This window comes from Anopheles maculipalpis, chromosome 2RL (assembly GCF_943734695.1).
Source record: "Anopheles maculipalpis chromosome 2RL, idAnoMacuDA_375_x, whole genome shotgun sequence".
Classification (NCBI taxonomy): Eukaryota; Metazoa; Arthropoda; class Insecta; order Diptera; family Culicidae; genus Anopheles; species Anopheles maculipalpis.
The window spans coordinates 35,702,089-35,846,267 of record NC_064871.1 but is presented as its reverse complement, the minus strand read 5'-3'; the positions used below and the strand labels follow the sequence as shown (position 1 = coordinate 35,846,267).

Below are 144,179 nucleotides of genomic sequence, written 5' to 3'. Positions count from 1 at the left end.
GGAAGTTTTTAAAATTGGACCCGCTGTGTTATTCCAAATTATTCCTTAGATTACAAATACTGAATGAACGTTCGGCACGCGAGGTATGGTTCAGTAATGTGGTGAATTAGTGCAGCATGATAAATAACGCACTCTTTATATATTTTTTTTATGTATTTTCATTAAGCTTTATTTTATTTTTGTTGAATATTACAAAATGAGATATATGTTATAGAAATCGGATGAAAGCTCAACAAATAATAAATTTGTAATAATGCGAATAAATTATATGACTCATACTATCGTTATTCGCGGATGATAACCAGATCGGGTCATATCTAATCGACGTAGAGTGTGCCCGAGGGTTCTTGATTTATTTCGAATTTACAAACACAACTGAACTTCACAAGCTTCAAACCTTCAATGGTATCTGCATGCACTTAATTAGTGTAGTTCGACTAATCAAGGCTTTTTGGCTCTAGCTAATCAAAACTTTGTGCCGCAAAAGTGGTCCTTGTTAATGTTGTGATATCTCAGCGGCTAGACACTCAACATAAAAAAAGCAGCAGAGGACAGCGGAAGAACTACTCTCCACGAGCAAGAAAACGGAAACCTGCGTCTTATCGGAATCGCCTTACTCATCAGACTGACCCTTTAGGTCGTCTCTGCTTTAAGTATAGTATCTCACCCACACAAACAACACACACACACAGGCAACATTATTTGTTCCCGCTTCCCGCTTCCCACTCCCCTATCATGGTGCATACATCGCGATCGAGCGATCGAGCAACAACAGCTGGTTCCGCTGTTCCAAAACAATAGCCGGCGATGCGCCTACCAAGAAGTCCGCCATCTTCTTCATCTGATCGTCACATAAGAACAGCGCACCGTCTGATACGTCCCGGTAGCACACAGCACTCTCGTTCCAATAAAAAATGGAACAAATGTAGACTCCTCGATATTCATAATTACCTTCAAATGAAATCCGCGGTAAATCGTCCTGCTGAACATGCTCTCTTTATATTATAACTGGCCCAGTGTATTAAAGGTTGCAGTCAGTTATACTTTGAATGGATGATTCTCTCTGTAATTTGTGCGACAGATTCGTCACACGCAACACGAAAACTGTATTCGTTTATGTTTTTTTGTGCGTTGAGCTGGAATTGCTCAGTGAACAAGAACGGTCGTGAACTTTCAAAAACAAAAAAGGAACACATCTAATTGCTAAATGACGTTTAATAATTTTTTTAAAGTTTAAATTGATTACGTTGAAAGTTGATTTGATTACGTGTCCAGCTAGTAGCAAGTAGATTCGAATAAAAATAGTTGCTCTAAAATGAGAATTTAAATTCAAAATTATTTGTTTATTGATTTATTTGTTTAAATTTGATTATTACGGTCCAGTGCCATATTTAAATTCAAAATGTTTGATTATTAATTATAAAAAATTAAAGTAAATTAATCTACATTCAAAATTGAAAGGCAACAATAATAGAGAAAATACTCAAATTACGCTTCGTCAATCAAATCACTTGTGATTTGTTTAAAAAAAAAACAATCAATTCGCAGTTCGTTTCACAGTCCGGCAAACACATTACGGTTCTGTAGTTATGCAGACATTCCCAACACCTACAAGACCGGATCGATCGCTGTCCATCCGTGAAGAAGCATACCATCACTCGGACACAGTTTATCTATAATGCAGAGCGAAATAGAATCATTAAAATGGTGTCTTTCTCCAGCTACACGCCGGCAAACGGCCGGCAACTGGGAAACAAAACACACACAAAAAAAACAACGAAAAAAACATCAACATTCCATCGCCTTTATGTTATGTTTTCCCGCTGCACTTTCCCAAGCACATTCACCGGGTGGATGGTTTCCGCATATTCCGCTCACACCGAATACGGTACCAATCAAAGGATTTTCCGTCGCACATCCAGTCCGAAATAAAACGATGGAAATGAAAGTGAAGCATAAAAATAACAGAGCATAGCGGGGACAACATTGGCCATAATTAGCATAAAATTATAGATGTTTGAGTTTTCCACCTCCGCCTCCGGTGTGATGGTGGTGGGTGGAGACAGGGCATTGCTGCTCGTTTTGAGTGCTCTTTGCCATTTTTCGTTTTGTTTTCGTTTTGCGTTTCATTTTGCACGAGCGCACGGCCGTGCACATTCGGAGAGCATTCTTTGGGTCCTTTGTTGTTTAGATGTTTCTGTTTTATGCTGATCCCAGATCAACATTAGGCGGTCGTGCCTCGACCGTGCTGGTGCTCTCTGATTGTCGTAGTTTAGTCGGTGGTGTTGTTTTTCTACAGTCTGTTTCCTTTATTTGAAAATGAATATTTCCCTTTGTTGTGGATCATTCCATTTGCTCCGCGTTGAAGCTGGTGGATTTTTAATAAAAAAAGAATTTTTATTAAAAGTATACAGCTTATGAAACTGGAAACAGCACACTAATGTGTGGTTGAGAAGAGGGTTCGCTAATGGTTCGTTTAAGCAGAAGGAAAATTAAATAAAAATTAAACTGTACGGCGTATCTTAGGACAATAATTTTGAAATAAAACTCTTCATGTTTTATTATTATTGGACTAAACAATTCTAAATCACATAGCTCGTGCATTTGTTAGACAGGAAGCACTACAAACACGCATTTTGGATCGTTACCAGTACCAGGAAAGCACTTGAACGATAGCCAACGTACCGTATTGGGAAAGTAAAGGACGCATGAAACATAAATGAGCTTCCAAAATAAACCCCTGCCAACCTGTCCTGGCATGTACATATACATGAACAAGTATTAGAAATAGGCATCGATCGCAACCAAACACTCGTAGCGGTATGAAATCCTTGGAAAAACATTTCTGTCCCGAAAGCAGAAGAACGGGTTAGGCTGTAATTACTGCGACATTTACTGCAACGGCTGGCTCTTCAATTATTCCTTGAATGCTTCAGTGAACATCGAGCAAAATTGATGAGCGTAATTTTTATCCTCCTTTTTCCCGTGCCACAAACCGACGAGGTTGAAAAAATAAAAGCTTCTTTTGTACGCCCATTCCCCCCACCCCCTACACCCCACCCCATTATGCAACGGTTTGTCCTTGCCCACACGTAATGGGAGGTTCATTTTTGGCACGGTTTTTGTGCGTGACGGGAAGGAAAACAATGTCACAAAACGCATGGACGGTGCACGAGTCAAAGAAACATTCCTTTGGCAATAACATCAATAGCGGACCAAAGCTGTACCAGCTTCACCAGGGCGTGAGTAAATTGAAAACACGCCAAAGTATTAGAATGGCGGCACACAACCTTAACGAGAAAATATTTATGAACGCAAGTAAACGAACTGGCAACGTGCGAGAAACACAAAGGTTCCGTTGGTATTGCACACCATCCAGCACATTAGAAGGGCAAGGGAAAATCCTTCACGTTAGTCTGGCAAGGTTTATCCGAAAGGATTGCACGAGCGAGGACCAGATAAAAGGACATTTCTTTCTTTGGTGTTGGTGCAACTGGATAAGGAAATGTACCGAACGAAGCACTCGCCTACTAGTGGTACCTTCCCCAAAACAATATTGTCTTCTCGACCTTGCTGACCAGAAAGCAATAATCAGCAGAAGGAAGATCCGCCATTTTGTCTAGGAAGAATCGCCACTCCACTTAAATGACGTTCATCCCCTAACTAACGGATGCTTTTCACAGGGAGCTCTGCCGTATGGTTCATTCTATTTCTCCCTTTTTCTCTCACAGTCAGTCGGCAGCAGTCAAACCGGTTCAGCTGCGTGAGACAATGAGTGGAATGAAAATAAATTGGATCGTGACGGCAGTGCGAACGTTGAATCACACTTCGGGTGAGGAAATTTCCATTGAAGAATTATCATTTTGGCTTCATGGGATTCCGCAGTTTCTTCCTTTTGTACCGCGTCACTGAAATGGAAACGTCGCGATTACTGGCTCGATTCATTTTCCCACGTTTTCCTCGTTGATCATGCGTTATTAGCTAGGTTTCGTGTATTTTTTGGCTAGGCAGAATGTTAGAATTTTTCAGAGCGAACAATTTTCTCTCAAATGTTATTTTCTTTCTTTCTTTTTCCAAAAATTTTCATGGATTCGCAGAACAGCGTAAAAGAACGCACTATAAGAAGCATGGATTGAAACAGAAGGCAAACCAAATCGGTTTCCCCCTGCTTGATCCCGCACAAAACTTAAATAGGAGCAAAAAGGTGACTGCCAAAAAAGCAGAATAAGAAAGCAAGACCCAGACGACAAGGCCAGGCGGATGAGCGGAAACAAACGAGCCCAAAATCAAACTGATAAATGTTCGCAATTACTTTTCAAGATTATATGTTTTGACAATGACATTTTACTCGCAGGTGCAACTGAGCCTCCAGGTCGCTTTGTTCGGGCAAAGTGGCAATGGGTAGCCGGCCCTTCTGGATACCCCCCCCCCCTCGTAAGGCTTTGAGTAGGGGTAAGTGCTGTCAGAAAATACGTATACGCCCTACGTAATGGGTTCTTCGCCCTTCGTTTGAATTTCGCGCACCGAATCGAACGGTGGGAAAACTTTTCCGGAGCCAGATCGATCTACCTAAGGGGCTGGTCCGGTCCAGGAGGAAACCAGGGCGAGAGGACGCTTAAGTTTATCGCGTGAATGGTGAATTATGCTCACATTTGTGTGGCAGCTTTTAGGGCAATACAGGGAAGCTTTTACTACTTCAGGTGGAAAATACGTTCTGGGTTGGAATCAGTACGAAATGTGAGCGAAAATTGGAGCAAAAGAAAAACATGAGCCTACCAATTCGTTAGGCAAATGTTGTTAGCAAAGACATTGTCGTTAATTTATAATCAAAATTTTGAATTTGCACCTCCAACGAAATGGAAAGCGGAGCTCATTGTCTTATGTTTCTTGAAGATGTTTAATTAATTTAAGAATACTGTCAGGGGTGATTTTTATTAAATTAATGCCTTAATGAGCTTATCTTTTTGATAATTGTTAAATTTAAAGGCTTTACACCTAATTCCTGATGTATAAAATTCACTGTATTCAATTGAATTTAGGAAGATATAAGTTGCACGAGTTGTTAAGCTAAGTTAAGTTGTTATAAGATTAGATTTTAAATAATACGGCCTGGCAGTCTTTACGAAATTTGAAAAATAACTGTTTTGTTTTATTTTTCATTCATAAAATTTAATAGTTGACGTAAAGAGGGCGCCCCGGTGGTGTAGGCGACAGCGTCGCCGATCTTCAAATGGCAGGACCGGGGTTCAAATCACTGCTCAAGGAACAGAATAATAGCCATGGCAATGAAAAACAGCAGCTTGTTTTCGTAACGATTCCTACTATTCCACATACACATTGACATCACCGCTAGTTTTCACATCACATCTTGTTTAACGACTCGGTTAAGCAAAACTGTGACTAAAATGGATTCTACGGAAGCTGACCCATAACAGTTTTCTATGTGAAGGAGGTTCTTTACCGAAAAAATGCCTCGCTGCCTAGAAGTAGTCACAGTTGAAGAACGTGATTTTAAATCATAAAGAATGACAGAAAACTCTTGAATGTTGTGGAAGGAGTACTAAGATATAATTATGCTTCATATTTTAGTAAGGCTAATAACTAGAAAAATTGCGACATCAAAATTTGAAGACATAGAGAATGCCATCAAAGCGGAGATGATTTTATTTTTATTTCCACCAAGAAGCATTCGGTAATCGGAAGCATTAAAATTGTGTTTCCACGCGTCGCTAATGTATAGACCAGTTTTCCAAATGGTGCCTCGCCGGAAAACATTACACCTAAGGAGCACCTAAGAAGCAATTCCATTTAACGATGCAAAATTCATTCAGCAGAAACGAAACAGCAGCGTGTGACGTTGTCTAACACGGTCCTTCCTATACCTTCCCACGTGCCAAAACCACAAATAAATGGGCATGTGGGCGAAGCTCTGTAATTACCAAGAACCAAGCCAAATTACTGCAAATCTTTGCGCTTGTGTGAAAAATGGAACAAGAAAAAGTTCGCACCCGACCCACCGTACAGTGTGTCGCTAAGCCCGTGAAAACGAAAAACAAACCAAATGAGAAAACATTCCACAACCAAGCCAAAAGAAAAAGGGGTGTTTCGGTTGCAAACAACGCGCTACGGGGAAAAATAGGACAAACAATATACACGCAAATCTTACCACCCTTATACCAGCCAGCAATTGTGACGGGTTTTCATCAGCCAGCAACAATATGGGTGGGTAGTGCCACCATTATTTGAGGAAGTAAAACTTTCCAGGAATTCCAAACACCTGCTCGATTTTTCCGGCCACCTTCGCTTTTGTGCTGCAAGAATCATTCGTCTTCGCTCTACCTGTGTGGCACCTTTTATCTTATTATCATTTGTAAGCAGCACTTCCAGTTCCATATGTCACATTTACGCTGTCTACACTGGAGCCAGCATGTTGCCGGCAAATGGTGGGCTCTCACATGGTTTTTTTTTTGTGTGAATTTTCCATTACACGATCTTTAGACACAGTGATTTTTGTTTTTTTTTAATACCAAACAGAAATCTACAAACAAAAGGAAGTAGAAAAAGCTGTAGCAACACTTTGTGTCTTAAAACACAAGGAACATGGTGCGTATTTTAGCTCGAAGCATTTTTTGGTAAGTGATTTTTTGTTCGTTTGCAAGAGGCATGAAATACTTTTACCTTCGTAGAATATGCAAACATATACGTATATTCACTTACTGTAAACCGAATCGTAGAACTTCTATTCAGCATGAGCTGTAAAATTCCTAAACATTCACTGCTGAGCCAAAGGTATATTTAACCTTTTGGATACGTCGAAGTGTAGTGGAAAACTGGGGAAAAAATGAATGACATCTGGGAATATATGTACTCGCTTTTCATTATGTACTTCGAGATGTTTGAAAGGCTCATACGTACTGTTAGCAAGTCTGTATAGGTCAAAACAATCAGCAATAACTCTTTACCATCATTTAGGATCGTATACCATTTGCACTGCCAGTGCATTTCACGGAAAACAAGTATATAACTTAGCTATATATCAGGTTTTTCAACAGCTAGACGGGTTTATTTTCATACAGAAGTTCTTAGAGCTACTCATAGTTCTGTTAGTTCATTTCGTTTCGTTTAAGAATTCAATAAATTTATTTGAGTCATCCAAGGCTATGTTGGCAGGTTGAGAATTCTTCAGAACTGCACTGATTCTTCAATGCAGGTCATATTGCTTATAGTTTGAGATTTGCCATGACAATACTGATTTTTATTGAGAAAAACATGCAAATATACACCAGCGTTGTTTTCTTCTTCTTGGTTTAACGAAATCTAAGGTTAAGCTGCCCGAAATGGCTTACTAGATTTGCCAATGTCACGCTGCTGGAAGGTCAGTTCTCATTACGGGGAGATGAGATTTGAACCCCGGTCCTGCCGTTTAAAGCTTCCAGCGCAAAATCTCCTGCTGTACTATACATCTGCTACCGTGGGCATCTAACAGTCAACGCCCATTGTACGATAGCGATAGACGTCGAATGGCTCAGCAAATGTTTGTGGCTGGCCTTCTCACTGGAAGTATCGACTGCTCAACATTGCTACAACGACTCGATTTATTCGCTCCAAAGTATACCTTGCGACCACGTCCGTTGTTAAGGATTTCCCGCAGCCCTTAGCACTAACTATGAATCTAGAGACCTTCTAATAGCTATGTCTGTTGCATTTAATGAAAGCTATCAGCTCTTTGACTTTAATACACCGATAGAATCGTTCAAAACCCGCCTTAAAACTAGACAACATTTATAAATATATTTAGATTACACTTAACATCGTTCGTAAGATCATTGTTATCCATTGAATGTATGTATCAAATAAATAAATAAATAAATAAATAAATAAAAGACTGGCGCCGCGTTTGTCTACAACATAGGGCCACCCCTAAGCGTTGTTAAGGGGCATCCTTTCAACATGTTGAACCAATTTTAAGGTGATTGGAAAAAATGATACAATTGGGGTTTTTTTTTATACTGAGAGTAGATCTAAAGTCTAGCTTAAGATTGTACAGGATAATCTTTGCTTTATCTTGCTTCAAAATATATTTTTAAACATCTTAGGCACCTAAGCCGCCTCAACTTTGCGAAAACTTGAAACTTATCCACTAGAAAATCTTCTTAAAATGTTCTTTACGCTAAAATATTGAATGGACAAATTCATCTTAGGCATGAAAGGAATACATTGAGCTACATAATTGTTTACGGAAACAAAAACATTATATCAAACATTAAACAATAAAACATATTTAAACTGTCCAACGCAAATCTTTTCTCTTAGTAATTATGTTAAAACTTTAAACTTTTATTATCTTTCAACGCTTCAATTATTTAATTCATAGTTTAATAACTCTAGAACATCATTTTTATTTCGTTCCAGGTAATTGTACAAATAAAACATTTGCTGCCACGTACAGAACGTCGTAAGTCTAAATATTGCTATGTTTTAGTTATAACATTCCTCCCTAGTCAGCACGAATTAGTTGAATTGATTATTTATTTTAGTCTCCAGCCTGAAACTGTGGACAAAAACCAAAAGTATAAAACTTTTCCTACGTTTTTTTCATGATTTTAACTTCCGACAAATACGTCCTCTCGTTGACCTTTGAACAGTCACCAATATTCGGCTTCCTATTCACCCTGTTTCGACAGTGTGCGGGCCCGCGTTCGATGGTATCGTCTGTGCCGTGTCATGCCAAAATTGGCTACAATTGGTCGGTACGCCCTTAATTCACTGGCACTTCCGGAACGTCTCGTTTATTTTCTTTCCCAACATTTTCAAGACATTGCCACCTCGAGGAAAACATTTTCCAACCGCTCCCATCATCCATGGCCGGACAATGCGAATGAATTCGATGCGGGTCACGCCGAATCATTTCCGGAAAGGGCACAACAAAACTACGCCCGGGTGCAGTGCACGTGCGACGAAAGTTTCACAAAACTCTAGTTTAAGTTTTTAAGGCTTTTCGCCGTCTATCTGTTTGTCCTTATCTTCGGCTTTAAAAAGCTCCGTACACAAAAGCAAAAGGCGCGTCGCATATATTTTTTTTCCCCGTAGCTTACCAGTTGTATTTTCAATTGGAAAGTTTTCTTGCGCTGAAAAGTTCTAGTCCATCATTTTCTGCACGGCACAGAGACACAGTGAGACAGAGAGAGAGAGAGAGAGAGAGAGAGAGAGAGAGAGAGAATAAAAAAAAATGTTTTGTCAACTTACTTTACCACTTCTTTTGGACGGCAGTTTTAATGGTTCTTTATTTCAGATAGATTATGCTTGTCCGTTATTGTGATCCCTTTATTGGAGTATTTCAAACCCAATATAATAAGAACAGAGCATATATTTGCAGTAGAATACCGTTCCGCTCGGCACGAGTTCAAAGCCGTACACAAATTATGCACAAGTGTTTCGTGCAATTCATTTCCACAGTTCTTTTACGATCCTAGAGCAAACCTCGGAGTTGGACCAATGCTGAAGGACACAACAGCTCGTACCACACCACAACAAAGTAAAAATAACACCGTCCATTTGCCTTTTGTACTATCTCACCGCATCACTGTTCGCCATCTTCATCCGCACTAGCTTTTTTTGTTGGTCTGATTAGCTATCGTGCATCCTGCGTTTGCCGGCAGAATTGCCAACTCTATCGCTATATTCTTTCCCCTTTCGGCTTTGGGGTAACAGGAGTTTGGACCTATTAGCGCACGTTTGAAGGTACGATGCAACTTTACCACTGCATCGCAATCGCATTTATGCTCCCTGCGCCCGCTTGCGGCTACATTTGTCCTGTGTTCCTGCCCTTGCATAACAACAAGGCTAATATTAAATTTACGAACCATTCCGTTTCGTTCACCGGCCGAAGCAGGGTTAAATGGTGGGTACTAAATATGGAAAATTATGCTGCACGATAACGAATGGGTTAAACGGGAATAAGGGAAAATAAATTGAAAAAAAAACTGATCCCATCCTGTCACTAAACTTCATTCTACGCCAAGCCTTTGTGCCTCGCCCGGCTTCGCCGCTCTTCTGGTGAGGCAGATCCTGAAGGATTAATTACTGAATTAAATTTCCTCATTGCACTAACGTAATGGACCGAACATTGTCAAACATCTTGGAAGAGCGATGGCGATGGAAGGCTGCTAATGGTTATGAGTAGTGCGGTGAGACTACTTTCAGGCGTACGGTGGTACAATACAGATGATCATACAAACCGGGAACGGTAAATATTTAAATCGCCATGCTCGTTGTTTTCCATCGTGCACAACTGACTGATGAGCAATATGATCCACTTTAGGGGGTTTTTTTTTTTTTTTTTTTTTGTAGGATCATTTCCTCTGTTTTTAGTAAACACCATCTGGCAGCTCAAAGTCTTCGGTGTATTGCGCTGATAAATGCTCGTCTCGAATGCTTTGCATTGCGTTGATATGCAGCTCACCGTGCTGGCGTAAACACTGTTTAAAAAATGGTGAATATTATCCAAACTACCGGTGCATTCGCGTTCCTTCGCTAGAAATCAAAACCACGTTCAAAACAGGGTGCAAACTTTGGCCCGTAATTATGCCAACTAATGCACTATCGCGCAGCGATCGGGACCTTCTTTGCCCTGCACAGGAACGCAGGAAGGGCCACTATGCAGCCAGCTCACTCGGTACGGTTTCAGTTTTAATTTGCCACTCCTGCTCCCAGTGCTGCCCCCTCGTAGCAGCCCTCTGGAACTCGAGTCGGATAAATTTCCACTGCAATGGGAAAATATTGTGCGGTAGTAATTTAGCTGGCGGTTCATTTATCAAACGAGCTAATGCATTGGCGTGTCCGACGTACATTGACTAGCACCCGTGCTGCTGGGTACACTTTTCAGGGTTTAGTTGTTTTATTCTGTGCGCGAAATGTTGCTTCCTTTATTGTGATTCTCATGCACCGGGGTGTGGATGATTTCGCTGTGAAAACGGAGCGCAGTAATTAACAGCATTTTATTTGCTCTCGATTTACGGGAACGGAAATGAACATTAGAAATGTGGTTATTAGAACGCGAAATTCGCAATGAAAAGTTTCACGAAAGTTTCCACAAAATTCAATCTGATCTAATGTGGTTCTGAAAAAATGAAAATAGTCTCAAAAAGTTCTATTTCATTGAAATTTTAAAACGCTTCAATCAAGCAAAATTATGAAAATACGGGGAATAAGGGCAAATGAAAATAAAAATAACCCCCTGAACCGCTGGCTAATCCAACCGTTAGCACATCCAGATCATGTAGTTTTGACTGTATACTTTCTATAAAAATATGAAACAACAATTATAGAACTAAACAATTATAACAAACCAATCTCTCGTGTACAGAACCACCAGGCATCGTCAAAAAATGATTTACCGCTGACCCACCCTTGGCCGGAACTAATGTGCAATCAATTTGACGTCAGCAGCAGAAAAGCGTACCGATCTGAACGCGTACATCCGTGTGACAATGCCTCGCATGCATAAGAGACACGGAAAACACAATCTTACGGCTGGCGCTACTCTTCGAAGGCGGTAACTGTTTTGAAATCCATTCGCTTGTTGACATTTCCCATTCCATGTACACTAGCGGGAGGAAAGCTTGAACAAAGTTGCTGTTGTAGAAGAAAATAGAAGGCGCAAAAAACACAGATGCGAGGCGTACTGAAAAGTGGTGTTGGAAAAGTACATGCTGCCACCCTGTGGCGCTCAAGATTGGCGGCCCATGAGTGGTGTATGTGTGGACGCCATCAACGCTCAGTTTGACACATTCAATTAATTTTCCATTAAAGATGAGTGTGAACCGCAGGCGCTCGGCTAGAGACGCATTTTGAAAAACAACTCCACTTGCTTGGCCGTGGACGGCGAAATGCCTTTTCGATTAGACGATATCGCCTGTACGGGTGGCTTATGTGATCAAAACTGTGATTGGTGTTAAGAATAAGTTGGAATCATCTATTATTAGATTGTTCTGAACGTGTCACACGTAGCCCAGGCATACAATCTTATTTTTATGATTTTTACACTTGCTTGTGTGTAGCCAGTTTTACCATAACAAAACGAAAAAAAAAGCCAACACGAAAGGGTGTAATAGGAAAAAAAGGTTACAATCGAACTTAAAAAATTGTGGAAAACAAACCCTGTAAACGATACCACTTAAAGTTGCAAGTGGTGTAATGTTCTGCGCGAGTTGCACCACTGTACGTCAAGTTTTTATCAACACATGGTGAAGGTTTTCACTTCTCTGCCAGCGAGCTCAATCAACCCAACCCAGAAATTTGAAACTGGTTGCTTCAGCCATTTTTGCTTCACCCGAACCATACTTTCTGACACACACTGTGTAAACGCTCACTCGACGGGAGATTTTCTTTCGATGACTTCGAGAAAACTACGACGAAGAGGGCGCAAAACTAGCGACCCCGTTCGACCTACATGGCATGACGTCCGGACGGACGGAAGACAGTTTTGTTTAGAGTGTGCATGGTACAGTTTTGATTGACAGCCCGCTAATACGAAACCCACCAGGAACGGGATGCGAGATCCGTGAAGATCGCGCCCACGCTGTATTGTTGCAGCCAAACATGGTTTGGCCACGCACCCGGATCACCCGAACCTCGGCGTCTTCATCGTGTACTTATTGTGCTCCGAGTACCGTATATCCGTGACCAAGTGCTACTAGGGTCCTTCGGAAATAGACACTTATTGTCAGTGAACTTTTCACCCGCCCGCCCGAAGCGAGTCCGAGTGACGAATTTTCTTATAAGTGGCATATTTCCTGCACTCTCTCTCTCTCTCTTTTTCACTCTCACCTGGTGTACGTGTCCACCCAAGACTTCGTGTACAAATTTTTCTGATTGGAAACGTTTCGTACGAAACGTGACGGAAATTGGGAGGCATTATGCAGGAGACTGGTGTAACACGAAGGCGACTGTGAAACAGGCCGTTTGGAAAATAGATTTCCGTGTTTACTGAGCGCATAATAATGTGAAAGATTTCATGTGGATTTTGTTACTAAAACCGATACGTTAGTCATAAAACGTGGGAGTGTCACCGTGTTTTGTTCGAATCTGAGCTGTAATGCGTACACAGCTATAAACGTAACGGCATTCGACGTTTTTTATACATAAGACATGATCTAAAAATGCATAATGTCCAATAAGAAGGTCATAAACCAAGCTTGAAATTGTTTCATAGTTATTATATATTTTCTAAAGGTTCTTGTAGTAAAGCAGATTGATTAGATACTACAGCTGAGCTGAGGGAACAGCATTTCTCCTTTATTTTAATGGATCTGATCAACCTTACTTCCCCCAAAAATGAAAAATTGCTCTCCAAATGGAATGAAAAAATAAAGATTTAAGAACTGTGAATTTCATTGGCCTGATTTCTGGTGTTCATTTTCACTTAACTTTAAAAATTGGAAAAAATGAATAAACTTAAAATAATCGTCTGAGACACGATTCCTGCCAAACCAAAACCTTTTTCTCCGTTTGTAAAATAAATTCTGTTCACATCAAGAACCACCAAGCACAGCAAAAACTGCATGTTACAGAATATGATATCAATGTACCTGACTGTCAATGCCAGAGATTTCGTTTGCGCTGTACCAGATGTAGCACCAAACTAGTGCTACTTGCAAGACGTTATTAAAATGCTAATTTTTTACCTTCACGACAAGATTCTTTGACAGCGAAAGCTGCTCTTTGGTGTCCATCCTTTAACTATTGGCAGAGTATACACGAAAGGTAATTTTAAGTTGTCGATTCACATCCATACAGAAGTACTTGCTGATCTTCCTTACCAAGACGCATCGCTCGAAAAGCACAGCGACAGCTGTCAAGAATTTTCTTCGTAAAAACGATCTGATTCCCCGTTTAGAAGTTTTATTAAGATATGTTTAAGGATTCTTTTTTTTTGCTTACACGAAACTAAACAACATATCACATCGTTCGGCAGTTGGCGTTTGCTGCGGACAACTTTTGTCGCAGCTGATATGTGCTTGATAAAGTTATGCTCCATAGACGGAAGATGGTCTTAATGGCGTGACAAACAAGCTGTTGACAAAGTAATAATGTACTCAGTGGTACACGAATGTTTTTGAGAGTGAAGTGAATTTAGACAAAAAAGGTAAAAATTGTTGAAGCTCGCATATCTAATCGATTTTACGCAGTTCCATTACCGTACAACTGATCACAACACATATTGTACTGACGCATCATCATCGATCGTTGAAGCCAGTCGTAGGGATGATGCGGTTTTGACAGTTTTGCCGCCATGTTCGGTAACATCAATCAGTTTCGCTTAGATGAAAAATTAAACCAATCTTTTCCAAGTTTCCTTGACTACCATTTGCTGGTTACAAAGAAAGTGAAATGAAGCAAACAAACTGTACACCGATCTGTTCATATCAGGAACAAAAAAAAAAAACTCCCAAACAACGACGGTACTCTCCGCGGGTTCGCGGTTGTCTTTTCAAAAGCCCGCTGCGTTTGACATTCGGGTTTTGCGCTATATTTTTCATCAATCATTGAAGATATCAAAATCCTCGCGGGAAACGCAATAAGAGAGCTTTCGATGAATATCCACGGGGACAAAGTACACCGAAGAGGGAGAAGAAACAATTGGGCAGGGGAATAAAATTGCGGCTCTAATATGATGCTGACAAGTGATGCCGTTTACGGGTGAATCGGTCTGATCGGCCGAAACAAAAACGAAAACACTTGCGCAGTCATTAATGAGGGATTGAAGATAAATTGAATTTGAAGTTTCGCCGGACACGATAAACTGAGCCGTGAATAGCACAATACGATATGAAGGATGACAACAAAACAACAACTTCGCTCGATGACCACACGATGAGGACCTGCAGCAAGCACAGGCATGATTTATCCGTTTCGTACTTATCTCTAGAGAATTTTGGCACCATTTATAGTAAAGCAAGAAACTACAACAAAACAAACCGACCGAAACTTCGGTGAAATCATTTTGCAATCGGTACCACCTCTCTGGGGAGATATTTGCAAACCCCCCGGCTGGGAGCGGCCACATTCGTGATAGCAATCAAGGAAGAAATCGACCAAAGGCAAGAACACCGGAGAGAGCGAAGTAAACGAACCGAACAACCGAATGAATTGGCCAACGAAAACTTGACTGTTTGGGTGGCTGTGGCTCCTGTACCACGCTCTCAGGGGAGAGTTCGGATGGGCCACATATTCCCCGAGCAGTGACATGATTACTGATCGGGGAAATCCTTGCTACCATCTTTCGAAAATCGAACAGACCAAAGTGAAGTTGTTTCTGAATTTCTTTTTCAATTCAAGGCAATGATGCACCAGTAGTAGCAGCAGCAGCAGAGATTTCATTTTCAATAAACCCATTCGTTGAATATAGATATCCATGAAACGGAAACTGCATCGAGTGAAATGATTTGATTTGTGCCACAATATGAATAAGAAGTATGCATGCATAAGAAGGTTTTGAGTTTATTATAGCTTTATGAGGCCATGGATGGTTGCGAGGGCGCGTGTTTAGATTTCGAAATCGATTCAGTGTGATGGCCTGTGCTGCTGATGATAGTCCACGTATGAGTTTTGGTATTTTTAGCAGGCGAGCTAGATCTTAAGAAGCATTCACAACAAATACTTAATAATTTTTGCTCATTTATACCTTGAAGCAGAATTAAACCACGTTTAACTAAATCAACCTCCACGTGTTCAGCAGCCATACATTATTGGTGCGTTTGCTCGGATGCTGTCTATCTGCAGTAATGGTAAGCAGGCTGCCGACAAACCTCTCGATTCCTTCCTTGAAAAGCATACAGATCGAATCAGGTGGAAACGAAAAAAAAACACAAAATCAATTTCTAGGAATGGATTTTGCTCAAAGTTCACACAAATTACTTTGCCTCTAGTGTACGCTTTCTATTTCTTGCTCGCACATAACATTTCTTACCCCTTCCACACAAACTTGCCTGTCCTTTCAGCTTCCTTTTGGCTACATGTATCCACTCCCCCAGGGTGGGAAGTATCCCCTTTACTCCCGTTTGTGTGAAAACCCTTCGAGGAAGCAGTTCAAGTTCATCGAAACCGGGCAGCGATAAATATTCGATACAGGAGGTCGATAAATCTTGTGGGGATTTATTTCATCCTTTTACTCACCGTGAGCGTATCCTTTCAACCCCTTCCGTCTACCCGCCTTCCCCCCCCCCCCCCCCTTACCCCATTCGCTTACTATCATCCGTTTACCATGTGCGAGAGTATGTGTGTGTGTACACACACGCGCTCGTTGCACTTGAGTCTCAATCGCTCTACTCCGACCATCCGGTTGGTCCATCGTTCGATAAAATATTCATCGCTTCATACTGTACGCCTTCCTACCTTCTGATCCTACTTCCAATTTCGCTCTCTTACCCTTCCGTCTCTCCCTGGAGTGGGTGCACGAAAAGCTGCTCACTCCTGGACCGTTCATATTTCATTGCCACTTCTTTTGGTGCCTTCGGAAATGGTAGCAACGGGAAAATGGTTCCCAGGCATCGAACGCAGCCGAACATACGGCCACAGCTACCTTACACGAATCGAATTTTGACGCACTGCTCCCCAATGTTGGTTAGTATCAAATTGAGCTTTATACTTTCGGAACGATGTTTGCGGACTCAGGTTTGCAATCAAATTTAGCTTCCTACTGGCCACAGCTAGCTAGTGCATCGTTTCATCGTATAATTATTTCCATCAGATTAAATCTAACTCATCAGATGGTGTAGAAATAATTTAGAAAGAAAAACATTCCCTTGAAGATGTAAGGCAGTTTCGGTGAACGATCGCTCACCCTGACATGACCCTCTAGGGATGATTTTCACATTCATAGATGATCTGAATACAATATAATATTCTGTTTGAAAGATTGTTGTTGAATGTTTAAATATTGTTTCACATATAATGTTATGCCAGGCAATCGGACTATGTTTGGCTTTTTAATATGTACTATTTTGAATTGAATTGAAATTGTTTTTCTTACTCTCTTATTGAGCACTTCAAATAGTAAAACATTTCATACTGAACTTAATACAAATTACATTCAAGGATGTTCAAAAAATATAGTCGCTCATTGTCTTTAAGGAATTACGGTATCGTTTCGATGAGGTACTAGGCGCCTCCATCAATATCTATCACAGTGTTTTCGAGGGTATAAATTAGCGAAAGGAACGATCCCTTTTTGCCATACGGAAGGAACTAGCTTCGTTTCCTAAAGGCAAGAAACGATCGAAAAATCTCTCAGAGTCCTTCGTACAGCAAGTGTCAGTCAGTCAGTATTGTATACGGGGCGCGGTTTCTTTTGCTTTTGTATTTTATTAGAGGCTTCAGCTAGCCCGCGCAGAAGAAAATCTTTTTTTGGGATCCGGAATTACCAAATTTTCAAATTACAATTAGAACATGCGTTCACTCATGTTTTACTACTTTGAACATTGCTGTCGTTGTAACTTGATGAAGTTTTAAACAGAAAAAATGAGTTAGAGTTCACGTTTTAACTTTCCAAAGGACAGAGCATAAAACCTACTGTGTGATTTTATTTGGACTGAGGATCGAACGTTCCATTGAAGGAAAAGAGTAAACCTAATAAGTTAGTAACGAAATTCTCATCACTAAAATAACCAAACTGTAGCTATATACGATGAAACAATGATTGTTCGAAACGGCATACTGATGTCTTCTTCTGCCGGCATGTGCAATCATTTAACGTGTTTCGTTTTGCTGATGAAACTGGTGTTTTTATAGTTTCACCACTTCACCAAAAGCATGTTATTTAATGTAAAAACGGTCCTCTGCTAACCTTGAACACACAAGATTCTCGGACTGAAGCAGCATAATTACGGTCATGTCCTTTTTTTTTTGTTTTTCATCACTGACCATCATCAGCAGGACTGGACTCTTCAGAATTAGCGGAACACTAGAGCTCGTGTTGTTCATGACGGTCCTAAAAAGTAATGCAAACCAACAACACGGAGTCACAAAAAGAAGCAAATAGCATGAAGATCACTTACACTCACGCACAGCAAATCAAGTGACCGGAAGGAAGGACTGCCACCGGTGGGCGTAACTGTCTTTGTCGTGCAAATAATTATGGGTGGCTGAATTAAAGGACCAAATGAACCGGGGCCCGTTTCTTTCGAGCGAAGTAGATCGATTCACGGGTTTTTTTTTTTGTCTCATTACTCTCTCTGTCTCGAGCCTTCTGGCAGCTGGTAAAGATGTTTGGTGCTGAGAGAAAGACAACACAAACAAACACACTTCCTTCGCCTAGAACGAATGCGAAAGAAAAGTGGCGTGCTCGAGATGGTTGTCGCTGTGCGAGGCTTACTAAAAACCATTAAAGGGACCAAAACCAAAAGATCGGATCTGCCCCAACGCCCCCTTAGGCAGCAATGGGAATGGTAACCTTTCCAGTTTGCTACTTTTTCTAGTACTTCTACTTTTACTTCGCATTTTTTTTCCCCCGTCCGTCACACGTCCGGTACCCAGCTCCGTGGCGACCCGCACCGAGAAACGATGTCAGTTGTGTTGTGACATTTCATGCACGATGGCATCATCGTGGCCATCGGTTTTACCACAACCGGGAGTATCCGGGTGGCATTGTGTGTATGTGTGTGGCAGAAAATTATGAAACCCTCGAGGTTGACACGCTGATAGCATCAGTGTGCGGCCGTTGGGTTGGGCGTGCGGGAATAGCTTTTTTTACACAGCGCGCGCTTTGGGTTTCACCTTTTTTTTACGGTTTTGTCACTTGCCATGTTGTGTCGGTTTGCAAACCATACCGTGTCTTCTTATGACAGGTCAGCAAGCACACAAGAGTTGTTTGGATAGTTTGCTAGAACCTAAACGAAGCAAACAACACACAAAAAACTTCATTAGTTTAAAATCTGAAACAACCGCTTGATTTATGCTGCTCGTACCATCTCACTCGGATGTGCCTTACCTTGAGTTTATTACGTGCCTGTTCGTTACTCATTTAAGCGACCGTTTGAAATGACAAATTCCTAAATGCTTCCATTCTTTCCCTTTCACATTAAACCCTCCTTCCTCTCCCATAGGCATTTCATCACAGTTGCAACAACTTCAAGTCCAGGAATCAATTTATTGCTCAACACACACCGAATCCGAGCAGTTTATTCCCTTTTAACCGCTTTGATGTGTGCAGAAAAGAAATTTGCGGATCTGGTAGAATTATTTCTTGGTGAAAGAATATTTGCGCACGCAACGTTTCTGGTCCCGAGAAAACCGCAGGTAAAATGGAAAGCCAGAGTTCGGCGAATGCTTTCATTCCATGGCGTGATCATTTCCGTTCCGTGCACAGGTGAAAAGGTGCGCAGGTAGAGTCGGCTAACTGCCAACTCCAAAACAGTCAAAGAACAAAGAGCAAACCCAACCGCTACATTCCACAGTACTACACGCAAACACACGCACACGGCGTACCTATATTCTATCCAGTTTTATCCACCGGTGAGCGTAGGAACACATGCCCGACGGCGACGGAAAAGCAATATGCAAAGCAAAAGGAAAAACATAACAAAAAATGGAACACCCGGCCACTTACACAAAGGAAGCGTAATTTTTCTGACAACGCCAATGACAAGGCTTGACAAACGAAAAACTCGATCTGTCCTCGACTGGTGCAGCTGGTGGGCGGCATGTGCGCTTATGTAAATGTGCCGGGGCGTGTACATATACCGTGTGCGTACGTGCGTACGATGCCCGAGCGAAATGGTCTCTCACTCTTTCTCTTGTGGGGTTCTGCTGCCATGCTTGTGTCCTTAAAACTTGTCTATTGTCATGGTATTTTTCTTTCTTCATTCGCCTCTCGCCACGATTTCCAAAGCCAAACAGGGACCGGTGTACCGACATACCAGCACAAACGTCACGGCAAAAGGTTTGGAATGGCGTGGTGTGTGATAACTGGAACAGCCGTTGGCAGATTTGACGATACGGGCTTCCAGAAGACGGTTCCCGGCGTACGGATGCGAGCATTTTCCATTTAAATCGATGCACGGACTCACAAGCGAGCTTGAAATGCCCTTAACAGCTCGTTTCGCGTTGGCATTGACTGTTGGCAGGAGCTTTTCTTCGGCAGTGTCTTTCACGGTCCATCAATGTTGGCCCATCTTGAATAATCTATTTCAGGTTAACAGCGTTGATGGCGAAAAACATCAAAACACCTGACAAATTCTATCAAACAGGAGTTGAAACGGGTTTCAAATGGTTTTATTGCTATTTTATAGACAAACACACATCTAAACACAGATGTGCTTATCTAGTGTGATCATAAATTAGTTGTTATGAGTTCGTTGCAAATTAATGAAAGCCTTTTTAACTGTATTTTGTTGTTAACCAAGCAGTGGTTGAGCAACTCACTTGATTGCTCTTGTTATCACCATAGAAATGGTAATCAGTATGAACCACCACTGCGAAACAACCCCTTAATAATTTAAGCATATGTCAAGTATTTTGTTGTGTCTGCAGGTGATCCTAAGCTGCTGGTAAGAAAATGAGGACTAAATATTGCTACAAATGGTTCACATTTTATAATATTACCTCTTTTTATATTTATTTCAATGAATTTTGATGTATAAAACAGGTGTAACATTTATGAGCTTTTCAAATGTAAGCTCTCTTCTTTGTGACACGATTTCCCATTTTTCTTGCATTAGAATTTTTTATGATGATACGAGTATGATGCTTGTTAAATGATAACCTACTGATATTGAACAAGAACAAGTGCTGCAATGTTTTAAAATTCTATCAAAAATAAAGTCTTTTTCTACAAAAAAATATCAACGTCATCTCAACTCACAGTAGTATACACAAACGGTCTGTTTTACTGCCCCATAGTTGCTTCAGCATGTCACTTGTTTTACTCCTGTTATAAACATTTATCGTATTTTCAAACATATAGCACCTCGTATCGTATTTCCGAAACATGGTCCAATCCTATCGATAGTATCAGTATCGGATCGAAGTTGACTATGAGCCAACCATTTCCTACTGTTACTGCAAGTACTAGGGGAACTCACCCGTTGTGCAGTTGAACAGGTCCTTAACCGATAATAAAATATGTCAACGACAACCAGTATTCGTCTGGCAAACGATCCCACGCTGTATAGTGAATGCATCGTTTGCCGCGTATCTTTTCCTTGATCGTATAAATTTGTACAAAACTTTTGAAATGAAAAAAGAAAACCGTCAATCATACTGGTGCACTGTGTGTACCATAAACATCTTAAAGTCCGTTGATGCCGATCAGACAATCCACTGGCATTGGAGGTGGCTGTGGTATGCTGTGGTGCCATTTTATTTCCCGCCGGCTTACGGTGTCAAATTAAATTCCATCCATTGCCGTTGTTTGTACGACGAGATGTGCAGTCGACCATTCGAATGTAAATATTATGTACCATAATTTACGCCGAAGCATTCACACTGCACTCCTCAGCCCTTCACGTTCGGCTCTTCCATTGGCAAAGTGCAACGATTGCAGATTGCAATCAAACAAACAGACATACTTTACGTTCAACGATGCCACGCTCTATCCCAGTGTTATGTTCGGCGCACCAATAGTGCTGCACGGGTAGCGCTTTCGACGCTTCTTCACCACTCTCGACTAAAGTGCCGATAAATTTTCCATCCATTAGATTTTCACTTCTCTCTCTCTCTCTCTCCTTTATCGCTCTGTTTTTCCCGTCCCATGCCAAGCGTCCCGTGAGTCACCCCGTCAAGGGTGGTTAGCAATACTTACTGTCGACGGCAGTGCAACGGAAGAACTTCAAGGAGATCTCGCTATTCTTTTGGCACAAACTGCTCTCGATGCCGAGTGCAGACGGTTTCGACGGAACCAAAACGAACACTATGTTTGCTGCTTTCATAGAAAAAAAAAATACTGAGGAAGGATAACGGGGTTCACGTCACACTCCTAAACCATATCCGAAGAAACAGCAGCCGAAGGACTTTTGAAGGATCTCTGTAATTTTCCATCGCAATCATCCCAAACGGCTCGTGACGCATTTGCTGCGACCGTACGGTAAGCTTTCGTGCCAGAGCTCATTTTGCAGTCTCGTTTGAATTTCTCTGAAGTCAGAGAAAATGGTTGCAAACAGTGGCATGAAATGAAGATTCACACCTTTGCTGCACCAAGGCGGGAAAGCTGTGCAGTGGCTCTATTGTTTTCGATTGATACCGATCTGAGGTAGGGTGAAGGACGGAACGCATTTCAGCGTGTTTTAATTATTAATCCACGGACCTTTGCTTACGCCATTGAATTGCTGATTGCATTTATGAATCATTAAAGCGTCACCCGGGTTCGCGATTGCTGTAGCACGTTGAAGTTATGCAGACGATTCAAACGCTTGTGTTTTATTCGTATTTTTTACTCACAAATTGCTCTTATGTAAACCTATTAAAACATTGTTTGAATAAATCAGTCGAGAGATGTATAAACTCGGTATACTTTACCCTTCGTTCTCACGGCTTCCAACCGATGTAATCCCTATCATATAATATGTTTTAATGATCTTATACATTTTGGTTCGAATTTAGTAAAAATAAATGTTGTTTTTAAGTTCAATTTATTTCTCCAATCGCACCAGACGTGATCGTTAGCGCTCGTAGTCTGATAAAACAACAATTAATGCAAAAATCGCCCTCTTTATAGTGTCCACTAGCAAAAAGGAAACAGCACATCAAAGTAGCGGTAACGTAAGGAAATAATCGATACGCCACGCAATCCAGGAATATGTACATGGAATGAAAAGAAAAACGAAAAAAGTAAAACTATAATCGAATGTCACGTGTCCCAGAGATGAATTATCTGCGTGGGCTCAAGCACCGACGATTGTCAAAAGGACGACAGATAAAAGATACGAGCTTTCACTGTGCAATAGAATATAAGAGGAATGTTCTCACCGGATAAGATAAAGCCCGGAACAATCAACTGCTCCACCGGTACCGATGAACAATGGAATCTTATGCTACACGTAGTTACTGTGAATAACCTTTCAGCTGTTCCGTGGAGAACAATTAAAGCTGAAGCATATACTCATATTCTTTTCAAATATTTTTAATTTGTTGGACAGTTGCATCAAGCTTATGCTATGTTCCATAATTTATATAAAATATTTAAGAATTTATAAATCAAATTAAACGGCTTATATTCTTTGATTTTTTATATTATCTGCTTTTTTTGAGTCCCAGTTCTAGTCATGAGAAAACAAAGGTTAAAGACTTATGTGGTCGAGGCATATTGTTGACCAATTTTTGTGCGTACGCAATCATCATTAGTTATGGATTTCGTAAGCGCACACATTTTGCCCATCATGACTGTACCGTTCAGGACGTTGCGTGGCTATCGACCATGCTTCCAACGTAACGGATTTACCACGTGATTCGTTTTGTAGTTAATTGCATTGTGTAGCAAATTGAAACCGAGCACAGCTAGTGCTGGCTAATCTCTGTGTCTTACCGGCCCGGTTAAGTTCGGCGTATGTGGAACGTGTGGGGTGCAATGCAACCTATTTATGACGAAGGAAACAAAAGCACGAGAAAACTTACACGCTCCCACACAGCCACACAGCTACAAGTTGAACAAAGGTTTTCTTTATACGTGCACACATTCAGAATATCATCATCCTTGCCGTCGTATTTACGTCAAACTAAGAGCACGCTTCATGCTTTTGCTAGAATCTTAAGAATGACTGGCTCAATGTTTGTTGTGCTATTGGTTACGGTTTTTTTTCACCCGTATCTTTAACAACTAACAAAAAAAAAACAATAAAGATGGTATAGCGTTTGAAACGTTTGGCTCTATTATGTTGGATGTTCTGTTTTCGCGTTATTGTTATTTGTTTGACCAAATTTTCTTTCACAACAAAATGAAATAATGAAAAAAAACATTCAAATATTTTAGGCTAAATTTTATCTTATGTGTGTTTATTACTTCCGGAATTTCAAAAAAAGGATCAATTTTTGGAAGAGCTTAAATGATACACAAAACGAAATGATTTTTTTCCCGAACGGCCTGGCTTTTAGCATAGTATTTCTTTGTTGCTTTTATACTGCTGAATAAAAAATGTGTGCTTTTTTATATTGCTTTTAACACAGCTTTTAATTTAAACAAACACACATTTTTAATTCGCGAATCTATGGCATCAAAAGATAGCCTCTCGTTTCTGTTTCTTGCTGGACAGCTACTTTTATTAATTTTGTCAACTAATAAGTAACTTGTTATTCATTGAGAGTGTGTATAGTGCATAGCAAAGGAGAAATTGAACAATTTTTTAAACGTTTCGTTTGTGTAAAGTTAGCAAGCCAGGGAGGGGTGATTCGCACACACTACGAACATTTTCGAAGGACCCATGCGTACTCAATTCATGCAAAGGATGCGAATGAATTGAACTGCACGTAGTATGAACGGAAATTGTATGCCTTATAGGCATACAATTGTATAGGCGCCTTCGTCGGTTAGTTTTAACACTAGCAACCCCTCAGGAAGTTCAGAAAAACTGTTCTACATTCCCCATAGATGCTTTTAATACAAAAGTGGTACACATTCCAATCGTGTGACTTGTATCTGCTATCTCACTATTTCGGGAAATTAAGAAGTCTGAAAGTGTCAGAGGCTTGATAACACCAGTCTTTGTGGTAAAGCATGCGCACAGAATGTTTGATAAAAAATCAATTACTTTTTGAGCTTGATGTTTTAATGGAATGGTGATAATTCCATCTAGTTGTTCGGAAATTGAACGTCATGCTGATTCTATTTGATATTTGTTCATGCACAGCATGGAACACTTATCTGTAAGCTTTGGGAGTGGTTTTGATTAGATGCTTGTACCTGCCAACTGGCAACTATGCTTGCTAGTTATTATAAGTGATTAAAATGAAAAAAATGGGATCTATAATGACTTAATTCTGAAAATCTGAAAAATATTAGCTAGGTTCTGTCAAACGGTCGAGCAGTGATAATAAGTAAAGCCAAAACAAGTAAACTCACTGCAAAGCATTTGGTATTTGAAGTACTAATTCATAGTGCAGCATAAACGTGAAATTTGTTTGAAAGAATTAATGAGCTAAATATGCAAAATGTACGTCAAAGTGATATAAATCTTGTATGGTCAATATTTCTACAAAAATATCTTACTTACATTCCATAAGTATAAGCAACACTTGAGCTGACTTTGCATAAGAAGCTCTAAAGTAATCAGTATAATCACAATTGGTTTTTTGTTCGACAAAAACCTAATGCTTTTTACGTTGGCTAGTTGGGTTGGTCAACGCCAAGTCGTTTCGCAAGTACAAAACATATTTCAAACGATTTTCTTATAATCAACTGTGAATGACTCTCCCAGTACATCCATGATGTACTGGGCGCCTCCATCACCTATCACTATCAGCTATCAACGAACAAAACCATTTAATTTGTTTACTTTGTAAAACTAATTCATTGAAGCTTCAAATGTCACCTGAGATCCTGAAGTTTCCTACAGATATCTGACATCTGTATCATTCTTTGTTGTAAATAGAAATAAGAAACTCTTACCCAGAAATCGTTTGGAGCATCGAACGGAACGTGAACAACTGATGCGAGGGATGTAATTTTATCAGATCTGATTTCACTCCCATCACTTCAAGCCTGTTCTCGAATTCTCAATATTTTCATCCTTTCGATAAGGGAAGATAAAGGCTTGTTACTTTACACTCGGTAATTTGCTATTCTTGTGCTATGACGCCATTTGTAGGGTAAATTAGAACCTTCCATACCACTACATCAACTACGCCGTTCCAGAGGTAGGCAACGCAAGCGTTTGCATTTATATTTTAGCCATCGATATATTTTGTCTACTGTTTGCGTTAGTGAATAAAGTTGTTAACTAAAATTTAATCTATTTTTATCATCACCCAGGCATCGTTACCCGTTGTCCCCTGGTAGTGTTCGGCAAGCTTGAATGTGTAATGCTAGAAAAAGATACACCAAATAGACACGAACAAACTTTTGTCCGTTTGCTCAATAAGATTTTCTCAAAAATGATAATTTAATTAACGCTTACGTCAAATGTTCCGTACCCAAAAACAACCCCAACCGCCAACCATTGACTTCCGTACGGCGAAGGAAGCAAGTAAGTCGGTGAGCATTTTTCAACAAACTTTAAGCACAATTTTGGCGTTTCTTTGATTGCTCAGCATTTTGGCACAGCTTCCAGCACGGGAAAGGAAAGGAAGAGATAAAAACTTCTACACCGCGACGCGAAGTTGGTTTCGTGCCATCTGTCGAAATATGATGCACGGAAAGTTTAGCGCAGTTGACGTAGGGCGCTGGACTATTTTTGCACCCGAAATGGCAAGCAAAAATGTTTAAAAAAAAAAGGTCAGCCGCTTATTTACCAAATTGCTTTCTAATTCTGCGCCAGATTATTTCCCAATCGTACTTGATTGTGTTTAAATTTGTTCGCTCAACGCTTCAACTGCATTTAGCTTTTCGGGTTGTGCTTTGATTATCCACCGAACAAGGCTGGAATATCAGTTTTCTTTGCTGGTGGGAATTTCGGTTGACGCTTGTATGGGATTTTGATTTTTTTTATTTACCGTTTTCATGCTTCTTTTACCTTCATCGACTGTTTTTTGAGCATTCCCTATTCCCTAAACACTCATTGCCGAACCGTACGGTCACAGCTTCTAGGGCTGCAGAAGCAAATGGATTTATGCAAGACTTTCTCGTCCCTTTCGGAGTGTATCGGACGTTAAGAGCTCGTGCTGTACCGTGTAATGTACGGTCGACACTTTTACAATCATCAACATCGTCTCTCACACACACACACGGCGCATGCTGAATCAAATGTGTTCTCTAACCGACAGTGTCACACCTTTCGAGGTATCGACAGGGAGAAGAAGAAAAGCACACACATACAAGAAAAATAAATAAAAATAAAACCGAAAATTCCAAGTTCCGAGCGTGCAGGCACGACATCCTAGTTAGGATGCTAGGATGAAGGCCTCGAGAACAACATCATGGCCACGGTTATGCAATCAGTCTTGTCGCCTTCACTGGAATCAGCTTTTCCATTCATCTTTTTTTTTTCTTTCTCAATACACAAACAAACGCGTACACATACCTACCGACGGAACATGTTTCATGTTCTTGTGATGATTTTCCGTCCGCCCTCTCGAAAAACAACTACATGGCCAACCCACTTGATTGGCGAGCTGCTTTCGACACTGATGATGCTCCTCTAGATTTTCCCGTGCCAAGAGTGTATCGGGGATCGTTTGGGCCTGCTGCTACCACTGCTGCTGCTGCATATCACATTCATCGCATCCGTACTTGCTGGTCGGAAGCACATTTAAGCCATTACACTTCGGTGCTATTTTTCTTTCTGTCTCCCCTTTTTTATCCTCCTTTGACGGCTACGTACGGCTCGTGTCCCGATGTGAATGGTTCTTTTTTGTTGCTGCCTTCCTTTTCTTCCCAGCCCCAAATCACACCAGCAGCACTACCATCATCATCACGAACATCATCACCGAGCGCAGACACGAGCCGTAGTCCTCAGCGGCAAGCGATAGAGTGTGTCTTGTTGGAGGTCAAACTTATGCTGGTACTGACGATGCGTTCACGATGCGAACACACACGCCTGTCGTTGGTGCGGGAGAAAATTAATCAAAAATCGATCAACATCATGTTTATCCCGGGCCGTAGCCATCCTCCACAATCGGTGGGCACCAAAGGTTACGGAGGGATGGATGAGTGCATTTGGAAAAGGAAACATGGACATGTGTGGTTCTGGTGGTGTTTAGTGGCTAACAAGTGCTTAGCAGCAAACCAGACTACCAATCTGCGCTGTCCTTGTATGTGTGTGTGTGTTAAGTCTTATTTTGAACAAGCTAGCATTTTGTTAGTGAATGCAGATGATTTGGAAGCATTTCAAGATATTGCTTGCAGCGGTAGGATGTTCGATAAGTACTTGAAAGCGTTTAAAATCAAATCAAGTCACAGCTTTGTTTTTCTACACACTCTTGGTTTAATTTTAAATTAATGCCAGATTTTCACACGAAACAGGCTTCCAAATTCTTTGAAATACCGAGTGAAAGAAATATTAGAAGTTTGGACGTTCAATATGCGGCTGTTTAATACCCTTTTTATAGTCCAAGGTTAATGGGAGAAAATTCTAAACTCTTTCTTTTTCATTCTTATTTTACCTGTTTGTGAACACGTTTCGAACTCAAGCTACGCTTTCGATTAATTAGCTGAATTATTCTTCCTAGTTTATTTAAACGCCTAAAAATTTTTATCCGTCCAAGGCTGGTTAATAGGAGAAAATTCTAAACTCTTTCTTTTTCATTCTTATTTTACCTGTTTGTGAACACGTTTCGAACTCAAGCTACGCTTTAGATTAATTAGCTGAATTATTCTTCCTAGTTTATTTAAACGCCTAAAGATATGCAATAGAATGTTCCTAATTGAGCATAGCGTCTTCTTATACATTGCTTTTACTTTCTTTCACTGATGCAAAATGTGCTAACCTTAAAATTAAACCAAAAATGTCTGATCAATTACGCGAGGTATAAAACTAGAAAGTAATATAAACCTTCTTAATCCAGTAAATTCTTTTCTCAAATCCAACTTTCGTCAATAGTTTCATTCAAAAGCATGCTTTTTTAACACGCTACTCACCTTTATTATCGATTATGGCAAAAAAGAGCCCACCAGGAAACGCCAAACGATTTGTCCCTACACTTTAAATAAATTAAAAAGGTTCAGATTTTGAGCTTCTTTTCATTTCACCACCCTCACTACCAAACAGACTTTTATGTTGCTCATGCTCCATCAGATTCATGCTAACCCTCAAACGGATCGTAATTATTTTGTTTAGCTGCACATTACGAAACGCTTCACCTTCGAACTTATTGCTTCCGTCCTCGCAAAAGCAGATAAAAGCAAAGCGCTAGCGGTCAGAGCAGAAAAGGAAACACTTTGAAGTTAAACATCCGATCCTGATAGAAACCGATAGTGAATTTTTATGTGCCCTTTTGACAGTTTCGTTTTAATTTACCAAAAAAAAAAACCAAAAAAAAAAACCAACTTCTCTAAAACCCCCTGAAGCTTTCAAATCGGCACCTTTCTATTATCTGGTGGCTACGTTTGCTGATGTTGCTCGAGCACAAGAACATTTTCTGCAAACGCTTGCGACTCGCAGTTCCGAAACCGATCTTAACCTGTTTTGCACGTTTCTGTGCTGCTACTTAGACGGCACGACGATGTCTTCAGTGTCGAAAGTCCGGACTTCCGGGCATCGTCGGGCTGCCGTCAATGGCTGCCGGTGCGTTCTAGCCTCCGACATCCCGTTCACTCTGTTGGTGATAATTTTCAATCTGTTTTTCCACTTGGACTGCGGTCACCGAACCGCATCCTTCCCTCAGCTTCGTGTCTTCGTGTCTGTTGGGCATTCGCAACACAACCCTACCCAAAACACGGACGCACAAAGAGCTTCGGGGCAACAGAGCGGGATTCAAAAAGAGGTCGCCACCTAAAATACCAATCACCTTTTGCCGTGCAAAGCCTCTGGATCGAACACGATTTAGACACCCTCGCTCGAGTTTTTGGGTGAAAATCCCATCGAACCAAGCAAACAAAATCAAAACAACAGCTAAAAAAGGTTCACCAAGGCACGGTCCACACGCAGGGCGCCGATTCTATAACGTCTTGAGTAGGATGAGTCCTCCGAACTCATCCCAAGTGTAGCCTCCGGTCAATCCACCGCGGTTTCGTGTACAGGTTCTTTGGCAGTCCTTCAAGAAAAAGGGCACGGTTCGCTGTTGGACAACTGACATCAAAGCTGTGCCGGAAAACGGGGGACTCGAAGTTTCTCGGTTTCTTCAGTTTTTTGTTTTGTTTTCCTTTGACTGTTTCTTTATCAACCTTTTTTTTTTATTCTAAGCTAACCCATCCCAGCCCAACCAGTAAAGGAACGTGTAAAATATCCAACCCGTTTGAAGATTCCGAAAATCTTCCATCCACAAAAAAAGTGTTGCTAAAGTGTTTGAAGCAATATCAAATAAACGGTTGCTTCGGACTTCGGGTTGACTGTTTGCCACGATCGGATACCAATTTTCATCTGGAAGGTGTGCACGCATTCAGATGAACTCAACTGATCACTGTCCGTTTAATGAAGTATTTGTTTTCAGAAAAGATAGTCCAACTGAAAGCGGATCTTCCATTTTCATTTCGGATGAAAACGATCAAACTAACTGCGTCATCTGGCAACCCGCTGTGTAACTATCTCAGCAATTTTCAAATTGCTTTGCATTCATTCAAACCACTGGGTTGAGTTTTCTTTGAAATTTCCACTTAAATCATCATTCCAAGAAACTTCTGGACAGAATCGAAGCGGAGCAAATTGACAACCGAAATCAATCACTTAACGGTCTGCGTTGGGCTGTGAGTTAAATAATTTCCACCACTTTCCATCCAACGCACGTTACGCAACTTTACGGCAAACGGCGTTGCCTCGGAAAGCTTCCACCGAATATTTGCACCGAAATTCATTTTTGATAGATAAATGTTTGCTCGTAGCAAAGCACCTAAACTTGTCTAACATCCAACACAGTCCGCCTGTACTGCCCCGGAGGCGCAGTAACTCAGCATCGTCCCACAGACTACTGGGGGGAGAACGATCCCACCCCCATCCGTTAAACATTATCATATCTGTCAACTAAGAAGGGCCTGGGTTAATATCAAACGAAGTATTGGACAAAGGCAAACACAGCCCAGCAAACTCGGGATCCGGTCCGATGGCGCTCGGTAATGTTAACGTGCTTAGGCTTCACACCACACCATCGTCCTACTACACAAGAAGGTTTTGCATTAAACCACGCCTAGCTATTACACTTTGACCTACGAGTGTTTTTTTTCCATTCTGCTTTGTCAACTTGGCCATGCGTTTACACGTGGAACGTGAAACATGGTCCGCAGCCGTAGCTCAGGCTGCACGGCTTCACGCACTCTTCCGAGAAGGATAATCATTCACCGCGGGCTATATTTAAACTATGATTATGAGGGGTGCTTTTACAGTAGCCGTCATTTTTGCTTGCGCTTTTGTGTTGCTCAGTATAAAGTTCATATTTTATTCTATTTCATTTCAACGAATCAAAATACTAAGCTACATAGCTGCAATCAAAAGTACCAGGAATAGTGCAAATGATTTAGAGCGTTCAAGGATAATTTTGACAGTCACCTACGGAGAAAGAATTTTTTTTATGGCAAAATTTATCATCGGGAAATTTTTTTTTGTTTTATAAATAGTAACTTACCATGTATTTTATTCATTTCATTCAAAATATCCGCCCTCGGCTTCTATTACGGCCTCCACCCGTCTTCGGAACCGGGAACAAGCCCTGGCGACAGTTTCGCGGGGTAGGGCCGCGAACACGAACCTGAGCTCCGCCTTGGTGTTGCTGGAGGTTCTGTTGGTGTCCCGTTCCACCGCGCCCCACACGAAATAATCCATTGGATTAAGATCCGGGGAGCTGGGAGGCCACACACTCGGCGCGGTGAAGTCATTGAAATTGGCCACCAACCACTTTATCGTTTTAGAGGCTGTATGGCACGGAACGGAATCCTGCTGGAACACGTACGGTCTGCCGTTGGCCACTCTCGTGATCCAAGGCTTTACGACGGTATCCAGCATGGAAATGTACCTGTCCTTGCTCGAAAAAGTGGGGCGGCATCACGTCCCCTTCCGATGACACGCAGGAAAACACCATCACCGTCTGGGGTAACTTGGTTTGCGGCACCCGTGGCACTTCCGCCGGGCAGTAAACCAGCCACCGGTTGTTCTGGGTGTTAACCGTGTCGGCGGTTCATCATGATGCATGTGATCTGCTTCCACAATGTACTCTTTTTTGGCATTTTTTTATCACGGGATGTTTTTGCTGCTTGTTACGTACACTTTTAGCTGTCGAATGACGTGTTGCTTGTTTTCCTATGAAAACTCCATCACGAGTTATACACAAAAATGTAACTGTCAAAATTATCCCGAACGCCCGAAGAACGAAGTTAAAAGCTTACGAAAAGAATCCTTTTATATTCTATTCGTGTTTATGATTTTGTAAAGTGACAGGCAGGCAATGGGTCTCAGTTCAATAGAAAGTGTTGGAGCAAGCGAACATTTTACAAACATAATTTATAGAGGAATCCAAGAACAACTTCAACAAGTAAAAAAACTCACTGACATAAAGACTCAGTGATCATGTCAACCTTTAAACAAGTAAGTTTTTCGATGAAACTTTTGCAATTTTATAGTGACTTTAAACTGTAAAAATCTCTAAACTTACAGTCCATAGATGACTGATTCAATCAAATTATTGATCATAATTCTTCAAGTAATTGAAAGCGTGAAATGTATGTCAAAAATTTGAAGGAATGGGCCTTTGTAAGAGCTTTCTTACAGCTTGAGAAGTATGCGTTTAATGATTGATGTATAATTATCGACCTCAAAGGTCACGTCGGTCATCAAATGGCTTACTAGACTTTTCTAATACCACGTAGTTGGATAGTTAGAGCCCTCACTGCGGGGGGGCGGTCCGGATGGGATTTAACCCCGGATCAGCCGTTTGAAGACCGGAACCGTTGTCGCCTTCGAGCAACTCCTAAGGTCTTTAAGGTCCTAAAACTTCATTCTAATCAACTTTCAATATCGAAACACATGCTCAAATCCACACTTAAACAGACTTTTCATAACCGTTTCAAACAATTCGTAAACAATTTGTAACATTGTCACAACTATTTTCACTATTTAATTACATGACTGCCAACTCAACAAATGCTCATCGCTAGCAACAATGCTACAGTAATAACACGGCTAACATCCAAACGTTAGCCAATTTATCATCATCGTTCTAAATCCATTTGCATCCGTGAGAAACGTCGCTTCAATCAAGCATGACAGATCTGTCAGAGACTTTCTGCGTTCGAGCACAATCGAACTGTGTGTTAACATTCGTTGGGTAAAAAAAAAACCAGTTCGTCATCTATCATGCAAGCATGTCCGCTGCCACTACAACCTCTGTAACCATGCAAAAAATGTAATCCCGTTGAGAGGGAGAGAGAGACAGAGAGAAAAAAAGCTTCAGATTTGCTTGACACGACAGTCAGTCAGAACTGTAAAACCTTCAATAGGGTCGCAAACGTTTTTTTGTTTTTTTTTCTTGCGTCATTGCCTGCACCACGAAGGTCGTCGAGACGTATGCTGTAACTGGCCATTGAGAACATGGTGGACGTGATCCGCAGCAACTGTTTGCAAGCTAAGGCGAATTCCATAACAAGCCTCCCAATCATGCTTTCACGATTTGTACGCCTTCCGCATGATGCGGCATAAACCGTTGCGCATCGGCAACTTCTTCGGAAGGTTCACCACTGCCAACCGGTTGAACGATGGCTCTGGCCAAATATTGTCCCAGCCCTGCTTTGATATCATTGGCGCGGGCGCGCTGCGGTTTTTTTTTGTTTACATGTTTTAATTTATGTTGTGCCATATCGCTTTCGCCGGAAATGCTCTCTTAACATGACCGTTAGAAAGACGAAGAGGCGCGCAGAGTGAACACGTGTTTTCTTGTCTGGTTAAGTCTATTGTTTGTCTAGGCTTACTGCTGTGCACACACACACGCCAAGGGGTAGCATTAGCACGCACCGCACTGCTACTGAAGCGTCAAGCATTCGGCAACGGGTGAACTTTTAGGCTTTCCGCCAGCCCATAGGCCAGGCTCAGCACAAACGTGTTTCAACACGGTACCATACGTTGTTCGCCGAAGAAATGCACGACTATAGATAGCTCGGTTATGATACCGCGCACTGTGCAGCCATATGAGACGAATGTTAATTTATGACACTGACTTTTCGGATAAACGGCCCCTTTTCGAAGAAGTTAGCTCCCGGTGAGAAAGTCAGAAAGCGTCCGTACTGCGGTGCGTAATGATGGATGTTCCTTTGGCTAAAGGTTATCCATTGCCCGTGTAAACAAAATAAACGAAAACTTGAGAGTATCAGTTTGTTCTAGCTTTCTGCTTTCTTTCTGCGTTGTTTTTAATTATGTGAAATTCTCGGTGATGCTACTTAAAAAGTTCCTATATTAAGCATAACTTCACATCATCTGCAACATGAGTATGCTAGCATAGGCACAGGGAAGACACAGTAATTAAAAGAGGGATTTTCCATGAAGCAGCTAAGCTGTAAGGAAGGCAATCCGAATCCTGGATTAATTATTTACGTGCTTAACAGATTATTAGGCCGTCCTTTGTACATAAAAAAAGCAAATTAATACGAACTAAAATACGACTACAGCTCATACGTCACTACAGCTACCGAGTTTGTATTCAATGTTTTCAAAGATAAATCTGTAATGATTAAGCTTACACAAATCTATCTTTAAGTTTATTCAAACTGGTTTTACTACCTCTAAATCCATTGAGTACTTTAAACGCTAAAGCTTCAGTACCAAATTTTCCCAACATGCCTGTAGCATTACGCGAAAACTGTTGATTCATTCTAGCACAAATACTTTAATGTTCTCCCTCTAAAAAAGGAGCTTTGCATGCCGGACCGCTTCTGCCATAAAATTCAGGTGAATATCGATTTTTTGTTTGTTACCAACATCAAGAAAGTCTAACCAGAAGAATAAACAAGCTTTGCTCTAAACCTGTTGCGGACAGTATCGTACATTACCTGGTAAGAAGAAGCGTCACCACTCCCCGCCAGTACCGAGGTGCTGCTGTTGATCGGTCCCAAGATTAGTTCGCACTTCAACCGCGGCGATGTTCCAATTACAGCCGAATATTAATTAACACTTGCCGCGCTGGACTTTGATCAGGCAGCACAGGCTCTACACACCCTCGAGGAGTCTTCTCGGCAATCTTCAAAGCAGACAACATTCTCAACCTTTCCCCCCGCACACCAACACGGGAGAGAGAGAGAGAAGCGGTTTTTACAACAAAATATCAAAACCGTCAGCCAAAGTCAGCCGCGCGTCCATCATCAAACAACGGGATTGGACGACTGACACTGAAATCTTTTGATCTCGAAACGATGGCTGCTTACGTGGCAAGTTGAATGGAGAGTGTTTTGAAATAATTAAGAGCTTCTCAAAGTGAGTGCTAATTTCTTCACCCAGCTTATCGAGGATCGATATGGTTCGCGAGAAATTTGTTTGCTTAAAATGATTGTGTACGTAAGGTGTGTACCCTGCGCTCGTGATTATTTGTCTACTATCATTTTGTTGGTTGAGAATATTTAACTTTAACCAAGAATGCGTTTGTTTTTCTTCGCTTACAACAGACATATTCATGAACGTCCCAAAAGAGCTTTTCAGCGTTCAGGGCTGAGGTTCGCAATCTCTAGACATTCCCAAACGCGTGACCTTGAAACCATACGCTCATTTATGCCGCAGGACGCAGCGCGTGTCCACCAACGCGGGTCAAGCACACTTCGTACTTGGTAGGCACATAAATCAAGTGGAAAATAATTTCTGTTCGTTAATTTATGTGATTCCGCACGTATATGCAGCGGAATCTACTTTTTGTAACGCAAAAAGCAAAATAAAACCTCTCGGCCCACCGAGCGCTTTTATTGGTAAGTGAATCGTAAAAACAACATTGGTCACCGTTTGGCACATTTTGGGTTTTTGTTTTTGGCTTCGGTTCGGGTCGCTCGAACGTGAACATGCAAGGAAAGCATGAAAACATTGCCCGAAGCCTACCGAAACACGGAACAACCGCTGACCAGCGCAAAAGCTCTCCGGCCCGGCCCGGCTGCTTTAGCGTTTTGATGTAAAATCGATAGCTGTGTTTTCGTTAGCGAGCTGTCCTGTTTACCCAGCACAACTAGTTGATTGCAAACGTAAGCGAGCAGTTTTATTTTGTGGTGGTTTTCTTTTTTCTTTTCTTGGAGCCTTCTGCGCCTCTGTACAATACCCACTTTGCATGAAACTTCTTCGTGGCGGTTTCCGTTTTGCCAGAGGTAACGTCTGAAGAGTGCTTTACTGCTGTCTCATTTGATTATTCGTTATCAAAACATTGGGCTTCACGCTGAGTTAAGCTTAATATTAATCCCCAAACAACAATTAAAGTTATTTCATTTTAATCAAACCAATCATCTTTTTTGGCACGATCGTTTCCGATTGCTGTGTAATTTCGAATTACGCGGTCCGTTCGCTACAATCCACAGCCTCGGATGGAACGCGTTTCCACGTCGGTGGAACACGCACACTCAACAGCTGTTGGGCCTACTTGATGGCTCACTTTACGTACACAGCACCGTGCACAGTGGTGTGAGTTTGATTGCGAAAGATCTCACTATCGATTACGCTATCATCATCAGGATAAAACTTTCAACAAGTTCCGACAATCCCTTGGTTCCCCACAACAGCTACACAAACTTCCTTCACCGAACGGCCCTACCCCAATGTCATGCTTTTAATTAATTTTTCTCACCAGTTACCGTGATGCCGGGCACCACCGGACGAGCCGGGGAGGAGCGATAAAAATTGAAAACTAATTAAAATTTAACAATCTCTCCCGGGCGGCTGACTGTAGGTGGAAAATAAAAAGCACACTGACTGTTCCCCGTTCGCACCGTTCACCGATGGCGTGCAAAGCGATTAGAAAAAATGGTGACCAACTGTGTGCTGCCGTTGGACGACACTGTTAGCCCATAAACCCCTCTGTGATGAGAGTTAGAACGCTCCAAACGATCACCCGGCAACAGAAACGATTTGATGTTACAGCCAAGAGTTGTTCGGAGCGGGAATCGCACAAATTAGCTGCGAGCCGTGTCTTTTGGTCACACGTAGTTCGCAATTCAAGAAAAAGGTTCATTTCCTTTCACTGGATGGGTACCGTTTCTGCAGAACTAACCGGACTGCTTGCATCATGCTGGCTTCTTTCTTCATAACGCACACACACACACACTTTCCCGTGAATTGCTGGACGAAGGTCTTTTTCTTTCACTCGGTTCTGGGCGCGGTAAAATAGAAAACAATGGATAAAGTTCGAACAATGGATCGGAACAAGCAAGTAGCCTAACTCCGGTCCGGATGCAGTCAAGCACCGGCCAATTGTCTTTTCATGGTCGGCTCGGCTGAAAGTTTTCTAGGTCCCCAAACGATGTTGCGCGAAGATGGAAAACTTTCACCGAAAACGCAGACGGAAAGCGTCTTTATGTTGAGTTGAAAAATAATGTAGCAACAGGCCTTTCCCGACCTCGGCACGGTTTCGGTAGGCTAGTTTCCTTTTTTTGTTTTAGAATAAAATATGCAAAAGTCTCTTCCCACTCGTCCCTGGTCCCACTTGGTGGGACTCTTGGATAAGTTACAATCAATGAAACATTCGCTGGACATCCTCTACCAAAGCAAGATAAAATGGCCAACCGGGGACGACCGGGGTGGATCGTACCATTTTCTTGAAACTTGCATGCCCTTTCCATTCGGTACTATCTTAAGTATATGTGTTTGTGTGTGTATGTGTGCGTGAATTCGGGAGTGGCTGCTGTTGAATATTTAAACACAAACTCTCCTAGGAATAATTTAATTACGAAAACAAACACCCTTCAGAATTAGCACTAGGTGGAAAATTTGCTTGCGCAACCTGCCTTCTCGGGGGTTTTGTTATGGTTTTCCAGCAACAAAAAAAAACAACACAAAAACCTACAGTACCAAAAACAAAACATTTTTCTTCTTCCCCCTTTTGCCACCCTATACTCTCGATTGTTTGTTTGAGACCTGATCCGTGTGGCGTTATAGTTTGTCCCTTAAACGCCCCGCGGATCGAAACGGTTCATCCATTTTGCTGATTTTTGGTATTTTCAGACCAACCATCTCCTAGCTAGCCAAAAGGAGCATCCTTTTTTTTTTTGTGTGTGTGTGGCTATATCTTGCACATTTTGCTGACAGTTATACTTTTTTGCTCTTCTTTTCTTTCTAGTCTTTTGTTCGCCCTTTATTCGCCCCCTGTTCCGTGCTGGTTCATATTTTAATAACTTACTCAAACAGTACGTGCCGTACCGTAGGGTGGAAATACAAAACGACCCGACCAACACCGATCGAAATCAGTGTATTTGATTTTAATTCAACTTTTAATAACTCTTCGTTAAATGTTTCTTACGCCCATTTTTGTGTCGTTTCAGGTAAAGGAGCGCGTTCGGACGGTATTGAGGTGGGCAGTTTTGGGGGAAACAAAAACGGCAAACACAATTATATGCCTGTTCAGCAGAATGCTGGCACTGGTTCGCCGCTGGTGTTATCATCTTTGCTGTGCGGTAGCAACGGCGACTTGTACTAGAAGATAAACGTAATCGAAGCAAAAGGTAAACATTTTCTCTTGCGAACTGCTGTTACTTCTTGGATTTGAAGGAATTTTGAGAACGAAAATCGTTAACGTTTTTGGACATTTCTACAAACATTCTAAAATTCTAAAAACTTAATAATTAGACTCATTTGTTTTTAGGGAAATCGGAAAGTATTCATTTTATATTTATTTAGCAATTGATTCGTGTTAATTTCAAGCTCTCGTTCAATTCTTGCCCAGTTCAACGAACAGAACATGGACTTTTTGTTGTTGTTAGGTACAAAAACTTCATGTAATTCCAATGCACTCCCACAAACTATTGATTGGTTTGTTCGGAATCGCACTAATCCAATATTTACAAATAAAAAATAATTCACATTTAAATTATTTCCCACTAACGCAAACGCTTCCCTCGCACGTTGCACATTGATGTTCCATTTCAAACAGCATCATCAATAGGCAGTCCGGGATAGTTTTGTTTTCGCAAAACCCCGGTCTAACACAATTTCAGCACTATGTGCAGAAAGCACATCAAACACATTCCTATTTCGCTTTATTGAATAAGACCCTCGCCCCACTATTCCATACCGTCTGTGATGTTTGGGCTTACAATTTCTATTACGCTTCCGTTGTCATCCCGCACCCAAAGCAAGCGCGTAACGCTGAGCAATGCAATACAGCCAGCTGCACTGAGCTGGAATGTGAAAATGAGAATCCTTTTGCATCGAGTAAGCACTCTCGATTGTCAACATTGCGTTCAGCGCCGGATCGATCGGCCGGTGCAGAAAACTTTCGCACACGGATCACGGCCCCGACAGGCACAATGGTTCCCAGCGGGCACTGCATGACAAATGCAGCACACGATGCAGTATGCAGTGGGCTCACGTATGTGTGTGTGTGTGTGCGATACGGTGTGCTGCTAGGGCAGGCCACAATTCGAACGCCTTTTGTGACGCTCGGCGCTCTGCGGGGAACTCTCTCCCTCTCTCTCTCTCAACACGCGCCGGGACACACGCAACCCTATCGGAAGCATTAATCATTCCACTTTATCTGTCCAATATTGTCACAACGTAATCAATTCATTTATGCTACACAAGCACGATAATGATAATGTGCAGGGCCGATCTAATCTTATGCAAATGTGCCGCGCGTGCCTACATCCGGGCGAACTCGAACGATGCCCATGCTTTAGCGCCGTGATCATCGTGTCATTATCGAAATCTTCGTCAATGGTTCAAACTTTGCCGAAGCACTGGAGTGTCACACTGCGCGCCAGCGGTGATCACACGATTGGGTGTGTGTGTGTGGTTCATTTCTGTTGGAAGTAGTTTTGTTGCGTACCCGTCTCGTTCAATGATGAATGCTTGATGATCCGTGCGAAGTTTGCGGGTAATCAATGTTTAGTAAATGTAAAAGTTATCTTGAAGAAACTGTAAATTATGCTAGGAATAACAAGAAGCGAAACTCATTAAAACAAAATATTTCTTGAACCTATTGAAAAGCAACCTATATAGCTAGTGAACTCCAGCGGTTAAACTTACCAAAAACAAGCAGTATTTATTTATTTATTTACTTACATTTGCACATTACGGTCCAGTGCCGTATTGTCAACACCGTTGTGTTGAGTAGATTTTCACATATTGATAAGACATTTCCTCCTTATTCTTTGCCTTATCCCGGGCATACCCCGGGTGGATGTTGTGAGTTTTAATGGTCCTGGACTATTGTTGTGGCTATTGTTTTGATGGTGGTTGGTTACATCCGAGTTCCGGCTATTGTGGTGTTGTGGCCGATCCATTGTTGACCATTTTGCTACAGTCTGGACTGCAACAAACAAAAAAACATTGTTAAGGCAGCACGAACATTTATTTGTCTGAGTACCGTGCTCTCCAGTGCAGTCCAGCAATGACATTCCAAGCTCAATCTCGTCAGCGTCCAATCTAAGGATGATCGGCAAGCTCCATCACGCAGCAGCGAAAGCGACTTAATTACACTCGAGACTGAACTCGTCAAATTTGGTTTGTCAAAGCTGGGCTGGCCTAGAGAACACTGTACTGTGGACAACGCCTGCCTCCCTTTTACGGCAGTGTTGGAATCGCCCTCGAATGCTGTTGCCGAGTCATCGGATCACCCGTGGCACTACAAAAAATACACTTAAAACATAGACAACACAACACTTAACAAAAAAGGAATAGGGGAATACGAATAAGGATTGAAAGGATACTTGGGATGTGGAATCATAGGACAAGACCGTTGTCTCTGGCGAATCGGTAAATGATCCTCATGTAGGGGAGGTCACTGGTAGCCAACACTTCTCTTATTTCTGTACCCGTTCTTTTGCCGATATTCTCGACTGCGCTCATCAAGGAGGGTCTTGCGGTTTCAAATTCCACGCAGGACCACAGAAGGTGATCCACATCGTGGAATCCGTTACCGCAGCCACATACTTTTGTCTGAGCCAGAGTTATACGCTGCAGATGAGCATTCAACGCAAAATGATTCGACATCAGTCGAGACATCATTCGTATGAACGCCCGGTCTACAGAGAGCCCATTGAACCAAGGCCGCAGGGACACTTGCGGAGAGATCGAGTAAAGGAAACGCCCGAGTTCATCCGCCTCCCACTTGCTCTGCCAGCGAGACAGGAAAAGTTGCTGTGGGAAACGAAGGAACTCCTGGGCCGAGATCGGTCGGTCGTAAAAAGCGCCTTCTTTGACACCTATTTTGGTCAGTGAGTCTGCCTTTTCATTGCCGGGAATTCCACAATGAGAAGGGACCCTGATTAGCGAGATCTTATACGCCTTATCGAACATTGAGCCAAGCAGTTCAATGATTTTTATGGTGAGGAAATCCTGACTCTTAACAGCCTTCGGAGATCTCAGAGCTTCAATAGCACTAAGGCTATCAGTGAAGATGAAGTACTGGTCCGAAGGTCTCGCTGCTATCATCGATAGTGCGTACAAGATTGCGGCTAGCTCTGCGGTATAAACACTACATGGCTGCCTCAATTAGATAAATGCCTCGGTGGACTCGCTAAAAACACCGAAGCCAGTGCCCTCCTCAGAGGATGATCCATCAGTGTAGTACTGGCTTATTTGGTCTAAATGACCATACTTATTCATGAAAATGCCCGGAACTACCCTCGGGCGAAGATCATTCGGTATGGTCTTAATTTCCTCGCGCATCGAGGAATCTGTTGTTAAAATGGAACTGTAGTTCTCAGGAAGGGCAGCACGATTTAATGCCTGTGGAGCGCTAGCATGCACTTGTAGGGCAACAAAATCTTCATAAATCTTGAGGATTTTACTCTTAGAACCTGTCTCTAGAAGCGATTCAAAATTTTCTATTATCAAGGGATTTGATACTGAACAACGGACTAGAAGGCGAAGCGACAGCATTTCAAAGCGCAGTTTGAGCGGCATCACTCCGGTCATCACTTCTAGGGACATGTTGTGTGTGGATTTCATGCTCCCTAGTGCGAGTCTAAGACAGCGGTACTGTAGCCTTTCAAGCTTGAGTATCAACGTATTGGATGCCCAATGGAAGCATATGCTTCCATATTCCAATACGGATAGTACCGTTGTCTTATACAGTCTCAGGACGTCTGATGGATGTGCGCCCCACCAGAATCCTGTGACTGTCCTTAGAAAGTTGATTCTCTTACTGCATTTTTGCACCAGACGGGTGAAATGAGTACTCCAGTTTAGCCTTGAATTAAACCATACACTAAGGTATCGAAAATTGTCGGATGTTGATATCTTTTCACCATATAAAAAGACATCAATTTTCGGATCATATAGCCTTTTCTCCCTGTTTTTTTCCGTGTCGCTAAAAGGAGAAAAGACTACCATCTCAGTTTTCGTAGCAGAGAACTTGATACCAAGGTTTTCAGAATTCTCGGAAAGAAGTATCCAGAGTGGTTTGTAAAGCCAGTTGTATTTCATCGGCGTCTCTGCTTGCAACAGATATAACGCCGTCGTCTGCCAATTGTCTAAGACTGCAGTTTGGCGCTAGACAAGAGCAAGCAGTATTTGATGAAGGGAATATTGAAAATTTTACTTTATTGTTATGTTGTTTGATGACGCAACAGGAAACAGGCAAATATTAACGTAAAACGTAGGGCGGTCAGTGGTGCGGTCCGGTGGCCAAACTGGTACTGACACCCATTTCCACAGGGCAGGACTGATAATTAAATTCTGAACTGGTAAGCCAGACTTCCATCGACCTTTTGCTTGGTAAACTAAGGTTATTGAACCAAAGAACAAAAGAAGAAAAATCATAGATCATCCAATACATATTCATACCAAAAAGAAGTGTTATCCAGCTCCAAAAACAACTACATTGTGCAGGAAGATGACTCTTCAAGCAAACATCAACATCTAACGTTCGTCTATATCCTATCAATTCTCTTAGCTCTTAATCATTCTCATCATTACCGTCATTATGAACCAATCCAGTTGCATTCTTGTTTGTATAATCCTTCCTGTTTAATACAGAATGACCAATTGCAGCATTTGACTATTGATCGCACGATTTCGAACACCTCCCTTCAGATGAACGCATATAATTGAATCAATAATTTATAAGCACTACATTAATTCACCCTAGCGTGCCGCACGATTCCGTCCCGGTCGATGTGGTGCTCCATTACCAATGCCGCTCCGGCTGCCCTCCGGCTCCTGTTCGGCTCCATCTTTCGATGAACAACGATGCGCGTTGTCTCGAAGGATCACTTGAAAAGTAGCTACCGGAACGGTCCGGGGTTGCAATCGCTAAGGTCACGCACAGTTCCCCGGGATCCGTACCTGTGTTGCATTTGTGCCCCAGCATGGCAGAGTGGCATTCCCGCTTGGTGCCTTCGTTGTCCTTCCCGATGGGACCCCTTCCCACCCCCATCTGTCAGACCGGTCGCATCTGGATAAAGGCGATGCTTATTGTGCTGTGCTCGGGTGTAACGTGACCAGTAATAGACAGACAAAGTGAGTGATAGTATCAACCTGTCGTTTTACGTTGACGTCTATCCGGTCGCCTCGTTCGTCTTCCTGTTCTGCACGATGTTTCGCGTCTGAGGCCGCTTTTGTTGTCGTACGCTTTCGTGTTTTGCAAGCAGATAATGTTTACGGGTGTATTGTGTTTGGTCTTGCTCGCTACGAAGTGCTCGTGCTCGAGCTGTTGCTACAGAAGGAAAATTAGGTTAGTGCTGCTTCTTGATGCATGCATAGCGTTTCGGGTGAATGTGTACGTCGGATGATTCATTTATAAAATAGATACCACGCTGTTTCCGGACACATGACGTGAACGGGCAGCCGTATTAACTTCATTACCCATTGCCACTGCTTGAAGACGCAAGAGAGGCTGCGGTGTTTGACTGTTAGTCTAGCCAATCGTCTGCTTTGCTGCAAAAATAAGGACGTGTAAGCAGCAAGCATCTACAGAATGGGGTGTTAATTTTATAAGATTGCTTCCAAACTTTATGCTAACAATAATGTACATTTAATATAATTACATTCAAAGTACGTAAATTATATTTTTAATAACCCATCTGTTTAAAAAAATGTTTCAAACGGTCACTTCTTCCTTTCCCAAACCCGCAATCGATTTTAGCCAGCAGACCTTGAACTCCACGAGGCTGGCCGCTAATTCCCTGGCAATAAACGAAAAATACGATCGCATTGGATACAACATACAGTCCTCTCAATACGACCAACAGTGGCGTATGAAATGTTCATTTTAATATGGGTCCAACCCCGGTTACACATGGAAACTGCTCAACTTTGTAAAATGTAAAAAAAGATACAACAACACACAGCAACAAAAAACTACCATAAAGGGCTGAGATGTACCGGAGGCAACACGAATGTGTTTCTGCGCAATCATAAAATACGAAAAGCTACTCGCTACTTTAAAACCTCTGCGTGCTTCTTTTTTTCTTCAACCACAAACTCCAGCATTAGGGATTTGGTGGAAAATATTTGTGAGGCCTCTTGCTGCATAAAGAAAACGATGTAAGTGGGGTTTTTGGTGGCTTTCGGCTGTAGCAAATCAATGAAGTTTCAAATTCATTGTACGTGAAGATAGGGTGGGCTGTGTGCTGCTTGGCACACGTCCGTGAATTATGCAGACAAAACAGGGATGAAAGGGCAATGAGCAGAGGTTTTAAGGAAACCAATGAAATGTTGCAGTGAATGGCTTATGACTGGCTTATGGCTTGGTAGTGATTAGAAGCTAAGGATCACATTACTCTGGACAAAGTTGGAAAATTTAATATTTCACTAATTAAGTTATAATGGAATAAAAATTGTAAGTAATTATTGAAACCTACGACAATCGGCATCATTTGTCATTTGATTTTTCTGTTAGCAAGTATGTCAATTAGACAACTAGTTTTAAATCGCATGCAAAAACGGCTTACAAGGAAAACCAGACAAATATTTATTTAAAAAAATGAAATCTTCAAGGAAAAAAACGTAGTTTGCTTGAAGCTTGAAGTGTCTCTACAAGAAAAAACAATTTAATCCCGCAACTCCTGCTGATGAATTTTTTATTTGCAGTTTTTGCATGGAAAAGACCAGCGAAAAACTATTGCTGAAAACAACTTGCAACCAAAACGAAACGAAAAAAAGAAACTACCAACCGAATGTATCAATTCTGTTCGAATGCAAACCAAAATAGGAGGAAAGCAATTTCGGATTATCGCATCGTAAGATGCTTTTTTTTTTTTCTTCTCATTCTTTTCAAATTCCTCCTACCAGCCAACGAACAGCAGGAAAGACCACCAGCCTCTTGTGTGCAGAAATCAAATACCGAAAAACGGCACTGGCACGCTGCGGTATCTTGCCGTGGCATGAGAAGATTGTGGTTTTGAAGCTTATACACCCATGGTTCCTCGTATCGCAATGCTATTCGATTCAAGTCGGTGCTTCCTGCCTGTGCCACCCTTCTTTCCTTCCAGCACCCATCATCTTAAGTCCACATACAACACGTAGCCAAAGGAAAAAAAAAACACAAACACACACATATACACAAGAAGCATTTCCACCGGACGACATATCTTCAAACAGGTTCGCAGGTTGTTTTTTTTCCTCCGTTTGCTTCAGCCATGCTTTTTTTTTGCTGATAGGAACGCTTATAATTCCATACGCATACCGAACCGTGGGACTGTCAACTTCGTGCCCGGTATACGCTTGCCCAGTTCCGGAATTGGTTCTATGCGGATTGTAGAAAACAATCCTTCCCATCCGCCCGTCCAATTTTTGCTCTTCGGATAATCGAATCCTTCCCAGGCTCTTGGTGATCGCGTGTAAACATTGCAGCCAGCGGAATGATCCATCGGCGAACCAGTGGCCAGCAAGGGCTTGAGGTCATGTGAGGCTTTAGCAGTTTTGCATTTTCCTTCCATCCTAAAATGAAAAATTGGATTAGGTGGCATTAGTGTGTGCGCTTTCGGACGGCAGAAGAAGCTAGAGCCATCGTCTGCCTGGGTTGTGCTTTTGTGATTGGGTATTTGGGGTTGCCGTTTAAGGCGGCATAATAACCTAATATGCTGCGAAGAAGAAAAAAAGGATGGTACGGATATGCGTGAGAGATATTGAGCCAGAGAAATGATATTGGCAATTGAAAAATTTACGACTAAATCGTATTGCATATTTAAGTAACCTAAAGATTATGCTGATAGGGAAAGCCTATTGCGTATGTTTCGTTTGCTTTCCTAGTTTTCAGCACTTCTATGAAGTGGTTTGGTACATAAGTGGTTACTCGTACCGCTTTCGTAACATTTGATATGTTTATATATATAGCCAAGATTTCACTAACTTCGCTCAAAAGCTATCAGCGCCAGCATTTGCCTCTGGAATGGATCGGAAATCACCTCACAAGTACCAACATTTGCAAGAAATTGACGATTCCATCCGCCTTTCGGGTTCCAGTGAGTCTATCTCGAAACTCGCGGGTGCGCTCGTGGGTAGCATAACTTTCAGGCCTACGTTCGCTGGCACACCTGGGAAATCAATATGTTGGCTGTAAAATTTACTGCTAATGAGTTTCGGAAACAGTTCTTACGAAAAGCGGCGCTGGTACCAAGGCAACCGAACATTGGCGAGCAGCGGGATGTGTGTCGGTAAGCTTCGTACGCGAACGAATGGGCGAACGAAATTGATCCGATGGGTTTGCAGAATTGTTCAAGGTTACGTTTACTTGTGAGAAAACTTAGTCTCTGAACTTCACGTTACTCTTCTCGTTTGCTCAGGGTTTTATATTTTATCAATTTTTTTATTAAAAAAAACAAATGCTCTATGCATTTAAACAATTTGTTTGGCGTGCTGGTCAAAAGAAATAATTTCTGTGTCTTCAGAAAAATCAAGAGAGAGGAAATAATTCCATACCTTCATGAGCAACATAGATACAGCAATGCAACAATAAAATTTTTTTGGTCCAGCTTCGAGCTTCGAGATATCCCCAGCTGGAGCATCACTACCACACCAACGGAGACATAAGTGTCATTTTTTCAGCTCTTTTTTCACCCACATATAACATGTACATACATATATGTTCCATGGCAGTGGGACACGATAATCGTTTGGTCCTCCCAGTTTCAAAAGCTAGAATCGATTAGTGGCGCTAGCTTCGTGTACGCCATTAAATAACACGAACGAGCACTAGCAAGCAGGTGCTTAAAACGCTGCACTGGACCTTGTTAAGTATTGTGGGGCTATTGGGGTTTTCGCTGAAAACAGATGAAACCAACGCTCGTCGCTGTTTTTGGGTGGTTGTAGTTGAAAATTGCTCCTGCCACTTCCTTCAATTACGGGAAAAGGTGGAGATTACCTAACGTGGAAAACATATGAGCTTCGCCTATAGCTTCTAGTTGTTTATAGTTTCAACGTTCGTGCACATTTGTTGGGGGAAGGATTGGTTTTGCTTAAGGGGAAACTTTTTTCAAACATTATGGCAACGGACGCGTCCATGGTATGGTGCTTTCCATTTACGAAACACAACAACTTTACTTCAAGTCAGCAATGTGCTTTATTGGGATAAAACCTGCTCGCCGCTTTGCACGCAAGTTTTAATGCTTCATATTTTATGAAATTGTAATGGGTAGTAAATTGCTAGACGATGACAAAGGCATATTCATGATTGGAAAAAAAAGCATGAAAAAATATAGCCACAACCACAGGCACAACCTCTCAGGCTACAAGTGTTGCATTAATGAACACTTATAGTAGCGCATGATGATCTATTAAAGCTTCCAAGTGATCGTTAATTATGCTCAATGTTTCATGTAATTTATTCACTGTCTCACACACTCAAAATAAATGTTTTTCTTCGCAAAACTTACTTCCCAGCATAGCAAACAATAGCCCATTTCCTACTAGTATAACCAACAAAATCATAACGACAACTACGGTTTGGGGTCTATGGCCGTCGATGAACTCGTTTGCCAGCCCGTATCCAAACAAACAAACATTGGTGTGAGTCTTCTGAAAGAAAATAACAACAAAAAAACGCAAAATGGAAACGTCAGCAAAACTTAAACTCGTTCTAGTTGCATCAGAACCATTCCTAACGCACAACTCTTGACTTTCCAGAACGGAGCGATCACATTACAACTACAATCAACAATCATTTCTTATGACTGAATGCAATATGCTCAGCACTTTTTCAAGAATTAATGTGTGTCGCTGCATTTCCGCACGAGCAGCTGTTTACATTTGCATGTGGTTTGCGTGGTAATATGAGTAGAGTAAGGCGCATAGGTGATTTATTTTTTATTTTATTAACATATTGAATTTTTTTTTCGGTTTGATGATTATCAGCATTATATATTATAGCTGATGAAAATAATATTTAATAATATCAATTAAATCGCATGCATTTAGTATAATTAAAAGGAAACTTTTCAACGTAAGCTTTCACGTTAAAATGGTGTGCATACAATTGAGAATAATCAGAATTAGGAAAGAAACGCTAATGGCTATGCCAATGGAAATAAATCAAACACAATGCATACCAGCGTGCTCGATGCATAATTTGTTACATTTGGAACGTTCAGACGAAGCTGTGGCTAATGAACAGTAGATACAATTGAGTATTAACATTGCATGGAAAAAGTGCTATACTTTACGAAATTAGTCAATTAATCTTATAGAATCCCTTTTCCAATGAAAGAAAAGCCACTTATAGCAGCATACATATAAACAAAATATTGTTATTGTTATGATGCAAGCGATAATTAATTCTCCGAAATTGTTAGTCGATGAAGCGGTAAAGTTATTCACATCATTCGACATTCTCGATTGGATAAGACTTTTTACAACCTTTCCTTAGGATGCGTAATTATCCCCTCTTATAACCTCAATATTAACCTTTATGTGCATATTATTCGATGTATTTTCCCAAAAATATAAGTTTGTTTCCAATTTCTTTTTAACACTATAACTTAACAGTTTGGAAACAAATATATCAAACGTGATACAATTCTGTGTTGCCAACTTAACCTCCTTAGTTTGCGAAACATTCCTTGTTGCGGCACAGAAAACACCTTAGTTAGAAAAATGGTTTTGTCGTTGTGCAGTGCCCGGAAACCCAAAACAAATGTGCCCTACATACTTTCCCATTAATTTGATGATGCTTGCAATAAGGAAAACCAATGGACTGGTTCAGCGCACTAAATGTTGCTGCCCAATCGATCGACAGGTAAAAAGATGTTTTCATTTTTGCAAATTTCGCTGACCGCACAAACGGTTCCGAAACCGATCGACTGTCAATAAAATACAGTACCGATCGCTGATCGCCGGCTAGTTGAGTTTGTGGTTCGGGATCGGTGTGCCGTCATTCGGAGCAAACCGAGCAACAGTAGTGCAGCAGGATGAAGTTTGTCACGGTATTGTTGGTGTTTGGTGTAGTGTTTTCTGCGCTGCAATTAGCAGTCGCCGCACCCGTGGAAGCAGAACAGTTACCTAGCAATGCGGAGCCAAGCAAGAAAGAGCTGCGACCAGTGATGGAGCTTAAGCCGACGGACGGTGTAGATGCCACGAATGCACAAGCTGACGCGGCGGCTGTTGCAGAAGAGAAGGAAGCGGCCGTGGTGGATGCGGCGGAGCAAGTGAGCAACTACGTGCAGGAGGATGCGGCCGATGGTGAGGCTGTCGAAGGTAGTGAATTGAGTGTTAGTTCTCGCTCGAAGCGATCAGTTGCATGTACCGAACTCTTAGGAGATGATGGCGTTATGCGGACGGTGTGCGATCAGGATCAGGACGCTGAGAGCAGCGCAGTGGACAGTGCGGTGGCGTTCGAGCGTTCGTACGGAGGACATGGTGGCCATCACGGAGGCCATGGCTACGGACAGCACGAGATGAAGGGACATGGCGGTTACGGTCATCACGAGATGAAGGGCCATGGCGGTTACGGTCACCACGAGATGAAGGGTCATGGTGGATACGGTCATCATGAGATGAAGGGCCATGGCGGTTACGGTCACCACGAGATGAAGGGTCATGGTGGATACGGTCATCACGAGATGAAGGGACATGGCGGCGGCTATGGACATCATGAGGCGAAGGGACACGGTGGCGGCTATGGACATCATGAGGCGAAAGGACACGGCGGTTACGGTCACCACGAGATGAAGGGTCATGGTGGATACGGACATCATGAGGCGAAGGGACACGGCGGCGGCTATGGACATCATGAGGCAAAGGGACACGGCGGCTATGGACATCATGAGGCGAAGGGACATGGTGGCCATATGGAGCATGGTGGATACGGACACGGAGGTCATGAGCACAAGGGTTATGAACATGGAGGTCATGAGCATAAGGGATACGGACATGGTGGACACGAGCACAAGGGATACGGACACGAACACAAGGGTTATGGACACGAGCAAAAGGGCTACGGACATGGTGGACACGAACATAAGGGATATGGCCACGAGCACAAGGGTTACAGCCATGAGCATAAGGGATACGGACACGGTGGACACGAGCACAAGGGTTACGGACACGAGCACAAGGGACATGAGCATAAGGGCTACGGACACGGAGGACACGAGCACAAGGGATACGGACACGAGCACAAGGGTTATGGACACGAGCACAAGGGTTATGGACACGAGCATAAGGGCTACGGACATGGTGGACACGAGCACAAAGGATACGGACACGAGCATAAGGCCCACGGACACGAACACAAGGGATACGGACATGGCCACGAAGTTCACGGATACGGACATGGACATGGGCATGAGGCCCACGCCGGGCATGGTTACGGACACGAAGCTCATGGACATCATGGCGGATACGAGCACAAGAAGATGCACTACCGATCCGCTTCTTACCCGGCCCCCGCCGCTCACCATCAACCAGCGCACGGTGGATACGGTGGGCACGCAGCCCCAGTGAAGTGTGGAGCGAACCTGCTCGTTGGTTGTGCCCCATCAGTCTCCAAGGTTCCTTGCCAGCCAGTGCACGACCATCATGGCTACGGACATCACGGTGGATACGGTGGACACGAAGCTGCGTCGGAGCTGTCATTCCGCTTTGCCGCTCCGGAACCAGAACAGAAGGAGGAGAAAACGGAATAAGTGATAGCAGTCTGTAATAAAGTAATCGCAACATTAACGCTTCGATTGATTTTTAATTGCAGTTGTTGCGTAGAGTGTTTGAGAAATTGGATTGCTTTTAGTAGATTGACATGTTGCTCTCTCATTTCACCTCAAATATTGACAGGATTGCTGATCTACAGCGCAGGCTTATTCTCAGATGCAAATTATCCTTTAATCCTATTCATATCACAATAATGGCTGTTAAGATTTTGTTCATCGTTATTTGTGTCCGTTTCTACTACGGGAACACATTCAAAGTACACATATGGTTTTGACTGGAGGAGTCCTTCATCTGCTGGGTAATATATTATCAAACTTTTCGGATCACAGTTGACATGTCATTAATCATAGACGCAAGCATTAATTAAGTAAGAAGTAAGCGAAAAATGTCAGATTTTTAGGCAAACGCCTTCTGTACATTAACGCGTTCAAACATTTACCAAACAAGTCCAGCTGTTACAAATGGGAGCGCGTCTTTTAAAGGTGATCATTATCATTTATCCAACGGACAGTGATGACAGTTAATCATTATGTGTATCATCGCATGAAAAAGGTTAAATTATATTTCTCCTTAAACAATTGATGCATAAACCTTGATTTCTGTAAGGCAAGACGATTACAAAACACCAATTTGAATACTCTGGATCAGCTAGCACCAACCATTCCAATGGTACTTATCACATAAAATCATAGCTTTATCTTGCTTAAGCCAATTCATGAACATTTAACACCCAACCATCCCTATCGCCAGCAATTCCCACAAACGGTACGAACCTTCCAAAAAAACCTTATCGTTTGCAAATGACCCAAAAGATATGTTTTTAATACAATCACATTTCCGTCCGGTGGATCCTGTCGAAAAAATATGACCGCTTTTGTAAAAGATAACAAACCGAGACATCATCACCTAACGGGGCGGGGCAAGCAATACGCCAGCCCAACTCCTCTTTCATTCTCCCTCGCAAAAAAAAAAACATTAATTTTGCTTCGACCCAATGAACCCCGGTTTCTGGATCCGCTTTGTTCCCAATCATCAACGATATTACAGAAGGTGGCCAAATTCAATAGGATCCTGATGGCATAATATTCAACCATCGCCCATACACACTACCGGGATTCGGTTCTCTCGTTAGCATCCAATATTCCATTCTCGTCACCGTTTCCTTCCGTACCGCTAGCAATGTTCACTGCTAGCACAACCGCCGACGATAGCTGATGGGATGTTTTTATTTCATTTTTTATTGCGTTCTCTACACACGAGTTGCCAGCAGCAGCCTCCGAGCCAAGCCCGTGTATTGGTAGCAATGTTGTGCGATTTTTGAACCCGAGCCCGTGTGTCATGTGCGTTCGGAGACAAAATTAATCATACGCAGTGTAGGAGTATACCTTTTTTTTTGCTGCTGTTGCTGCTGCTGCTGCTGCTTCTGTTGCCTTCTGTTCATTCTCCGGATATTGTTACCCTTCTCGCGAACGATCCATCAATGCGTTAAATGTCAAAGCTTGTACCATGGCCTTGTCATGTTCGGGACGGACCTACCAGCCAGGATTCTCGCACGATCGATCGATCGACAAACCGTGAGCGGGTTACTATTTCGGATGAGAAATTTTATATTTCTCGGAACATGTTCCGGCCACCGTTTGCCGTTGATACCGCCCGTACAATGATGATACACGCACACGGAATTTTGCACCCATGCTACCCGGTCCGCTTATATCAACAGTCGTTTTGTTAGTCTTTCATGCTACGATCCCAAAAAGGATAAAGGAAATCTTCCCGCCAGCACCGTAGAAACATTCGCAACCACCGCGCGGGTGATTTCTGCATGGGAGCAAGTTTGAAGTCAATTTGTTTAATAATGACTTTGACTTTCTCACCACGACACTGACCAGGGCACGCGGGTACTATCCTCGGTTGGATGAATCACACTGTAATGTACACCACCGGATGCGTTGGTTCGATAGAGGGCATGCTGATGAAAGTACCTAGCTTCTATGTCTCGCTCTCTGTTTCTCTCTCCTGGTGCCGATGGTAGTGCCAGAACGGCTCCGGTTGAGTCGCGTCGTATGTCAAAAATTGTTAGCATCATGCCTCGCATCGCGTCGTGATGCCCGCTTTGCGTCCGCCATCCACGTCGACGTTCACCGCGAGCTAAAGCGAATATTAGCGTAGCGGCGCGGACGATCCGACGAGATACTCGACGACGACTACGACGACGCCCATCCGTCACTGTGATGTATGATTATGCTTCCAATAAATCAATGCTCCGGTTTCTCCAGTCTACTTAACATGATCCCAAGCCCAAACGGTCGTTGCTGCTGGTCGTCGGCCTATTTGGATTCGCGCCGTGCACGGGACCCGGCCAATGTTGCATGTGTTCTGGACGTGGCTCCATAGCCCTGGACGGGCTCTAAATTTCGTGCAAATACATCCGGGGGAATGCGGGGTAAATTGGACGCAAATGACGCGAACGTACAAGGTCATGGAGTGGAGTGGAGAATAATGAAGAACTGATCGGTCGGTATTGCCAGAACGATGCGTGATGTTTTGCTCCGTAGAAACGGGCACGTTATTAAGGACATGATGAAGCCTTTACAAAGTTCCATAGACGCACGGACACTTGGATGGTAACGGGTCAAACTGACTCAGCCTACCGTCATACGTGAAGCACCAATAAATTGCTACTATTTCATGGCGTACAATAGGGCATTGTAGCATTAAATTAAACCGTCGATGTACACAGGGTCAACGAGCGTGTGTGTGTGTGTTTGAGTTGACATGCTAGGTTTAGTGTGGTTTGTAGACCGATACTTATTCGATCGAAGATGGGAAATTGAATTTCTAAGATCATTCTTATGTTATGCTCAAATTACACGCAATTTATTTGCATCTCGCACTAATTATTTGATTGTAATCGTTACTGGAATTCCCGTGCAATCGAACTTTAAACGAAGCTTTCAAAGACCTACCCCTCACGCACTACCGACGCACCTTAAGCATGCCAAGATGACAAACGTTTAACTTCAGCGTGTTGAAAATTTAACCCGCTCCAGACAATCCCTTCACGTTTTCACCATTGCACCATCAAACCTCCTCAACCTATCCTTTATCAAGCATCCGGTGTCGTTCGTACGATGTTTCATTAGACTACAACAGACAGGGCGTTGCAGGGACAGCGTGGCCTAGCTTGGTTTGGCCTGACGAGCCATCAATCATCGGATCATAATTTGGAAAATGTTATTCGAGCAAAAAACGTGCGCCAACGCCGGATGATAGGTTTACCGTACTGACGAAACCTAGCACCCATGGCACGGTTCTCACACGTTTGGCTTCATTTTGCTGTGAACCTTTGTGTATTGGATTTTTCACACCACAAGCCCAAAAAGACTCTCGCTCGCTGGCGCTCACTACAACCGTCAGCATCCGGCTGTTTCGGGCTCCTTTTCTGTTGCCGTTTTTTTTTTTTATTATTTGTCACACGGTTCCGTAAATCATGGTGTGACATTATTTTGAAGGCACGAGAGTGCGAGTACGAGATCCAAAGAACAACCGCTCCGAACCGCACCGGACCAGCTTGAGTTTGGAAAGTTCCTCCCATCGGAGCAGGTGCTGAAGGTGGTGTTGTGATTGTTTTCCTCACCCAAGGAAACTGACGAAACGGCTTCCCAGCGCGCTGCGCGACGTGTGCAATGGGCTGGGAATATAAATAAGAAGTAAATTACCAGATAAGTTGCCTCCATTTAGGCGCATGACAGAAAACGAATGGATTATTTATGTGCGCCCGGAACCGATGCTCGGTGCCCGGATGAAGAAGCAGCGATTTCTTTTCTCAACCGAACCAGGGCCCACGGCCGAGGGTTGGACTTATTCTTTTTTTTTTTTTTTAACGAATCACTACCATTTCAGAGGGAGAAAAATTGGTCCCCATTAAGGATGGTGAGGGCACATTTTGTTGGTGCTTCGTGCTTGTTAGTCCTAAATGAGGCTATGAATATTTTTAACACTGCCGCTGCAAAGATCGATGCACACTTGCGGATGAGTGTTTATCCATTTTTGTTTGCCACTAATAAATCATACGTTTGTGGGAAACTGTTATCATTGAGACGAGATAAATGTCAGGTGCTTGAAAGATATATTTCAACCATAACAGAGGGAAAACCCGAAAGAGGTTTAACCGGTTTTATTGGTAACTAAAAGAAAACAAAGAACTAAATAATAGATAACAAAAATAAACTGCCTTAGAAGCCGATTAAACGAATTAAACCCGACGAAAACGATCAATTTGAAAGCTTCGACACCATGGGCCAGTACAAACGAACCTCTTCCATGATGGTCATGAAACTATTGCAGCAGTTGCTATGTGTAAGGTACATTGAAATATTTTCGTAAAGAAACCACAGATATACATTTGAAACGCTGATGAAATTATCGCACAGTTCAATAATTGCCCGGAAATTTCTTTCATTAGAACCATTCTTTATTCATTTTAAAAATTTTCTCAAAATGTTTATTCTTAAGATATTTTAAGGCAGAGATAAGTTTATGCTAAGATAGCCAATAGGGAGACAGCTTTTGGCAGAGTACAAAGAAAAGAGAATAAAGAGCTAAGGTCTATAATTTATATTAACACCTCCTAATTTCCTAAACCACTTAACTGCTCTTAGAAGGAGCCTTCATCTGATAGCAAGTTCTGCTAGAGTACCACAGGGAAGTGGTTTTGGAACTCTTTCCCACAATTGCTACTCATTCGATCTTGCATGACTCGATTGAAATGTTCATCTTTCACTCTATGCAGATAACAGTGCCATACTTTTCTCGCATAGAATCTTATCTTATCTTATCTTGACATTGTGCCCTGCTAAAAAATACTTCAAAATACACAAACTCAGGGACTGGAAAATTTTAGTTAATAGCACTAAAACCCAAGCTATAGTTTTCCCCATTAAGCTAAGAATAAATATAAGAAATGTAAATCGAAAAGTAAGACAACTTAACATGCAGGGCAAAACAGTACCGTGGACGCCTGATTTAAAATACCTGGGAACAACCTTTGCTCCCCCAAACAGTTTAAAAGATGTACAAAGAATATAACATAAGTTTTTTGATAATGATTTATAATCTGCCAAATAGATTCTGCCTACTGTCGAACTCCACACCGTTGCAGAAGTTTCTCTAATCGGAGAAAGAATCAGGCAAAGCCTTGAGCATTTACGCACATTAAAGCTGTTATCCTGTTTCCTAATAATCAAGAATTTGTTTGAATAAATTATTCTCTCCCTTCCTGCCTAACGTCCTGTTCCTACTAATCTTTTCTTCCTTCTAAAAAAACATCACTTTGCAAATAGTTTTACATATGAAGTAATAAAAGTTCAATTATCGCACTCACAGTGATGGTTCAGAAGATTCCCGAACCGCTCTAAGTCCCGCGCCGTCGTCCGGCTATCCGTTATCCCGCCCTCGATGGTGGATGATTCCACGTCATCCTCCCACCTCAACCTGGGCCTACCACGCCTCCTCTGACCGGGTGGACGGCCCTAAAGGACTTTCTGAGCTGGGTCGTCTGGTGCCATGCGTAAAACATGGCCAGCCCATCGGAGCCCGGCGAGCCTAATTCGCTGCACGACGGTGAGGTCGTCAAACAGTTCCGTACAGCTCGTCGTTGAAGTGGCTCCATAATTGTCCTTCCACACATACAGGGCCAAAGTTAGATAGTAGTTTATTTAATTCTAAGGTCTAAAAAGGTGTTACATAAAAAAGGAATACGCAACTGGACGTAAAATATTTTTTTTGTAAATATCAAAGGCAATAAGTCAAAACAGAAGTGTAAACGCTTTGTGAAAGTAGGAAATCTTTGAATTCGAATACATCTATAACTCCAACTAATTGTTAAAACGAATGGAATAAATTCAAATTATGTGAAACTTTTTAAAAACAAATCTGATAGCCAGAGATCTTATTTTAAATGCAATCATTCGGAGCTTTTTTATGCAATCACTTTTTGAAACCTACTACATTATACAATAAACAATAGCAAAAATGTTTTCAATCATTCTGCCACTCCATCCAACGTAAGTTTCTTGATTATTACGAAGAAATTTGTCACCTTTTGTAATATGTTTCCCCTAAATCTAATGGTTTTCCGAAAATTCAATAAGCCTAATCGTTTTGTTTGTCACACATTTCTCTTCAATTTCGCAAGAAATTATGATTCTAAGAGTTCCCAAACACACAGCTCGCACCCCATTCACACCGCATTATTTATTATTTCTACGAACGCGAACTTAGCTTTCGGAAAGTTTACGCCCATCCAGTAACGCTTCGTGTCCCCGTTAACAAGAAATAATTCGCCGCAAAGTCTGTCAACCAGTCCGTTAAGCTGTCGATCATTTCATAGCTTTCGGGGGTGGTTGCTGATTTCTTGTTTCGGTGTGTATACTTTGTGCCTACAATAAACAAGCGGCAAGCGATGGCACCTTCAAACCCGAATGCCAAGTCAATATGATGATGACTGTGTCGACCGGGAGCATCTTTGCATATAGATGAGCTATGAATTTTATAGCGTCTGTGTTGCATGCATGCATGCACAAAACCATGGGATGGAAATGTTGTTCGGATGCTGCGTTGCTGGGTTTCCTTTGCTTTTTGGTTTTTTTTTTTTTCTCTCTCACCGCTGCTGTGTGAAACGAAGCGCTGAAAAGACATCGCAAGAAGCCTTGATGATGCGCGATGCGTTTTAAAATTGTCCCCGTGCTAGTTTGCTGCCAACAGGCACGATTGCAGTGTACGATATTTGTTCGAGAATTGGAGCACGCTGCATGATTGGATTCGTTTTGCATTTGTTTGCAAAAGCCCTGGAACAGGGCGTTGATGTTTGGTGTTGGATAAAAAGAAAACAAGAATAAAGGTGTAAGATCGAATAAAAACTCTCTGCAGTAAGCATTTCGGTAAGGGAAAGCTAATGCATGGATTGAAATCTACCTCCAAGTTCCTGTTATTTCAGAATATACAATGCCACTTATTATGTAACACATTCAAATGACTTAAAACACCTTTTACTCTGTGTTTTCAATCGCCTTCCTGAAGCAACGTGTCATTTGACGCCTGTGAAGCGATTCCGCATGCAAAACTCATGCTGCCAACATAAGTGCCCCCCCCCCCCCCCCCCCCCAAGGCTCCCACAACTGTACCATCACACAACAACAAAGCAGGAAACCAAAACCTACAAATTGTTTACGAAAACGAACCAACCGACAGACAAACAGGCAGCCCGTACGAAACATTCACACAACGAAACGTGACGACTGTCCGGACATGTTGGCGGACCGTAATGCGTTCGGGATTGTCCGCGAGGGAGAGGGAGAGTTTGAGTTTATTCTTACGCGCCCCAACTTTCTGACCAACGTCAGTGTCAATCATTTGCAACTTTGTCCAAATAGCAACTTGCCAGAAAATAAAACCGTCCCGTATGTCACTGTACGGAGTTTTGTTTTCATCACACAAAACTTTGTCCCAGCGTCGCCCGAGTGTGGCCCGTGCTGGCTAGTATATGGCTGGCCAGGCTTGCCGAAACTGGAGGGGGGCTTTCATGAAGGTGCGGTGGTGAGGAAAGCGAAAAGTTGTTCATAGCAAAACTGTCCCCTGTATGCTTATGCGTGGTGGACATTGGACCCCATGGCGATGAGCCAATCGTTTGCTTTAGCAACCCTCCTATAGAGAGAGAGAGAGAGAGAGAGAGAAAGAGAGAAAGAGAGACACACAAAGGTTTGATTGTTTGTGCGAAATAATGTAATTACACCACCAGCAAAACAAAACATTCGAAATCACTTTTGTGCTGCCTGCATGTAGCTATGAAGTTGTTCGGAATTGTAATTGTAGTGTACGATTATTATGCAAAGAGTAGAAATACAATACATGTTAAATTGCTTTATTAGTGTAGAGTTTACGTTTGGGGTTAATATTTCACCACATACCAATTAAATTTCACCCATAAAAATGAGATTTTACCAGTAAGTGAAATAAAACACTCAGAAGGTAATAAGCAATTGTCAAGTAATCCGAGCCCTTCCAATTTCCCAATAATAAACTGTACCCTTCTATGTTCGACCACACTCCCGACAGTCAGATTTACATGCATAAGCGAAATTCCACCATGCCCGGCAGGCTAGTATATCAAAAAGTTGTTGTTCGCACCGGACGCTAGCAGGAAGTAAATTGTTGCAATGCGATCATGCGAAAGCTTGGCCCTTGCACACTCACACCACCTGCGCGTCACCTGAGCTCGCACCGCACCAACTTTTGCCAGCTTCCACTGGAAAGAATAGCACTCCACCGCACAAAGAAAACAACGGGACTAAGAGCTATTTCTTGTGCATACTTTCACGGTTTCTTCTCAGCTGCAACAAAATTGCGACACTGCCACTCTCCGGCCTTCCAATCGCAGCCAGAACGGATAGGCACCGAACCCTTTATTCTTACCATATCTTACCGGGCCGGTTGCAAAAAACATGGTGGCAGATGCCACTGCCATTTGGTAACTGGGAAAGGAAAACTTTGCCTTTGCCGCTGAACTTCATGGCATGATAACGAAGTGCTTGCCCCCCCACCCCCCCCGCCTCGGCATGCATGCAACACCCGAAGCACAAACATGCTTTTTCGGGAGGAAGATTTTGTCCCACGCGGCAGCAGGGATGGTAATGACGACAAAGGAGAAGAAAATACTGCTCCCATATACTGTACTGCAAGAGCAAGTGCGCGCGTGAATGGAAAACTTTTCAAAAAACCAGCCACAAGCAACTGTTTGTGCGCTCGATGGCAGATGAACAAAAACGGGCGAAACTATTGCGCTGGGGCGACATACTTTTTGGCGCATTTGCTTTGCTGCTGCTGTGTTTGATTGTTTCTGGGCTAGGGTATTGTTTGTTGTTTCTATTTCGTCTTGCTCTCTTTTCAACTTCGCACAATGAATGCGTTCCAATGAAGCGTAGGCCGTGGTACGTGTGTGTGTGTTTCATGCATTGCAATATGGTTGCTCAACTTTATCCATCGTACCGTAACCTTGAACCGGTTAGTTGATACGGTTTCATGTTTGCATAGCATAATTGTCATAGATCCCGTCTTGCATTTAGTGCCCTCGGTAGCAGCATTTTCCCAGATCAAAACTAGTCCTTCCCTATTCGGCTTCCCTCACCGTCTCTATTTCAACCCATTCCCACCCTTCACTTCACTCAATCTAAAATAGTTTTGGGGGCAAAATTTCTCCAAGAAGAAAAATCAATTTGCTCAAAAGCTACCGGCGTCGTTCGCTTTTGCCAAGCCAGTTTGCTTCTGCTCGATCAAATAAATAAGCATCAACCCGGCCGGGCTGAAGTATCGGAGATCGAGATTGTCTTCCCGCGCCGGTTGGAAAGTTGCTCAATGCATCAGCGATCAGCGAATGGGTAGATTGGAAGTTTTAGCTACAACGCCGTCGCCCAACGAACCAAAAGAACCACCCCGTAACCACAAACCGGGACTGGTGGATGTTGTTTTCTGAAGAAAGTTTCCTTGTTATTTAACTATTTGTCTATTCGCGCGCATCGATTTGCCAAAGTTTTGGGGAGGAACTCTCGCGAACAACTTTATTGTGGGCTGTGAATGCATACAGGGCCGCAGCGGACAGGGAATCGAAATGCATAAAAAAAATAACAACCTTTTCCCACCCTCCTTCTGAAATGAACCATTCCACCCGCCGGCACTCGAGATTGGACGAAATTCATCAACGTGTTCAAGCTTCGGTTCTGCCGCGAAAGTTGTCGAACTTTTGCAACATTTTGCAGCGCCACGGTACGGCACTTGCATTTCCGTTCGGATTGCTTAGGGTACGGCTGTTTATGAGAGTGTTTGTGAGTGGTTTTGTGTCGGTATGACTTTGCGATCCACAAACAGCGCACCAAACTCATTGGTTTTCGTAGCAGAAGCGAGTTCAATAAACATTCGACGACTTTGCTAATTGCATCAAGCAATAATGAATGATTAGCAATGGAAGGAAGGGCACATTTGCTTGCACAAGAACAAGATGGTGAACGCTAATCAATCAAACATACAAAGGATAAAGTTTTTCGGGTGTTTTGGCTTCAATATTTGACCACTCTTAATTATTACACTAGCACCAAAGTTTAAATAAATTGTGCAGTTTTACAACTACATTCAACGCATTACGCATTGGCAATTTTTGAACTTATGAAACTGATTATTTCGCGAGGAAAACGTTCAAACCATATCCAAACACAACCCTCACCCAGCATTGAGAGCAAGCGAAGTATCATTGTGTACGCCCCTGGCAGAGCGCTTTCCAATTAACCAGATCATTCCACAGTGTTGACAGTGCCATCGAAACGTGCGACAAGCCTTGAGTGTCATTTCTTCCGTAAATTTTCACCCGAAAACACCCACGGCCACGGGTTTCATGTGGGTGCAGAAAAATCTAATAATGCAATCACCAATCATCACCAATCGGGTTGACAGCGCCCTTCACGGTCGGCCGTTGTGACGTTAAGCTAGCGCGACTCGAAATCGATCGGAATGCTGGAATGTCATCAGCGGTGCTCCAGGGTTTCGCATCGCAACACGTTTCACCCGACAGACCGGCCTTTCAAAAAAAGAACTCGCCTTCGGTCAGCAATTCGTCAAAACGCCATCGAAATCGGATCTACTTATCACCCGTGAAGGTGAAGGCAGTAGGCGAAACTGGTCATCATCAGCGAAAATTGGTACGATTCGGAATGTCACGTTCGCGACCGCACACCACAAACTCAACAAACTTCACAGATAGCCGACTAGCGGTAGCGTTGGAAATGAAAAAAAGTCCTATTTTTTCGGACAGTAAACAGTGCCCTGGCAACTCGGCTTTGCAAGTGATAAATGCGATGATTTTGCAAAGGTGGCCCAAGAGAGAGAGAATTGGTGATGATGTAATTAATAAAAATAAGTCAACCATTTCTTCGTGGCCGATCCGTTGCAAGTTCGTCTGCTTTATCGTTCAGCGGCACTTAATGCGAAAAAAGTCCAGCCAAAACAGCCCCATCATCATTATAATTTTCTTTGCGTGTAATTTAGAATTTACTGCAGAAAGTGCTTCTGCTGGAAGGATAGAATTTGATAAACCATTATGAAGTTGTCAATTGTTTGATAGAGTTTATTTCATTTAAGCAATCTGTAAACCTTTTTGGCCCTGTTTGTATGACCAAAGACCTAAGCAAAAAAATATATTTCGTTTAAAAACATCGTTAATTATAATTTAAACATTTACACAGGATACTTATAATTTACACTCCAAAAGATAGTTTGGAGAATATAGTGGCCTATTCTCAACAATTGCTCAAAACATGGTCAAACTTGACATAAGGTCATAATCCTCGTTTAAGAGGATTTCGTCAGTTTAAGTTAGAGTTCATGTCTCAGGGGTGTATGAGAGTAGTGGGACTATATAAGTTCTATACATTCCCAGCATCGATCGTCGTGACAGGTGTTTTAAGCAAAGCAGTTTTCTCAGACAGTACAAAGACCAGTTGGCAGCCAGCACTCTAGCGCGTATCGCAACATCAATGCTGTTGTCGGTGCTGGCTTTTAACCCGAGGTGGGTCATGTTTTAAACGACCTCGATGATGCAGCCAACTATCCGTACGTGACCCCTGCGTATGTCGGCTAGGACTGTTTTGCGTAAACAGACACCAAAGCATCATCAACTTACGCGCACAATCGTTGGAGTAAATTATAAGAATTTAACAGGGTGATCTGAGGGGTTAACAAATTAGCATTATTAGCAGGGGTTACCAAATTAGCAATCAGCATTTACAAATAAACGGAATACGATGTCTGAGAGTTTTTATTTCTAATTTACGAATAATGATTACGCATCAATACCGTATTGTAATCACTAATTGTGATGACTAAAACAATTAATATTATTTATAAGCCATTTTTTCTCATTATCCCGTATCCCGGGGCATACTCTGTTATATTTCTAAGAGTTGTCAATGTTGAAAAGAAGGACTTCCGATAGGTTTGTAAAAATTGTCATTATTCACGTCGTGTGGTGTCCTACTGACTTTCAGATGTTAAGAACTAAGACACGAGTAGAAAGCTGAATGTTTATTTTTATGCAAAATTTTGAGACAATTCTTGGAAACAATTCTTCATCAAAATTTCCATTTGTAAAATTCTGTTCTTTATCTAAAACCCGATGTGTTCATGATTGGGGATGATGGCTATTTTGATTTACTTGTGTACTCGATTTTGATTGGTTAATGTTCGGAATGCATTTGGTCTACTTTTTCTAGACAATTATGTTTATCAATAACTTTGATTAAAATGATCAATGAAGTGTATTTGCCAAAATCAGACGCATTTATACTATCGATTTCAACAAAAAAACCCTACAGTGCTTAACAATTTAGCACGAAGTACTATTTCCGCTTCCGCTTCAAAACATCCTTCGGTCAACTCAAACACCCCCGTACCTGTTCAATGTCTATCTTCAGTTTTTGCATTGCAGTTAAGCTAATTTATTGGCAAATACAATTGAACATGTAATGGATAGCCAGTTTATCGGTTTTGGGCGAATAAAATTCGACCGGATATTTTATGGCAAAACAGTTCCAACGTTGACAGTTCCAGCCTTCGATCGCAGACCCGTTGCGTGTCAGAAGAAAATTTGACATTCATAAATTCATTCCCCCATCGGGGTGGTAAATTTACTTGCCCTACCCCATGCCCAGTTACCACCCATAACGATGCTACACCCCGATGTTTTGTTTTCTATTGACAAGGTGATGGAATGTTAGAAAAGGAGTAGGAGAAGAGGAACCGTACCACAGTCACGTGTACTTACGGCTTCGTTTGTGTAACGCTGGTGGGACCACTGGTGGAATGACACACACACACACACACTCGGTATGGGACAGGCAGGGCAGAAACCCTCAACACCAAACTGCTGCAAACACGTAGAAGGATGCTTAAAATTTTCGTTGCGCAAATGTTTTTACATCTTTATTGCGGTTTGTGTACACTTCGTTCGTTCGGTTGGGCAACGAAGGATGAGAAACATTTGCTCAATCCGTTTGATGTACATAAGCACGTCTGTTCGAGTTTAGTCTTGGAAGGAACTGAGGGTTTTTTTTCTGCTTTTTATTTGGCCTGACGTTTCCCGTTAGCGAATGGTTCGTGTACTGTACTCGTTTGATGTAATATCCCACGGTTCTGCCAATATATACACTCAGCCACTACCACGCACACATACATCGCAGGCCCCATGTTTGGGATGACGTGTTGATTTTCGTCGGCTGTCGAGGGATTTTGGGACAGTTTTTTTTCTTTTCTTTTCTTCGTTCTCTTCTCACGCAATGGCAAAATCAAACATGATATAAAAGTCATAGCGCAATCGTTTACATTTGTAGCTTTACTGTGCAGGTAACGGACTTGTTGTATGCCGAGATGGGAAAAATGTTTTCCCATGACCTGTGTGTGTGTGTAAATAATTGTACATTCGCTTTGCAACACTTTTGAGTGAGAACAGATGTTACGCTGGATGGAAATGTTGGAAGAGAATCGCGTTAGAACTGCGCCTTATTTATTCTTGAACCATCTTCATAGGTCTGCATGATAAGAGTAAGCTTGCCTAAAAAGCAGATAATGACACCAAACTTTAACATTTTAAATTATTTTTCCTACTTTCTTCAGATCATGGGTTGAAATCAGTGGTTTAAATTTACTTTACGAACATAAAATAACACTCACACAAGGGTACAGAATTTTTATGATCATTTGCGCTCATGTGTCGGTTCGCTACAACCAAGATTAAAGTACGCAAAACCTCTATCTGACAAAAATTTAAAGCTTCTTTAATGTGGCATTAATAGTAGCACAAAACTCCACCCTTCGATCTACCGCATGACTTCGATTCTATTAAAACTATCGATGGAAATGGCATATCTATCAGGCATACTTAGAAGTAAAAGCTTCAAACAGCACAAGAAAACCATTAGAACTGGTGCTTCACTTATAAAAGCACCAGGATAATTTGTTTATTTCATACTTAAATTGAAACTGGAATTTCGTTTTTATCGAACAATTCGATTCATAATGGCCTAGGTTTTTTTTTTTTTTTTTTTTGGAGAAAAAAACTTTAACACGATGAAACGTAACATAAATCACTCCCAAGCGCATCACTCTTTCGTATCAATGTATTTGTTTTCAATTCCACACCACACGCATGTGTACTCACGGTGTGAAGCAAACACTGGCAAAATGATACCGTGTCCCTAACGAAGCTGGCTCCAGAGCACATGGAGACACATGATCATTTTCGCTTTTCGCAACACTCGTCAAACAAGACCCTTTCATTTAACCAATCAATTTTCACACCGTATAAACAAACACACGCATACATACACGGGCACCACACAGGGGGGAAAGCTTGATCAACCGTAGCGCTTGTTTGTACAGCTTGTCAGCTTACTAACCTACATTTCCTTTTCTCGCTTTTCTGTTCTTTCTTCCTTCTCTGCAACTTTAGCGCAACTTCCGTCGCGAACCAAATCAACGTGAAGCAGGCGAACGCGTGGAAACCCTTGCAGCACAACCAGCGGGCAGAGAAATAAATAAATTGGCAAAAAAGAAGATCGATTGGCGCGGATGCATTGCATTCGCTCTGCAACTGCACAAGTGACTTCAAATTGGCGGCAACAACCAAAAAAAAAGCGAGCAATTGCTAGCTATCGGTAACCATCAGGTTGCAGGTTTGCAGAAACAGGGCATCAGCATCCTTCCAGATCGTTTAGCTTCGGCACCGATAAGCCAAAGGGGCGCCGGATAGCGACTCCAATCGTTCGAGATTGCAGCAGCCGGATGGCACAGCGCAACGGAGGTGCTGGTGGCAATCGTTAAGCGCACTCGCGAATTTTTGGCCGGAAGTGCGAACCCTTTTTCGCGAAAAAACCTACCATTCCCGTCCAACGGGGTGATTGTGTGGTTGTGGTTGTGCGGTGAAAAAACAGTTAAACTCACACATTCACACAGCAGATAGTTGAAGCATAGTTCCCAAATCAAACCGGCGGTGTTGAGTACGGTGAATAAAAGTGCACCCCTACCGGCCAGATTACCGATGGCGCCGATTGTTGCCACGGTTTTGGAATCGGAATGGTTATGAAAGAATACAATAATATACCTGCCGGGTGCACAACGCTAAACCGGGCTCGTTGGCAGCAGGATGAAGATGGCGTCGGTGTTGCGGCGGGCATGCTGTTGGTCGCTAACGGATCTCTCGCAGGACTCATCCCCATAGCCGCACGTCGCGTCCTCAACCTATCGCCCGTTAAACCTTCCTTCCATGATCCGCTAGCGTGTGATTCGCGTGTGTTTTTGTGCGAATGAATCATTTAGTGAGGCGAAAATAAACTTATCCTAATCCAGTCAGCTCAGCATCCCATCCTGGCGGCCAGGTGGTTTCGCAAAAACGAAATTTGGGCTGCCGACTTCACTCTCGGGAGTGAAAAATCAGATCCAACCGGACCGGTGCTGGCACGGGAATGGTGAACCTTTGTAAAATAAAATAAGCGCCCCACTCAAACTGTCGTGGCCTGGTTGTGTGCGTTGTGTGGGTGTTTATATATGTGAGTGTGTGTGTTGTGTACGGTCAAAGGAGAGACAAAATTCGCTATTTTTCGTTCCCTTCGTTTAGAGTGCTTCTCGAACCGGTTAGTGTGCCCGTTTCGTGGGGCGAGAGGCAAAAATAATAAAATATTCAAAGCAGCGTAACACAACGAGGCACACTACAGCCCGGAAGTGGAGAAGCAATTTTCATTCCTCCAGGGAGTTTTATGCTGGCAGGCAAACGTTGGCTGTAGAAGAAAAAAAAAAGATCCCATAGAAACGAAGAGTAGAGATAAATAAAAACTAAAAAAAAGGCTGCGCACATGAACAAGAAGACCGCGACCACCGCCGAGACCTGAGTGCTTTGAAGGTATGAAACTTACGGCGAGTGTGTGAGAATGCTTGTGTGCATGGGGCAGTGTTAGAAATTATCCTTCCGGCATTCATGCTGAGGTGAAACGCAAGTAACCAGAAGTCTGTGCAAACAGGCAAACTTCTAGCCCGGGATCCTTCGGGAAAAGAACGGAGGTGAAATCCTAATTGCTAGCACTGTGTGCAACCTCACGTGCACATGATCCCACACAGCTCTACGAAGAAAACTCACGCGCGCGCGCTCGTCGATGTGTGTGTGTGAGAGTGCTTTTTATCCAAGGATTATTCACCACCCTTTAGAGCAGACCCATTACCGTGCAAGTAGCAGGATCGAATACGAACACGAAGACGCAAACAAGTGTACTTACCTTGGATGAATCTCAGCGTACTCGGGTCTCGCTTACTGTGCATCAGAACGCCCGCTGCTCAGGACCTTCCTACGACTAACCGTGGGCCCCAATAATCGAATCGTTTCGAACTTTTTCCCTTTTCTCTTTTCCTCTCTTTTCGTGCAGATGTGTGAGTGTTTGTGTCAAGTGTGGAGTGCAACAACGGCTCGAAAGGTAACCGGAAGGATGCACATTTGCATCGAGCAAAACTAAAAACCGAGTTAAGGCTGGAAGTTAACCTTCCCGCAACGCAGTGAACACAGCAAAGAAGAACAAAACCGGAAAACGCGACTGCTTTCTCTTTGATCATGCAAAGTGGCAGGACGAGTGTTTTCCTTTGCGTTTTCGCACAGCAGCACCTTGTGCCCGAACGCTGGCAAAAGTGAGCAGCAGCAGCAACCACCACCACAATCACCATGCGGGTGGTGAGAATGTGGCTGGCTGTGTACGCGTGTGACCTTTACAGTGCAATCGTTGGGGCCGTGGTAGCTCCGTGTGTGTTGTTTGGGTAGTGGAGGGTTTTGGGTTAGTTGTGGTTTGGAACCAGTAAAGGGTTTCGCTGCCAGAGAGCCGACCCCGCAGTTCCCAAGTGCACACGAAGATGCAGTACAGCGAAAGATAAAGCCCGAAACGGTGCATGTGGAAAAGTGCAATTGGCTGTATGCAAATGTGCGCATCCCGCCACGCTTGCCAACCGCTGGTCTCCTTCGAGTGAGGCAATCCAATCGACAGTGAAAGTGAGGGCGGGTGGAAGTGAGGGAAGCTGTGGAGGTGGAGAAAGTGGTTTAAAAAGAAGCAAAAAGAAAAAAGAAAACAACTTGAAAAGTGTTTGCCAGCGTCGTGGGCGTCGCCAGGCAGTGAATGGCCGGATGCGAGTGAACCACCCGATCAGCTCGAATAACCCGAGAGTTGGGTGAGAGAGGCACCGGGCCACCCAGGAACAGGAAGCGGAACAGATTACGGCAACGACCCACCGAGCGGGACACAGTTTTCCCTCCCGGAGTGGCTGAGCGCATTCAAAATGACAATGACGAAGGCACACATATTGTGCATCTTGTGGATGATTATTTTCTTCTGCTCGAGCAGCACAGGTAAGACTTCCGTAGCGACGCAAGCACACACGCTAGCCAACGGTCGTGCATAAGAGTCGATCGGTTGGGATGGGTTTGTGTGTGTGCGTGTGTAGTTTTCTTTCGAATTCCTTTTTTATCCCACTTTGTAGTGATTTGCAGTAACAAATGGCGGTATCGTTTAAGCTATTTAACTACTTCTATCCTTTCCAACGATCGTCAAGTGAATGGGGCCTGTCACGTCTATATGTCTTTCTTGGAAAAAACTAAAGAGAAATTGTACTCATTTATCATGGACGGAATATTGCTCCGTTCATGAAACTTGTAGCAGTAAGGTGAACGGGAAGCAATTTTTCACGATGAGAAAGTCATCTTGATTATTTATTGTGATGCAAAGAATGATTATTTTATTGATAGTGAAAAAACATGCATTTTTTATTTCAGTTCTATAATAGTCGTTTAACTTTCGAAAATTCTTATATGCACAAGAACGCACATTTATCCTTGAACAGGTATTGGAAGTTATGAGTGAATGAGTAGGTTTATTTCAATATGTTTTGAAACGGTTTCGGAAACGTCAAAGCGTGGCTAGAATAGTTACTTAATTACTTACTTATCAGGCGCTACACCCGCTTTGCGGTCTTGGCCTGCCGCAGCAGAATCCGGAACTGTTGACGGTCCCGCGCTGTCATCCGTCAATCCGTTATCCCAGCCTTGATGGCGGATGATTCCACGTCATCCTCCCACCTCGATCTGGGCCTACCACGCCTTCTCCGTCCGTGTGGACGGCCTGAATGGACTTCCTTAACTGGGTCGTCCGGTGCCATGCGTATAACATGGCCAACACATCGGAGCCCGGCGAGCCTAATTCGCTGCACGACAGTGAGGTCGTCATACATTTCCGTACAGCTCGTCGTTGAGGCGGCTCCTCCATAATCCTTCGACACCTAAGGAGCCATCAATCCTTCTGAACGTATTCCTCTCGAACGCGGCTAAGAGGGCTTCGTCTGTTTTGAACAGGGTCCATGTCGCAGAGGCGTATGTGAGTACTGGGACTATAAAGGTACGATACAGTCCCAGCCTCGACCGTCGCGACAGGTTTCTTGAGGTGAGATGTTTCCTCAGGCTTTACGCAGGATCCTAGCGCGCAACTCCGTTTCTATGCTGTTTTCGGTGCTGACTTTTGACCCGAGATAGGTGAAGCTTTGTACGACTTCAAATTTGCGGTCACCTATCCGTACATCACCCCCACCGATTTCTTAGTAGGGCCGCTGATGGTGCCACCATCAATTTGGTTTTTGTCTCGTTAATCTGCAAGCCGAGGTTTTCTGCCGCCTGCTCGATCCTTTGGTGGGATTCTGCTGACTGGGAGAGCCCCAGACCAATAATGTCCAGACCAATAATGAGCTGGAGCTGGGTTGACTTACAGTAGATGGTTCCCGAAGTCTCCACCTCCGAGTCAAAGATGCCCCTCTCTAGCGCCAAGTTGAATAGGAGACAGGTGGGCCCATCTCCCTAACGCAGGCCTTTGGTGGTGACGTTGGTCATGGTCATTCTAACAAGCCTGATCAGTTTGACCGGAATTCCAAAAGAGCTCATAGCCTCGTAGTGTTTTACCCTGGCTATGCTATCATATGCGGCCTTGAAATCTATGAAGAGATGGTACGTGGCACGACTGCTGTTCAGCCATCTTCTCCAAGATTTACCGCATGACGAAGATCTGGTCAGTGATAGATTTTCCGTTTCGGAATCCTCTTTGATAGTTTCCAACTATCAGTTCAACGATTAGGACAAGCTTTTCTTGAAGGATTAGGGAGAATATTTTGTAGGCGGTATTCAACACCATCAGTCCCCTGTGATTGTTGCAGTCCGATATATCTCCCTTCTTGTCTACGGGATAGATGATGCCGAGATTCCAATCACAGCGTGGCTAGAATGGTTGAACAATATCGTCGTACATGAGCAATGTCAGCTAAACTGGAAGATGTTAAGAGCGTTACAGGCTTACCTTGGACTGTCGGTTGGGGATATTTAAAAACAAATACGGTGCAGCATGAGTACTGTCAAAAGAATCGAATTGAATGTAGACTACCGCTCTTTTCGTGCCTCAAAGCAACAATAAAGAACTCTGAAGCATTATCACATCGTGCAAACCACGCGCCCCGAAAATTGTATGATTAGGTTCTAACAAAGAACGCGGGTTGCGTTCTTCTGGATGACGAAACTTTAATAAAATAAATTTGAGGCAAGATTCTGGTCAAACATTTTACGTTGCCACAGCACGGGGCAATGTTCCCAACAAATATAAGTTTGTTTTTGCTGACAAAATTACCCACAAACTCATAGTATGGCTAGCCATCTGCACCTGTGGGGGCACAAAACATGGCTTTTTATAACAAATCAATCTATGAACTCGACAGTTTATGAAGATCAGTGCCTTGAAAAGTATATTTTGCTTTTAAGTAAAGCTATAGAAAAAAACAGCTTCTGAAATGGATGAACCAATTGTGCGGCAGCTCATAAGAGCTTTTAAAAGAATGTTGCTTAAATTCATCCGTCATAAACAAATATTTTTTCTTGAATTTTTTGGTAGGAGCGCAATTAAAGCCTTTCATTTGGTACAGAAATTATTTTTCTACGTTAAATTTTTTTCGTTTTACAACCTATGACGAGTGACCGAATTCTAAATGAATGTCACTTTAATAGTTTGTTCTACTCTTGTCGATTAAAAAGCGTGAGTAGTGTGAAAAATAGATTTTAACTTTAATTTTATCTTCTTAGTATGAATTATCTACAAATTGTATCTTAATTTTAATTTCATACATTATCCGATCTGTAATGACTCGTTCGTCGATCCATTAAACAAATTTAAATTATTTCACCAATAACACTCATTTCGCTAGAATAACTTTTCATCAAAACAATCCCAAATATCTTTCCTAATTGTTCGTGCAAATAAAAGGACTGAGATAAGTATACCTCAAAACAAACAAAAGATTTGCATTAGGAGCACTGAATTAAGGAAACCATCCTTTGCTGAATGTTTTCCCCCAGCTCGTCACCCGAAAGACGCTGTGCTGAGTGCGGTGGGAGACGTTTCGGTTGCCACACTTCCGCTTCTGCGCCTACGCCATCCATCCATCCGATCGCTTCCATTAATGTGTATTTGCTTGGCTGCTTTGCCACACTCGGATCGCACAACAAACTCGTGCTGCCTAAATAAACAGCAGCGCAACCGAGCAGTTCGGGCGGCAGTCAAATGTTTCGCTCTGCCTGCCCAAACTTTGGCCTGATGATATATGATCCACCAAGTGAGCGGTGCTGATGTTTGCGTTGCGTATCAATATTAAAATACCAAACGGATCCGTATCCGCCACTGCATCCATCGCAGCCCGCCAACAGCCTCGTCACAATTCCGCATGCAAATGATCAACGTAAAGTGAACTCAAAATGCCTGTCCCTATATGGGTAAGGAGGGGGCGGATGTTTGGTTGGCACGGAATGCGGAGAAACGGAAAATCGAATACCGGGCACCCGATGGTATTTCCATACATTCCGAAAAGAAATTGAATAAGCCATCAAAATCTTGGCTCATATCCCTGTGGGGTGGGAAATATCCATCCACAGCCAAAATTTCCCATTTCCCGCTGAAATGAGGAAAATTGCGACGCTAGAAAGAAGAAACAAAAATCCAACGCAAATATCCGGTTTTATTTTTCCATCCGTGTATCCCTCCATCCTCCTGCCCAACCAACCCTCTGCAGTACCCTCTGCAAGTACTTAACGCGCGGAAAAGCACACTCCCACAGCCCTGTTTGCAATCCCACTCCTGTTGTCTGGATTTTTGTCGTCAAAGAGTCGTTTGATGATTGACATAAAACTGGAATTGTTGTACTACCATCGGTTTACTTGGTGTGCCCGCACGAACGGGGCGGAGGGTTTACTTTTGAGCCGATGGAAAGGTGCGGTGAAATAAACTTTTCGACTTTATCGGTCTAGGCTGATTACTTGTGCCTGCCTCATGCTTGTCAAATAATCACAATCCGACAAACTTTACACCTCCCAGCCACGATGTGTGAGTGTGTTTGTTGTTTTACAGAGAGGTTTCAAGAGCCCTGCCCGAGTGGATCGTGTGACTTCAATAAATTGGGAGCACACTTTAAGTGCACAAGCATGCAGTAAGTGTGCAGAGTAGCGTGAGCTATGCCTCCGGGCAAAATGTTTCAAACCGAGCTTTTATGACTCAATGGAGACGCCTGGTGTTTTATAACGAAACGAAACATTTGCCTTAGCTACGTGCATTGGTGGTTCCGGTAGCATTCCACCACCGCTTTGATGCATATAAATTTTAACGTTTATTTACAGTGATAAAAGTTCGGGCAGTATTATTTTCCCCTTCAGAGCATTTGTGCGAAAATAGACCCAGATAAGAATGGTAGTTCCCTAGGCGCATTGCATCGTACGATTAATCGTAACGTCTATTTCTGATGTTTGATTTATGCTCGTAATCAAACGATTGGCTTATGGTAAACAGACGGTAAATAATACACCGGCATTAAATTAATTATCACCTCCCTAAGAAGACAATTGTTTTATGTTTGCATAGCTTTTTTCTATGTCAGATGGGAAATTCTACCTATAAAACGATTATGCCTTACATTCGCTGAATGCCAAGAAAGTGGCATTGTGTCTCGAAACAATAAACGCAACCTCAAAGCTAATCCACCCTCATTCTCTTCATTATGCATGCGAAGTTCCGAACTAAAACAAACAGTTTTATCATGTGCTAATTTTATTACACCTCACACTGATTTAGAATTATAAAAAGGAAGCTGAAATTATGTAACTAATATCACTCACTAAAAAAATTCAATTATTCACACATGGCACACATGTTTAACAGTCAATCAGACAGAAAATACTTCACTGCATCAATGCAAGGAATTATTATTATCGCTTTGCCAGAAGTAGAGTTTCATTACATTTCAAATTGACATTTCATTGTTATCCTTCATTTGATTATAATCAGGCATGGATAATGCAGGAAATCCCGCTTCAGTGCTTTCTTTGTAAGTTTTGAATAGTTTGCTTATGATTAATTTTGATGAGTTTATTGAATATGTGCGGGTGTCCCTCCTCCGTGAAGTTCTAAATTATCTGTTACAATAACAGTGCCGACTGCGGACTGCGTGCCGGACTACACAAAAGAAAGAAAAAAACGATCAAATGTCAAATGTTAAACGTAATACTGAATCGTAACACCTGGATGATACAGGATAACCACATCACAGAAGAATTATTATAAAGATTAATTAAAAACCTTGATTTGATGAAAGGACTTGATTCAAAAATAGGAGTTAATTCATAGATAGTAGGACGGCCAAAGTTGGGAAAGAAAAACAATTTCAGACGAGCGTGCGAAGGGCAAACTGGCTTTGAAACAAGGTCAAACGCCACCTTTTTTCAAACACTCGTTTACACGTGATTGATTAAACGGTTAAACGGTTAGAATAAAGTAAAAAAATTTAACAAGATTGTACATAAAAGTGTGTTTGTTTGCTTTTTGGTCGTCGTACAGAAGCCGACGAAGACATTATCTAAATTATGAACTTGTGTGTGGCCATCACGATACTTCTCAAGCAGATGGTGTTTTGGTGTTCTTTAAACTGTATGCGTGTAAATGTTTTAAAATGCTCGGTCATAACGTTCTCTAGACAACGGTCATCAATAGAATTTGATTACAAATTAGCTGGCTGCTCAGTTCCGCGTAAAAACGTCATTCGTGATTTAGGTGTATTTTGAGACTCTAGGCTAACTTTCGAAGAACATCACGAACTTACTATTGCTAAGACGTGTCGGTTGCTACGTTTTATTTCACGTGTAGGCAAGGATTTCAAGGACCCTTATAGTTTTAAATTTTTTATTGTGCTATTTTTAGGCCAATTTAAGAATTGGATAGCATTACATGGACACCAGTGAAACCGTACACCATTGACAGGCTGAAATCAGTGCAAAGAAAATTGGCGCTCTATTATCTGCTGCCTTGGTCTCGTAGCACTTCCGTAGCCACATACCGTACTAGGTGTCTGTTTTTCGGACTGGAATGTGGTTAGGACTTCAATATAGGTGAATGACGGCGCATTGCGTTTTTTTAACATAAGCTCATCAGCGGTTTTATTGACGCCCCGTACATTCTTGAAAGTATAAACTTCCAGGCTTCAAGTAGAATTCTTAAACCAAGGCTACTATTTAGTTCCGTTTTTAGATCGATTGAATTTGGTTCAAAAGATCCTCTATCTAAAATTATAGCTCTATCAATCGCAGTCAATCTCAACATAAGCATGAGTAATCTTAAACTAATCTTGCGTAGCACATATTTTTTCTTTTTTTTTTAATTCATAAAGCACGACCAGGCCGTATTGCTTACAATAAACCTAAAAGTAAGATACTCCTTTCATCTTTGCTGGGAGACATTTCCTTTCTTCGAAGCCGTGAAAGGGCACCATATTCCGTGGTCTTATCGTGTGAGGGCACCTTGTTCCGGGGTATTCCGGGCGTTTCCATGCTCGTGGTCCAGATGGTAGCTGCGTAGCATCTATTGAAACAATTGAATCCTTGTTTTTCTGCCTTTCATTTATGGTTTTTATTCTGCTCCGTAAAGGTATTTTATGAAAGGTTTTTTCGTTTCGTTAGTGTTCCTGTCCATTACGTTAAATAAGGATAATTATGTAGGAATAGGAATAGAACCGAAACAGGCTAGATGACTCAATGTAATAATAAATAAACAAATAAATAAATAATCTATGATAATGGTAGCTACTGCGCTACGAGCATTCACTAAGTTCCTTTAGTCCACTGTTTTAATTGTTCCGCCGTCTTTCTCAGCGATATTTGTAATGTCCTTAAGCCTGTTTCACAACTATCAATAAAGTTCTGAAGGTTTAATTATTACTTAAACCCATGTACATTTAAAATCATAATTTTATTTGTTTTATTTTGACGTTTTAAACGTTCGGCCGATGTGAAATTAAATGTAGTACATTTTATTATAATTAAATGGAACGTTCATCAAGCACATTTTAACGAAGCTCTTTAATACCTTCGATAATGCAATACATCCATCTGTGAACATTCGTCGCTGAAAGTTCATAGCGCTCCCCAGTATTACACTTTATTTTTATCGATATGATTCACCTAAATTTTGATTCACCCGTACCGAAGCACAATTAAAGCTTGGCCGAGTTCTGCTTCGCTTGCTGTATGTAAGCAGATCGCTTTCCCTGTACTGCTTTCCTGCCACTAGCATAAAATCATCTTCCCAACTTCTCTTCGTCACACACGCACACAGGCACAGCAGAAAGAGAGAGAGAGGGACAGGGAATGTACACACAAAAAATCCAATCTTCGAAACGTAACACGCAAAAATCACCAAAGCACGCCGGATTGGAGGCAATAATCGTTAATTATGCTTTTCCATTCGCTGCTTGTGGTTGGAAAAATCGCTGAAACGTATCATTGATCAAATCAACCGCAATTTTCCCACCCTCGCATCCCATTCGTTCCCGTACCCAATGGTTGGGTGCATTCGTTTCGCGTCCGTTAACAGCCGCTGTATGGGTCGGGACAGTTCGTTTATGCTTCATCACTCGCCGTCGTCCTTACTTCGTCCTTACTGCCCAGCCCGCGCGCATCGTTATCTTTGTGCCAAAGTTATGCGATAATAGTAATGAATTCGATGTGCTCAATGCGTTAGTGCCGAACCGTTTAGCACGGAGGAATGGAAGGTGCGGTGCGAAGAATAGCAGGGGGAATCGTTTGTTCAACCGAAAAACGTACACACAATAGAAAGTTCACCATTAGAGGCGCTCTACTTTTCTTTTTCAAGGCTTTTCTTCGGGAAGCAATGGCGCTTTTGGTAAAGGTGAACGGTACGAAACCCGATCCCGTAGCAGCAATCGATTCAATCGGTCGGGTCGGTCGTTGTGGGCAAAGTGTGAAACCACATTTACACATTAAAACCACTCCAACGCTTCACTAAGTTACCGTAAGCTTGAGCATCGTCGTCTACACGGGATGTACTTTTCTCGCCATACTTTCTTTGGTGAAATGGTTTTTCGCCATGATGGTTTGGCCATTTCATGGATCGATTCGCTTCGCCTCGAGCAGGGGGGGAAAAACCAACATTAAAGCTAAAGGGCGTAGCGTGAAACGATTTCATAGAATTGCATTTATGACAACGGTCAGCAGTGGTGTGCATGCGTGAAGCTGGATTTTCGTTTAAAAAATTAACACAAAACACAAACACACGGCTGTATTCATGGTGTTCCGTAAACATTAGCTCCGTGCGGATGGTTTAAAAGTATAAAAACTCAAACCGAAAACAATGACATTTAATTTTACATCATCATTATGCTGGAATGCGAAATTTAATGAATTTTACATCCCGACAAGATAAACAAAACGCTTGTTGATGTACTGTGTGCCAGCAACTGTCGATGCACCTGAACAACCATGCTCGCTGGGCAAAGTAAACAGTTTATTTTACCACATGCTTCGTGGATCAAATAGTATGTTTCGTAGTGATCCACACGGTATGCGGCTAACAAATACGCAAATGATGTTAAAATTAATTCATTAAGTATGATGTACGGAGCTGAACAACGCGCATTATGCTGCTATGGACTGTGCCTGGCAGTGGATATCGACAACAGTATAATTATTTGCACCCGTCAACTGCTGATCGCCGTTTACTTCTTCTGAAAAATAACAACAGCAAGCGAAAGCTTTTAAAACAACTACACTGCTATGTTCTTTTTGGATAATATGTTACACGACCTAAAAGCTTTACGATCCAATCGCTATAATGTGTTTACGAAAACAATCTCTCTTTCCACCTCCGTCCCTTACCTCGACTGGAATTAATCTCCGTACCATGTGTTACCAATCCAGCTTAAAATTCCACCAGCAACGGCGCGTACCATGGTATGGTTATCGTTAAAATTTTGTCAATCACTACATCCTGGTACGGCTCTCAAATGCGAGATTTCTCCGAACCACTAAATCCCCTCCATTTTCATCATCAATCTGTTCCGCTAAACCAATCAAAATTGTTCACATTCATTTCTCGCCATACCAATATACCGTAAACATGATCGAAACATTATGGGAAAACAATATGGCTGGGCGAAGGAATAAGCCAACACAAAATAACACATGCAACGCTTTCGTACAATTCTGGAAACCTTTTTTCAGTGATTGCTTCCGCTTCGGACGCCCTACTGTCCAATCATCTGACCCCGGGTTCATTTCCGGACCCTGTTCGCCGCTGCCACAAACTAATCCCCGCACAAGAAGGTAGCAACATTTGGAGGGGGGGGGGGAAGGGGCAAGGACGGGCGGAAGAATACAACACTCACGTCAAATAAAATCCTGACTAAGCTGAAACCGGTCCAGTCTCGACCGACCAGCTCGGATGGACATTCGCAATGGTACGGGCCGGGCCGGGCACCATGCGCACTGTTGCTTGCCTTCAAAGTAGAAATATTTACGACCATGCTGATTATGCAGAATAAATCAAACTCCATCATACCGTTGGGCCCCTTGCACGTGGAAAAATCCGTGCACCGGATCTCGTTGCTACACGGCTTCTCTGCTTCCCATGCTGCCTCCTTTATCATGCAATGGAGTCGATTTGTTCTGCAAAATACCAGTAGCCGTACGGAGTGGTGTGCGTGGTTGCGTCAAAAGCGAAACCTTTCCATGATGGGCGTAGTCGTACTACGTATGGTTTTTCGAAGAAATATTGTAAAGCATGGTCTTTTTTTTTCGTAAATTTTCGTTTTTCAATTCAAACACCGAGTCAATTAATTCAAACGTTTTCATGGTCTTGGCTATTGAATTTATTATTTAATCCATTACATTTTGATAGAAAATGCTCATAGTCCTCGTTTTCCGAAGAATGGTTTATTTTATCAGATACAGTGAACACTATTTATGTTTTTGATTGCTTAGAAGATAGTAAACGAATTATTAAGCAAAAATTTGTTAGTAATAAATTCTAAAAACTCTTCTATGCGGTACGTTTTGGAAAAAAATCGGCCCTGGAAACTATAAGCCTCCTTTTCTATGAATAAAATTAGATCCTGGTATCTCTTGAAGTCGTAGACACGATAAGTTTCAGGATTTCTTGTCTCAAAAGACGGTGATTAACGAGACAAAATCCAATATGATGGTAGTACCATCAGTGGTCCTGCTAACAAACATTGATTTGTGTAAGGTGATTTAAAGATATCAGACCGCGCCTTTCAAGTCATCCAAAACTTCACTTATCAGGGCTCCAAAATCACTCCAACTAAGAACATTTATAGTACAGATGGTAGCATCAAACGACAACTCGTGAAGTGTTTTAACGTCTTCCACATGGACAGAGTAATCATGTCAGGTCTTGTTTAGTTAAAATGATGGTGTTGATGCGTCCGCTAGAAAGATCGGAATATTTGAACGACAGACGAAGGTGTGATATCGTAGCAAAGAGTATCGGTTCTATTATTGCTACCTTACAATGATTCTGGTTAATGAAATGTGCCAAAACATTTTATGAAAATACCTGCACAAATGGGTCTATTGATAAATATTCCATGGTCAATTTTCAACGCATTAGGTATGTTTCTTGCATGCATGTTGACTTCGTAGTCAGTGGCTTTTGTCAACTACAGCACCTTGAAACTAACTCAATAATCCAGCAATTCACATCACATCAATAACAATATTTTATCATCACCCTTGTGGTTGAGACTAATGGAAACTAGACCCACCCTCAGATTCACTAAACACATCCTATCGTTACAATAATTTATTGGCACTGTAAAAGTGCTCCGATTTTTATCAATACCCATGTATCAATGTTACCAAGAGACACTCTCACTCCGGGCAACAGCTTTGTGAAGTATGCACCATAAACCCACACCCGAGAAGCCACCAACGCCTTCTTTTTCAGCTTTGCTTGTCAATAATCAAGATATATTTATCCAACTACTTTTCCACAAACGTGCCAAGAACTCGGCCGGTGTGTGGCTCCTGAAACCGTAACCCCAACGCCCATGTCTCATAGGGACTACACAAGTGACAGTAAAGCACTGGCCAACACTGTGAACCGTCCCATCTATCAGCCAATTTATTAACACGCCCGGTTATCGGTCAAAGAAATGGGAAAGGCCATTCGCGTCGGAACCACCGACACGTTAGCTAATTTCCGTGCAGCTAATTTGAATTTACGGTTCAAGTAAGGCAAGTCTAACAGATAATGTATGCAAATAAAAATGGTTTAATCTCTTGCCTGTTGGTAAATGGCGCACCACGCAGTTCGTCGGAGGCGGAATGCTAAATTGTCACCATGTTAGTGGTCGGTATTTGTTTGCGAAGCTCGGTATTAGCTTTTTCGGTCACCATTATGAAGATACATGACTGACACCAACAACCACCAGCCTTCAACAGCCTCTACTGCTCTGTAATGATGACAAAATAGCACCATTGCCACAGTCACGGTGGCATAGGGCCACACGAAGACCGAAGTACCGAGACATGTCCCAAACCCGGAGGCGGAATGCGATGGGAAAATGTGGCCCCATCGTTCGGGATGGAAGCTAATCCGCAGCCAACCATTCGACCGTCGTCGGCTCTAGGAAAATGTTTGCTAATCCCCAAGAATGTTTTCTTCGTACCTTACCGCAAAAGGGTCCCCCTCTCTACCGCAGGTTCTCCGCAATATCCATGAATAAAATGTGTCCCTTTTCGGCGAGGGAAAACCTCGGATAATTTTCGTCCATTTTAAACATAGTGCAAGTTTTGTATGAAGAATTGTATGCTTTTGATTTTCTTAGATGGAAAGGACTGCACATGCTTGCTAAAAAAGTTTACCATAATGAATCCCAACTAAAGCTTGATGTAATAAGGAAACGAAAGCACATAACAGTTTTCATTTCGTCCGAATGTATTGTCTTTGAAGTGTTCAGCTTTAAGATTCGTACTCATCTTTTATTGCATGCTTCCAACCCACACCGTACAACGGAAACTGGACGAACGCCCGCCGTAAGAAGCACAGTCTTCTATTGTGCTGACCACAGAACCAGCAAGAAAAACGCTTCACCAATTCACTCCCCAACATTTTTGGGGACCCATTTATGCCGCTCTCGTTGTCAGGATTATGACAACTAAGCAGAAATAAGACAGGACTTGCGTCATGTTGAACCTTGTTTCTGCTAACTGTTGCATAGCTACCACACAATTCGAAGCCAAATTGTTAACGTTTTCGGGTTCCTTCTTGTCCTTCTAAGCCTGCTGGGTGGAATGAAGATGAAAAAATGGTTTCCGTTTTCTGTTTTTTTTTCTGCTTATATTGAATTCATTTCTTCCAAAATAAGTAAAACACTGATGAAGGTAAATACACGTGTTTGGGAGTGAGTAAAGCGAGGAAGAATAAATTATGGCAATGTTGATTATTATGAGCATTTACGTGGACAGGTGAACAACAGCTGCTGGGTCAAAACTGGTGCTTTATATACGGCGAAAGCATACTATGGTGTTGGTGAAAAGATTAAGAAATTGTTTGTTGGCCAGCATCATTAATTTCAATGATATCTGTCCTCATTGTACCCGATTACACTTAACGGTGCTTCTTCGATCAGTTTCAGCAGTAACGCAATTAACTGCTCAAACTTTTTTGTAGCTACTTCTACAGGAAAAAGTAAACACAAAACGTACTATTCCGACTTCTTACTAGACTAGTTAATTCCTCGTAGTCGCATTGTTCATCCTCACAACGGAGAGAACGTTCCGGATGAGGTTTGAACCTTGGTCCTACCATTAGAAGATCGTTCTCGTCTCTACCACCGAGAGCCACTACGGTGTTTAGCTTAAAAGGCTCTCGGTCAAAGTGAAAAATCAGTCTGATTTAAAAAGAAACATTGTATGCTACCTGAATATTCAAGAGCTATCTTGCAAGTCCATTGAGATCATCCGATTTGAACATTTTATGTACAAAACCTAGAGAACGGATTCGAAAGTAACCAATATTGTATACTCAGAACTATGCTTTTCCTCACAATTCTTGTAAACAGTCTTGACTGAAAAAAAATGTGTGAATGTCCAAAAAAGTTTGTTAACATACTGAATAAACCAAGAGAAATAAAAATAGAGAAATACGTATTAAAAAAACGTACAAAGCGTTCTACTTTCCGTAAGATGGTATCTTATTTGTCTTAAGCATGCCTCAAACACATCCCGAAGGATTATTCTCCCCTCCGAAAGGATTTCTCACGACCCAAAAGTTACGAAGCATAATGTGCCGAAATAGATACAGTCGATGCAACACATTCGCTGACAAATAAGAACCGTAAAGAAATTCTTCTTAATCCCACATTTTAACACTCTCGCAAATGGGTGCACATCCTTTTACATCCCGGCTGCTTGATGCTAGATAAAACGGAATGTACCAGAGCCGTGCGACAAACGGTTCCTCTACGCACATACACATTGTTCAGCCGGGTCTGCTTTGCGGAAACAGAAGCAAGTTATTTTATTGCAACCCTTCCCCTTACAGCCGAACCCTGGCCAACCGGAGCCTGTCATCGCCCTGACCCATCAGATCAGTCTGTGCGGGTGACTAGAAGGTGTCGAAAAAGGTGTCCTCCAATGACAAATGCGCCTGGTAGAAGCGCCACAACCTAGCCCTTCGCAACGCGCTGCATACCTTTCATCGTTCGCAATCTCCGTCGTTGGGTTTGCTTCTTTATTCGGTTTGTCGGCAAAAAACGGGGAAAATATAAAAAGAAAAAGATTATGTTTCGGTGTACGGTGTGTTTTGCATAGCGAATTGCTGCGGTTGACTGCTTTCGCACAGTTTCCTCGCACTGCCGCGGAAGAAAAGTGTACGGATTGCGCCGAGCGCCCGTGTGTCGGGTCGGTAGTGCGGTGGCACCTCTTTGTGCGATTCCGGTCGTCCGTTTTGCGAACCTTCCATTTGAAACCTATTGGAACCAGGGGGGAAAAAAAACGGCAACGCGCGATGGCATAAAGAGCATTTCACTTTTCTCGCGCCCCGGTTCCGGGTTTTCCACAGATTAATGGACGCAATTTATAAAAGTGTAAATCGTTTTATCGCTTCTCACAGCATGAATGGCGAGTCGGCTGCTTGCGGAATGTCTCGCAATGAACAATTCCAAAGGAGTCATTTTGCTTTAGTTCTACTCTATTCTGTGTCTTAGCCTTTTTTTGTTGCCTGTGTACCCTTCCAGGGTTTTTATAGTTGGGACGCAACGAATACGGCTGCACTAAGCGTAGATTAGATGCTATCGGAATGAATATCGTAGTTTGTATTGCTGCGTAACAGCACAACACAACTTGCAGCGACATCAAGAGTTCGAAAGATATCACTCGGGGCCGCTTTGGGTGCCAAAAACCCTACGACAAAAAGGCAAAAAGTCTCTTAAGCTTTTTATCTACAAACTAAAGAACAACACACATTTACGACGAATAAAAACCAACTTGATGGATTAAGTTTTTGGTACTGTAAAGAAAATGTTACTTTGTTCTATGAAGACAAAACATGTTTCGGGTTTATAATCAACGTTCAAAGATCTTTTGGCAGTGTCTTTACCATTCTATAAAATAGGAATTTTCTTAACAATTTCTATAAAGGTTCACATTACGCGAGTTTCTTTTATCAAGCAAATGAAAAGATTCTACTACAAGTAACGCAAAACTACGCCATCAATGCAAGCAAACATCGAAGATTCATGCAAAGGTCCGTGTACCCTACAAAGCATGCAGGTCAAATGCACTTTGTAAGCGTTATATATTCCATACACATTGTCCACCAAGAGCATAGCGCACATGTATGATATAATTCAGCCTCAACCGTGCTTTAAACACGATCCAGTGTCTCAATTGCGGACCAAAATCAACTCCCTCCTATTACGACGACACAAATACACGAAGACCACTGGTAGAAGTTATCCGTAAGGCTTTCCGAAAGGCTTCGGAAACGGATCGGGAACTTCCTCGTCCGATCAGGCAAAGCTAAAGGGTTGAGGTTCATCTTTCCCAGGGTCGGGAATGTGTGGTTGAATAATTTATCGTACAATAATTACGTTCGACTGTCATTCCCTAGCCCCTGTTCCCACCCGGTAATACACCGGCCAACCTTCTTTGCCGGTTTGCTTCGTGCTTTGAATTATGACCTCGTAATGTGTGTTGAATCGAACCTCTAACATTAAGCAAACGTTCAAACAACTTCTACTGCTGCTTTACATGAAAGCCATTCTTTGTTGGTACTGGATATTAGGTATCCTGCCATTTGGTACCTGTCGGTCAATCGAAGGAAGCTCAACGCAGTGCTGCATGCTGGTGCAAATGCAATTACCTTCCTAAGGGACCGTTTGCACATCGTGCGTTGAATCGTAACGGTATTTAACACAGACCCAACTGGTACCAGGAATCATCGGTGCCAACGTAGAACGCCAATTTCTGTTCGACTATTGGTTCGATTGGAGTACTCGAGCACTCAAGTCGTTTGCATCGTACTGCGAAGCACATACTGGTTAGCTTCACTTTCTGCATTATTTCTACACTTTTCGCTTGTCATATTTTCTCCGCATGGATGTTTCTAGCAGCATCTTCATCATGATTTAGCAGCGTGACACATGTAAAGAAGAAAAAACGAATGTTTCACCCATTCGTTATACGCCTGACAGACAGATATATTAGCAAGTTTACGTATTCAATTTATATTTTAGTGTACTCATACGTGAGTATAAATCCTACTAAGAACCGCTTTACGATGCACGTTCGGTTGATCTTTCCGAGTAAAGTATTTCTCATTAACTAAACTTTTGAACTAATCATAAAGCTTAGCAAATGCACTCAATAGCGATTTTGAATAAATGATAATGAGTATCGGTTCGAAGTTGGTTTGTAATTGTGAATAATATATATCCATGTTTCAAAGTATATTGAAATTTGTTGTTTTTCCTTATAATTTTGAAGCAAAAATATTGCAATTAAGTTTATTAATCCTTTACTCTTAAACGAAAAGATCAAGGTACGAAAACAACCCAAATAATGTTCAATAAATACGCTAAGAAATGTAGTTTATTTTCTATTTACCAATCAATTTCGTCATCCCCAAGAAGGACTTCCGAAATCGAAAGCAATTCATTAGTTTTCCTGCACTACTGAGAAATAGCTGTTGCGTAGCGAAATATCGAGCCATTTCTCATCGCCACCATGACATTGGTCACTTCCTGTTTTTAAAATTGGCAATCCAATGGCTATACTGAAGAGCACACTGCAGTTTGATTTTTTTAAATTGTTTTTTCGTGTGAGAAAAGAAAATTCTTTGTGAATGAACGAGAGCAAAACGAACGCTCGATGGAACGATGCTATCAACAAAACAAATTGCTCAATTTATTGCACAAAATAAGGCTAATTGAAAACCATTGCTCTTGCTTAGAAAGATCAATCGGAACGAAAATAAGCTGTTGGGTTATGAACTTGTGTGTGAAAATATTTATTTAGCAATTTAAATCATTCTCGCTTGTTGGCTATTTGTTTTTCATCTAATGTTACACCGCTGATGCTATGATTTCACTATTCAAATATGCCATTGGGCTTTTCAATCTCATCTATAACGGACAATATTTTCGATTACAAAAGTATACTAGCGACTGAAAAATGAACTACACTCTTTATCATTACGCGCATCCCATCCCAAGCAATTCCACTGCTTATGAGCAAACTTTAATCGTTGCTGCGAACAAGGGAAAAACACTATTTGCTGCAGCCGGTAAATAAATTACATGCATCAAATCACTTAGCTTGTTTCAGCTGTGCATTCCACACTCATCCAGAACGCCATGCAACAGCCAGTGCAATCTGGGAAGCAAACGATACGATGCTTCCCTCCCAGTCACGGGATGAAGAAACTTTCCCTGCAAACTACTTTTGTGAGTCTGACGTTTTCGGTGTACGCTCACTTTACGTTCAATATTTGCAACTAGTAGTTTGCCACCTAGACATCGTCACCGTTAACGTCGTCGTCATCCGTTCGGTTATAGTAGATTGGAAACATCTTCCAGCGCTAAGCCATAAGCAAGCCGTGCTAATGAGATTTCACTTAACTAAGTTACACGCGCGCACGGCGCATAAGAGGGAAGCAAATTTCAGCACTTTATCGCCGGCGCTACGCAAGTACTTAACGTGATTAGGCTGTAAATTTGACTATAAACTGAATTTCCTTTCACTTCCAAGGTTTTCCATCATTTCTTGCATATTTAGACGATATACAATGTTTGAAGTGATATCCTAGCCTAGTTTAGCATCGTGATGGATTGATCTTAAGTAGTTTGTACGGTGTGCAATCTGCAAAAGCTTGAGACGTGTACAGATTAAGTTCAGTTTTTGCTTTGCTGCTTCTCTTTCGTGGGCACTGCAAGCTTGTGAAGTTTCCGGAGGCAATTTCTAGCTTCTTTGATTATTTGTGCCGAAAAAGTCAGTCCTACGTACGGGGAGACAGTAGATTGTCAGAATATCATCCGTGTTTTTTCACATCTGGTTCTTCCTTGATGTTTGAATAATTTCAAAAATCGTAACAAACAACTCTGAAGATTTTTTTTTTCTTCATTCTGAAGAATCGAATAATATAACATCTGCAAACTTGAGTATTTTTGTAAATTAAAAACAATAAAAAGGACATATTTTGTGTTACGAAATACAGCTGCCAATCATTTCGGTAAGGCAACAATTACAAGGAACTACTAAAAAATACACCACTCCGTACAAGAAATACGCCCTTTTCCCCCCCAAACCGACCAGCACTGCTGTCAATCCGTCTTCCATTTTGCAGCATTGCTAATTAGCTAGAAAGTAACTTACGGCGAAAGGATCTTCCTGCTCGCTACCTTTTTCAATATTTAATCTCTAAAAGCATATCTGCAATTTTGTGGGTCAAATTTGCTACAAAAAAACAATAACCGTCACTTCACATCACGGCCCGTGCATTGAAAATGTTCCACTTGGAAAGGTTTCTTTTTCCTGGGAAAACAATTACCACGCAAAAGCACGATTGATTGGTTGCACGGGCCAGCCACGTTGCCAAGGCATCCCCCAAGCATGACAGCCCGCTAATGTACACTAGGCGGCGTGGGTAAATTAGAAATTGAATTGACTGCTGCCCAGGGTGCCACTGAAGGAAAACTGCAAAACGAAGCGAGAATGGGTAAGGGGAGAGGAAATTGGAGACCCATTTACACCATTCTCCAACAACCTGCAAACCTGACCTCCCACCTGGCTCTCCATCGCTGTGCTTTGTGCAGCAAGTTTGATCCTCTTCGTCAATTTCCACGAAATTGGTCAGCATAAAATTCCACAGTGAAGTTACCGTACCACGAGCAAAAAGAAAAGCAAAATCATCTCAATTTCGTCAACGAAAAAATAGACCAATAGGCACGTTAAGACAACACACACTAAATAACGCTAAACACAACAACCATTTCGCCGAAATAAAGGACACCAACACTACCAATGGTGCATTGGAAGACGAAGGAAAGCTCGAATCAAAACCAGACCACCGAAAAACGATCACCTTTTGGAGTTTGTGCACCCAGCCAAAGCCGAAAAAAAAGGCGACAACAGCCACTCGCTCTGCTTGATTGCGTTATCATTCGTTTCATTTCCATCGGTCCGTTTTCCGTGCGAATGATTTTGACGTCCGACGGCTGGGAAGCAATCATAAATAAAAAGTGCGTTTTGTCGTGACGCCGGTACGGCGACCAAACCTGCAGAGGCTGCCCTTTGCTAGTGGCCTCCACTCCTCCACTCGACTCTGTCGTCAACATACACACACACACACACACACACACACACACACACCTACTGCTCCGATTCGCTTACAGGTATCCTTGCTGTGCGAATCCGGCGCATGGTATTGATTGAAACATTGAATGAATAATAAATTAGAATTTAATGAAAGCGAAACATTTTTCCAACAGAAAACCCACCGGCTACACTCTCCTGGGAGGTTCACCACCACTGCTGGTGCGAGTGACGGCGGTCGTTGCTGCTAAAATGGCTTGGACATCAGACCGGGTCCGCCAGCTTCCCTTGAGCTATGCTTTCACCAAATCAGAACCGGGCGACCCGATGTGTCTTGCGTCGTTGTGTGTCAAGCAGCGGGCTGCAAAGCTGCGGAAAGCAAATTACCGTGCTCAATCCATTATTACGTTTTGTGGACGTTGACTATTTGTGCGCTCTGCTCGGTGATGGCCAATTGGAAATGCTGGTGCCTATGTGCGGTGCGTTATCCCTCCGGGGCACAGGCTGGTATGGCATAATGAACTCATAATAATTCCGCCCATCGTTCGCTACAGTTCGAGTGGACATGGCATAAGATGGGTTATTCATTTTTGTGCTTTCGTTTTTTGCATTTATTAAAGCAAAGAGCCTAATTGGGAACCGTACGTAAGGGAAGTGTTTCTACAGTTATTTGATGTTGTGTGATTTGGTGGTTGCTCGGCTAAATTGAGCTTTTATATGCTTGAAGTATCCAGATATTGATCAAATGCTAGAGATTTGATTATTTGTTATTTACCAAACAAAAGTTTATCCATAAGAACCATTTATTGCGCATAGGTGATTCAAAAAAACCATTTTTCATCTTATTCTTTGCCCCTCTCTGAGAGTTCTTAGCAATTTCTTGACATTCTTAACTCAGCTTTAAACCAACACTTTTTCACCCAATTCAGGCAAAAGTACAAGAAAAGATCATAAATAAAAATAAAACTCACTTTAATACACCATAAATTACTGACGAGCAGTTAGTCCCTGGGCAAAATGCGCTAATCGCCCAGCTTAGTAACTCCCATGATTAATACCACTCCACTAAATGCAATTTTCCCAATTCATACAGACATTTTTATTGCATTACTGCCTTCACTGCACTGCTTATCTGAATGCAATAAATTACACAATTTCCCACGGGTTTGCTCAATGCACCACAGCGTGTGCCGCATAATAGTGTACTCCGCAGCTACTGACAGCCTAAATAACAATACGCGAGTGCATAAACTATTGTACAACTACTTTGCATTTCGCTGCCATAATGCAACACTACCATGCTCATGTTAGTAGTTGCTTCAAGTGACAAACTGGCGGCTAAACAACAACAAATAATCACAAACCACTGCACAGCTAAACTGCTGCCAAGCGAATTCACGATTCATTCTTTCTGGCAACCAGAACTCCTCCGAACTTTTCTAAACGCGTTAGCAAACCGATTTTGTATTAGCCCCGGTAGGAAGGAGAGAGGTCAAGATAGGGGCACCATTTAGCGCATGCAGATTTGTGACTAAAAACTCCATTCGACCAATCGGCATCGGGTTGGTTGGAGAAGGGAAGAGCAACCAGAACGCTCTTCCCATCCGAGCACCGCTGCTCGAGCGGAGGGTATTTATGGGACAAAAATGTTCCATTTAGTGCATCTTCTGCTCCTTCTTGCCAAGGAATCCGGGTATCGTGTGTTTGAGTAGCGATTTCCCTCGGGCAACTAAACCTCAAACGGATGGCATGTAGATGGAAAAAAAAGAACAGCATTGACTAAAGGAAACGAAGCCTGAACGGTACAGATGCCTTGAGAGCATCATGTTCAGGACGCGCTTTCCACTTGTCCAGCGGTGAAAGTGTTTCCCGTTGCTGCTCGCACCGCAGAATCTGCTGCACCAATGGTGGGGCACTGATGATACAGCTGGCAGTCAGGTTTTGCCGTTTTGCTTTTACACGAGAAAACACTAGAACGGAACAGAAAGTAAGCAAGCAGCGGGACAAGGAAAAATAAAATCGTTGCCAAAAAAAAAAAGCCGAAAGACAACCAAAGCGCTTTCCTTAGTGCAATGCTTTATTTGGATGTTGGATGAAAGCTGGGGTGAAGGCTGAATGTGTGTGGAGCTTTTCGGTTTGAATTTCAATGTCTCATATTTTACGAGCATGCCACTGGCAGGGAAATGGAATCACAATTTATGCGAGTGCTCTCGACGTTAGAGTTTGCTGATTTTCCACCGGCCAGGGGAAACCAAATCATGTCCGTTTGGTGGTAGGCTGCTGCTGCCGAGCGAACATTCTACCGTACGGACGGGCATTGGCAGGGGCGAAGACACACAGTACTCCCTAAATTTTGGGAATGAGTTTGTATTTCCATGTGCTTTGCACCGCCAGCAGTATCAATTGCGGTGACAAGTGGAAATTGTTCAAACTAACCAAAACGAAGGAATGAGGTTTTCATGATAAGACAGCACCACTCGAGGAAAGGTACCCAACGAGTTTTCGTACGTGTGGGTACGTGAACGTGTGTGTGTGTGTGTGTGGGGCCAACTACTCTAAACTATAACGTGAATTTAAAGCTTCATAACCAACAGTGTCAAGTGTCACTCGAGCTTGGTATCGTCTGACAGCCCCACCGGAGATAAAACAACTGAAAAGGGACGTGTAAAGGATCGCTCAAGTGCTTTCTGAGCTGCAAACTTCCTAAGTATACTGCTCAATTGTATTTATTTGATGGTACAACGGTTCTTGCATAGGACACAAACATTGGTTGAAGTTTTGACGCGTATAACATCCTGCACACCGTCGTACAACCTGCATGAGTAGTGTATCATGATTGTTCAAGGAAGAGTTGTGACATATTGTTGGATATCTTGAAGGATTTAGTATCTCTATTACGATTTTTGTATTTAAAAAAAAAGGATTATTCTTGATTGAACATTTGTCTTAGAATTCTTTAATTTAAAAGCCAAACTAATAAATTTTATCAACCCCCTTGTTTGACTTACCAGCACAAACAACACCGACAATCACTGTTATTCTTCGCTGATTGATCCATACACAAAATGATAACTTATCCCTGTCAACTACTCCTTTCGCTGGTTTCGCTTGATGAACCACATCCAACGCCTCGCTAGGCAGAAGATCCCACAAACCACGGTTGCCAGATGCCAGCTCGTTGGAACAGTCTGACGAGTTACCGTGTAATATTACTTGTACAGTCATTTTGACGATGTTCGCGCTCCTACACGGTGATACTCTGAGCGCGGTGTGGACTCTTCCTTGGCAGCCCCAAAACCGCAGCTAGGAAAGGAGGATTGGAAAATAAATTAAATTAAATTATGGTAATAAGTTAGGTAACTGCTGCTGATGCTGCCCTACACCAGTGCTACGATCGAAAACCGTTAAAGAAAATCAGGTTTACCGCGACTTCTTTCACGGCAGACTTACCGGGTGAGACTATGGAGACGGGTAAGATTTGAAGCATTATCATTTTGGCAAGCCATAAGTTGAACGCGAGCACAGAACGCGACCTGCTTTCCAATGATAACGCATTTCTTTTCTATTTCACTTAAGAATTATGTCTCCAGATGTGGGCACTTACGGTGCTGGGTGATGATAATGGTGCAACATGGTAGATAACGAACGGTAGGATGTTTGGGAAACAATTCCATCTCCCACCGGGCACAATCATGCTAGTGGTAGTAGCATTCCAATGTCGTCAAGTAGTATTTGCATGACCTGCTCACAAGTCTGCGACGACAGCTGTGTGTTTGCATATCGTACTGCTTGCACACCCCTACACCGCTATGAAATTATCGTTCGTGCATAATCAGCATTCAACTTCAACTTCAACAATGGTGGTAACAACCGATGCTTCTTGATGATGCTCTCATAATCACACAAATTGATGGTTTTGATTTTCCATCGACGACGGCTAAAGTTGTGATGTATCCGGGCGTAGGACGTCAATGTGTGTGTATTAATTTCAAACAAATGCTGCGATGAAAAATCAAGCATAAAATCTGACGTTACATATGCTAATTTATGGTAATAAACATACGAACTTACAACACGCCCCAAATGAGTGTTACAAATCGCGTTCCGTTCAAGTAAAGACAAAGTTTTCCTGTGTCCTGATCCTTTTCGTTTTTAAATATTTTTTTTCCCCCCCTTCACCAAAACTGCCAACAAATCCTGGGCATCTGATTCCACACACACACATGCACGAAATAAAAGTAGGCAAAACGGGGCAAGTGAAATATGACCGTCCATTTCGATACCTAATCCCTGAATCCTGAACTACAACAACAAGCACGCTCCAATCGCGTGTCCCTTTTTCGGACGGGCGGTAAACCTTGGCCACGTTCCAAAACTAGCGCTGTTTATCAATCCAAATGGCGTATCTTTAGTCGACACGGGCAAAGATAAATCGCCTTACTTTTTGGATTTCGTTTTGTTGTTTTTTTTTTCTAGAGACAGTGAGAGAGTGTTGGAGTAGGTCACAGGGCCCGTTGCTATTTAGGGTGTTTCCTGGCGGAAGAAGTAAAAAAGGTTTTATTTTCTCTCTCTCTTTTGGGGGTCTCGAAAAGTGTACCTATGGAGAACGCTTATCCACTTGGCCACTCCAGTGGACTGAATATGGACTACAATCGATATTAAAGTGTCTAAATTGAAGCAAATAGAGTGATTGATTTATAAAATATAATCAATTCATTAGTTTGAATGTCAAGACTCTGACCTGATCTGGTATGCTAAAGGCTGGTTGCGAATCAAATCTCGTCCCAGCGGGAGTATTTGTTATATATAATTACGAAGCAAATGCATCCAACTTTACTTATATTCAAAATGGTTATTACTAAAATACAACATTTTTCCCTTTCCTGTCGATTAGTAAAAAAAAAGAAAATTGCGTTTATCCCCGAGGACCCGAATGCGTCACGACCTTCAACAATGACGTCCATAGATAAATCAAACTGTTCTCAAACATTTCTCGTAGTATATACAAAAAAATCAGAATAAACAATGTACGTACTGCCGAGTTTTTTTCCCGAGATCGTATCACCATTTTCCATTTCTTTCTCTATGCAGTCTGTTTTATGCTTTTTTGCTATATACTTCCTTCACTCGTAACCTGCGACCCCAATGCACAGCTCCTCAACAACGAAACGTCAGGTACAATTGCAATTGTTTGATTAGCTTACGGATGAATGCCACACATTGCCAAGCTACGGGAATCTTATTCAGTGTCGGTAGCCTTGGTGGCAGAGATCGCATTGCTTTCAGTCAGATGAAAGAAAATGCTGCAAGAATTCCGTTACTGCTTCAGTGAAATGAGAAAACTTTGATGTGGAGTCATCCTTTTTTACGTGCAAACGCTACCATTTCGTAGCGTGTGCACACAGAGCTCTGTGAAATACAAAGCCGTTAAGCGTTCGTATTGTAAGTGCAACGAACAAGACAGAGCTGGCATGCCGAGTGTGATTCATAAAATTCGACACACTGACGCTTAAACGCCCGGAAACGATTTCTTCCAAGGAAAAGAGAGCATTGTTAAGGAAAAGCTTTCAAAATGATGTTCTTTCAGCAAACAAAATTTAGCTTTAAGATTTAAAACTTTGTGAAACAATTCTTCAAATTGACATTTAACCGTTTTCTAAATTTCCTCAATTTACTATTTAAAAATTACAAAATTGAATATCTTATCAAGTTTCTAAAACAATTGAAAGCTGATTATTTGCCTTAACAGCCTTGATGACTTAATACTCTAATTTATGCGATCATTTCAAATTGCTTTATGTTCATCAAGAACGCATCTTTTCAATTCCGACTTTAATAATTTACCCACAAAATTGTCCCACAGAGAGACACGCTTTAATCGGATCAAGCCAAAAATAAAAAATCTTACAAAACAAAAAGGCGAAAAATATACATAGAAGCGCCTGTCTCCCGGTTTGTAGCAGTTCCGCGCAAAGAAACTCCCGCATGATCGCCATTGTTCGGCAAAAGCTCGAACTGTGTCGCAACACGAATGTGCGGCAACACATTAGATCGTTAAAACCCTAGGAAAAGCTTCAACATCCGGCTTGCTTCGGCCGAAGTGATTTATGCGCTACCGGAAGGGAACCGCAAAACCCGGAAGTCAACCAACCGGGGCACCGACTGATCCTAGTGGTAAATCCAAACAAAATAATACGCTGATCAAGCGCGTTTTGCGGAAGGTTTTGGTGCTTGTCAGCAGAGCTTGTCCACCCGTCTTGCTGTCGTTGCTTCAGCGCAAACCATGTGCAGCTGGAAGCAACTAGTGGGATAAAGAAAAGGACCCATCCTTAGCACGCAGACACACGCAAACTGTTACGAAACGGTATCATTCTAATCCCACTATACCTGTTTAATCCTTTCCTTCAAGAAAACAGTTTATTTTTCACACTTCTTAGCAACATTTAGACGGTATTTCCAGAGCAACAAAAGCGGGGTTTTTCGGGGTAAAGAATTTACACATTCAGCGGTGTCCGCTGAAGACAAAAAGCGCACACAGTTTACACTGCGAAGCACCGCACCGTACATAAATCTTCCCCGGGAGGGCATTAGAAATGTGTAATGCCAGAGCTTTTTTTTTTACCCCAGCAAAAGTACAGCAAATATGGGACAGCTTTTGGGTGGAATGTGATTTATGTTACAAAACACGGCAACCCACCGAAAGAGTATGTTCGTGTTACGCAAAACATAAAACACTAGGGCGAGCGATACGTTAGTGTGTGCACATGGTCGGGCGGTAGGATGTGGCTATTTTGTGAATATTTGAATCGAAATAAATAAAACCCCCCCCAAACGCCGGTGCCGCTTGTTCACAGCTGGCCGAATCGACGATTTGTGGTCGACGATTGATAGACTGCCAGCCTTCCCCAGTTTGCAATCCGACACGGTTCAGTGACAAGTTATTATTGTCCGCTTACTGTTGCGCGGAAAAGGAAACCATGAATCAATAGCAATAAATGGCTATAAATATGAATTTACTAGCATCGCCATCTAGTCGTTAGCGTTAGCGGAATATTCATCTGCATACATGTATTCGCGTGTTTAGCACAAAATGCGTTTCTCGAAGCACATCAGTGAACCAATATGTTTAACATTTATTTTGAATGTAATCGTGCTTGACAGTCATTTAGGAAAATTATCTTCTAACGTGACACCTGTACGGCGCAAAATTCTCAACTCAACATTGCCCAAAAGCTCGCCTGCTTATCGGTGCGTCGAAACCAAACTAACAACTATATTAAAAATCATACCGAACGGCCCACTAATTGAATAGGAGGCAATGCTATCGAGAAAATTGGGACCCCGACCTCAACCGACCTGGCTGCTAATGACCGTCGTCGGCTAATGAGTTCGAGTTCGCTGCGTGCCGTGGCGACCGCAACAAAACAACGTCGCCAAACCATTACCCAGTTCGATATTGACGACATTAGTTGTCCTTTAAGTACCCAATAATCTCACCCTTGACACCACCCTTTTTCGGGTCAGTTCGAATTTTCACGCAACGCAACACTGGAGCGACGCCACACACATATTCATAAAGTCGTTTCCATAGTCGCCCTCGGGTTCGAGTAAAAGGCCACACAGTGTGCGCCTCCTTAACTGGACCACTGGCTTCCGCACTGCAGCAGGCTCGATATAGAAATGGGAGAAAATTCTTTGCGTAAAAAAAAGGGGGTGCCTCACCGGTAAGAACCGATCAAACCGATTGACGTTCCTGGGTGCCCCATAATCATTACATTCATTTTTACGACTTTGACCACCCTTCTCGGCAATGTGTACGGTTGCCCAATAGAGTCATAAACTGTCGGTAAGCGACATTCACCGTCACCTAGAGCGTACTATCGACAGGGCTTGTGTGTTGGTGTGTGTGTGTGTGTGTGTGTGCGCGCGTTTGTGTGACATAATTGAAATACCACAACCAGCTGCCCGATCGAGGATGAGCATAAATGACGCCTGGCGGCACATGACGCTCGACTCTTAAGTGTGCCGCTATTCGCGAACGGAGATGAATGGCATGCACGGTACAGGTGATGATGATGATGATGATGATGATGATGATGATGTGAGAGTAAGTAAGTATGGGGCGAAAAAAAAATCTCACCCACTCGAAACCACGTCACATGTAATTATGAATTCTTCCACGAATTTTGATCCACCTTTTTAACTTACGCGAGGAAAATTCCTGACATAGTTGGGTGACATGTCAGTACGTGCTAGTTCATAAGCATACCATGTCGCTGAATCTTTTGAAGAGTATAATAAAACCATCACGTTTGAAGTACAGGTAAAGTGTTAATTACATTTTTACTCCAGCATATTTTATGGTGCTGTTGTACCGCATGGAAATTACACCGTCGCTATCGGTAATCACTTGTACTTCGCGTTAAACGGTTTTAAAAAAAAAGTGTGTATGTGTATGTATTTATTTGGTGAGAACCGTCACTCACAATGACAGGAATGTAGGGATAGAACTTTATATAATTGAGCTTTTCCCAATGTAAATACATCTGGGAACTATAAATATGACGTCCTTCATGCTTACCTTAAACCTTCCAATGAAACGTAAATAACTCAATCACCAAAGGGTTTAAAGGCAAATGTTTTAAATGAAGCAATGTAACGAAAAAAGCATCACACAAACCAAAACTTACAGTATTCGGATACATCCAGGAAAATGGCTCCATTTGCAACAGATAGCTACGATCGATCGTTAACGAAACGAAATCCAAAGCGGGACGAAAAACAGAAGGGAATGGCTATAATGAAACGATAATAATTGAATATTAATTACAATACTGATTTGGTTCACAATAACACTGTTTCATTCGCTGTCTTTGTGCGTGTGCGCGCGTCCTTGTCATTGTTTATCGTTCACGCTAGCTCTGTGACACGAAACGATTCCCACAAACGGAACCAAACGCACTTTTGATCGAACACTGTATCGGAACACTGTTGTTTTACAGCAAAAATGGGCCGAACACACAATCGGCATAAATTACAAACCGTAAACATGCGACACGGTACTCGTCTATTTGCACCCCACCGGAGGCTTACTTTTCACCCGGCCCGGCAAAGAGCATCAGTTTATCTTAATTAACAATAAGTGAGCTACATTTATACGCACACAAACAAATACACGTACCGCTGATATCCGCTTTTTGCACAATTGAGCGCTGTGTGCCAATTTTCCGTCCAATGGTACGGAATAAATGTCTGCTGACACACCCGCCCGAGTTTAATTTCGACTCTTTTCCTCATTATTAAATGTTTCTTTCTTTCTTCTATTTTCAATAATTTCCTTTTTAGCCTCACTATATCTCAATGAAGCATTCTTTTCAGGATTGCCAAACGAATTACGTATGTTTAGTTTGGTTTCGTTTCGATCTACCGAATAGGGGATGATCTATTTATTTCTCGATTTTCTCGTATCGTTTATTGTTTCACATTTTTAATGCTCCTTCTATCTATGCTCCGTTACAAAATAGTTTTTAAAAAACACAAATATCCAACCCGTAGCATTCAGCTGCTTCTTTCAGGCGAGCGTGAAAAACGTGCCAAGGATACTGATTAGGACATCAAATATTCATCGAAGGTGAATCGCCACGATGTGCGTTCGCACAGGTGTATGTGAGCTTGTGTCTCCTGCGATAGAAAAAGGTCATGCTCCTCAATAGCTGTTCCCTTAAGCACACCAGCACACGTGCACAGGTCGAAACCCATCATCGGTTACCGCTGGCTCAGAACGAAACAACTAAATGTCATCTAATCAAATCTTATCAAACTTTCATCAAATGTAAATCACTCTCCCGGGAAGGGTTTTGGTCCCGGAATCTGATTACACCTTTGATAGATATAATTCAATTTTCATTTCGCCCCAACAACGACCCGCTCCGGTTTGTAAGCATAAAAACTGCGAAACGAGGATACTCCGATACAGAACGGATGCTCGAGCTGGCAAGATCGTTTCGCTACGGCTTTCGTATGTGCCCTATGCACTCGACGAAGATCAATCAGGGTCGATTGAATTCTACATAATCAGCTGTAAATCTATGAACATAATTACGTCCTGCTTTGGTTCGGATAGAAGGTGATTTATCAATGTCACAATGTTTTGGAAAAATAATGTGTTTTACTATATCACCAAATCAAATTAAGAGACAGGAATTTATGTGTTTTTGAGCAGACATCTTGTTATTTTAACTATATTTCATCACTAACTATTTGAAAATAATATTAAGAATAAAGAAATCAATACCAAAATAAGGTTTGCTCAGATGTCAACAGACCTACGGCCAGTTAATCATTACCATTCTGTGCAATAGACAGCAGTCCCAAAAGACCTCTGCAAACAATGTCTGGAAAATTTTCACCATCCCTAAACACAGTCACAAGTCACACTGAAAGGTACATCTTTCTTGAAAGCAAATGCTCTGCAAATCATTTCCTCACCTCGCTCGGCACTGTTTGTGTGCGGCCTGCTGTAAGGCAACCGCAATCACAAATCAACAACAGTTCACCAAATAGCAAAAAATAGCATCCCAAGAAAGAACGAACGCTCTACGGTGCCCATTGCCCTACCCTTGAGTGGCCGCAAATTTTCTGCATGAATGCGAAAATTCATCTTTACACTACATTTGCGTCTTCACTTATCATCTTACAGTCAGTCAGGCGTGCCGGAAACCCCGGTGCCGGTGGAAACAAAACTTGAAGACCCGTGTCCTGTGGAAACGATGCGCCCAAGGAACGGTTTCTGCAGGACGCTAGCGGTAAACGAGCTTGCGAGCTCTTGTTCGGCCGGAAAAGCAAATGGTTGCAAGGTGAAAATTTCCTTCCTTCCGACAGGCCTAATGCGGGAAGCGAAGACAGTCTTGGTAAGCTTTTCCCAAAGTGGCCTCAAAATACTTTGCTTAAAAGTATGGAAAATATAACGAAAGTGAAAACGACCAGCTGTAACGGTACGGAATGGTACGGAATAAATGTCTGCTGACACACCCGCCCGAGTTTAATTTCGACTCTTTTCCTCATTATTAGGAGGATGGGATAGGGGCGGTGAAGAAGAATAATGGCGGCTGACAAAATGAGGTATAAGGGCTTCAAAATGGGCCATGAAATTGTTCTGCTAACCGTTTGCCGCTTATCAGCTGAGGACGAATGGTCTCGCATTCTATTCGTTCTCATGGAAAAAAATGGCGACGGGGTAGAAATCTAACCACTTTCAAGCATATCACAAAATATGAAAGTGAGACGAGCAAGTGAAAGCGATCTAAAATGGTTTAAGCCTCATATTGGCATCTGTGGTACTACGTATAATAGTAGCATAATCCACATTAGAATACGCTGGTAAGAAACATAGCAGAGCAAAGCATTATCGGTTTTTGCACAGAAATTCTGCAATTACTTTAGAGTGCTTTCTGCAGTTGAGTACAATAAGGTTCGCGCATCTTGACTTTTCTCTCCGAAAAAAACTTGTAACTACAATCCTGTGAAACCAACCCCACAAAAGTGCACATTGGTTAGATAAAATCACACTTCCAGCGAAATAATTTCTATTATAGCCGGTGTCCATTAGTTTCGGTGCAATCATCGACCACCGTTGGACAAAGAGGCGAATTTCTCAAGGCGATCTGGAACCAAAACACCCAAAAAAGTGGGAAACCAAGCACCGGTTGAAATGCTAAGTGTAACTTCAGTTTTACTTTATTTGTCTTTCGCTTGGCGCTTTAACCGTACCGTACACAACAAAGAGGAAAAACGACCAAAACCATTGTGGATTTGGCATTTTTTTTCTGCAAATCGCTCGAACAGTAGAATCCCTACCAACCTCGCAATGTCAGCATTAAACACCGGCTAAAGGTTCCTCTTCAGTAGCAGCCGAAAGCCCGTTCACCTGGACTTTTGAAATGAGCCAACCGTACAGAACGGTGCAACGGTCTGGAAAGCGAGCTCGAGCAGCGTTTGATCATTTACTTTTTTTTTTTGTTAGTTTGAATGCTAAAAAAGCATTTCTGTGCATTTAATTGTTATGCACTGATGTAAGAGCCATCGCAAGTGCCACAGGCGAACCTAGCGCGTTCTCTTTCCATCTCTTGCCTCTATCAACTCTTTCTTTCCAGACCTAAATGGCTAGGGTGCAAAATGTGGAATGTCAATCTCTTCCAAAAACCAACCGCAGGAATCATTTCTACAGTGCACGGTGTGGTTGCCGCGGTTTGCTTTTTTTCTTTTTTTGTTTTGCATTCACTCCAGCACCCGTTATTTGATTCGCATCGGAGCGGGTTTTGTACACTTATTTGGACTTTAATACTGTAAAATGTGCCCTTTCAGCAGTATTTGGCTATTTAGCAGTCAGATCCGTCAGAGCTTATCGCCTCTGCTGACAACGACAAATGCGTCTTTATGAATTCTCTGACGTTGTAGCAACCATTGAATTCATCTCCACTCATTTTCGATGAAAGTGCGAAAAAAACAAGCCAAAAATGACCTGTACTGTGAGGGATTCATGATTAAAAAAATCCGGCAAGGCTTGCTTTAATAAAAGAAAAACTTAAAGTCATCGGAGACATATTGTCACCATAACATACAATATCTTTAATACTGAGAGGTCCGGATCTGGACTCTAAAATAAAACAAAGTTTGAAATTAAAAAAAAACAGCAACATCAACAAGGAGTAACCGAGTATGCCCGGGATAAGGCAAAGAATAAGGAGGAAATGTCTTGCCAGTAACATTGTATAATTTATTCAACACAAGCAGTGTTGACAATACTGCAATGGAGCGTCATGATCAATTGTAAATAAATAAATAAAAATCAACAAGGAATGTGAAACAATTATCAAAAGAACTTTCTTAAACTTTTTTTAAGTTTATTAATCGTCAAACCACAATACTTAAAATCCTAGTATAAAAGTTTATACTTTGAAATTCTGATTGTAGTAATTGCTTTGCTCTCAAAAATCTGCATAGAACTACGATTTTTAAGGTATAAAGATTACACAGTGCAAACCTTTCTAATTTTCCCGATTGTTGAGAAGATTAGAATATTCTAGAAGTGGTTTAATAATTTCTAACCAAAAAGTCATGTAATAAGAACTATAAGATAGTATTACAATTCTGTTCAAATGAGATAACAGCCTAGTCAGTTATTTGTTATTTATTCGTCTCAAGGTCCACCCACAGGGTTTTAACAAATCATTCCTAATTTAACTACAGAAAGTACATAACATTTTACAGAAACTTAAACCGCGTGCTCTTCTTGTTTGTTTTGCAACTAGCTTGTTTATGTAATGTAAGCCGTTTACGTCACAAACTCGACGAGTTAGACGTGTGCGTTTACAATAACCAATTGAGGTCGCCGTAATTCACTCAACACAAGCCTAAGATGGGAAAATGGAAGGAGCACGACTAACGTTTAGTACGACCACAGAAGCAGTCCTCCAATGAAAATAGTCTGGGAACGATCACGTCTCGCCTGCAACAAATCTGGGCCAAGCATATGGCACCGGACATGGTAAAGAGGCAGAAAAACGCGATTGAAAGTGCCGGAAAGCAATGCTCGTGAAGCATTTATGCTCTTGCTCAAGTTTAACGGCAGGATTCCAAACTATAGATACAAATTCGAGAGGAGTGCGGACTAAACAGCTAAAAATGCGCTTTAAGGCATAATGGATCGTGGATATCAGGCCCAACACTTTGAATGACCTGGAGACGATTGCTCCGAAGTGGACTAAAGTTAAAACTTTCCTAAACTAATGTTTGGCTCTCTACTAAAATTACCAATAAAAAATTTAAACTCACAAAATGGGTGGCAATCTTTTGCACCTGTGTTGGTACAAGTTAATCACTCCAAGTAAATTCGAGCGATTCATCATTAATATCGTACAGAAAAGCAAGGCAGGTAAGATATTTACATTATTCGTCTAAAATAGGAACAGGGTAAATAGAATGTAAACTCCTGGAAAAATTAAAACGATAAAAACTGACACTAGGGTGGATCTCATCTGCCGTTCCTTAGTACTCGCGTGTCCTGGCTAGCTTCTAGCAATTTTCTCAACTCGTTACTATTACTATCGGATACACTAAGCTTAACCAGTTTCGACATTACCCTACTACTCGTCCTGGATGCAACGTTCCCAGCAACGAACGAGAAAACCATGATAGCGCACCAAGACGCTATACCAATTTAAATGCCTTCACTGTTTGCTTGGCCTATTTTAAGCGGCAATTGCTAGCAACACACACACTCATAGTTCCACTTCTTCACAGTCCCCACGCTGTCCGCGGTGGATGCTGCTGAAATGCTTTTGTGAATCCCTTCACCACTTTTGTGGCAGGACCTGGTGCTTTTATCCATTTTTCTTTTCTGCAAACTTCCCGCACTAGGACGATATTTGGGAGAACCGTTCGAGTTTCTTTCGCTGTTTTTATGCTGCCTTGTTTAGTCTACCTTTGGGGTAGAACGATAAACGTTATCGTTCTCGCAGAGCAACATCTCTCTGAGCGAACGAACCCCCGAACAGTGGCCCCGGGCGATGAGACCGGCCTGAGAAAGCTTTCCCGTTAGTGCTACTTAAGCGAAGCTTAGCGTATTTGGTCGTTGCCGCGCTCGCTGAGACCGAGCGTCACGATGCCCAAGCTTCTGGTGGACCGTGCTTTGTACGGGTACGGCCTTGGTACGGCTTACGGAACAAACAAAAGCAAACGCTCCGGAAAGACGAGCAAAAACCGTCGAAAAAAAAGCGCACATGACGAGCATTCACTATTGCAGCCCTGCAAAACGGAATCCGGTGGTTGAGCTGGACTGTTGATTTTTAGATGTTTCTGAAAACGGGTTCCGTTTCGTTTGTTGCGAGAGTGGGAAAGTACAGTACAGCATCGATAAGCGAGCATAGGTTCGAGTAGCATTTTAATCCTGAATAGGTTTTTCCTTTCATTTCATGTGTGCACTACACTGTGCTTTGTTGAATTGGGGCTCGACAATCATTGATCATAGCTTCAAAGGAATAACATTTCAACGTGTACAGTTTTCTGGCCATCAAAAGTACAACCAGTTCAGGCATGAAATTGCTATTTTTAGTTTTAAATCACTACCATAACTTCATTATCGCCATAAAAAATAATGCTATTCGATATAGTCAATTTCGTAGCATGTTTTTATAATGCTGCTATAATTCACTACACTCCGATGCAAATCACAACCATCGGATTTAAATCATTGCTGCTGACACAAGGTTCCAAAATCGGAACAGTACATAATTTCCCGGGACTATCCCCTTCGACCAGCACCAGCTGGACTGTTCGGGTTGCGGCAGGCACGTTCTCTCACGGTCCGATAGATGGATAGACGGATGGGTGAAACAGTGAGTTGTGCTTGTAGTGGAGCACTTCCAAACCACAGCCAGTAATGAAAACAAATGGGATTTAATTTTAAATGAGAGAGCAAAATAAATTACATCCCTTTTTGCACTTACACACTTTGCCTTCCGCACACACACACACACACATAAACATCCCAGAGCTCAGTGTCCAGCGCTGAAAGTGGCAGTAAAGTGCCGTAAAAATCTGCATCCCATCCAACACACTGAATTGGACTTACTCCTGCTACGAATAATGCACATCGAAAAGCGCACACACACACATAGGCATACATGCTTACACCCACCTTTATCACCCAAGTGGTCTAGTGGTACTTTCCATCCATCATGCTTCTCTCCTTTCTTTTTTTTTAGTAATAGTACGGCCGGATGAAATCCTTGCCGTGCGGATGTTTTGGTTTAAGGCTTAAGTGAAATTCTGACCACTCGAAAAGTGCAACTCTACGAGCACTGTTCAGGGCAATTCATTGCTTTCTCGCCGAGTTACCGACCGGGTCACGGTGAGTCCCAACCCGAGCCGATAGGGCTTGTTTGAATGTTGAAGAGCAGCAGCGCACCGGGACACACTATCTGCAGGGGTATTTATGATTGTTGCCTGTTATCCAAAACCGGTGCTCCACAGTCACCAAAAGCCCCGTAGACAGAGGTCACGAAACGAGTTCAGGAAGGAACAGGACACATTAGTGGAAGGGTAGAATCCTCTGCGTAGACTCCAGCGACTGTGCCCAGGTGTCGGTTTAAACGAGTCACACACCACATCGACACACACACAAGCTTTGACTCGTCTCAGCCATGTGTCTCTTAGGAGAACTCAAAGCAGTTTAGAATTTTGTGCTTCCCTTCTACTCACAACATTTCCTCCCCACAGTTCTGCCTGACCGGTCGTGATATCGTGCACGCTAAACGTTGGGGCCAAACCCTGCGCCAGATCCAAGCAACTGCAGGCGAGACTGAAAATTGTGTGAACAACACTGTTTTACGACAACTCTGACCGGGGTTTGCCCATTTATCTTCACGGCACACCTCCCCATCCGTCCGTTCGCAACGGCCGGAACGGTTGAATAGTGTGATAACCTTACACCACGCTCAAGAACCAAAACCAACCAACCAAGGCTCCATCCGGTTCGGTGGAAAAGATTTTACCGAGCAATTTTCTCTTACCGTTTGTCCCGTTCTTCCCTCATCCGTTGCGGAGGCGACCGTACACTAAAACGAAGGATTTATTTATTGAATATAATGAAGCAAATATAAACTTCCGCCTTTCTGCAGCTTTACTCTCACGCCCTGGAAAGCAACTAACCCTAGCTGTGCTACCTGGTTTCCAGTTTCTTGGAAAACGGTACAGAGAAAACAGAGTTCCGTCGCGCGTGTGTTTCCCTTCGGCCGACAAACAATGTTCGCTCTGTTTATTTCCATATCCTGAAGGATCTGTTTCCGGTAGTTGCCTGCCCCAGCTGCATGTGTGTGTGTACCGATATCACCAAACCAAAGAACGAACAAAACCAAGCACTCAACTCGTCTCCATTTTGAAATAGTTCTGCAACTTTGCCTCGGGGCGGACAGCTACACCCCATTCGTACCCACTCAGATCTGCACACACACACACAGATACACGTCCACGGCGTTTGATTTCTTGCCTTTCGACTTTCAAAGGTCGAAGGAAAGAGATTTTATGCCACTTTGGAATTGGAGCTAAATTAAGGGAACATGCCAACGCTTGGTGTGGGGTAGGTTGGTGTTCTTAAGGAAAAGTTCTCGTGCTTCCATCGCACTGATAGCATTGGAACGCGAACATTACCCACACAAACACACACACACACACATGAGCTCCGACCGACTGGAACGTATTCAAAGTGAAAGGAAAACATATTCAAATTTGTTCAACTTTTGCTAGCTCCCTATGTGCGCACTTGTGTATGTGTGTGTGTGTGTCGTGTGCGTGTGGCCATGAAGGGTAAGCTTTTCGGGCAAGCTTTTTATGTCACTTTCAGTGCTGGTGAGTCTTGAAACGGTTTTCCCTTTGGCCTGTTTCGGTTGCTGCTGCTGCTGCTGCTGTTGAATCACATTTTACGGCAAATGTGCGCACGCTGGAAGACATTTTGGTGAAAAAGGATGCAATGGAAAGCCTTTCAAGTTTTGCTTTCAGCTTTGGCTCATTTTTCTTCGACTACATGGTGGTACCTACAGAGCCTGGTGCGCAGCAGTGGCGCACCACTGTGCCTATTCCACCGATGCCACCCCAGCCAAGTGGGGTTTTCTGTTGCGAGTAACATTAATTCCATACCTTAAAAAGGGTTCAGCATTGCGAGAATCGAGCTGCTGGTGCTGGTCAGATGAGGGATGAGGGATGGCCGGGAAAGAGATTTGTGTGCGTGTATGTGTGTGTGTGTGCAGATCGTATCGTTTTCTTTTATGATTCTCATGTTTGCTTACCATATTTGAATGTGTATGAGCTATCCAAATGCACTGGCATGAAATGCGAGCTGAAAAACTTCACATCCTACACACGATGAATAAACACGGGTTTTGTAGAACTGGTGTCCTAACGTTCCATGAACAATTCACTGCCTCGTGCATCCATTGCCCCAGATTCTATGTCCTCTTTTTTATTGTAGATTTTGATGTTCAGCTTTGCTAAACATGATTCAAGGAAAAATAGTCCTTCTCAGAAACAAGAGCCAATAGCTGTGAATTTAGTAAATGTAAAAAATATTTTATTTCATTCAACAAATCTTACGTTCACTTAGAGTCGAACAAACTCTATTGCATCTCTATTGTTTAGTGAACATTTTCATCATTGAACATACATTCTAAATCTCCACCAACTTCCAATCAGATTAATATAGTCAAGCCAACCTAGTGCTGCATTTAATTCGCTTATATTTTCCAACTCACTCAGCTAGCAAAGATGATGGCACGGTTGCTCTCGATTTCCAACACGATTGACCTACTTTTTCACCCTACCGAAACGACCTATCCGGTGTATAGAGTGGAGTGGCTCGTGCAGCACGATAAGAACGGTACGAATCTTTTGTCGACGGCAGCACATCCACCACGCTAGATGTCGACTGCGGGGAGCTAGGTTTTGTCTTTTCCAACCATCATCGGCAAACATCATCAACTTGCAACACCGGCAACGCGGCAAAATCGTTGGAAACCATCAAGATAAATAGTATCATACAAGCGAAGGAACAACAACTTCAAGGCACAAGAAAAATTACTATCAGGCATCAAGAAAGGCGCCTAGCAAATGGACTTCCATCCACATTCCCCCCTCCCACCACCCCGTGTTCGCAACAGTGAAAACGATCTGGAGAGAAATCAGAGGGTTTTTATTCTTCCCCTCGGGTACGCTCGGGAGACATTGTGACGTAAAGATCTTCATCAGTTTTAACTCGTCCCGGCCGGCTTTTTACCGACCGGGGAGTTGCCTTTTACCCTGGAGGGAAGCGTAAAACCGATAAACGAGCTCTGATTAAATAATCGATAGCTTTTCATCTCTATTTGTCTTGTCCCGATGCTACTTTTGCTCGTTTTACATCTCATTTCTTGCTGGGTGGAACGCTGGAGCGGGGTTCACTCATTTTTAAAGGATGTTGTCTTCATTTGCTTGGGTTTTCTGCGCAATGCCTAATTTCGCGCGCTTTGCAAATATGCCTAATTTTTCAACTTTAAGTAATTGTCTCGCGTTCAGTAAAAAAAAAACTGCAGTTTTTGTCACAATCTTGCTTCTAACGTCTGTCCTGCTATGGTATTGTGTCGCAAACCGATTCTTTCGTACATTTGTAATGTGTTTTCTTTTACAAAATCATGTATTTCTCTATATCTCCATCGTTTTTATATATCTCTAGCTCATGTAAACACGCCATGTTTTGCAGCTGCTCTGTTGCGTTATTTTTGTTTCGTTTTTCATCGAAACTGCCACTGTCCCCGGTGCGGGAATTAATCGTCCCTTGCTCAAACATCACAATCCAAGCAGCAGACCGTGAACCACAGTTTTTTCTGCCCTACAAACGGAACGAACGAACAGCATGTTCAGTCGACATTTTCGCGCGCTCACACGGACACTCACATACACACACACAGTGAGCAAATAATACACAAGGCTGGTCAGGCGAAAACTTCGGCCACAGATTTCCTTGGAGAATTGTTTTGGGATCGTTCATTTTTACCAACATGTAAGCTTCGTGTTAGGCATCTAGCGTTCGAGCGAGTTTTGACCGTTTGCCGTTGCCCATCCTGTATCCTCTGTTGAAACGTACCAGCCGGGGAGCTTTCGCTCTCACATTTCCAGCAAGAGCACGCCACAGCGCTGTGTAATAAGCTGGGCAAAGTAGCCCGAACCGAGGAGAAATTAATTCAATCAAATATTAAACAGAGAGGATGTTTAAATTAATTGGATCTGTCAATTCTTATCAGCGCAAACAGCGGTCCCTTTCAACCACACGCTCCGGGCAATGGCTGCCAAGAAGTGGCACCCTGTAATAGTAAGAAGCTATATTCCAGACGAAAGAATTACCACACAACAACAACGAAGACAAGAGAAAAAGAAAAGACACCAAGACAGTCACAGACCAACGTAAGCAAGGACACACGGCCGGACAGATAAGCCAACGACAAGCGAACGGTCCTTGGATGCTTATAAATATTCAAAACGGTACCAAAAGGAATACGAACGCGCAGAAAAATGCGCCACGGGCATGGGCAGCATTCGCACACCGTTCGTCGCCGGTAATTGTCGTTCATAAGCAGCACAACCACCAACATTTTTCGGCGCACAATAAATGCATTATGTCGGACATTAAGCGTTATGTTACAACTGCAAGCCATCCCATCCGCGCAACCTATTTACCAGCCTCGCAAATGAGCTGCTACTTCGGGCTGGTTGGTACGGTGTGTGCGGTGGTTTTGTTGTGCAAAAGTTTTCCAAGACGACAGTTTAGCAACATTTGCGAAATTATAATTAAAACCAGAATGGAGACGGGCGAACCATGCGAATGAGATGGTGTGTATGGTTCGTGTTTTCGGAAATTGTTTCAAAAAATAGACAACCACAGCCAGGCACAGCCGGGCTGAATAAATTATGCTTCTTACAATGTTTACATTTCCATAATTTATTCTTCCCCGATAAATTGATTAACGCACCGTATAACTGGATAACAGGGCAGACATTTGTGCAATATGATTTGAGTTTGTGATTGTTACCAATAAGGTTGTTGCAAGAATGAGATAATACGGTGTTCCACATTCTGGTAGCGTTAGGGATTTAAATTTTCTAATGTTGTTTGCAGCTTTAATATTGGTGTGACCTGATGTTGTAACTGAAAATAGGGGCTACACCTTAGCATGGCGCTTAGAACGCGTGACTACGCTAGCGATAGATTCCGCGGTAAAAAAAAACTTCCTCCTGTAGTTGATCACGTAACTTTTCTGAAATTGTAGGATGATCTAATTGAAATCAAATTATAAAAAATTCTTTCTGATCATACTTACTAAGCGAACTTTCTAAAACGCGCTTCAAAACGATTTAAATTGTGCGGCATCGTAACAACAATTATTGTTTCATACGTGTGTAAAGCCCGTAAACGCTCTGCTACTAGGCCACAACTCGGGTATTGCCGGGATACGATCTTATTCCGATCGTTAAAAAAGACGGAATCGCTTCCGAATGACTCCACCATATTTGGAAGCGGCTCCGGAAGATAGCTGCAATACTCCAAGCTCGGAGCCGTTTGGAGCCGTTGGAGAAGTCGGAGCCAATTGGAGTCACTAATAGGCAGTTCCCAAACCGTCGAATTAGTTGGGCTGCAATGAATTGAAATTCCGCCGCCCTTCAAATCGTCCCACGATACGGTGTTATAACCTACTTTGGTGCTCTATCGTCTACCCGAACGGTTCCAACGGTCTTTAAAGGCTCCGGCTGCCGACTAGCGACACCGGACGTCTCCGAACGGCTCCAGACGGCTCCTGACGGTTCCAGGTGGAACCGTGGTTTTGATTTAGCCAGAATCAGAGCCTGAGTTACGATGCTCGACAGCGGCTCGGAGCCATAGGTGCGGTTCCGAAAGCCCATAACTACTAAAAATCCGTGTTCTTTTTTTTAATAGACAGCATTTGCATAATTGTCCTAAAATAGATGGATGTTAAATGTCACCAATATCCCCTTAACATTTATAAAGATTTAGTTATACAGCTAAGCCGTTATGCCAGTAAAAAAATACGTAGACAATAGTAAAGGAAGTAAAATAAAAAAGGAAGTTCCCAAATACCCCAAATCTGCACAGTGTGATGCGCATTGCCTACAGTACGGCGCGCCTGAAGCAAAAACAAATGATCTTACCGATTTGACACAACCGCACCGAACACTATCTTCCTCCTCCGGTAACGTTTATCCTTCCGTTGGCTTTTATCTGCACATCTACACAGCTACACACTTCCACCACCTTGCCATCCCGTCAGCGTACCGAACCGAACAAACTGTACCGATCCCAGACGAAGATAAACTTCATTAATCAACGCGCGTAAATAAGTGCACCCTCGGTTCTGTTCTATCGCGAAATAAGAAACAAACAATGTTTTCGGGGCAAATTCCGCCAAACGAGTAAACAGAACCCGGCCAAAGGGTGTGGGTGAGATGAGGGCACGAAAAATGAGCATGATTGCTGAAAATTTTTCTCATCATTTGCAACCATAAAGACTCGGTGCGAGCATCACTAACACTGAGTCAATCACGAACGAAAAGGGACAACATTTATCGAATTACACCCAGCGTCGTCCGATTGGAAAGCAAGCGAGGGAACGCGGATCGCGAAAAGTTGACTATAAATTGTTTAATCTTCATTCATCTCGAAAATGAATGCCGCCAGATTAGGGAAATTAGTTTGTTTTATTTTGGACGTCACCGTCACCATCTCGCTCGCCGTCTCGCTAGGGAAGGTTCTTCTTCAAATTCTATCTAATGGGTGACACTTTCAGTTTATGTTATCATGAATCGAACTCTGGGTTATTTTTTTACCTACTCCTTATTGAATGAATAGTTTTCATTTTGTCTTTTCTACGGTCTTTTTCTCATGCCTTTTTGGTGGTTTATTTTGCGGCAAGGAATGAAAGCGTTCTTGAATTTTCAGCGTCGTCATTCTTCCGAGCTTCTGCGGCATCCTGGTGGCTGGTAAATTTGTTAACCAATAAAACAAACGCCTTCACAACACCGCTCCTCGTTCGCTTTTCAGCCTTCGATGGTGGCATCGAAAGCTAATGCTACATTATCCTTTCTCAAACTCAAACTCTCCCAAGGCGTGTTCATCCCAGCTGGTTTCCCACCGGATTTAGGCGATTAATCTTACGGCCACCATCCGCCTGGCTTTTCTAGGCCATCGGATCGGATGCCGCCTTGTGGGTTAAATGAAACCTCAGCAGCATTCAATTTTCTTACCCAAAAACAAACCCCGTTTTTGCTCTTGGGGGACTTTGGAACACTTTGACGAAGGGTACAGTTTTTGTGCAAAGAGTTTAGCTGACAAATATTATACAATCGATCGATTTCCTGTGCATTGACTAGTTTGCACAAAACCAGCCCACGAAAAAAGCAACCATTGTGCGCGCGCTGACTGGCTCACCTGTACAAACACATTGTGGGGGGGGGGGGGGGAATTTTCCCCGTCCCGTTCTCTCAACCCTCTTCTTCAACCTATCTACCCACCTACCACCCCACGCTATAGGTTGATTGATTTTTAATTAGATTAATGATGCCTCCATTCACTGTGGCGTACAAAAACCGGAACAAACGGCACCCGTGACGCCGACGGAGAGATTATTTTCGATCAAGTGATTTCAATCACGAGATTTCAGCCCACCGCCAGCATGTCACGGACCCGTCACGCGCCCGTCACGCTCTGTCACGGATGGTGCGGATTTTAAGTGGCATTCGGCCCCCTTGCACAATAAGCCGGCAAAAAACAACGATCCAGCCCAGTGCTGCGCTTTGGGAAGGTGAGAAAAATGCTTTGAATTCGCTAATGAGCCGCCACACCGCTTAGCCTGTCGTTCCTCTCGGCTCTTCGGCTAGAACTAAGCGGCGCTATTGCTGCAAATCGATCAAACGGATGAGCAACAACCGGAAAGTTTTGATCACGGCAACGCAACTATGGAACACTAATTAGCTTAAATTGATATGCACGCACGGCACACCGCCAGAATGATTATTCTAATCATGGGCTTTAGGAAAAAGCCGAACCAAAATGGGAAAAGAAAGCTACGTGAAATCATTGTGTGATGTGACATTTTGTGCCCGACATTTTTGGATTCGCCGCCGTCGTTTCGTGGTTCATTTTCATAATCATTTTTCGCAATCGGTGATTGATTTTGGCTTTCGCAGGGCAGCACGCAGCGAGCTTATTTTCTATTGTGGGTATTTAAATATATGCGTGCGACCCAAATTTCATACAGGTGGTGGAAAATGCTTTTTCCAGCAAGGGGTGCGCCACTTTTTTTCAAAACAAAGATAATGATAATTCTGCTTCAGTAATTGCGATGGGAAATGTGATAAACTTTTCATACAAATAGGGCAGACAACGATTAATGGATTGCTGCATACTGTTGATGCTTTCGTGTCTGTGAATTATTCATTAATTTATTCTACAATAATTTCAAAACTTGTTTTCAAAACTCAATAAATGATTAATAAACAGTGCTTCTATAATACGCTTGAAACGTCTGAGCAATAACCCCTGTTGTTAATTACTCCAATAGCACTGAAATCTCCGGCATGTTAAATGTAAAAAACAAAAATGTCTCCCTCAGCGTTCCACGTGTTACACGCATTGTCACTGTTATACGGCGACGCTACGTTCGAATTTCACTCCGAATTCACTTAGGTCTACGTAATGAAGATCGATTCCCTTGAAACGATGATCATTTCAATCGAAACCGAATAAGCTCAATATGGTAATGATTATTCCCGCCCCTACGTTGTATTTACATTTTTCATCATCATTATCATCATTTTAAGCAGAAATTATTTAAAATGGATGAAATCAATCCTTTTTGATGCAGCAACGCATTAAGCTCACCCAGTACCGATACCACCGTAAACACCGCTGACGAATGTGTATGATTAAGCTTTCCCCACCATAAGCCGCCTCACCTCAAACAACCTACCACCCCCATCCCTCCCTTTCACCACCACACACAAATAGCAGACGGTACGGGTAGATTTATTCGGTTGCATTTCAAAATTCGTTCGCTTGTAAAGTGCATTTTAATCAACAGCGCACAACCGAAAAAGCTCAACCAATTGAAATCGAAATAAATTGAAAATGATTTCACGTCCAATACGGCATCGAACACCCGCGCAAATCTCGAAAAAGGACAACAAAAAACGGTGAGAAGAAATTAAAACAAAAAAAAGCGCATCATTCCCAACAGCATTTGCCGCTCTTCAGCAGCTGATCGAACACATTTCTCCCGGCTGCAGATGCATTGAAATTGAATTACATCGCTTACAGTGCCCGAGTCAGCGATGCTATCGATCAAATGTTTTGCTGCATGCGAGTGCGTTCATTTGGCTAAATTAATTTTGCCAAATTTCATCCCATCACCCACCCCAAAGGCGAACGCAAGCCGAAAAAGCGAAAAATGAGTTGTGCAATGGATTTTGGGCGGGTGTGTGGGCAAGCGTTCAGCCACTCATTCAAAGCTTACTGGCCGGAAATGGTTCCCCGGTTACAAAAGGGCAATGCACAGAGTGTGGGGCTAGGGGCGATGGGTTAAGTGATTGCATTTTACAACTCCCTCCCCGAAGCCAGACCAGACACCAGGCAAAGTGCATTTGGCAGCGGACCAAACAACTTGCCCCGGATGTTCTGCTGCCTGACAAAATTCGCTCTCCGGCACCATAAATCAGCAAATTACGCGTTTGGCAGTGTTCGGGTTACGGCATGTCCAGCCTTATAGGCGCATGTTAAGCTTCGCACGGAAGTAAATTCAATTTAGTTGTAAAAGCTGCTTCGGAAAAGGGTGGGAGAAAGTTTTGCACGATCAAATCAGATTTTTTTTGTTATGCCTTTTGTTGTGTATTCAATTATTATTTACCTTATATTTGATAACCTAAATGAAGGGGGCTCGATTTTGAGAGTTGTTATTGTGGATGAGAATTTCGTTATTTTCTACATGGAAATCTATCTATATGGAAAAAGCATATTTTCTTTTCCAGCGTCTTTGGAAATAATAAAAAAATATATATTCCTGAAAATGAGTTCTTTCAAGTGAAGTTAAAAATCGTGTTCCATCCTGCAGTTAGTTTTAAGTAGTCGATATTTGGCTAGGCTGTATCCAACTTGCTTATTCCTACTTGTTTTGAAATTTGAATCGCTTCAGTTTAACAAAGATTCAAAATTGAAACTGTTTGATCAAAATTATTTAAATGCTAAATTTAGCTACCAATTCGTCCTAATTAAATTCTTCTTCATTTTTTTAACTTTCATCCTCAGTCAATGCAGCACAACGAGAAACGATACCGAAGCAGCAACATACCACATCAACGAAAGACAGCAGCAGCCAAGGGCAACCCAATTTGCTAGCCGGCAGTAGCAGCAGTAGTAGCAGTAGTAGCAGCAGCAGTAGTAGTGGTAGCATAAGCAGTAGTTCTAGTGTAAGCAGCAGCACCAGCACCAGTGTTGGCAGTGGCAGCAGCAGCAGCAGCAGCAGTAGCAGCATAAGCACCACCAGCAGCAGCAGCAGTAATAGTGCAGGTGGTGCAACGGTTGCTGGTAGCAGCAGCAGGCCGACCCACGCAGAAACGACGGCCCTGCCGACAGAACAGTCCCGCGTTGGGCCGTACTTTGACGTAGCCGCCTCCAAGAACGTTACAGCACTGCTCGGGAAAACTGCGTATCTCAACTGTCGGGTTAAAAATCTCGGCAACAAGACGGTAAGTACGAGCCGTGTCCAGGCGCATCAAGCTTTCTTACGTGTTCGTTTTGATTTAATTAAACTCACACCGAGTCTGCACGGAATGTACGGTGTAGCTGCAGGGATTTGAGCAACGTTTTGCACCATATTTGAAGCCGATAAGGCTTACCGAAGAATTTTTGGAAGTGATGGTTTGCCAATGGTAATAGATGTTTGCCTCAAAACAAGTCTACAGATGTTCTCCTCACACAGATGGGCTTCAAAGTTACAACAATCTGTTGCCTTTTCTGTAGAAACCTACGTACACTCAGCACCTTGTTCGCAGTTCTTTTGAATCGACAAAACCCTACACAAATGCCCTTAAATCTGACGGCACAGACAAATTGCATTTCCGTTCTCATTGAGCCATGCGGTCGGTATGTCTGTATGCTTGCTTGTTTCACTGCTTTTTTGTGTAGACAAACGAGTATCATCAAAACTCTTACTCGATGGTGGAAATGTAAAGCATGAATTTAACCTCTGGTAGGTATTTGGTAAGGATCTTTTTCTCCATTGTTGAACCCGATGCACCAAACGTTATGAAAAGAAAAGAGCTTAAGGATGTTAGACCCTTTCTAAAATGTTCATTTACATTTGTGCACTAATTGAAACAGGTTAAAATGCCCAACAAACAAGCTCCTTCCATACTAATTGCTTTCGAACTATGGCATTTTACAAAGCCTGAAGATTCAAACGAAACAATTCTAGCAAAACGAGCTTTTCACATTTTTCAAACCGCATCTAATTAAAACGATTCTTTGCGTAAATCTATTCGGGTTCGGGATCTATATCCAACAGGACATTCTCACAAAAAGTTTGTGCATGCTCGTGAAAAAAGCCCTCCAATCATACACGACACGTTGCAGGCGCAACGAATGCAGCTTTTAACGCAGCACCAACGGTTGATGTTACCAGTGCACCCCAATCGACTAACCGTTTCTTTCAAGCCATTGAAATGTTCAACTCGTACCAGTTTGCCGGATGCAATGTTAAATTCATGTTCTTTTCGGCGCTCTCTAATGCGTCCACACCTCACAAAACCCTTTGCCGCAACGCATTCCCTACACACGTCCTTGGCTGTACGTACCCTAGCATCGTGATTCAAAAACGCCGATAACCACAGCGATGAAGCCAATCGGGACTCCGGTATGTTCCCGAGCATGAGGACGAAGCTCGAAAAGGAAAAAATCGCCAAAACATCAACCTCAGTACATCATCTCGCGAATGTATTTGGCAGCTTTCGGTGCACCGAGTAACCAGTAACGCTAGCGTGCGATTCTCCCGTGCCTGATCGCGTGAAGACAACGGTCGGCAACTGGATCGATTTGCATTTGAACAATTTATTCCTGACCAAACCGTTGCTACATCTGACGGTTTAGGCCATTACTTACTCAACCGAAAGAAGCGAGAGAGAGAGAGAGAAAAAAAAGCACACCACGCGATGTCCATTGAACTCGATGAGAATGCGCGTTGTTCTGTTCGATTGCACGATGATGATTCTGCAGCTGCAGACAGGGACGGTGTTTCCCGTTCGAATGTTCATGCCAATTGCAGAGCATCAGAAACAAAAAGCGAACAGAGACAAAAAAGGCATACTGCCACATAAGCCTAGAACATACGCAACATATCTGGTACGAAACAGGCGTGCACAAAAAAAAAATGATACACAAACGCTTTCCCACAAGTACAATAGCACACGACTCGAACAAGCGAAACGCTGCAGTCAGGGTTGCTTAAAGTAGCAGCAACAGTACACAACCGTCCGAACATACTTTTGCCAGAATTGTTCTTTTCTGGTTGCTCCGTGCGGTTTCAAGCAACAATTCATTGCGTTCATCGCCGTATCGATATGCAACATCCCATGGTGGGGCCTGCTAGCACCAAAAAAAAAAAAGGTGACAATCGCTTCGATGCACCAAGGATGGAAGCCCACTTGTACCACTAGCTCGTACGTGGTTGTGTTCGGGAATAAGAGGCTAACAGGGGAAAAAAGAACGCCAACATCGACACACTAGCCAACCATTTGACGAGCATCGTCATGTTTTGAGCTGATCGTTTTTATGAGATCGATGAGGTTGGTTGCGGGCTCTCTTTGGCCCGGTAAAGACGCAACACGAACGGACGTGAAGCGTTGTTTTAGATTGATTTCGTTCCAATTTTGTGGCTGCAGTCCAGTACTTCACACGCATTGGAGGAAATTATTTTCGCAGGAAATTACAACTACACCTGATTGTTCACGCCTTGGTAGTATTTGAGTTACTTTTTGAATTGATAATTCAGACATGCACTACGATACGATACTTAAAATCAAGCATACATTTTTTACAGGATTTCCAAAGATTAATTATTGATTCTTGCGAAAAGTAATGTAGTTGTAATTTTCAAATCTACACATGCACTATTTGCGTGTAGAACTGGACAGTTCGACTCCAGCTTGATCACCAAATTACTTCCTTCTTTGACGCTGCTTAACGCTGCTTAACACCCTCGATATCAATCACGATCGATTGTTGTCACCTGCCAATCTTATATAGTGGTCTTTCATCGCTATTTGGTACAACGCCCCACTCGTAGCTCTTAGAGATTTTGGAGTTCGTAGAATTCGTTGTTGAAGCGACTCCACCATTATTCTATCAGACTGACTCACCATCTTCCTCTCGAACTCGTCTCAGTAGGTTTTGTCAGCTTTGGACAGAGATCATGTCTTAGAGGCGTTTAGGGGCACTAGGACCTTGGAACTGGGATTTCATACAAAGCAGAGAAGAGCTCCTAGACTGTGGTATGACCGAATTTCATTCAAACTATCTAAAAGCTGAAAACCAGGATCTATTAATCTCGCACCAATGATTATCCTTCTATCAACTTGGGCAAAAGAAACCACCACTGACTTGATTTGAAAATACTAGGATGATTTCGTAAAGCTGCAGAGCCATGAAACTACAAATATGCCCATATTACTTAAAAAACTGGAAACAGTGTATGATTTATAGGATTTAAGACATTTTTTTGTTTAAGTTGTTTAAGTATAAGCTCAAAAGTAAAGCTTCAAAAAGAGCTCTCCGTCACCTCTTTGCTTCCTCAAAACTTTGCTTCAAAAACTGATAACTCTGTACATCCATTTTCACTACCAACCACACCTAAGCTTTACTTTCATAACCACAAGCTTTTCTTAACACACCAAGAAAATGGTTCTTTACCGTTCTCTCCCATGCGATCCGATTTCACCAGCGAAGTACCAGCGAAGAAAGTTTTGGCAAATCGATCGAATGTGAACTGCACAAGTCAGTCGATCATCTTTCACGGCGCAACCATCAACTATCTCGATGCCTCTCCATTTTGGGCCAACTTTAATGGATCCCGGGAGCCAAATGTTTTTTTGTTGTTTTTTTTTCTAAAAACTTCTACACAACATCGTCTACATGCAAGCATCTTCAGTGTCCTATGCCCGGACCAGTTTTGGGGCGCCTATTGTTATCCAATATCCTTCGCCAGCTCTTCCACTGGGGGCAGTCACTGAGTTTTCCGGTAATTAACGACACCCTCCGTGCAAGAACGTTCTCATTATGTTTGCTCAGCTGCTGCCAGCTCGACCCGATTGACCGGGACTGCCGGGAAGTGAACGAAAAACGCAGACAGCCAAGAGGGCAATGCGGTGTCGGCATATCCGCTTTTGTATAGTACCGATCCGTTTTGTCCTCCGCTTCCTTTTCGAACCGTTCCGACCCCTCGAACCCCTTATTGCACAAAACTCCCCGAGGCGGATGTTCAATGTTCAGCTGTTAAGCAAACTGCAGGAGAAACTTTTCAACAGCCTCACATACACACACTCCTAGACATAGTCAAAAAAGACTTCCCTATCGCGCGGCTTGCACTTCTAGCGCTGCCCGTACCGCACCGCAGAGCAAAAAAAAAAAAGGGAAGTGAACTATGAATTGGACACCATCATCATTGTTAGAACTTTGTCTTTTCAAGGCAAATCGTGCCTGCGAAAGGACATGAACTCGCTTCGCCGAAACCATCCGAAAGCTGTCCAAAGGCGAGATTGAATCCTTTGCCATTTTCTTATCCATAAGGCGCACTTGGCGAAGGCTTTTTGGGGTTTTTTGGTTAGAAAGGTTTTATGGCAAGAGAGGCTCATGTTTCTTCCCTTTTTGGAGGGTAGGAAAGTCGATAAAAGCCATCCACCGCATACGAAGCCGAAGTTGCAGAATTCATCTCTGTAAGCTCTCCCTCTCTCTCTCTCTCTCTCTCGTCTTGCCATAAAACTTTAGGTGAGAACCTTTTTTTCTTTAATATAACTTGTTTTGCAACCCGTTCCGAAGCCCCTCAAACATTGCACCGCCTTAGTGCAGCATAATTAAGAAGATCGTCAAGCGACGGAGCACCACCACCAAATTAGCCGTTGATTTCGAGCGAGCGAATAGCGTCCACCGAATGTGAATAGTTTTATTTGGCAGCTAGCGTCTTGTTTCTTTCCAGGCTCCTGCATTCCTTCGTGCCAACTACAGTTGCTTTTTCGCGTTCGCCAGATGGCAATAAGTGCCCCGGCCAGACCATGGGGAGTAAGTTCATAAAAGTTTCATTAATTTTCTGCCTTACGGGACGGTGCTCAGCTTAAAGAAGTTAGGTCTAGCTAAGCTTAGAATGGTTCCAACAATCACCTATCGTTACCGGCCTAGTTGAGGCTATTAGATCGGCAAAATAGAATGCCATTCGCTCTTTAGTCCTAATGAGGCTGGGCAGAGTTTGGAAAAGATTGCCAAGGTCGATAGCAACACAAACCAAAATTTTGAGCATCCGTGGTATGATGTAAAAGAAAAGACTACTCCAACACCTGCTAAGGTTCTGAAACCTCTGCTAGCTGACAAGACCGACCGACAAGCATGTGGCAAACACAATTTGAGTTTAATTTTGAACCTTTAACCTCGCCCGTACTTTGTACTGTACCGAGCAAAAGAGGGACTTAAATATTTTCGCAATCCTTTCGGCAAAATTCACCACATAAAACTCATCTCAACGATAGCCAAAAGGGACATCAAATCAAACATACACACGTACAGCGCAATCTTCGCTGACGGAGAAGATAGGGAACCAGTGTCCTGCCCTGCAAAAGGTCGTCTGTCAAAAGAGATGAAGGGACCAAAATTCGTTACTGCATTAGACAGCAAGTCCATTTATCGTTCTGGCACAAATGACATCTTTGCTTGCTGTTCATTTTTGTTTTTCTCCCCCTCTTTCTACACATTTTCCCGTTTTCCACGCCATTCATCGTCGATTCAGTCCTTAACCATCCTTACACAAGGACAAACGACAGTTTCGACGATCGGCTTTGACCGACCTTTACCTTCACATTTGACGAATGTACCCTATATTTTCGGGATGTACACCGGGAGAAACTCGATAAAAGCATAAATCTAAGTGAGTTACTTCGAAAACCAAAAAGGCGGGGTACTAGACACTTCTTTTTTCTGCACTCAGCATGCAACCAAAAAAGGACGACAGCAAACCGGTTGGTCATCGCAAACGAAAACCTTTTGCCAGCCACAACCCCAGCTACATCAAGCAACAGCAAAAAATGCTTTAAGCAATTGTACTTGCACAAAACGCTCATCGTTGTGCATCTTTCTTCCTCCAGTTTCGACCGTAACCAATTTCTTCGGTTTTCCATCAAACACCATCGTCACCGTTTTTCGAGGTGGTAAGGATCCCCGTTGGATGCGATGGAGATTTGGCAATGTTTTTTTTTTTCCTCCAGCGGGTGAAAGCGTAAAGCAAACAGGATGACTTGTGAAGTCTGCACAGGAAGCGCACACCACCATACACACCGGTTCAGCGTGTGTTTGCTTACACGTTTGCCGAACAGAAAAAAAGCCTAATTCCACTTCCTCTTCACTTTCTACGTATATGATTATTATTATTCCTTTCATTGCATCCAGTGTTTCTGGTATGGGTATGAATAAAACATGACTGCCAGCAGTGCCGAGCCTTGCAACGAGCCGGGATTCGACGGTTCCGATGTTTGCAACAGCCCGAAAAACGCAAAACCGCCCAGCTAGATCCGCTTAGCGTGAGACACGAGCCAATAAAAGTGATGAGAAAACTGCGAGCAACGGAAAACAACGGCACAGGACACTCGACAGCTCGATTTTCTTTCCTTTGCATCCGCTCCCGCCGCTCCGTACTCGTCCCCCGAGTGGAAACAGAGCGCCGGAAGACCGTGCACCGGAAGAATATTTTCAAAACCTCTCCGATGAAGAGGAAGTGTATGAAAATATTTATGCAAACTTCCATGCATTCGTGCTTGGGGATGCCGCTAAACTGGCCATCGTTTTTTTCCAGGCATGTGGAAAGTGCTCTCATATGCACGACCAAGAAAGCACCGGTCTTGGTGAATTGATTGTTCGGGTTTGTTCAGAGGGGCATCAGTTTGTCCCGTCCGTTATAGCACCTCATAAATGGAAAGTGTAAGCCTTTTTAGAACGGTGAATAAATTTAACAACTTTTATGACATGTTGATTGCAAATTTTAGATGAAAGAAATTTTGTATGAATTTGTACTTATCAAGCTAAAAGGCCAATATGTCGTATCGGTCTTTTATGTTTTATGTAAATTTACAATAGCATCGCTAACTTTAGTAAACTTTATATTTTCCACCTAGCAGATTACGTTTGAACCATACCAAGTAGACATTTTTCTCCTTTGTCCCGCCCCTGGTAAAACAATCAGTTCCTGTGCTAAGCTTAGCGAGAAAACAATTTTCTTGATTAGGTATTTTTCTCAATTCATAGCCGTTCAATCAAACTAATCAAGCGAATGAAAGAGGCGCACGTCTGTTTTCACTCAATTTTTCCCCAAGTTCTTTTCCTTCAATACATCGACACAGAAGTTTGCACCTCAAACTCAAAACTCAAAAGAAAATCATCTTAAGAAAGACGGTTAAAGATACATAATTTAAAATTTGAATAACGCGACTCGCGAAGAAAATTTCTTCGCTACAAATTAAAGTGTTGAAGTAATGCTTTACCGTCAGAGCAAGACCCATTTCAAGATAAACTTTCTATAAAGTCTGTCTGTAAAATCGCTCGACGTAGTGTTTTTTATAGGAAAACTAATTACTTCATAAAAACTTGCTAACGCAATTCATTGTAAACCTTTTGAATCAATTTAGAAAATGCTGTTTCTGACACAAAGACTTCACACGGGAATAAAGAAACATCGCCTTCAAACCATTGCATCCTTTCTGTGAATGACCGATGGCAGTGTCATCATTTCGCTATAAGCGAATGAGCGCCATCACTGTGCATTGTCATAAAATTGAAGTAAAAATTCGCAACATCACCCGTCGATGTGCTTTCTATCCGTGAATGTATGGCGTAAATGTACTATATATGCCAGTCTTAACACAGCAATGCAGTACCGTGGTGGGAGTGGAAATTTAATTACACTCCTCGAGATGGCGTCGCCGACAGTGCAGACGGCCAGCAAGCATTCATCCGTCCAGGTCCGCCGCACAACCCAATCCCGAGAACGAACAACTTTTTTAATAGAAAAACTCAAACTGATTCCCATTAATATTAAACGAGACAGACTATTACTTCATTGATTTTTATCGGAGTTAGAAGGTACTCGTCCCCCTGATGGATATATCCACCCGTGCACACTGGTTAGCGGTGCATGTTTTACACACTCATCGACCAGCATCCCCCATGGTCCGAACGATCATCCGTTGAGTGCCGTCTCGTTAAGTACGCTATTCATCCTCTTCAACTTCGGTTGCGGATAGCTGACACACTGTTCGAACTCCATAATGGGACATTATAAGAAGGGGATGCGAGCAAGAGAGAGAGAGAGAGAGAGAGAGAGAGAGAGAGAGAGAGAGAGAGACAAAGAGTGAGTGAAGTGAACGGAAAACTCAAGTCCATGCCCACCTACCCGATGTTTGACAACAAAATTAAAACCCCCAAAAAAGAAAACATGTGTTCTCCTTCCACACACCGAGAGCGAACCGGTAGCAACACGGAGCAACTTGAACCACTTGGTGCTGCCCGTTACACTTTGTCTTGTCTTCGTTCAGAACCAAACTTTCGGGCAAGAGGGGACACACAACCTTCACGATGTGTTGTACAGCCGCACCGTAGTGGTTTTGTTGGAAAAGTCAATCAATATATTCGATTATGTTGTCTCATGCATTATTCAAACATAACGTGCAGAAAACGGACGAACGTCCGTACGAACGTCAACCGACTGGTCTGGAGCTGCATCCAGCGTACGGTGGCCACAGGGAAGGTTTCGCATGCTTTACAGGATTATATATACCGTTTATTTATGATGATGCAAACTGCGAGAAAAGCTAATGATAATCACTCGATTCCGTAAGGCATAAATCCAGTCGTGGCTAGATCGTTACGATGTTTATGGGCAGTGTGCATAATTGTTTTGTTTGTGGAGAGCGATACTATTCAATTGGTAAACTAATTTGGTGTGGTCTGAGCTTGTTTCTAGCATTTAATGATTTTGGAATAATTAACGTGAAATCTCAAACATAAATGCTGATCCTTGCTGAGATTTTAACGATTCAGATTCATCTGACGAATATTGTGTAAGGCTTATTATTGCTAGTGCTGACGGTTTCAAAAACTAGGAGAAGATTTTTTCAAATATTATACGCCCCATATTGAACGGAACATCATCAATTAATATTCGAGCAAATTATTGTGTTGTGCTTAATTCATTACTTCAACCAATTCGGTAGACTCCGCTCCATTATCAGCAAAATAATCAAGCCTCAAAACTAGCGTTCAGTGTTGTTTGATAAAACAATAAAGCCACATTCGTTCTTTTATTTGTTTTCCCTGCAGTCCGTTCGTCCCCAACCACTGTAAACGAGATTCGATATTCACTTTTCCGCTGCCGGATATTAATAGTTCCACGTGCGCACGAACTTCCCACACCCGTTTTGTAATCCAAAAAACCAATCTTCAACAGTCCACCATCGGAAGTGAAACACAATGGGTTAAGTAAAACAAAAAAAGGGGTTTTTCTGGCTGTAAAAGTAAATTCCGAAACAAAACAACAACAAAAACCACTGCTGAAACCACGCTTTGCTCCACATCCGATCGGCTAACGTGAGACAATTTCTGCTTTCGATGAGGTACGCCAGTTTTGGTTCGTTTTTTTTTTTGTTTTTGTTTGTCTCTCCATTTTGCATAACAACAGCCAACACCCTCCATCACCGGGAACCAAAACATTCGTGGATAATTTATTCCTGCAGCATACAAGCAATAAATATATTTTATTTTATTTATTTTACCACCGTTTGACTCTGCGCGGGGCATCCAAGCGGTGGAGAATTGGGATGCTTTTTTTGTGTGTTTTGTTGCATAGCTTTCATTGTTCCTTTCTGCCCCCCCCCCCCCCCCCGCCCCTCGACAAGCTTTTGTTCGTGCTGCTCGTATTTGCTGTGTACGGTGCGTCCTTGTCCATGCATGTCCAATTCACCCGGAAAATCGCTACATCGTTTCTCCGCCGCATAACCATTTTCACGGTACAAGGACACGGCTAGATTGTCTCCATCGCAAATTGGTTCAGTTACGTCAACCGTTGGTGCACAGCAAGGAAACACTAAGCACAAAAACACGGCGAACGGTCTGCTGTGAGCGACCGGAAATGAAAGCCTCATCCGAATGGTTGCGGGATGAATCCTATGGGTTTTTTATTTTTTTGGGGAGGGAAATTTTACGACCACTTGAATTCACACGCATCGCCGCATGACTACAGCGCCGTTGAAGGCATGCAGTATTGAAGAGCCGACCTTGACAAAATAATAAGACCGTACCAGATAGGCGATGCTGAAGGCGCGGACACCAAACGCGGAATGGTCAAAACCCTTAGTGAACAATGCGGCTTTAATGTGAAGGCTCATAATATTCAAAATGTACAATGTTTTTGTCCAGTCAACAGTTTCAATTTCACCCTTGAAGTCTTGATTGTTTAACATCTTATCAAGATTCTACCAAAATACGATCCAATTTATGCACACGAACTGAAAGCCTAGTGACTCTGGAATCAGAAACATATTAACGATATCATCTGTTACTCTGTAGACACAACTTTTTTTAAGCCTTTTGTGGATCAAACACGAATGAATCAATTAAAACCTTCCAAAGCATCGCGTGATTATGTTGACATGTGTCTGCCAAAGTAACGTCAACGGTGTACATTCAAGGATATTTGTTTGATTTTTATGTTATGTTGCTATGTTAAACCATGCCTGTGTGTGTGTTTTTTTTCCTGTAATACGCAAATCTCGACGAAACAACACTTCCTACCTTAAAAACCAACTTAACAATGCGTGGAGCTCCTAATATGTGCGTGCTTTTGCAGTGTTTTTTTTTATTTTTCCACACTACAACTCTACGTGCCCATGATTTGTGATGGTCTAATCTTGTGCTTAAGTGCTGAAGTATGTTCGGTCGTTTTGCCTCGAGTGCATCGAGATAGCGTGCTGGACACGGTACGCCCAAATAATACCATAATATCAGCTCTCGTATAGAGGAGCTAATAAATTTTCACACCCGACATGCTACGCAAGTAGCTCGTTCAAATGGTGGGAAAAGATAAATTGATTGTTTAACCAATGGGAAAGGTTTTACTGCCGTGCGCCTCCATCGGGCAACCAGGCGTCTCCATCCGTACGGCGAGGCAGCTTCATCCGCACAACCAGGCGCCTCCATCCGTACGACAGTTGCTGCTGAGCATGACACATCAAATACAGATGCTTCACAAGTTGGCATTATTCGTTTATTTTTTTTTTCCCCTCATTGTTGTTTATTGATTGTGTTTTGAGCTGCCCAACGAATGGTAAAAAACAAATGATAATTCGCTTAAAGCTAAATTAATTGACTTGAATATTTAAATAATAGCGAATAATTTAGAAATGCCCTCGAAAGTAAGGAAATAGTTTATCACTTCAACTACTGAAGTATTTTCAAAATTAAAGCTGCTAGTATGAAACTGAAAACAAGATTCGGTTGCTAACTGCTCTGCTTTGTGGGTGAAAAAAAATCTCTCAAATGTTCTCTTTCACAAGAATTCTCAGTGAACATCATACATGACAGCAACAACGGTTAGGTTCGTTCCAATAGGAATTATGGTTAAGCTCGAAACATCGGTTCGAATGGCCCCCTGTGCCGCAGCCAGATGAAGCAAGATTTCATGCAATAAATTCCCTGATCCTGCAACCGAAATGACATTCGCCAGATGCTTCTGATCTCCGTTGTGTCTCTACCAGGGGATACAACTAATTGATTTCATTATTCATGGCATTGCACATTGTCATACTCTCCGTTGCACTTTTCCGTTTCAATAACCCATGGTTATGGCAGCATCTGGGAGTGCTCTCGTTACTGTTCATTTTAGCAGACAATTTTTGTTAGTAGATTTTAATGTACAGAGTTCTTTAACAGTTCAGACATACACAATCATGCTATTCCACAATCACACGTTCTTACTCAATTGATATAGTATACAATAACCAATTTTTTGAAACATTTTCAATTCAAACACTCCATTTAACAATGTCTACATCCTAAAAAAAAAAAACATTTTCCGAAACGAACATCTGAGACACAAACATCTTATTCCGTACCGAGCGGGACCGCAATGGCATGATGCATTTGGAAAAGATTTTCATTTTCCCATATGGCTAACGCACAGCTATTAGTACGCTTTGGGAGAATGAAGTCAGATCCAGTTGGTGTTGTGTCGGACATTCCGATCCCGGGCAGCAACCACAAACCACACTGACAAGCCAATCGGAAAGTGGAAAGATGGCAAGATGCTTTCTCCCCGTGCCAATCCGGGTTAATGTGCAGCAGCGTGCTTTACCCTTTCCCGGCTTGCCACTCACTGACCCAGATAACTATTAAAATGATAAACTTCAACTATGTTACCGCCTGTTGCTTAGCAATAACCAGACCTGTCAAAGGGTTTCGGTTAGCTACATCTTTGGCTCGGTGCTGCCAGTAGCTACTTATCGTAGCCAGTAGCGTCGTAAAACGTCTTGTCGTATTGTTCAACGCAAATGCAATCGTCTTATGGTTGATATGGTTGTTAGATGAAAATATATGTAAGAAGTTAATAAAATGTACACAAAGAATGTGGTAATTACATTCTTGATCTTTCTAGGCACTTCACTCATTTTTTTCTTCTTTAAATAAGCCCTTTTTTGTTGCTTGAACAAGATACTACAAAAAGTAGGTCTGTTTATTTCACATTTTCATCTCCTTGCTTGCGATTGCACCGTTATAACTGCCTACTCGTTCAGCTACAATGTATAACCAATCTCCTTTGAATACCATATCGATTAACAGATGTTGCTGCAGGTGTCTTGGGTCCGCCATCGGGACATTCATCTGCTGACGGTCGGTCGCTACACGTACACTTCCGATCAGCGGTTCCGGGCGATACATCATCCGCACACGGAAGACTGGAGCCTACAGATCAAGTACCCGCAGCATCGCGATTCCGGTATCTACGAGTGTCAGATTTCGACGACACCCCACATGAGCCACTTCGTGCATCTCAATGTAATCGGTAAGTATCCACCACCAGCAAGTGTTTGAAAACTTTCTCTTCACACACATCCATACTCACATGCACATAAATTGCACACATTGCTCACGTGCAGGTACGTGCGCAAATGGGGTTGGCATGTCAGAATGCCTTTAACACACCTTAACTTCACTCCAAAGCGTGACGTCCAACGTCCAGCACCGTCCGTCTGAATTCTCCCCGCTTCAAAATGGCAGCTGCAGGCAGCTGCATCCTTGCATAACTCAACCTCCTCCTCGGACGAACTTTAGATCCGGACGACCGAGCACGGTGGTTTTCAGTGCAATTTCTAAATTAATTTTAATTCCCAAATGCTTTGACCCCATCGTAAAGTCATACCAACGAAGTCGGTGATGGTGCCGGTTGGTGAGCCAAATGCACGTTACCGTCACGTTACTGTAAAGATGTAAAGCAGCACGGCGCTGCCTGGCTGGAAACATAGCACCACATGGCACTCGGGGAATTCAATCGGACAGTTTTGTTGCAGATATTCCAGTGTGCTGTAGCAAGATTTGTAACAACGGTTTACATGAAAGTAAACTAACAACGGTTAAGCTTGACCTACAAATGTGTCCAAGTGCATCATTTATAATAACTCGCTCCATGCGTTTTGGACTTGCTTCAAATTAAATAAACAAAATCTCAATTCAATTATTTTTATGAAATGAGTTTAAGCTCCCAGACTTTTGTATTAGATGCATTTGAATTGTATAAACGATGACGAGTTAAAAAGTCATGAAAATAAGATACAGATTTATAAAACATTTCTATTGAAGACACAACATTTAAATTACTAATTGTGGTGTCACTTCAGAACTCTTTGAATTTTGTTCGCTGTCATGATGTCCCCAATTACGTCAGATTATGTGCTTGCTCACCTTACGGCATGCAACAATTAAGGAATGCTAGGAAAATCAGGCATCAAGCGTCTAAATGTGTTAACTTTTGTAAATGCAACGCAGCAAGATGGATGAGGCCAACAAAAAACGATGCAGTAATTAAACGCTCTCCCAGCAAATCGCCTTTGTCCATGCATTGTCTGCATTCGGTACATTGACTAACATCCTTCTGCTGGTTGCAAGATCGAGCTCTTCCCCAGATTTCTGCTAACAACACTTCGTACACTCTCGTTCAAGCTTCGTAAAATCTATCTTTACCGACTGTAAACAGTACCATTAAATAATCATTGCGTTACGTCGGTGGAAACCCTTTTCGGGAATGGTACCATTCATCCCTGCTGGACCCACTTGTTCAACCCAAAGTGGAGTAAAGAACGAAAATGGTCGCCGGTAAGAGTTCGATACACGTGCATCGTATTTAGACACTCTTGCGCAATGCAGCACAAGTTGGAACGTTACTCGCTCCCAGTTCGATTCCATTCGAACCGTTGTCGAACGATCCTTTAGCGCTAGGGTTGTGGCAGAGAATCAAATACACACAGTTACGACCTTTAACTATCTTTCAATGTGCAAGCAAACGCTTCACACAACGCAGTGGCACCGTTTGGCAAACAAACGGATTGTCAAGAATATCACAAACAATTGCAATCTGCGCTGCACTATCGGCAAGCTGGAAACTATGCTGCAGCGCGTCTGCGGCAGTGCAGCAACGCAGCTTTGTTTCAATTTGGTATTGGTTTCGAGGTATTTATTTTCACTTAAAGTGGAAAAAAAAACCTCTTTGTCCATAGTTTGGAACTACATGCATTACAAGCAGAAAGGCTAGCGAACTTGTTCGTATTACATTCACCATACTCTTTTGCTAAACCGAAATCGGTTTTCGTGCTTTTTTTTATTTTGCAATCACCCATCACCGGCTTTGCAACACTTGAGCACGCGTGTGAAGCAAGCAGTTTCTCTGGTCAGCGCTTAAAAGATTATCTCTGGCTAAGCTACGGGAAGTGAAGCGCGATGGTGCCCATGTAATGCGATTGCATTGAATAGAATGACTTTCCGTTCAAAGTATGCATCGACACAATTGTGGGATTTGCTTGACTTAAAACGGCACGAAGCCAACTAAGTACGGACAGGATTTATGCAGACCATTGCTTGAATGCCTCAATTGTAGGTATGCAAATTCGCATTCAAAATCGTGTATCATTTTTTTGTGATTTGCTTATTTGTGTATAACAAACAAATTCCTGTAAAACAACGTAGATCATAAGAGATTTAATTAAACGAACAAACAGTATCGCAAACAAATAAACAGAACAAAACAAAACATTCATTGCGTTTTGAAAGACCTACTCCAGAACACACACGAACAAGAAAACTGGTACATAAAATGGAACTAATTACAACACCAAACCACGAAGTTAATAGTGTTGCTTCATTCTGATCCTTTACTCATACTTTTAGGAGCACCGCTAAGGTTTAAGTGTCAGACATTACACTAAATCTTCCTCTGAAACCTTAAGCGAGTGGAAGCGTATGAAATAGCCGTGCCACAAATTTGCTACTCATTTGAGGCAGCATCGTTGATGACGCCAGGTTGGTTGGTCACAATAAATCACTGCAAAACCTCGAATGCAATTTTCCGTATCAAATCCCTCCGTACCGTACGGTGGAACGGACCAACACCACGAAGCGTGCACGAATGATGAAGCTCGACGACTAGTGTTGTGACACTGCACTAACATTAAGGGAGGCGAGTTTTTCTCTTCGGATTTTACACTCCCATATAGCACACACACACACACACATCCTAGCGATAACCTTCTTCTTCCTCTTCATGCTTCGATAAACCTTTCTATCTCATTTGCATTCGAAGGGAATAAACCAAACCACGACTTAATCGACAAACTCATAAAACTCAGTGTGGAGCAATTAAAACCATCGATAAATATTAGAGCGGACTCGTTCGTTTAGTTTCTCCGAAACCGGCCACTACCTTTCGCAGCAGCAGACACTCGAAATGAAACCCCGAAGGGGAAACTTCCTGTTGAGAAAAGGTCGAAAGTTTCACTCGGCCGGAAGTTACATTGCGAGTGTAAATCGCTTTTTGTCCGAACGCTCGGATTCTAAACGGTGCAACGCCTGTACGTACGCCTGTACACTTTGGCCAAAAATAGCACACACCGCTGCTGTTTCTGATAAAGGAAAAGTCGATGCGCACTGGGGAAAAGTTCCAAGGATTTCCGTACGCCAGTAGCAGCCCGGTACCTCGGGAAAGCTGGGAAACTTCCGCCGGGCCCGAAATAAACTTGATTGCAAATGCTGGCAAGCGTTGTAGGAAACAGGTCGGTTTATCTGCAAACCATAGACCAGCTCTAGACAAATGTTTTGGACTCCGATACGGTAGTAAGATTATGTGGCATCCGTTTCGTAAAGTAATTGCGTACTTTGGTAGTGGTAAAAAGGGGTAAATTATTTTTGCCCTAACCATTTAGTAGAGACGATTTGATAGAAATAGGAATGAAAATTCCATAGAAGAGTTTTCAATCTAATCGCATACAAAACAGAAAAGTTTCGGCATCGTAAGTCAACTACAAAAACCTGTCCCGTGAAGCAAAAAAAAAAATTTGATGAATTATCATAAATTCCGTTAATGGCCAAATTCCACACACATCAATTCCAATCGTATGCGAAACATCTGGCTTAATATACGCGGGATTAAAATGACATCCATTTTCATCGTGTGACAGGATGATTCCACACCGAACTTTTCGCCCGCCTGTTATCCCTATTTTTCTCCTTTCCCGATAACAAACAAGCGAGAAAGGGCTAAAGGCGGACGGCTGTGATGATGCTATGCTGAGCGGAACGGGAAGTTCCGTACGTCTTGGAATTAACGCCCAATATCTTCACCATCTTCTTATCGATCGACTAAACAAGGACATTCTTGGGGAACCGGATGTACCAACAGGCACACCACCTACCTGTGGCAGTTTGCTCCCGGTGCCGTGTCTACCGTAATCCTACCCACCAACTTCCCAATAAAAGCCATCCTGTTTTCAATCATTTCCGTCAGCGAAGGTTTAAAGAAGCAGCTGCAGGATAGCTGTACTGGCAGGTTGCGCGGGACAGGGAGGAATGAAAATCAAGTGAAAATATTTGATTTATAACTCGCAGTGTTAGTAATAAGCCGGCGTAGCGAATAAGAATTGTGAGCTTTCTTATCGAACGGACCTTTCAAAGCGAACGCAAATAAATGCCTATCGAGTTTTGTCAAACAATAGGGCGACCCGTAGCTATCTGTGCGGCACAAAACAATCGATGATTGTGCCCAGCTTACTCTTTGTAGACATTCCCTTTTTTTTTTTTTTTTTTTTGTTTAATGCCATCCCTCACCGGACCAAACGGTAGCTATCCCATTTCTCAACGAAAATTCCTTTGCAACCATGCGTTGAGGCGTACCATCCTTCGGGGGTGATTGTTTTGTTTTGTTTTGTTTCGTATGAAAAATCGTTCCACCTAGCACTGCCATTCTAAAATCCACGCTGGAAACTTGATACTCTGCACGAATGAAGGAAACCTAACCATGGGTCATTTTCTCACAAACGAAGGAAAACAAACTAGCTCACACACACAAGCACGCAGGCTCTAACCCACCTAAAACAAGGCAAAACACAACCGTTTTCACCTTTGTGTTACGTGTTTTTTCTTGTCTATTTATTTTCCCTTTTCTCGGTTCCTTACCACATAAGGTATCGTCTTTGGTATTATACACAATATGGCAGTTTTTCAAAACTAGTGGCAAAATCCAGTGCAAAAAATGCAAAGAAAAGAAAATGACCCTTTTTTACTGGAAAGGGTATAAATCTTTTCGGGAATGAAATAGCACAAAATAATAGAACATAAATAGAAAGAAGATCCATTCACCTACGGAGCTTCACCCACGAAACGTAGTATATGCCAAGGTCCTAGAATCGACTGAACTTAGCGGAATCGTGGCCGAAAAAAGGGGTTTGGCAGAAAGTAAACCTACAGAAAGGAACCTTAAAACTGTGACACCATCACCGGCTTGCAGTGTTCGGTTTCTTTCGCTTCTTTTCTAGGACTTTGCCGTCCGGTTTCATGGCAGCAGTGTCCCGTTTCACTTTTCCATTCTATATCGGTAGAATATGAGTATTCCATGTTCTGCTATTACAATAAGCCTTGGGGTTAGATTGAATATTCTACGACGTATAGGCAAATATTTGCTGTCATGGAAAATTATTCATAGAAGGTTGGGTAGGATTTGACTCAAAAAAAGTATAATTATTTCAAGTCTAGGGTTTCCGAAATGAACCAGTAATATGCGAGTTTTTTCGAAACTCTGTTCAGCTGTCTCAACACCTTCAAAGATGAAGTTGATAAGGTATACGTACAGTTCAATCAAAAATTTGAAATATTTCTGTCAAGTTCTACAAAACTGTCCGCTGAACTTCTGAAGGTTCACAAAATTTTGTTATTGATTAATCAATTTATCAATTCAACGAACCAAAAGGATTTGTTAAAGCATCTTAATGTTATAAAAAGAAGTCATTGGGAGCCAAGTCAGGGCTATAGGGCGGACGACCCATCAATTCGACGTTTTGACCGGTCAAATAATCGTTGGTTTGCGGCGATATGTGAGAGCAATGCATTGTCATAGTGAAGAATGATCCGTCTTCTGTTGTTCATTTTTCGAATTTCTCCGAAGACCCTTAACAGACAAATTGTGGTGTACCATTCAGAACTAATCGTCCTATGTTGCTCAAGCGAAACAGTCGCCACATGATCAGTTTTCAGGTCAGGTGTTCAGGTCAGGTCGCCGAAGAAACGGGCGACTATTTGCTGCGAAGTGCTTCTTCCACGGATAACTAGATTTAGTTAGATTAGTAAGATTTGACACGTCGTTGAAGACCCACACGGTCGATTGTTGTTTTGTTTCGGACCCATACGCATAGATCCATGATTCGTCACCTGTGGCAAAATTATAAACATCTTTTGAAGCACCATGATCATATTTTTTCAACATTTCCTAGTTCCAATCAACACTAGCCTTTTTTTAACGATTGTTAACATGTGCAGGATCCAACGACAATAAATTTTTTTTACGGCAAGGTTTGTTTATGCTGGTGGAAGAAATGCCCAAAGATGCCTTTATCTCACAGCTCTTTTGCAACGATCTTATGAAATTAGATCTCGAACGGCATCAATATTCTCATGCAGAACGGCCAGTATTGGACGACTTTATTTAAAAATCGTCATTGAGCGAGCGTTGGCCAAGAATATAAATTCATTGCACCAGTTATTAACAGTTCTATAGAATGGTGCTTCATCACCATACAAAGATTTGAGCTCTTCAAAGCAGTCTTGTCTTGATAGTCCATGTCGAATGTTGTGTAAAATCAGCGCTCGAAAATATTGCATCTGGCAATACTTCTTGTCGCCTAGATCACCAATATATGAAGCAGTCCACGTGTAATGCAGGCACTCGAGGAGCGCACAGTAACTGTTACAATCTACGTAAGTCCACCAGGAACGAAGTGAGAATTTTGTTAATTTTCGCTGGAATTACTCCAGACTCTCCAGAGCTTGAGCAGCCGTAGCCTACCAAACTGCGCATGAGTATCAATTTTAAAATACCTCCAGTTTTGTTCCAAGTCAACACCGCCAGGTCGTTCTATTGGAATTTAAAATAAATTAAATCAAAACAATAAACTTCATACTTCATACATACAAGGGCATACTTCAATATATTTAGCTTTTGACATTACTTTTTACTTTATTCATAGAGCATATAATATTTTTTGTTGCTGTCACTTGATCCTTCTTCTAGTAAATTGTGAATGAATAGGTTTTTGTCATCGTGATCTATTTTCGTACCGATTATAAAAACAGCATCCAACCATACACAATAGCGCTGGTTTTAGCACATAACTCTTACCACTCTAATGCCTATCTTTCACAGAACCATCGACAGAAATAATAGGCGCACCGGATCTCTACATTGAGAGTGGATCGACGATAAATTTAACCTGCGTCGTCAAGGATTCTCCCGAACCGCCGGCTTACATTTTCTGGAACCATAACAATGCGGTAAGTACGAGGCGTACGTGACAATTGATGGCAAAATGGACAAATATAGCAAATATTAATTTTCTTCTGCATTCTTCTATATGATTCTTTAAAAAAAATTGAATGTCCGACTAACTTGGAAACATAATTTGTTACCACATTTTGTTGGAACTGTAGAAATTTCCACCACCAAGTCTTAATTGTTAAAGCATTGAATAAACAAGAAACTCACTGAACAATTATAGCGTGGGAAACGCTAAACTAATCGCACAGGATCACATTGCTATCTCTGTTTCTAAACTATCTTTTGCTTCAAGTTTAATGCTCTTAGCTATCCAAAGCACTGTAAAACCAATTTAAAACACATCGGCTGCTCTTATCGACTGGTAAACTGGTGTAAGAGCGCCAATTGATTTTTCCTGTCGCACATAATGGAGTAATTGATTGCTCTCACTGCTAACTGCTGCCACCGGTCCGACTGCTAAGTGCACACGATCGGCCATGTTGGCACGGGATTCGATTTTACATTCCATTTTTGTACCGTCCGTGTTCCTTCAACCACTTAAATCTTGGCATCCTTGAGGGCTCATGGGCTGGATTAAATCCTCACCATTTCCGTAATAAGCATTATGGAATTACCTTGAGCGGTGTAAGGCATACAAAAATTTCCATTCCTCGCATCTGTTTTTCGCGCTTTTCCTTTTTCTCTCTCGCTCTCTCTCTCTATCTCTTTCTCGATATTTTTACTGCCTCCAAAGGCCCAAACTTCCATTCCCAAGCATGAAAAACGGGCACGTTGCTGCGGTATCGTCTCCGCCCCAGATGAACTGTTTTAGCATCATCACGTCCGAGGACGATGAGTAACCTCAAACAAAAAAACAACAATAAAAAAAACGGTCACCCCAACGCCGAGGCTTGCACTTTCGCTGGCAAACTGTGCGACGAACCGAGCGGATCTGGTTTCACCTTGGTTGGCTAATTTATATTCCACCCGGGAACTTCAGTCTCCCGTAAAATCCATTACCATATTCATGGATGCAACGGTGCGCTAAGCTGCAGTGCGCACGTTCACTCGATGCACTCGATGCTGCTTTCCTGGCTTGCGATTTCGGGCGGTTTGTTGCCGGGTGTACGAAGGCATCGATGCACTGCCAACTACCGGAGTGTTTGAGTGAAGGGTCCGTTCCGTACGAGCTTGGCGCAACATAAATGACAGTGCAAATGGGTTCTACGGCTCGATCCATTTACCGACCAACCCGCCAACACACACCAGTCGCAGGCGAAACTGGCCGTTAGTAGTGGACAGGTAGATTAAGCATGACATTGGTGTATCAGTGCGCCTCGCTACGCTTCAAACTGCGCCAAACTGCACGTTATCCTTTCCGATTGCTCGCGTACATTGCGCGATACCATTCCAATCTGCCAAATCGTACGAATGTGTGATACGCCCGGTGTATCGAGCACCTGGGCACCGACATGTTCTGGCTGAGCGCACTTCTTTACCGTGGCGTCGGAAAGATGAGCTAAAACTAAATGAATTAATAGGATATTGAACACGGGTGTATTTGGGAATCGGTGCCGTCTGCCGTCCGATTCGTCAGGTGGAAAATTGAAATGAACGCTTTTCGCCGGACTCGTTGACAGTATTTTGGCAGCGGAAATGCAGCTGACAACTTCACTCACGTCACCAAACCGTGATGATGGCAGACACGGTAACGACTGAAAAGGGAAAAAAAATTGTGCTTTTCCTCTTTCGAGATCTTTTGCAGATTCAGTGCATCATCCTGCGGGCTTAGCTTGGTCGTATGCCTCTATTATGAAAGTTTAACTTATTTAAAATGGTGTAGAGCAATTTTTAAGACTCCATTTTGATGGCTTGATGTCGTCAATTTAAGACAAAACAAATATTTTTTAAAGTTCTAAATGACAGCAAAGAATATTTCAAAATTGTGAGTTAAATTCTACTCACATAAAAATTGCACAAACATCCCCAAATGATGCCAATACATTTTAAAACTCGCCAGCCTCCACCAAACCCGGCAAAGGTACGATCTTTTCACATGCTCACTTCGTTACATAAACTCGATTTAGCACTCGATCCGTGCGTAAAAGTGAATGTGTGTGCCGCTTTTTTATTATTAAATCTGATATTGATGTTGCTGATAAACACCGGAAACCGGAAGCCGGATGCTACTAGCCTTTCCGTCGGTTCCCTCCTGCATCGTTTGCTAACCTGTTGAAGCAGTCCACGAGTACACACGCTTGTGTGGGACGAGCGAACAAAAAAGAAATGGCACATGCCAACGTTAAACCTGTAAGGAAAAATAAAACAAATACAAATAACTCTCCCACCGGGATGGTGCCACTGTTTGCTGGGAACGTTGACGGTAAGGTAAACCACCCTCCCTACCAGTCCCGAGCAGGGGCCTCATAAACTTCCTGCGCCTGGAAAGAAGGGATGCTGATGTACTGCGAAACGGATAAATGGATTGGCATCGTTCGAGTGCAAAACAACGGCAACGGATCGCCAAGCACAGAAACTGGAACTGAGAATGTACAATCGGGGAAAAAATGGAAAAGTTTTCCTCAGTAAAATTTTGCTTCCTTTTTTTTTTTGTTGCTATTTTGCCGTTCGGTTTTATGCGAAACTCGCACAGTCGTAACCCAATGCTGGTTGGCTGTTGGCAGTGATAAAGTATAAACAGCTGCGCAACTCGCAAATATTTACTCATCAATAATTCATGAAACAAAATTACGTCGCCGATCGTTGACCAGCGGGAGAGCTGAAGGTTCTGGCCGGCCAGCCCGTCGGTCGGTTATGGTTTGCTCTATTTACTTGCTGATGGGAGCTTGTGCTCATAGCACACGGCAGGCAATTCACAACCAGTAAAAGTCTGGAAAAAAAAATTACGATAAATGCTACTGTACATGCTACTGGAACATTGGATGAAAACATTGAACCCACCGCCTTGCTGTCCACATTGTGTCCACGCGTAAAGCTCGCTTAAAATGTAGCAATCCAAGACAATCCGTTTGCCCGTTATGGAACGAACGGCTGGGACGAAAGCATCCCATAGACGATCCCGCTCACTGATAATGATGATTATGATAACCACTGGCCGGATGCTGACTGGAAGCCGTGGAAGAAGTGAGGAACGTGTGAAGGCAACCATATTTGTTGACATACCGGCAGCAAATGAATGCTCGTTCGTCACACATCCCACGGACCATGGACTGACGGGGAAAAAAAAGAAGCTGTTGCCACGGTCAACAGTCCATCGGTTGCCACCGTCATCATTAGCGGTTGGCGTTCCCTCTGTACTTGACAGCCCAATCAACAAGTTGCACTAAACCAACGACCACACATTTCGGAACGGGGACAACCTCAATACCAGTTTGTTGACAAGCCTGCTGTTTTTTGCCCAAAAACATTCAACGATGCGACATGCAAACAAAAACTCAATTACAAACGATACTTAAGTTCGATATGGAATTGCTAATACATCACAAGATCACCAGCGAATAGATACTTAAATATTTTAATAAATGGTATACTTTGTTCAGGGTATGATTTGAATAATTAATTTTTTTATTTATTATTACATAGAATCATCTATCCTATTGCGGTCTACACAACTATCCTAATTTAACGCAATTGACAAGAAGAACACTAATGAAACTAAAATTGTAAATGCTAGTATTGAGATCGACTGCGTTATTTGATGTTATTTATTTATTTATATTTGATTATTACGGTCCAGTGCCGTATTGCCAACACCGCTTGTGTTGAGTAGATTTTCACATATTTATAAGGCATTTCCTCCTTATTCTTTGCCTTATCCCGGGCATACCCCGGGTGGATGTTGTGAGTTTTAATGGTCCGGGACTATTGTTGTGGCTATTGTTTTGATGGTGGTTGGTTACATCCGAGTTCCGGCTATTGTGGTGTTGTGGCCGATCCATTGTTGACCATTTTGCTACAGTCTGGACTGCAACAAACAAATAAACATTGTTAAGGCAGCACGAACATTTAAGCATTCCAGCAATGACATTCCAAGCTCAATCTAGTCAACGTCCAATCAAAGGATGATCGTCAAGCTCCATCCCGCAGCAGCGAAAGCGACTTCACTACTCTCGAAACTGAACCTGCCTAACACCCCGAACCCAACGCTAATGCTGTCAAACTCGTTTTGTCGAAGCTGGACTGGAGTAGCGAACACAGTACTGTAAATAGCGCCTGCCACACCTTTACGGCAATGTTGGAATCGCCCTCGAGTGCTGTTGCCCAGTCATCGAATCACCCGTGCCACTACAAAAAATACACTTAGGACATAGACAACACAACATTTAACAAAAAAGGAATCAACTGCGTTAGATAGAGTAATTTATAATTATCGATAAAGGATCGTTTGAACCAAATTCGATCTAAATACGGAGCTAAATAGTGGCTTTAGTCTAAGAATTCTACTAGGAGCCTGGAAGTTTAAACTTTCAAGAATGTACGTCAAAAATCCCTAGGATTTAGCCCTGGCATGTGGAATTTAAAGTAAGGATTGCTTGAATATTTTGAATAATATATGTGTTTTCATCCGAAACAATTTACTTGCACTTGGTGATTGCCACTCACGTGATTCGCTACTCTCGCCAGTCAAAGCGTATGAGAAGCTTTATCTTTGTCAAACAACGTTCATATTTTTTCGAGTTAAATTGCTAAACAAATTGTGAGCCTTTTCCCGATCTAGTGATCTTATGTACTGCTTTAACATTAATTTTCAACGCAAGCATTTAATCATGCGTTCTTTTATTTATTTTTCTTTGCAGATTATCAGCTACGATTCCCCGCGTGGAGGCGTCTCGGTCATAACCGAAAAAGGTGACACGACAACCTCGTTCCTGCTCATACAGAACGCACGGCCATCGGATTCCGGACAGTACACGTGCAATCCGTCCAACGCCAAAAGCAAAAGTGTCACCGTGCACGTCCTAAACGGTAGGTTTGCCAATTTATGTCCCGAAATCATAAATCCCCGACGAAACCACGCGGCAAGACAACAACAAAAAAAAAAACAACAGCATGGCAACCAAACGCTTGGGACTCATTGAGGACCAAACCGTCGCCGTGCACTGACAAGCTCATTTTATTTCATTGCCCTTACCATTTTCCACCTTTTTTTTTGTTTTTTTTTTTTTTTTTTTTGCTGCTCGCAATTCTCATGGTCCATCCTCGCACCTAACCTTTAACCTATGTTTCTTGAGAAAATTCCTGAAACTGTCCGTCGCCCGAACGATGTCCGTTCGGTGCTGTCGCGTCTCAAAGGTCTCGTTTATATTGCTGTATATTTTGAATCTTGATTGATCGTTCCAATAATGGACTTTTATTAGATTGCGAATTCGAGCAAGCTAACTAACGGCAAGAGAAAAGGGCGAGGAATACAGTCGTATGCTTCGTGTTACAATACCAGCTGATGAATGTTTCCCCAGACGGAGAACCGGGTGCAGAACCGCTTTCTCTTCCGCTTCCGACCCGGGCTAGCGGTTCTGTACGTTACAGCGAGGATGCATACGAATTGCGAGACGTTTGTTTGGAAAACTCTTCACTGTCGATCTTGTTTTCTCGGGCACAAGTTTCTACGCGATATTTCACTCCGTGGCAAGACAACTCGAAGAACGTGTCCTACGAGCGTCACTGAAAGGATTGCTATCGACCCATTGTGCCTGCCATTGCCGGAGAATGTCAATAAATCTCCATCCCTTCCTCGGCATCGGACCGTCCTATCTTGAATGGTCCTGAGTGCTCGACTTTGGACACACTTGGACAATATTGTGCTAGTGTTTCAGCGCTCAGTTTCAAACCCTCTAGCGTCTTCTTCAATTCCCAACAGTACATCGAAGCTGTACCACTGGGCGTAAGCTGCTAAATCGACTAAAAAGCTTCCACGCAAGCCACACCATGGCATCGTGGGGTGGCAGTGGGAGATGAATTTAACAACCATTTCATTGGTGCTAAACCGAAACGGAGAAACTTACTGGAATATTATCAATGTCAATCTCAGCACAATCTTCACCCAGTTGGACAGATCCACACGACAAACTAATAGGACTCGTACAGAGCAAAGCTTCTCATTTGTATCTGCTGTGCTGGTTCCTAAGACTAATCAACCTTGGGTCAATATTAAATTTGTTAATATCTTATTTCATCCCATTCCCGTTTCACGCACACTAGCCACTAGCCAAAAAGCTTGCCCATGCAACAGACAGTTGATGCTTGATTTATGTTAAACGGTCCGTTTTTTTTTTCACCCCACCACTCCCAGTGCAGCCAATCTATGGGCCCAAACGTTTCTCACACCCGCGCGCCCAAAAGACCAGACTATCATGGTCCGTAAGGATGATTTGCAAAAAGTTTACCGATCAAATGAAACCAACCCGTGGTAAGGGAAAATGGTTATGGAAAGTTAATTTCTGATTCGTTCCAACTTTGCCAATAATCTGCTTTGTTTAACGATGGGATGGAAATATTGACTACAGCCGCTGCAAACGGCACAAGGGAATGCCCTGCGAACTTACCAAGCATCTTGCACGGTGTTACGTTTTGGGACAGTTTTTTTTTTCTTGCAAATTAGATTTTACTCCATTTGATGGGGTGCGAGCGATAATGCTTGTGGCGCAGAAGGAGAAAACAAAAATATTGAATTGGGAGGTAGCCAAAGTCTTATTTTTAAGATATACTGGGCGTTTGGGATAATTTTGACAGTCACCTATGGAGAAAGAAATTTTTTTTATGGCAAAATTAATCACCGGGGAAATTTTTTTGTTTTAGAAATAGTAGCTCACCATCCATTTTATTCAAAATATCCGCCCTCGGCTTCTATTACGGCCTCCACCCGTCTCCGGAACCGGGAACAAGTCCTTGCGACAGTTTCGCTGGGTAGGGCCGCGAAAACGGACTTGAGCTCCGCCTTGGTGTTGCTGGAGGTTCGGTTGGTGCCAGTTCCACCGCACTCCACACGAAATAATCCATTGGATTAAGATCCGGGGAGCTGGGAGGCCACACACTCGGCGCGGTGAAGTCGTTGAAATTGGCCACCAACCACTTTATCGTTTTGGAGGCTGTATGGCACGGAGCGGAATCCTGCTGGAACACGTACGGTCTGCCGTTGGCCACTCTCGTGATCCAAGGCTTTACGACGGTGTCCAGCATGGAAATGTACCCGTCCGCGTTCAGCCTCAGCCCCTGCTCGAAAAAGTGGGGCGGCATCACGTCCCCTTCCGATGACACGCAGGAAAACACCATCACCGTCTGGGGGAACTTGGTTTGTGGCACCCGTGGCACGTCCGCCAGGCAGTAAGCCAGCCACCGATTATTCTGGGTGTTAACCGTGTCGGCGGTTGTCGCGTCCGGCGCGGATCATCATGATGCATGTGATCCGCTGCCACAATGTACTCTTTTTTGGCATTTTTTATCACGGGATGTTTTCATTGCTTGTTCCGTACACTTTTAGCTGCCGAATGATGTATTGCTTGTTTTCTTATGCCAACTCGATCACGAGTTATAAACAAAAATGTAACTGTCAAAATTATCCCGAACGCCCTGTATATGCTTTCTAAGTTAGATTTTCATTGAAATACTTAAATAGAAGTAAAACTGTAAAGTACTTTTAAGTGTTTTTTACCCGACCTTCAGCGGACATAAATTTAATCTGTTTCTTTTGCAACATTTCTTATCAGTTTGCTCTGCACTGTATCCCTTAGACTGGTTTGCCATCCCAAATGGCATTCAGCATACAACAGTGGCACCTGCCAGGACATAACCTCTCTTACAACAACTCATAATATTACTTCACTTACATGCTCCACCCGCTCATAATACATCAACCGTACGATATCGCAACCTATTTTTATATAAAACTAAATACTGTCCAACTGGTTAAGAACAGTTTGAGGGAAAAATTTGACAGGTGTTTCCCATTCCGTTTCCAGGGGAGTACCCAGCAGCAATGCAGCGCGCGGGACAACCGCATCATCGCACGCCACTCAACCATCCGCTTTTGGTGCTGGCTTCGGCGCTTGTCTCGTACTTGCTCTGCTCCATCGGTATGCTGCGGCTGCCGAGCCCATCCGGTGGGTTACGTTCGGGCCCGAGCACCGCCTTCTCGCGGCAGCAGCCAAGCATGTCTTTCGTCTCGTCGTAGTCTGCCTGCACCGAAGCGTACTAGTATGCGTCGCCACCATTGCGCGCACCGGACTGTGCAGCGGGACGCGGTCCACCTTCCTGGCGCGCCTGAGGCTTCCCGCGCATCGGCGCCACCCACTACTTCACAGCGCTCCGCACCGAACGTGCCCTCCCTTGCCGTTGACGTTGCGGTCGCCCGACGGCGCTAGCTTTTCCGCCCCATCGCACACACGTGACCGGCGGGCAAAATCAACCGCACCGCTCTGGTACCATCACAATCACCGATGGCGAACCGCAGATCCTGTCGCACTCGTCCAAGACTATCGAGCGTGTGTGAGCTTCGGTAAACAATCAGCTTCAACAATTGCCCGACAGCGGTTACGGGTCGCGGATCCCTGCACCGTTCGATGAGAGCGTGTTTCTTTCTGTACTCTTGCAAACACATACACTCTCACACACCACTTTCACCACCACTAATGGCACTCTTTGTTATCTTTCCTTGAAGGCGCACTGTCCTTCCAGCCCCAGCCCCCTTTTCTCGTGCTGTCCGAAGTTGAAACGAATTTTTATGTTTTTTTTGCTCCAACGATCATGTGGCACATTGTAAGCACGGTGGCTATCAAACAATAGGCACAAAGAACCGTAAACGATCAAAATTGAACGAATGTGTTGCGCGTTACAGAAGCAGTTAAGCTATGGCCGGCAGCGCAGAACCACCTGTCACGTGAAAATAGTAACGAAACCCACTCACCTTACCAAACGCACCGTTTGTGAAGCGTCTGCTGGTGTAGGCTGTAAATTTACTCTAGCAAGCAAATCGCGAGCATAACACTTGCACATTCAACCATCTACGGTAGAGTACGGAATGAGAATACTTGAACCATTTAATCATACTGCTAATTGTGAGTATAAAGACAGGAGTGAACAACAAATATTTAAAAACACACACACACACACACCATGCCGAAAGTAACTGCGTGACCTAATAACGATCGTTCGATATGCTTATGAACGTAAAGTGACCGAACGGCCAGAAGGAGCGGCCGGGGGCTGGAGAAGAAAGAGAGAGAGAGAGTGCGGAGGAAAGTGGACAACATTACATCTAACGTGTAAGTTAAGCAAAAGTCTGTTAAACTGATTTATCTTTAGGTATCTCTTATATAGTATAATGTAAGCAGAAGCAAAACATTCGGCCAGCGCGTGTGTTTGCCGTCATTAGGATAATGCCAGCGTTACCCGCGTCGTAGACACTGCGATGCGGTGACGCTAGAAGTACATTTTAAGAACGCCATGAACGACGTTCGGTAACGGTTTGATGGTGTAGCTGACGTTGAAAACGGGACGGGGGCAGGGAAGTTATGCTAGCAGTGGTAGTAACGAACCGGGTAAGACTTTAGATAAAATAAAATTAAAACCAAACCAAACCTATTCACAACAGCCAACAACCCCGGAAGTATGTAAATCACAAAACTGCAAAACAAAACAAAACAAAAACATGTCCTCCAAAAACCAGAGAAAAAAAAAACGCTATAAACATATTGTGTCTCAAAAAGCAAAGGATGCGAAGCGCCAGTAGCTAACGAATGGTGAAACCAATGGTTAGTCAAACGAAGGAGCATAATGCAAAACAGTGAATAGAATGAAAAAAAAAATGGAAAAGGGAAGGGTCATTCATTGCTTTTGTTGTTGAACATGCGTTGAACAGCAACAAGCACTCTAGACAATGGGGAAATGGTTGGGTCGAAAAAAAAGGAAGGAAAAAAAGCAAAAAAAAAGATAGACAAGTTATTAAGTTAATTTTAAACACTCGTTAAACTATGATAAAATATAACAAGAAGAAAAGCAGAAAACGTAAAACGGCGGGCAAATCATCCGAATGGAGGTACATGAAATATTATTGGAATAATTGAGTGATATTTTTCATATTTCGAACCATCCCCTGAACACGACAGCTGGCTGAGGGCGTTAAAGTAGCGTCTCGTATTAACTGTGCGGTTATATGTGGATTTAAAAAATCTGTCTCAATCTCACACCTTTCCGATAAACGCGTCCACACTGGCATAAAGAAGAGAGAGAGATAGAGAAAAAAAAGGAGAAGAATCATCTTACCGGCAACAAAAACTAAAACCATCATCCATCAAACCACAAATAACCCACACACACACACAGAACCATCACCGTATTTCCAGCAGAAAATAGTAAATGGCAAAAGATTTAAATAATGACATAAGTAACGGGAAAGGAGCCCTTGTTTCCTTCATGCATTTCACGGGTGTGCGCTGTAGATGGTAATAACGCTTTGCATCGAACAGGACGAAACACGGACCCAATCACATTGAAATAGTCTGTACCGTGTGAGTTTGTGTGTGTGTGTGTGCATGAGCATGGAAAAGCACGACCTGTGTATGTACACGGTTCATGCACTCATTATCGGCCAACATATGAGCGTTCGTATGATTGGAGATAACAAGTAAAAAATGACACACACACACACACAACACACGTGGAAACGGATAAAATTGATAACGGGTGTGTGTGCGTGTGAAACATAAAGAAAAAACTCGGAGAAAATCATATTTTCATTGCGCTGTCCAGTGAAACTGGTCAGTCGATGAATTTAATCAGCATCAACCTGACGCCGATGCGCAAAACGATGAAACAGATGAATATATAAATGCACTTGTAACCGTTTCACCGAACCGTGGTGGGAGTTGAAAATAGTGCTGGTGTTGGTTAGCCGGTGAGGGAATG

General features: G+C 42.5%; 2 protein-coding genes across 3 annotated transcripts; both read left to right on the top strand.

The window, feature by feature from the left end:
- The first annotated feature begins 49,164 nt into the window (after positions 1-49,164).
- LOC126557557 (histidine-rich glycoprotein-like) lies at positions 49,165-51,001 on the top strand. 2 transcript variants are annotated; one of them, XM_050213368.1, is made up of 2 exons: positions 49,165-50,477; positions 50,592-51,001. In XM_050213368.1, exons 1-2 carry the CDS (start codon positions 49,244-49,246, stop codon positions 50,957-50,959), a joined length of 1,602 nt encoding a protein of 533 aa, XP_050069325.1. In that variant the 5' UTR covers positions 49,165-49,243; the 3' UTR covers positions 50,960-51,001. The 2 variants fall into 2 exon arrangements, with proteins under 2 accessions (XP_050069325.1, XP_050069324.1); XM_050213367.1 differs by having other exon boundaries at positions 49,165-51,001.
- Positions 51,002-68,303: 17,302 nt separating this feature from the next.
- On the top strand, positions 68,304-141,839 carry LOC126557635 (uncharacterized). The gene is made up of 6 exons (XM_050213484.1): positions 68,304-68,457; positions 113,201-113,640; positions 126,032-126,254; positions 133,149-133,276; positions 138,077-138,245; positions 141,214-141,839. The coding sequence occupies exons 1-6, from the start codon at positions 68,388-68,390 to the stop codon at positions 141,837-141,839; spliced, it is 1,656 nt and encodes a 551-aa protein (XP_050069441.1). The 5' UTR covers positions 68,304-68,387.
- Positions 141,840-144,179: the final 2,340 nt, after the last annotated feature.

Bases quoted from the DNA above. Each gene is read 5' to 3' on its own strand.
- LOC126557557 (XM_050213367.1), top strand. From the start codon at position 49,244: ATGAAGTTTGTCACGGTATTGTTGGTGTTTGGTGTAGTGTTTTCTGCG.
- LOC126557635 (XM_050213484.1), top strand. From the start codon at position 68,388: ATGACAATGACGAAGGCACACATATTGTGCATCTTGTGGATGATTATT. The intron at 113,641-126,031 runs GTAAGTACGAGC...ATCGATTAACAG, and splicing joins AAAATCTCGGCAACAAGACG to ATGTTGCTGCAGGTGTCTTG. The intron at 126,255-133,148 runs GTAAGTATCCAC...TATCTTTCACAG, and splicing joins CGTGCATCTCAATGTAATCG to AACCATCGACAGAAATAATA.